General features: G+C 48.1%; 3 protein-coding genes across 9 annotated transcripts in view; all 3 read left to right on the top strand.

Annotated features, from left to right (window-relative positions):
• SSH1 (slingshot protein phosphatase 1) overlaps positions 1–12,971 on the top strand; it is a 57,526-nt gene extending 44,555 nt beyond the window's left edge. For all 7 annotated transcript variants that reach the window (XM_039235939.1, XM_039235859.1, XM_039235699.1 and 4 more), the window contains 5 exons: positions 2,189–2,235; positions 3,594–3,740; positions 5,198–5,398; positions 7,671–8,232; positions 11,148–12,971. In XM_039235939.1, coding sequence (XP_039091870.1) covers positions 2,189–2,235; positions 3,594–3,740; positions 5,198–5,398; positions 7,671–8,232; positions 11,148–12,401 — 2,211 coding nt within the window. In that variant the 3' untranslated portion in view covers positions 12,402–12,971. The remainder of the gene's footprint in view (positions 1–2,188; positions 2,236–3,593; positions 3,741–5,197; positions 5,399–7,670; positions 8,233–11,147) is intronic.
• Positions 12,972–44,299: 31,328 nt separating this feature from the next.
• CORO1C (coronin 1C) lies at positions 44,300–117,657 on the top strand. The gene is made up of 11 exons (XM_039243361.1): positions 44,300–44,402; positions 70,827–71,026; positions 90,463–90,585; positions 105,162–105,291; positions 108,054–108,235; positions 109,393–109,512; positions 111,025–111,129; positions 113,052–113,197; positions 115,087–115,144; positions 115,244–115,489; positions 116,684–117,657. Exons 2-11 carry the CDS (start codon positions 70,832–70,834, stop codon positions 116,801–116,803), a joined length of 1,425 nt encoding a protein of 474 aa, XP_039099292.1. The 5' UTR covers positions 44,300–44,402; positions 70,827–70,831; the 3' UTR covers positions 116,804–117,657.
• A 13,797-nt stretch (positions 117,658–131,454) lies between these two features.
• SELPLG (selectin P ligand) overlaps positions 131,455–142,219 on the top strand; it is a 12,176-nt gene continuing 1,411 nt past the window's right edge. Inside the window, exons 1-3 of the mRNA XM_039220650.1 lie at positions 131,455–131,629; positions 140,884–141,608; positions 141,669–142,219. The exon at positions 141,669–142,219 is cut by the window's right edge and continues 1,411 nt beyond it. Of these exons, the coding sequence (XP_039076581.1) occupies positions 140,889–141,608; positions 141,669–142,219 (1,271 nt within the window). The 5' untranslated portion in view covers positions 131,455–131,629; positions 140,884–140,888. The remainder of the gene's footprint in view (positions 131,630–140,883; positions 141,609–141,668) is intronic.

Below are 142,219 nucleotides of genomic sequence, written 5' to 3'. Positions count from 1 at the left end.
CCCGCTCCCAAGCCCGAGCAGCTGCGTGACCTGCACCGGGCCTCTTTGCCTTTCTCCTTCCTTCTGTACCATGTGGGATGGTTATGAGGATGAAGTAGGAGACGTTTTTAAAGCACCTAGTGCAGTTGCGTAGCCACTCACAAATGGCACCCATCGTTAGAGCAGGAATCACTTCCTGGGAAAGTGGAGGTAGCGCGTTTGCCGCCGAAGGCATGAAAGGTTGTGTTTTCTGCCCACAAGAAGTGCTCCGTAGTTCTCCACATGCATGTGTCGTGATACAGACTTGATATATTAAATATGCATATATGTAGCATATTCTTATATATCACGCCCTGCGTAGCTGTATTTTTAACGTGCATATTAAAACGTATGTGAGCATGTGGATTTGAAGCCTCTCTCTGGAAAGCTGTCGGCCAGTGCTGGGCTCTCCTCTTCTCCCTGGGAAGCTGGTGGTCTTCCCTGGTGGAAGACACTAGAAGGCGGGCTGTCCCTCCACTAGGTGGTGATCACAACAAGGGGATGCTCACACGTTGAGCAGAGCTCCCTTTATTTTCTCGGTGCGGTTTGGTGCTTTATGTCACTTTTTCCATGAGAGATATTAAAGGAATTTTTATATTTGAGCCTCTCCCTGCAGTGTGGAAATCCAGCTTGCACCCACACGATGCCAGCTTCGCTGGGCCCCTGCGTCCTTGGGGCCTGCCTTCCTGGGAAAAGAAGCTTCTAGGGAGACTTGGGGGGTGGGGGTGTTGCTCTTTTGACTCCATGTCGTTTGCATTTCCTAAGGGCCAAGTGATAGTTTTCTCTTTCGCTTTTCTTCCCCTTCTGTGTTCCTCATATGCTCAAGAAGTGGAAGGTTTCTTTTTTAGTGTGCTTTAAATCAAAACATGTCATGGGAGGTAAGGAAATAGGAGAAACTCTAAAGAAGAAAATAATAAGCGTTCCCAGTTTTACAAATCTGGATGTAGTCACTGTGAGTGTTCTGGTATATTTATTTCCCCATTTGTGTTTTGTTTTTTTTTTCTTTTTATGTCTATATAGCTTCTTAGAAAAGAGGAAAGGAAAGAATCATACTATTTATATAGTTTTGTATCCTGTTTTCTTGTTTTAAATTGTTTTCATTCTGTGGCATTTCCCTGTGTCACTGACCAGCCACCAAAAACTATGATTTTTAAGTGCTCCCTCATACAGATTCATCATCATTTATCTTGCTGATTTCTTGTCAGACCTCTGAGTTGTTTTCCATTGTTTGTCGTTATAAATAACCATCACTATCCTTGTATATAAATCTCTGTGCAAATTCTGGGTGTTTCCACAGGACAGCTTTTTGTATGAATGGAACTAATGGGTCAGAGGGTGGGATCTTAAAAATACTTCCCAGAAGGTGGACTGACTCCTGCTTTATTTTGTTATTTTTTAATATTTCTTCATTTTTGTTTTGTTTTTTTTTAAATGTTTTATTTATTTCTAGGAGAGAGAGAGAGAGACAGCGTGAGCAGGGGAGGGTCAGAGAGAGAGGGAGTCACAGACTGAAACAGGCTCCAGGCTCTGAGCTGGCAGTCAGCACAGAGCCCGACGCGGGGCTCGAACCCACGAACCGCGAGATCATGACCTAAGCGAAAGTCGGACGCTTAACCGACTAAGCCACCCAGGCGCCCCTATTTCTTCATTTTTGAAAGAGAGCATGAGCAGGGGAAGGGCAGAGAGAGAGGGAGACAGAGGATCTGAAGCTGGCTCTGCGTCGACAGCACAGAGCCCGACATGGTGCTGGAACTCACGAGCCGTGAGGGCATGATCTGAACTGAAGCTGGACGCTTAACCGACTGAGCCACGCAGGTGCCCCAGACAACCCCTGCTTTAAGTTCGCAGTGTGTGCAAGGGCCCTCTCCTGAGTGGGAGGTCGGAAGCCACTGCCTCCGGTGACAGGACCCTGCTGGCGTCCTAGGAAATGAAGTGGCAAGAGGGGTGCAGGTTTTGCAGAACTTGCTGTTCCCCGAAGGCCAGAGGGCATCACGCTCAGGCTGACGACGCTGTGACTGCCTCGGGAACCTGCTTCGATACCGGCCTCTTTTGGTTCTGTCCGTTGTCGAAGGCCAAGGGCCCGTCGGGGCTAGCCCGCACCGTGCATCCCATAAGCAGCTCTAAGGCTGACATGTGACACTCACGGGGGTTTGTGTGATCTGTCCCCCAGGGCTCTGAATGGAATGCATCCAATCTGGAGGAACTGCAGGGCTCAGGGTGAGTCTGCTCCCCTCGTCTCCCCTTGTCCTTCCAGGCAGCTTAGAAACCCTCAAGGTCGAGCCCTTAGAACTGCGGACACCCCACCTCCAGTCTCCAAGGCAGCCACCTGGCGGGGCCGGGCAGCTTTGCACAGCTAAACAGATGTGCTTCAAAATGCCACCTCCTGAATCATTCATGGGTTTTATGTTTTAACGGGGTTCCCTGTGATTGTGCGTGTTAGCAAGAGAAGTTCACAACCACACACCAGTGGCACAGGGCCCACTGCCCGGCATGGGTGCTGGTTGTCCTGGGGTGGCCCGTGCAGCTGCTCGGATCCCAGGGGCGCTCTTGGTTCTACAGAGGTTACACTCTGGGTTCTGGTGGGAATCCGTGTTGGCCAGAGGCATATACCTGCCTCAGCCTGAGAAATGTCCAGCAGTGGGAATAAAAAAAAAAAAAAAAAGTTTAAATCTAGATCTTCAAGAACAGATGTCTGGACATTTTCTTTTAAACAACACAGCCACAAAATCACCGTTCTGTGGGTCTGACATGATGGCATCCTTGAATCACTGCATTTAAAAACCAAGACTAAACAAATCTTAAAATACACCGTTAGAACTACTGGTTAAGATGTGTTTTTTCGACAAAAAAAAAAAAAATTCTTAAAATGTAGAGCAATACTCTTTCTGCCTTTTCATGCTGGGAATAAATAAATGACCTTTAAAGGTATTTTCTTACAGTGTTCCTGTGTATTCTCTTACAAAACTGATTTGAGGTATTTTCTAACTCCTGAAATTATTTTGTTCTTCCGGGAATAGAAGTATCACATTTAAAGAACTACAGAAGCTGCATTTGAGGACCTTCTCAACGATTTATTTGTTTCTAGTCTGCCTTGTTTCAAAAAAGATTTAAGGCAGTTTTTAGGTACATGAATAATGGATGGATATATTCTATTTTTTTTTTTTTAGCTATTTAAAAGTGGAGACTTTGTTTTTGTTAAGCCTCAATATATTCATAACAGTTACAAATCTTGAAACTTTAAGAGTGTTTGAAAATGTATTTAAGTAATATGTATGTTTGCTTGCCAGAATTTGTATTGCTTAGCAATGCTTTGAACTTTTTTTTCTGAGTTTTTATGAAGAAATCTATATTTTTAAAAATTTTAAATATAATACTTTGTCATCATATATAGGCATTTAGAAAACACACCAATGTGTGTTAATGACCGTTAAGGAAAAACAAAAGTCCCACCGTAAACGTATACCCTTTATGCGTGCATGTTTAATTTTTTCTTTGCTCAGTTTTCTGTTACCTTGTTCTTTGTAGTTCCTCGTTCTGATTCTCCAAATGTGTCCTTTACTTTTTTCTCATTACAGTGTTGACTACATCTTAAATGTCACTAGAGAAATAGATAACTTTTTTCCTGGCTTGTTTGCATATCATAACATCCGAGTCTACGACGAGGAAACAACCGACCTCCTTGCCCACTGGAATGAGGCGTACCATTTTATAAACAAAGCAAAGTAAGTGGGCGGGAGAAGCTGGGCTGAGTCTGGCAGACGCTGGGTGGGCAGCAATGAACAGCAATCCCAGACACAGCCGTCTCCTGGTTTGTGGAGCCTCTGAGGTCCGGCAGACCTCTGGTCGTAACCCACAGCACCCGTAGCGTCAAAGGGCACAGTCGCTGATCTCAAGGTGGGGGCCCTGACGAGCCTTCGTTTCCCCCATCCTCCACTGTGACGTTGGCCCCCACTTCTGCTGATGGCATCAGAAGTGGTATCAAAAAAGGGTCTGATACCGAGTGCACATTCTTGGGCACTCTGCCCTTGTGGAGTCGCTGAGCCAAAGGAGAGGGGAGGGTGGGACAAGTCGTACGTGGGCTTTGGGCACCTTCGGGGCCACATAGGCCCCGAGGTATGGCCCGCCTTGCACAGCTGTGTCAGTACAGTTTCCCTATTCATAGAAAGGGGCAGACCGTCAGAGGTCCCCGTTGCCCTGAGCCTGTCACGGGTGTCCGCTGTCTGTGGTCCTTCCCTTATTCTCCTACGGAACAACCCTGCCTCACCAAGGGAGAGAAAACCCTCCACGACGCTGTCGAGAGAAACCCCATCTTCTGCTTTGTGCCCCATCGGGGGCGAAGCTATGTAACATGTCCTTACCAAATCTCAGTTTGTTTGAATTCTTGGGGGGTAGATTTCAGACCAGCAGTGAAACAGAAAAGCAAGCAAAACAAAATGCATGACATACGGGGATGAATTTGAAGCCTGGGGTCTAGGAAACGAGCCTGAGCGGCCGGCTGCTTCCAGTGTAAACAGGCAGGCTGGTGGGTCTGCCCGCTGTGCAAACAAAGCTCTCCAGGCCCGCCCCGCCAGCCCCTTCCATTCTCAAGGAAGCCAGGTCCCGAGAAGCACCGTCTGTGGCTCTGCTGTATCTATGAAGTCAGGACCACCTCCCCGCAAGCCACCTGTGCACCTGTGTTCCTCCCCTCCTCTGAGTCCGGGGTGCTGCTGCCCTGGCGCCGGCTCCCCGACCTCTTGTCCAGTGCGTACCTTGCTGTCCCGAGGGCCTTGTAGTCTTTGGTTCGCTGACCCCATTTTCTGCAGTCACCCACTCCCTGGCTCCATCTGCTGTAGCAGCTGCGTGGCTTTTGCAGATGTCTCTTTGGCTGCCTCTCTGCTCCCTGCAGAAAAGCCTCTGGTCTCCTGGAGCATCCCGGAGCATCTCCTGGAGTGTCCCCGAAGGCGGCTTTGGGAGCTTTCCCTGCACAGCTTGGCAAGGCCAGGACAGAGTTCTTTTGAGTTCCCGTTGTGTGCTAATTGATTCTGCAGTGAAGCTATTTCCTTTAGAGGGCGTGTGGCCATCTGCTGCACAAATATCGGGGCAGAAAGGGGGTATGGGTGCGGAGATAACTTCAGGGCGTGCAGAACTCCCGAGAGAGGGAAATTGTTGAAGAGTCTGGACTGTCTCCCCGCCCGTGCAGGAGGAACCACTCCAAGTGCCTGGTACATTGCAAAATGGGCGTCAGTAGGTCCGCCTCCACGGTCATAGCCTATGCCATGAAGGAGTTCGGCTGGCCCCTGGAGAAAGCCTACAACTACGTGAAGCAGAAGCGCAGCATCACCCGCCCCAACGCCGGCTTTATGAGGCAGCTGTCTGAGTATGAAGGCATCTTGGACGCCAGGTGGGTGACCGCCTGCCCAGAAGGATCGGCGCCTCCCCTCCCCCCGGAGGTGGCCTCCGCGGCTATAGCCCTGCCTCTGGAGAGGGGAGGGAGGCCATCTGAGAAAAACAACCATTGTTTGGGGTTTGATTAGCGGTTTCCAGGAGGGATCCGTTTGATTTTGTTGGCATGCACAGAAAGCTGTTTTGCTGCCGGAGGGGCCGGTGCACAGCCTCTAACCCGGCTGTGATATCATGTGCAGTGCAGGCACGTGGCCGTCCCCGTTTCCTGAGTATCTGCTTCGTGCCTAGCCTGCGCTGGGCTGCGCCCCGTGGCGGTTCCAAGGGCCGCCGAGCAGACTGAGCCCCACCCCCCAGCACTGATGAGCCTGGTGCCCCGGGCGAGCTCGCCCGTGTCCCTGAGCCTCTGTGTCGTCTTCTGAGTGTGGAAATAACACCCCCCTGGTAGGGTTGTTGGGAGAGTGAGGAGAATAGCATACACGTGCACCTTCGCGGGTGCTTTGCCAGACCTGGCTCGTGGGAACCTCTTAAACCTCTAACCCCACCCAGAAAAGGTCCTCACAGTACAGGCTGTCCCACATGTTGGGGGGGTAGCGTGTCCCACAGCACGCAGCTGGCACGAAGCAGAGGGGAGGGAGCACCCCCAGGTCCGTGGGCTCCTGAGGCCCCTGCGTGGGGATGCCCCGTGGAGGCGGAGCCCTGCTGTACTTCAGGACTCCTTTCTGTTCCAGCGGGCGGTGCGGGGCCCCCCTCGGTTATTTCTGATGTATGCGGAGGCCACAAGCTGAGCCCATGGGCTTGGCCACGTGTGTGAAAGTAGGAGTGCTCCAGCAGGGTTGCCCCGGCAGGGTTGACAGGGTCTGAGAACTGCCTAGTCTCTGGAGTCCCTTTACTGTCAACCAAGGAGCAGCTGGACAGATCCCAGGGCAGGGCCCAGGGATGATGGGGAGGCACGGACAGAAGGGGAGGAGCCGGAGGAGGCGAGGGAGGGGGAGAGGTGGGTGGTCCTGCTCCCCTCTCTCTTGGCCCTTCAGTCACCGGCTGCCATCAGGTGTTTGCAGCCTCACCAGGGGTCTTCAGGCTGAGTTCACAGCCACAGGCACCGACCCTGACTTGCAGCCCCATCTGGGGGCCCCTCTCGGCCTTGCCTGGAATTCACACACAGAGCGGTCACAAATGGCCACAGTGCTCCCGTGCACTGCAGGAAGGCAGGGCCTACATCACGCTGTGCTTTTACTCTGCTTCTCTCACCGTAACCCGCACCACCACGTGCTGTTGGCATTGTGCCCTAAGGTTCGTGGAGGTGACTGACTTCCTTTATTTCACATCAAACCTTTATCTTCTCTCTTTTTTTTTCACCCTTACATTAAAAATGTGTTATAGCAGGGTCACCTGGGTGGTTCAGTCGGTTAAGCGTCCTACTCTTGATTTAGGCTCAGGTCATGATCTCCTGGGTCGTGAGCTCGAGCCCCGTGTCAGGCTCTGTGCTGACAGTGCAGAGCCTGCTTGGGATTTCTCTCACCCTCACTGTCTGCTGCTCCTCTGTGCTCACACATTCTCTCTCTCTCTCCAAATAAGCATTTTTAAAAAATGTGTTCTAACAATGCTACTACAGCTTTATAAGACCTATTTTTAAATGTTTCTTCTTGACAGAGAGAGCACACACATGCAAGTGGGGAAGGGGTAGAGAAACACGGGGACAGAGGATCGGACGCTGGCTCCACACTGTCAGCCAAGAGCCCTGTGCGGGGCTTGAACTCACAAACCATGAGATCATGACCTGAGCCAAAGTCGGACGCTTAACCCACTGAGCCACCCAGGCACCCCTGTGACCCGTAATCTTTCTGACCTAAATACATATTTCCAGTTTTCTCCGATGGGCCCAAGTGAAAGCGTATTCCGTGTTACATGATTGGGCCAGTGTGAGGCCTGTTTGCTATCTCCCAGCGGTATAGGAGGAGAGAATCCTGCTTGCCAACGGATGGAGAGACTTAGAGATGAACCAGGAAGTGGACTGGCTAAGGTCACAGAGTGAGACGAGACCCCCAAGACCGCGATGGCACTCAGGGTCCACCCTGCTTTTCCGTATCTGGCACACAGTCCTTGCATGACAAAGTCAGTTAAGGCTCCTGGCGTGAGCCCTGGCACTTGAGGGTCCTCGCGATACTGGTGTCAGCCCCAGGCTGTCCCTGGCCAGCCCACCCCCACCCCACCTCTGGGGACCCCGTGGGCACTGCCCCCCCTGACTTTCCTCTGCTCCTCTTCCCCTGCAGCAAACAGCGACACAACAAACTGTGGCGCCAGCAGGGCGATGCCTGCCTCCAGCTGCCCGTGGAGGACCCCACGGGGTCTGGGGACTTCCTGCCGGAGACTCTAGACAGCACCCCAGAAGCCCCGCTGCCCTGCCTAGAGGACGACGCCCGGCCTGGGCTCCCGGACAGCAGGGCCCTGGGAGGAGCTGCTCTCCCCTGCTGCTTCCGGCGCCTCCCAGACCCCCTCCTGCACCCCCCCAGTGACGAAACCGCCAGCATGGTTCGCCTGGACGACCTGGAGAGGGACGCCCTCTTGGAGGAAGCAGCCGAGGCCACCGAGGCGTGCGGGCCGGCCATACCCCCCCAGGAGGCTTCCAGGCCCTGTGAGAAGGAGGTGAAGAAGAAGCTGGAGTTCAGGAGCCCCAAGGCCTCCTCACCGCCGCAGGTGGAGGACATGGAAGGGGAGGAGGCCCCGGGAGCAGGGCGCTGGGGGCGGCCCCCCTCCCAGCCTGACAAAAGCCTGCTTAACCGGGAGAACCTGAACAACAACAACAGCAAGAGAAGCTGTCCCGAGGACTTTGAGGTAGGCAGCTCCGCAGCTCTCCCGGCCTGCCCCCTGCCCGCGGGTGCTGCTGCAGGGGGAGGGCGGGCGCACCGTGTCAGGGCTCTGCAGGGCAGCTCAGGCGGGCAGCACCTCTGGCTCAGTTTCCTTCCTTTCTTTTCTTTCTTTTTTAAAGTTTATTTTTATCAATTTTGAGAGAGAGAGAGTGCTGGCACGCACGTGCGAGAGCACATGGGGGAGGGGTAGAGACGGGGGAGAGTCAGCACAGAGCCTGACCCAGGGCTCCAGCTCACAAACTGAGATCATGACCTGAGCCGAGACCAAGAGTCAGACACTCAGCTGACCGAGCCTCCCAGGCGCCCCTCGATGTTTTTCTTCCATAGAATGGAAAACAGAATTTAGCACGCAGCGTCGCGTTTATCAACCCAAGACCATTCTTAGTTCTCACCCTCCCGCACTTTCCACCCTGAATCGTCTGGAAACAAATCCCACACTTGTCGCTGCGTTCACAAATGCTTCAGGGGCGACATGACCACAGTTTCACCTTTGAGCATTGGTGGGAATTGCTCCGTATCATCAAATGTCTGGTCTCAGACCCCTCTTCCAGCGCTGGGCTCCAGTAGTCCCTGTGGCACTCCTGGGTGCTGGGTCTGCAGCAGAGGCTTCGCAAGCCGGCGCTTGCTCCAAAAATCATGAATTCCACCAGGCTTTTCCCTCCTCCAAGCGGCCCAGGAGCAGAGGGTGGGCTCTGAGGGCTATGCCGGGCCGCCTGCTCTTGGCTTCCGCCCTCCTCCCACCTGCTCGCCACAGTCAGCGCCCAGGAGCTTCGCTTCCCCAGGCCTCACCACCTGCGGAAGGCTGGCAGGTGCCAGCATCCCCTGTACGGAGGGCTCACCTTGACCGCCTTATAATACGAATGAAACGGGAAGTTAGATGTACTGACGTCCCACCGGTAATCATTCCGGACCCAGTGTTAATTACTCAGGAGCGCCTCCCCACTCACGCTTCCCTCAGAGAGCAAATGCCCATAGCGAGAGGACGGGAAGCCTCCGTCGGTCTCACAGGACCTGGGGTGAAGCGTAGAATGGAGATGACGAGCTTAGCCTGGACAGGAAGGTGTGAGAAGGACACCGCCTGCCTTTCCTGGCCGGAATTTGATCAAGTGGGTGACACGATCGAGGGAATAGGACCAAGACACAAGCATTCGTTTGTTCATTCAACTCTTGTGAACTACGGTGCCAGGTTGGTGAGGGCTTCACCTGTAAGGTGACTGTGCCTTCGCTCAGCTTTCGGGTCCATTTTCTCTAGAAGACAGTAGACCCTCTGGGGGCGGGGACCGTGTCTGGTTTGCAGCCCCTGCCCCTGACACAGGTCATGATGTGGGACAGGCACCCCCTAAATACGCGTTGGACGAGTGAATTCTCTCCTGGCCTATTGCTCCTTGGGCTCCGAAAGGTGGTCTTAAATCTCCCACCACGGGACCATTTCACTGCATTTTAGAACGCTGGGTTCTGGAGATTTTAGAAGAAAACCTTGGTCAGAGTTCCAGGTGGAGAGTTCAGGCTGTATGTCGGGGGTGATTGGGTCTCACTGGCTGACCGGAAGCTGGCCCCTGAGTAGGACAGGGTTCTGCGGGAGACCAGGTTCCTCCCGTACTGTCCCACCCTGTGACTTCTTACCTTGGGGGGCCTACGTCTGTGACACAGGATGGGATTAATCCCTGACAGTCAGGGCCCGTGGCAGGACACAGGGAAACACCTGCACTATCAGCCCTTTGCCAAGAAGCCTTTGTTTTAGACCAGCTTGGGAATCTCACAGCTAAACCAGTGTCAGGGGCGGGGGGCGGCTCCCCCCCTCAGCCCATAGGAGCAGCCCTGTTGTCTGCCGATGCATGTGAGGGAGGTGAGCAGCTGCCCCGCCCATCGGAAGGGCACAGTGTGGGGGCGCAGGCACACTGACCTAGAGGCAGGTGGCTTTCTGCGGAAAACAATGCAAATGTCTTCCCCATTGGTATATAGAACCCACCTCAGGGACGCCTGGGTGCCTCAGTCCGTTAAGTGTCTGACCTTGACTCAGGTCCTTGATCTCGTGGTTGGTGAGTTCGAGCCCCTTTTCAGGTCCTCTGTCTCCCTCCTCGCTCTCTGCCACCACCCCCCCCCCCGTCAAAATAAACAAACAAAAAAAAAAAAAAAAAAAAAAAAACCCAGGGTGCCTGGGTGGCTTAGTCGGTTAAGCGTCCGACTTCGGCTCAGGTCATGATCTCATGGTTTGTGGGTTCGAGCCCCGTGTCGGGCTCTGTGCTGACAGCCAGCTCAGAGCCTGGAACCTGCTTCGGACTCCATGTCTCCCTCTCTCTCTGACCCTCCCCTGCTCACACTGTCTCTCTCTCTCAGAAATAAATAAAACATTAAAAGAAAAAAGTTTAAAAAAAACAAAAACAACAACCCACCTCAGCCTGGCGCTCTCATCCAAGACTCTGGGTACCCGTGTCTGGGCGAGCAGTAGAGTCTTTCCAAAGCCACTTTGCCCTCTGCCACCTCACTGTGACTTTCTTAGGAGCCGTGCTGTGCTCGTGCTAGCAGGGAGGAGCCCCGTTGTGAGGCCGCATACTCCCCAAGCACAGATCTGCTCTGAAGGGGAAAGGAAGGGGGAGGCACCGACATGAGTTGGCGGAGCTGAGGTTGGGCCGGCCTTGCTCCTGACCACCACGCTGGCTGTGTGGCGGGAGATGTGCCCAGGATTGTGGGCACGTGGCATCTGGAAAATTTGGTTCAGCATCCCTCACCACTCATGGCCCAGTGGGTTCTGCAAGGCCTCTGTTCCTGCACTGACTGAAGCGGGGGCGCTGCCTGCCCCAGCCCCACCCCTCAGCCCCCTCATGTCCTGCGTCCCCGGGCTCGTTGCCCTGTGCTCACCACCTTCTTGTCCCCTTTCAGCACGATGCTATATTCGGGATCCTTAACAAGGTGAAGCCTTCCTACAAATCCTGTGCCGACTGCATGTACCCTACCGCCAGCGGGGCTCCTGAGGCCTTCAGGGAGCGGGGCGAGAACCCCAGTGCACCCGCCATCTGTACCCAGCCCACCTTCCTGCCCCACCTCACGTCGTCCCCTGTGGCCTACGCGTCCAGCAGGGCCCGAGCTTTAGAGAGACTGGCCTCTGGCCCAAGTGAAAGTCCCCCGTTCCTACCACCAGCAGGCTCGAGGAGGTCAGACAGCGGTGGCTCTGGGGCTGAAGCTGCCCCAGAGCTACCGGCCAGCCTTTTGGAACCTTCCAGAGAAACCCAAAAAGTCCTGCCAAAGTCGCTCCTTTTGAAGAACTCTCACTGTGATAAGAACCCTCCAAGCATGGAAGTGGCGAAGGACGAATCACCACCCAAGAAAGATCTGAAGCCAGCCAAGGACCTGCGGCTTCTCTTCAGTAAAGAGGCTGAGAAACCCACCACCAACAGCTACTTGATGCAGCACCAGGAATCCATCATTCAGCTGCAGAAGGCGGGCTTGGTCCGGAAGCACACCAAAGAACTGGAGAGGCTAAAGGGCACGCCCACAGACCCGGCTTCTTCCTCCAGGGACAGCGCCGCCAGCAGGCTGGAGGCCAGCACCCCCGAGGAGAGCCCCACTCTGGCCCCCACCACTCCGCCGGCGCCCCTGCCTTCGCCTGGCCTTGCCGCCAGTGACGACAAGTCGGAGGCCGCCCCCCCTCCGTTTGAAGGAGGCCCCCTCAGGAGCCCCACCCCCTTCCTCTGCCGCCTGGATCACACCAGTCATTTCTCAAAAGACTTCCTGAAGACCATCTGCTACACCCCTACCTCCTCGTCCATGAGCTCCAACCTGACCCGGAGCTCCAGCAGCGACAGCATCCACAGCGTCCGGGGCAAGCCCGGGCTGGTGAAGCAGCGGACGCAGGAGATTGAGACACGGCTCCGGCTGGCGGGCCTCACCGTCTCGTCCCCGCTCAAACGCTCACACTCTCTGGCCAAGCTTGGAAGTCTCAACTTCTCGACGGAGGACCTGTCCAGTGAGGCAGACGCGTCCACCCTCACCGAGTCCCGGGACGCCAAGTCGAGTGAGACTTCCTTCTCATGTGAGCCGCAGGCAGCCCCGAGGAACCCAGCCGCAGCCTCTCCGCCGTCAGGGAAATGCACTTCAGAAGACTCGAGAAGCTCCTTGTGGATGAGCAGAAGCTGACCCGCCTCTTGCTGCCTTTGGATGGGTATTTTCACATGATCCCTCTGTTCGTTTCACTGGGGGCTTGGGGCAGCCCCTTGCATCTTGATTCCTCCCAGACAGCTGACACTCAGACTTTCCCACTCCTGCCGCAGAGAGGAGGGGAAGAGACCAAAATCACACAGCACAAGAAGAAGGGGGAGAAGCCAGTCGTGTGGCCTGGGAGAGCCAGAAGCCGTCGGCCAGTAGATACGAAACCCTGACCCCCAAGTCCTGGGTTTTCAGGAAGAGTCCTGTTTTACGAAGAGCATATACAGATGTGCACACACGTCATAAGTACTCCCCCCACACCGTGCGACATGATGGCGGTGGTGACGGCTCCGTCGCCATGGTGCCCATTCCTAGCTCGTTGAGGCCCTCGCGGGGAAACCCTCGGATGGCAATATATTAAGTCCTACCTCTGTTCTTGCTGTGCTTTTTATTTTTAAGATACAATAGTGACCCAAGGCTCGTTCCAGGGAGTGATGCTGTGTCAGAAAAGGTTTTTTCCAAAAGAGAATTTTTTTTGGTCCCCACCAAAAAAAAAAAAAACACCCCAAAAAGTGTTAAGACTTTTAAGTCGACCGCACCAAATACCCTGGGTAAAGTACGGCGAAGTTGCCCAGCGCTGTTGTTGAACCAGCCCTGTGGTGCGTGGAGTCACCCGTACGGTTGACCTCTTGGTCCTGGTGTGTCGCCACCGCCGAGTGATGCATGTCTGGCCGGGGTGAGGGGTGGGGGCGCAGAGTGTATGTGCCGTCCTCGTCACTGCTCGCAGCAGCATTTAAGCTGCCCCCAGTCTGGGGAGGAGGACCCACAACGCTCTGCGAGCCCCTCTGCTGCGGGACGCGGCGCGCTTGTGCTGAGGCTTTGGAAGGGCTTGAGCATCAGGTGGGGACGGCCGTCCTGAGACCCAGATCGATGGTCCTGCCAGGAGCCCCGCCCTCAGGTTCCTTAGGTCACAGGAGCGTGTTTGGGGAGGCCGAGGGGGTGTCCCTCCCCAGGGACGACTCCGCAGCAACTTCTCAGAGAAACGAGGTGGTTGAAAAGCTTCCCAGATGTTTACAGCTGCCCTTTCCCTTGGTGAGGACGCTGCTTCCTGTTTCTGTCCCGCTCTTCCTAGCGGTGAGGACAGCTTAGAGGAGGGGTCTGGAGTCCCGGCCCGGGCCCCAGGTAGCTCCTTTCAGAATCCAGTGAGCTGCGCACCTCACGCTGCCACAGGGCTTGGGGGAGGAGCTCTGCTGGTGTTCAGAGAGACAGAAAAAAGAGGCTCGGTAGGTAAGCAGAAAGGTTTCATCCCAGGAGGCAGCGAACTCTGGCATGTGGACCATGAGCTAAGAACATGTGTAAGAGGCTATAAGAAAAATAATAATATGCAACAGGGACCACGAAGCCAGCAAAGCCTAAGGTCCTCACTCTCGAGCCCTTTATAGAGAGAGAACATTTGCCCACCCTGGGTTTTGTTGGGGCTCCGAGACAAAACGGGCAAATCTGAGGGCCGTCCCTGCCTCTTGGATACCTCAGGCGAAACCCTTGCCTTCTCCCGACCCAGACCTTGCCAGCCCCCCTGCACTGCTCTCACGCAGGCCAGCCAAGCCCTGAAAGTGGGTGATGGAGTCGCTCTCTTACGTTGGTCAGACCTGGGCCCCCTAGAGCACCCCGGGAAGGATCTTCAGGAACAAGGGCATCCACGTTCTAGCTAGTGGGTAAAGTTTGTGCAAAAACGCTTTCCCCGGGAAGTTTTCCTCCCTGGCGTTTACTTATTTTTTTTTAACGTAACATTACTTTATAGGAATTTATTTTCCCACCCTTGTCCATTCAAATCACCTTAAGAGGGGATTATCTACTTCTTCCTGAAAACCCTTTTGGGTACACCCCTCCCCTACCGCCCTGGCCAAAAGAAACATATTCTCAGAAAACATACCAAGTTCCATATGTTTTGCCAAATTAAATTTCATGTGGCGGCTCAATTTCTGTGTCAAAATAATCCTTTGGATTTGATGCTGACAAGCTTAGGTTGCTCTTTTAACTGGGTCTGTGTGAGAACAGGATATTTTTAATTTGGAAAGTGTAGGAGGAGGATTAAGAACTCGAACCCCTGTTTGTCTTCAGAAGCATGGCTCGTCTGTCAGCATCTACACAGACCAGGGCCCAGGTCCCCATCATCAGAGCAGAAGGAAGCCCTCTGGATTTGAGGGTACCACTCTGGCCTGAAGGAAAGGCTCAAAGCCTTTCTCCCAGACCCAGATGAGCAAGGGCATCCCGCCGGGCTTGGGGACACCCTGGCAAAGACAGACTCCCACTGGCCCCCTTGGAAGAGAAAGTTTGTGCTGTACGACAGGCTGGGTCTTGACCAATGCCCTGTCCGTCATCTCTGCTGATGGCGAAAATCCTGAGCACAGGTGACACAAGTTAGAGGCAGGGGTTTTGCTGTGAAAGTCATTGGTTCTGGTGACCACCGTCTTGGGGGACCGCCCTTGCTGAAATAGAGAGCACGAGTTTTCTAGATCAGCTTGATAACCAACCTGAGTCTTGAACTGCTTTCCGCGCACCACCTCACTTTCTCTCTTCTGCTTTCATTCACGTGGCATGCCAGAAGTTAGACCAAGCTTCCCTAGATCTACATCTTGCATTGGCTCCGGGGTTGGGGTAGGGAGGAGTCTTCTTGTGAAGCTTTAAGTATTGGGGAAAACTGGTCTGGAGAGAGAAACCACAGTACCCTCTGATCGTGATCTGACAATGTTGATTTCAGTTTCTTGGCCATGTAGCTACTTCAAGGTCTTAGAGTGATGTCCATCACTGGGTGAACTTGAGAACAAAGTTCCTCGCTCGTGGCATGCCCTGCTTCTTTGATCTCACGTTGTGGGGACCCATGTGGAGTCTGGGCGCCCAACGGCACGCCCCTGGGTAGCAGCACCCTGTCCATTACGTGTGAAACCGCTCACCAGCTGCTCGCTGATGGCTATGCTGTGCATCCCCTTCTGTTCCACCCCATGCCTCTCGCCAGAAACCCTTCCAGCCCATTCTAGAGCCTTTTCCCTCCCGGGTAAGCCCAGAGGATGCCACCGAATTAACATCTTCAGGACAGACCTGGACTCAGGCCCCCCCGTCTCTCCACACTGGCCAGGTCCCAGAAGGTTCACAACTCCCCGTGCTCCCCTGGAGCCATTTCTCCCCAGTGAGAAGAAATGCTGTGTTTTCAAGGTCACACAAGTAACGTTGCCCAAAGTGTCTGAAGAAAGACGTGCTCTCTGTTGACAGGAGATGCCCAGTGCCAGAACATATTTCACCCAGCACTACTCTGGCTTGCCACCTAGCAGGGCCTCTCGCAGACGCAGCAAGGACAGAGAGCTCGGCAGGCAAAGGGATTTGGGACCCAGACAGCGCGGTGCTGGTTCACCCCTCTGCTCCCACCCTACAGGGTCTGCCAGTGCTGCATGCCAAACGAAGGTAGTTGATGGACCCCCACCCTCAGCTACTTGGTCTTCTTGCTGTGCGCTCTGTAACTGAATCCCTGTGTGTAGGAGTTCACGCTGCATATCTAGATCTATAACTTGAATCAGATCATCTTGTGGGCCACTTCGCTCCCACCCGCATCCATGCCGTGTCCCCCGAGCACGAGGCGGATCACTGTGACTGGTCTGGAGTGGGGCTGTGCAGCGCCCGCCCCCGCGGCAGACCTGGACGTGACCGCCTTTTGTCTGGCAGCCGGTGCCCTGGCCTCAGTCAGTCTCTTAAATAGGCGTCTTTATAACCAGCCCTCCAGCCCTCCGCTGTCCTTTGCGTTGGCCACGCCACACAAGAAGGTGGCCGCTTCCTCTCCCCTCTTCCGACACTGTAATTGTTGTTTTACAATTGAGTGCCTTAATAATAGTTTACAAATACTGTGTATTTATGGGAAACTGTTAAGCTCTCACCTGTGATTGGACCTTTGCCTTGTCGGTGGTGGTTGGCGTGAGGGCCGGCGCTTGCCCTGCCCCGCGCACTTGCTCATCTGCTGTGCGGTCGTACGTAGGGGGGGGGTGGGGGGCTGCAGGTGTCCAAGAGCATTGGGAGGGGGGGCTCCTGCAGGTGGGGCAGGTTCTGGCTCACACCGCACCCCACAGCTGCAAGGAAAGCACGGACTTCGGTTTGGTAGCCAGCTAGGGGTGGCACCCTGCCCCCCACCCATCACATAATCGTACTCTTGTTTCTTAGAGCTCTCTTACCACCGAGGCGACCCTTTCTCCCCCTCTGTCGATGTCCTGAGCTCTCTGCAGTGAAACGCGGGTACAGACACCACCCCCTGAAAAATCAGGAACTCTGCAAGATACAGTCTTTGGTTTTCAGAAGCTGCCAATGGGTTCCGGCGTGTTGCGTTACAGTATCAATTTTTTTTATTATATTGTTTTTCTTCTTGTTTATATATATATATATATATATATATATTTAAAGGCAGTATCTTTTGTACTGTGAATTTGCAGTAGAAGATGCATAATGCACTTTTTTTTTTTATTTCTGTTGGTGTGTACTGTAATAGTCTGTGTGCTTCTTGTGATGAAAATAAACTCGTTCTTTATACACGTTTGATGACCTGTGAACTTGCGCAAAAGGCAACTCCATCAGTCCTTGCCAAGACAGACATATCTGCATCGTGCCCACAGCCAGTCTTTACTGAGCACCTACTGTGTGCTAATCCCTGTACTAAAAACCCAGACACGTTAGACCGAAGAAAGAACCAAGGGAAGAAATGTTAGCTCCTCCAGGAGTTGTCTGTTTTCCCTCCTGGTTTTGTTAGTGAGGAAGAACAGGCCTGCTCGTGGGTGGTCACAGGCCTGGGCACTGGCTGGTGTCTCTTCGTGCACAAGCAGAAGGCAGCTAACTAGCATGTGCTCCGCAGAGCCGCACGTCACCAAAGAGGAGACCGTGAAGGCTAATTATTGCTCGTGGCCAAGGCAGGAATCCCAGGGGACTTCAGCTGCTGCACACAACAGAGGCTTACTTATCTCACGCCCAGGTCACAGTCCGCCGCAGGTCAGGACCTTTTGGTGGCTCTCCTCCCTTGGTGATTCATGACGCTGAGCTACTTGGCATTTTAAACCCTGTGCTATCCTGGCGTTCTTTACTTCTGGGTGTGCGGTCGGGGGAAAGTGCACAGGGACTTGCATTGATTCCTCACTGCCTTTGGACAGAGTACATCGCACGCCGGGACCACTGGGAGGTGTGAGGGGCACACTGGGAGGTGTGAGGGGCACACGTGCTTGGTGGGTGGGCAGTACTGTCTGCCACAGGACCTTGGCGTGACCACTAAATCCCAGTGCCTGGGGATCCAAGAAGGACTTTGTTGAGTTCACCGCGGCTTGCTGGGCCCATCACCTGGACTCCCAGGAGATGGATGGATAAACTGGCATGCAAGCTGATTATTTTAGAACAAGAATTATTAGCCGTCAAGCAGGTCAGATTCCTCTCCCTTGCCAATGAGCACACGGAGTCCTCTAGACAAATCTAATTTGAAGCCAAATTATGACCAGGAATTGCTTATTGAGTATGAAATCAAAGCAAAAGTCTTGGGGAGGTGGTTCTAATGGTTCACGCTAGCGAGCTGTGGGGCAGGCCTTTCTGTGAGATGTTTTTGCAATCAAACCACAGAGGGTCATGGTTCAAGACAGTCTTCGTTGGCAAGGCTAGAGACACCTCGTAAATTCTCTTCAGGCTCCAAATATGAATCAGAGCCTGGGGATCAGGCCCAGTGCTCTGTATGTTCCCAATGGGCTCCCTGGGAATTCTAAAGGCCAAGTTCAAACACCATCAGAATAAGAACGTGATGCTGTGGAGCAGGCTTCCACTTCGGCTGGTTCCAATCACATTCCATGCATGCTTTCTAGGAGACCACACCCCCAGGTCCCTAAAAGAACACGGGGGTGTTCCCGAAACTCATTAGATACTCATTTACCCAGGGCCCTCTCACAACATTCTGTAACTGGCAGATTTTACCCTGATTTCATCCTCAGAGTAACAATCCTGAGGTTGAGTGTGATCCCAGATCATGCCTCCAGCCCAGGGAGGGCCCTCCTGCCCCTTGTTTGTTTACGCCTCCTGGCCCCTCTTGGCAAGATGCTCGGAGGGGCCTCCAGAAGGCAGAGCTTGGAGAATGGCATTTCAGAAGCGAACAGGAGGGGAAACCCTTTTAAAGATGTTTGCTGACCAGAAAAGACCAGCCACGCATCCGGCACTCTAGCGCTAGGGAGCAGATTCCACTGGTCCGTCTGTGTACCCAGCACTTTGCAGAAGGAATCCCATTGGGTCCTTCAGACAGCCCTGTTGACGTTCCCGCGGTGCATACATGAAGAAACAGGCCTGCAGAGTGTGTGTGGTTTGCCCATGGTTACATTTGGAAAGCCGTGAAGCCAGCAAGGACTACTTCCCCACCGAAAACCTGGCACAGCCAAAAGGAAGCTGAAGCTGCATCTCCGTCTCCCTATAGGTATCAGCAAGGAAACACAGGAGTCCGAAACGAAGACTCCAGCCCCTGGGAAGTCTGACGTCCATCGTGCTCCAAAGCCTATTTGGACGACATGAGGTGTGTGCGTCTCGCCCAAATCGTATCCACCATGTTTTTGGCCTTTAAAGGGAAACTGATCGTGCGTCCTGAAGCATATCTGTAAAAGGTCCCATTTCAGCTTGAAAGTCCCTTTGTTGTAAACTGTTCCAGCAAATAAAATGTTGGTGTTGGCACAGACACCCTCCCAGCATAGGAGAGGAGGCAGGGGACCCTGGTGCTAGAAGACACGTTCTCCTGCAAGTGTTTTGTTGGAGATGGTGAGCTCCCTCTAGTTTTGAAATTGGATATCAAAATGGGTTAAGAACAGTGCTACCTACCTCATGGAGCCAATCATTTGAGAATTAGCCAGAAACATACGCGACCCCCTTTTGCCTGGCACACTATCCGTGCTGAATCGACGGTGGCCATTATTGTTGGTACTGGAGGGAGGGATAGAGGGGAGGGAGGCAGGAAGGAAGTAACGTACACTGAGCACCTACTACTGACAAGTGTTGGTCCACACAGCAGATATGAGCCTGTTTGTCAGAAGGGTTAGGGAGTATGAGTCGGAGCCACAGAGCCAGAAAGGGACAAAGGTCCAGGGTGTCTGGCTCCAAATTCATCTACTTTCTACCCCACCACCCTCTCCCCAAAGATAATAGCCCACAGTGTACTTAGTGCAATGCTTTGCAGAGTAGGCGCTCAATAAGTACTTGACAATTGTGAACAAATGAGCAAATGAATGAAATACGCCGTGACACCGAATCCTAGTCTCATTCACCAAAGCCTGGAAAGTTTGGGGACACCCGTGACTGCCTATACCAAGTCCCTGTGGGGCAAGGGCAGTGTCTGTCACCTCTTGGACCCCAGCAAGGGCTTGGCGCATTGGACCGAAACTCAGGTCAACATAGGGCATTAGCTATGACTCTAAGAATCCTGAGCTGTTCAGAGTCCCAAAGAATCGAAGCCACCCAAGCCAGGGCCCTTTATCACATCCATCCATTCTGGCCTTCTCCCCCCATTCGGGGCCCCCCTGCCATGTGCCAGGCCCTGCGGACAAAGAGGAGGCCATCTGTTTGGTCCCTGGGGGTCCTGACAGAAAACCCTCTTGCAAAAGACAAGAAGGAAATACACCACCTGCTAACAGAAATGGAGTTGGACAGGTAGGATTCAAGATTTATGGTTTTTTTCTCCTTTTACCTATGTTCCAACATCTGTGCGGCAAGCAGGGTTGTGTTACTTTTATTTAAAAAAGGAGGGGGGGGCGCCTGGGTGGTTCATTCAGTTAAGCGTCCGACTTTGGCTCAGGTCATGATCTCGCAGTTTGTGGGTTCGAGCCCTGTGTCGGGCTCTGTGCTGACAGCTCAGAGCCTGGAGCCTGCTTCAGATTCTATGTCTCCCACTCTCGCTGCCCCTCCCATGTTCATGCTGTCTCTCTGTCTCTCAATAGTAAATAAAAAGTTTAAAAAAAAAAAAAAAGGGAGGGGCACCTGGCTGGCTCAGTCAGAAAGCATGTGACTCTGAAGATCTCAAGGTTGTGAATTTGAGCCCCATGTGAGAATATAGAGATTATAAATACAAACTTTTACAAAAATCAATGAAATTTAAAGGGAAACATTAAAGAGCTAATGAAAGGATGCTTTTGTACTGAGCTACGATTCACAGGCAAACCCCCAGGCTCCTGGCTCCAGGGCTAGGCATTTTGTGCGGGAAGGTCTTTGCTCCCCTCTGATGAGCTAGCGCGGGCTGCTGGACCGGACAGAGCGCTCCCGGATGGCAGTGCCTCACTGCCTGCACTGTGAGCTTCTCCCGGCTGCCAGGCCCTCCCGCGGAGCATCTGGGGTGGCAGGGCAGCATTTAGGGCTGACCTCGTGGTCGGAGGCACAGGACTCTTGCACTTACAAGGGCATCGAGATGGGTCTAACTTTCTGCTGTCGCCCTTCTGAAATCCCTGATAATTCTCCCACAAAGGCCAGGCCTTTTCGTTTTCCGTTGGGCCCTGCGAATCCTGGCAGGTAGCACCTCTCCAATCAATGGCTTCGGAACAAGGCAGGCGGGGAGGCCCCAGTAGCAGCTCCCCAACTTACCTGTTCTGTGACCCGGAGCAAGTGACTTCACCTCCCTGGGACCCAGTTTCTTAAGATGAAGAACAAAAATAACCTCATAATGTGATAAAAGACGAGCACAGAGTGCGTACCCCCGTAGCGTACTGTTATTTGTCATATAAAGCACTTAGCACAGGCCCTGACAAAGTGATCCTTCAGTGGGGACGCTGCGGATGGACGGCTCCCCTCCCTCCCCACCCGGCTTCCAGGGCATCGCGCTGGAGGGCTGAGCGAAGGAAGCAAAGCCAAGCTCATCGGAGTTGGGGTGGGGGGGACTCAGCTGGGATGGGCACCCACATGCTCCCCCTCCCCCACCCTGACTCCTCGGAGGACGTTGGCTCTGCCTCTCTCTCTCCACATACAAACACCGTCCGCCCCTCCCCGCCCGCACGGTTCTTCGCAACAAGCCTTCGGGGAAGGGCGCGGCGTGGGCAGCCCGTGAGCGTGGGCTTGTCCCTGCCGTGATCCAGAGGTACATCCTGCTCTGGCGTTGCCATGGCACAGCCGAACATCTGCCACAACAAACGGCTGGCGGCTGGCGGCTGGCGGCGGGGCCGGGCACTGGGGGCTCGGGTGGAGAACGCGCGAGCCGGAGCAAGAAGCTGGACAGCAGCGATCCGGGAAACCTCCCCGGAACCGCCCCCGACACCCCGCGAGACGTGTACGCGCACGTGCGCACACACACGCGCACACTGCGTCTGGAAGGCTTCCGGGACTCGGCAGATAGATTTCCCATAGGGAGAGTTCGTGATTCCCGATTTTCTTCCTGGAGGTCCTGGGAGATCGCTGGCAGGCGCACAGCCCTCGCGGGGCTGACCCCCACCCCCCACCCCCCGCCCCGAATTCTCCTGGTCTAGCTCACAGCCAGGCTCCCAGATCTGCCCTAGGCCCCATCCTGCTCCCAAAATGGAATTTGCTTTCCCGGTTGTTATTGTTGTTTTTCCTGATTAGAAAGTAAAACACAGTCATTGTATCAAAATCACATGATGTCCGCAGTGACAATAGCTGCACTCGTGGTGTATGAGCCAGCCGCTGAGCCACATCCCTCTCATTAAAAATATGCATGCATAAAAGGCTTAAAAGGCACCAGGCCCATGGTACGTGCTAGACATGCATTTGTCAAACAAAAAAATCTGGTTCCATACATCAGCTGGGAATGCAGGCATTCACATATTTTCTAGCGAAGAAAACAGAGGCTCAGGTGGGTGACATCACCTGCCTAAGGTCATTAGTGAGTGTCTGATCTGGATTTGAATCCCAGCGATACCAACACTAGAGCTTTAAGCCCAGAATCTTCCGCCACCACCATCAACCCTCCAGCACCTCCTCAGGTCCTCTCCTCTCTTCAGGCCACACCCCCCCAGTGCTGACCTCACTCTTGCTGGAAGTCCCAGAGGTCCAGCTGAGGTCATGGTTCCGGCCCTAGATTCATGGAGGCCACACCCTGTCTGGGGCCTTTGGGCGCCCCTCCCCCATTTGCCTGTGTTCCTGCCCTCTGAGAGGTTTAGCACTCTCCCTGGGCGTGCCCAGGGCCCAGACCTCAGTGGGACCACACCTCTTCCCTCTGCCCACTTTCCCTGCCCTGCAGTGGAGGCTCGGTTGAGATCATAATGTTGGTTATGACAGGTGACAGCTCTTGAGCCATACGGGACAAGGTGCCTTTGTCATCACCATTGTTCAGAGGAAGAGACTCCGAAGTTGAATGACTGACCCAGGTAGCCCAGCCAGAAGGGAGACAGAATTCCAGAGCCACCTCTTCCAGGAAGCCATCCCTAACAGCAGCGTGCCCCCACCCCTGCCCAAATCTGGAAGAGGGAACTATTTAGTCAGAGTACCCCGCACGCATGTACAAGACTGCAAGCCCCTTAGGTTGGGGGCTGAGTCAGGTTTATTGTGGCTCACCCTAGGCCTGACCTAAGAGGCACTCAATAAATACTTGTTCAATGAATGGATAGATAGATAGAGAGATAGACAGATAAATGATGAGTGATGGAGCTGACCTCTTTTCCCCTTTTGGACCATCAGAGGTTTGGGGGAGTCAGGCAGATCTGGTTGAATCTATCCTCTGCCGCTCCCTGGCTGTGTGACGTTGGCCCAATGACCAAACCTCTCTGAGCCTCCATTTCCCTCTCTGTAAAATGGGGTTACAGTCTGTGGGGAGGGGTGAGGATGACCTACACTGACGGCACAGAGTAGGTATTTGGTAGACAGCCCTGCAGAGAGAGAACCCAGGCCCAAAGTCTGAGCTCCAACACCAACTAGCTGTGTGGCCTCGGATAAATCACTTTCCTTCTCTGGGCCTCATTTTCCAGGTCTGTCACTTGGGGATAATAAAAGCCCTGATCAGTTGGTGAGGCTGGGATTAAGTGAGAGTCCACATAGGAAGTCCCCCATAACCACGGGCTTCTGTGATTTGGGGTGAGATCTCCCACTTTTTCTACTCTGCCCCAGGGCCTTGCCCCATACCAGGCACATGGCGGGGGGGGGTGGTGTGTGTGTGCTCCGATTGCTGTAGGAACCACATCTCATTTCTGTGGCTGGTTGGCTGTGGGCCCAGAGAGCCGACTAGAACGTCCTCCCCACCCAGAGCCAGCTCTCAGGTGTTTTTCCACCCCACTTCCCGACTAAAGGGAGACAGAGTCAAGGCCTTTGTGCTGAGCCTGGTGCAGGTGGATGGCCGTGCTCCTCCAGGGTAGCCCCTCCCCGCAGAGGCTGGAAAGGAGGTGGGGAAGGCTGGAGTGGCAGTCGGAGCCCCTCCAGAGTCAGGCCTGTACCCCGAGAGGGCGAAGCCGGTCAGACAGGAGATCGGGGCTCACGCTGAGCACTACTCCTAGCTGTGTGCCTGTGGACATGCCAGCCCACCTCTCTGAGCCTTGCTTCCTAGACACTGGACTGTCGGTAACATTGGTGTCCGCAAAGGATTGTTGAGAAGCAGGTGAAGGGTATAGCATACAGTAAGCGCTCCATAAATGCACTAGGCACTGCTGTCTCCATTTTTACAGTATGGCTCCTGTCTTCCAAAGATGGGGAAACTGAGGCCCAGAGAGGGCCAGTGACTTGTCCAAGGTCACAGAGGGTGTATCTTGCTGGTTCCAGCTGTAGCCTTAGCCATTCTCCCTGCTCAGCCCCCAAACATCAGCAGGGCTGGGTTTCTGGGTAGACAAGGCAGGGGTCTCCCTAAGGCTGAGAGAGTGAGTGGGTGGGAGGGGTGGGAAGAGAGCGGTAGAAACAGCCCCTTTGCCGAGGTCCTTGTTTTCTCATTAAATCCTCAAAATTCGATGAAAGCAGTATTGTCATGCCCATTTTACAGATGAGGAAAGGGGACTCAGAGAGGGGACTCTCACCTGGCCAGTGGAGAAGGGAGGCTCTCGCCCCCAGCCCCAGACCTGTTTGTTAGACAAGGATGCAGTGGCCGGTCCAGGGACACACAGTGGTTTCTGTGGTGTCAGGAGTTCAGTCTGCCTCCCGGACCCAGGAAAGGGAAGTGAGGGGAAACACAAGGTCAGCAGCCCCTGGGCTTGGGGTGTTATTAGAAGCTCCCAGCGTGCAGGCAGGAAGGGCCCCTGTCACTCCGATCCCCACCCCTGTGGGTCCAGAAGCCTCCCAGGGGTGGCAACAGGGTGCCCGGATGGTTTCTGCAGCCCCGGGAGGCAGGGACGGGGTCACTCTGGGGCAGGTGGGCAGGTGGGGGACCAAGGGCAGCTCTGCCTTCGACAGCCCCGCCCACAGGATGCTCCCCGGCCGCCTGCCCGATCCCCTCCCAGCGGCCCCAGGGACCGCTCTTTTCCTTCTCCTACCTGGGCCATCACACACAGCCCGGAGGAGACCACGGGTGGCCCGCGCCTCTGGAGCCCTCCAGCCTCTAGTGTGAGCATCGCAGCTGCGGGCCCTGGGTGCCTGCCGGCCTCTGGGTGCACCCTCTCTAGTGGGGGCGAGGGGCGTGGCTGAAGGCCAAGGCAAAGAGCAGGTGCACTGAATAGGTCAGGTCCAATAGGCAGGGTTCTACACCAGACGCCCCAGCTCACCTCAGCATCCCCGCGGCCTGGCTACGTCTTGTTCATCCCACTCGAGGGAGGAGGAATTGAGATCTAGTGATTCAGCCTCTCCTAATCTCCCAAAGGCTCCATCTAGGCCAGCAGGGCCTGGTCTCGCCTCCAGGCATCCGGTTCCTCTTAGCTCTGACTCCAGGGCACGTTCTTCACACTTCTCCACCTTTGGGGATTAAAAACAAAAAATAAAAGAGACAAAAACACAAAAAACCAACCATGAAGTGATTTTTCAGGAAAGAAGAAGAAACCCCACAGTTCTCAGGTGGAAATAACTTAGGCAGAGAAAAGGAGCGAGGGATGCTGCTCCACATTAGCGCTGGTCTTTCCTAATTTCCAGCACAGACATCTTGCCATCATCCTGTCCACAAATACGGTATCTTGAGGATCTGAGACTGTGTGATCCGGCCACCATGTGCTGCGCTCTCATTGTGCGCCGTACACCTTGCTAAGAGCTTAAATGTGATCTTGTTAAACCTCGCGGCAACCATGAGAGGTAGGCCCCAGGGCGCTCTCCTTCCTGAGATGAGAAAATGGAGGCACAGAGAGGCAGAGGGACCTGCCCAAGGCCACACAGCATGCCTTCTGCAGAGATGGAAATCAGAACGGGATCTGCTTGTTGCCAAAGCCTCGTCTGCCAAACTGCTTCAACGGCGCTAAAATGATAGCAGGAAGTCTCGCTCTTTTCCTCTGTCACCTCTGGCTGGCGGGCTGAGGCGGAGGAAGGCTTAGCATCCAATTCTCTCACCCCATCAGCCTCTTCTCTTCTCCCTGAGGGATGTGACTATCCCAGGCCCTGGGAAAGGACTTGGGTTCAGCTGGGGGTGGGGGGGGGGGTGCAGGGAGCAGCAATCTGGCGAGAAGAAAACTATATTTGCATCCTTTAAAAGCTTTTTGAGTCCTGGGAGCCTCAGGGAAAGAGGGACAGATGGGGCCATAGATTTCTTCCAGAAATGGCCTCATTTTCTTTGCAATCCCTGGATGGCTAATGTGTTGAGGGTCAAAAAGGATGACTGGTCATTTCTCACTGAGCTGGTGGAGGGGAAGGGGGCAGGGGACAAATGTCTGTTTCTAAGTAACAGGAAACGGTAATAGCACCGTGACCCTTCCTTATCCTGGGTGCTCCGGAAGATTCTCAGTGGCCCAGTCGGGGTAGGTGGATGAGAACCTGTCCCTGACACCTGCCAGACCATCTATTCCCTGGAATCAAACCCTGTAGGGGCTCTAAACCTCCGGTTTGAGACCAGCCTGGTTAAAGGCATCTCTCAGCCATGCAGGCACCCAGGCACCAAAATGCTCAGCTTTAGTTTTCTGGGAGTGTCATGGAGAAAGCAGCCCCGCAGGCAGGATTTACACATGAAGAGCCAGCTTCCTCCCCTCATCGGTCACATATTTGGGCGCCCTGAGCCTCAATCTGCTCCCTGTACGCAATCCCCCGCCCACCCACAGAAATAACCAGGGCTCAAAGTCTGATGACCTCTTGACAATGTTGTCCCAGTTCTTTCTCTGGGCACATGCACACAGATCATCGCTATTCCATTGTGTGGCGTTTCATATAAAAGGCCGCCTAGGTTGTTTCCAATTTCTTACTATTGCAAACGTTGCTGTGAACATCTTTATGCCTAATGCATTTGTAGCCCCTGCTACCCTTTCTTAGACCTGATTCTCAGAAGTGGTAGCCCACCTCCGAGGGGGGCCCCGGCAATCCACGCTTGCTCATAGCCACGCCTTTAGGAAGCTGACTTCCATGTTGAATCAGGGCTGGCCTGTGTGGACAGCAGTGGCAGTCTGTGACTTTCAAAGCTCAGTCACAAACGGCATTGCAGCCTCTGCCACGGGCTCTTGACTCTCTCAGTCTGGGGAAGCCAGCTGCCACATCACGAGGACCCCCCAACAGCCAGGGAAGATGCCCACCTGATGAGGAACTCGCCTCCTGCCAACAGCCGCACCAGCTTGCTAGCCATGAGGGTGAACCAACTTGGAAGGGGGGTGGGGTCTCAATCAAGCCTTCCACGGACCGCACTCCCAGCTCGCCTCTGCCTGCAACCTTCTAAGGAGCCCTTACCCAGAGCCACACAGTTAGGCGGCTCCCAAACTCTCAGCCCACAAGAGGTGATAAATGATTTTGTCCTGTTGAGCCAATACATTTTGGGTGATTTGTGTTACAGCCCTAGATAACTCATAGACTGGGCCGAAGACCAGAGCACTTGGAAGACTCCTGATGGAGTCAGGAGCCATCCTTTCTCTCCTTTTCCTCCTGCCAAACTGTCAGCTCTTACTCTGACACGTAACCATCTGGTCTGATGATCTAAAGTGGCCTCCTGATAGGAGTTCCTATCAGCTCTGGGGATGCAGAGCTTTGGAAAGCCCCGTATGTGAGCAGCAGCCCTCTCTCCACGCTGTTCCCACGTGAAGGGAGCTTTTTGATTTGTCGCCATGTGCACTTCAGGGAGAGAAGTTCACAGCTGGTGTCTGTGCCCAGGTAAGCCGTCTAATAGCCCAAGCGGGGCAGCAGAGAAAGCCGGTCCTGATGTAAGTTAACTGCCCCCTTTCCTTCTCTGGATTCTCAAAAACTTTTTAAGGAGCGTAAGCAAAAACATCTGGCTCAGGGAAGACTATTTCATCAGAGGTCATGCAAACAGAATGAGGGGCACGGTGAGGAGGGCAGCTTCCATTTCCCTGGCTCACATGCTCTAAAGATCTCCCACTTGATGCACAAACCCAGAGAAGCTGCATGGGTACTCGGAGAAACCCTGAGTGTTCCATTCATTTAATCATTAATATGTTCGCTAAATATTTACTTAGCATTCCAGACACTGTTGAGAACATTCTAAGGAGTGTAAATCATGGTTTTTGTGCTTGAGGTCATTCAGAGAGACCGAAAATGGAGTAAAAAGGCCATAGGTGGTGTGGTTGATGTTAGGTTCAAGTCCCAGCTATTCCATTTACCTGTGTGACCCTGGACAGGTGTCTGTACCTCTCTGAGCCTCGGTTTCTCTTCTAAAAGGAAAAGATAACAACAGCATCTATTTGTAATGTTTTGAAGATGAAAGGAGATAACTAGCATGTGAAATGAAGAGTACCGGACCTAGGGCAAAGGGGATGTGTTTAACCACTGTGGAGTGTGTGATTGTTGGTACTGAGAGGTCCCACAGTGCTTTGGATAAGCCCACATCACAAATAAGACAGACCCATACTTGAATCCCAAGTGTGTGCCATGGATCACATGCCTTCCCCACTCTGAGCCTTGCTTTCTTTTTATTATTATTTTTTAACGTGTATTCACTTTTGAGAGATAGAGACAGAGGGAGAGCAGGGAAGGGTCAGAGAGAGAGGGAGACACAGGATCCGAAGCAGGCTCCAGGCTCTGAGCTGTCAGCACAGAGCCCGACGCGGGGCTCGAACCCACAAACCGTGAGATCATGACCTGAGCCCAAGTTAGACGCTTAACCAACTGAACCACCTGGGCGCCCTGTGAGCCTTGCTTTCTTGATCTGTAGGAAAGGTCTCATCAATGTCCCTTGTGGGTTGTCGTGCAGATTAAAGTCACCATGTGCATTTTGATGGTCAGCACACAGGAGACTCACAATATATGGTAGATATTTCTATCAGCAAAGAAGATGGTTGGAAAAACAAGCCGTTGCGGTGGCTCAGTCGGTTAAGCGTCCAGCTCTTGGGTCAGGAGTTTGAGCCTCGCACTGGGCTCTGTGCCGACAGGGCCGAGCCTGGTTGAGATTCTCTCTCTCCTTCTCTCTGTGCCCCTCCCCCGGACCCCTGCTGTGCTCACATTCTCTCAAAATAAAGAAATGAAGGTAAAACAAAACATTGCAATACAGTGTGATAAATACTGTAGCCAAGGTCTTTACATGGCTTTTGAGTCTCGGGTGTGGCTTTCTGAGGAACTAGCCTGCAATCCATTTGTGTAATAGGACTGAAAGCGCAAGTCCTCCCTCTTTGACTTTAGGGCAGAAACTGTGGCTGCAGAGGTGGGACTCTGTGTGGGGGGGGCGGGTGATCCCGGAAGTTCCAGGAGCTGTGATTGAGGCCTGTCAGACCTGAATCCAGACTCGGGCGCCGCTACTGACTTAGCCAAGTGAAATTAATCAATGCAGTCACCTCTCTCAGCTTCAGTGCCCTCACCTGTAAAATACTATTAATGAGGACACTGGTCTGCACTGCCTGCCAGCTACGTGTCAGACCCCGTTTTCAGTACTTTACCTTCATTAACTCGCCGAGTCTTCATATCAGCCCCACGAAGTAGGTGCTATTGTCATATCTCCATTTCACAGATGGGCAAGGTGTGGCACAGGGAAGTTAGGTCACTCGCTAGTCAGTGGCTGAGACAGGTTTTAATTTTTTTTTTTTAATGTTTATTTATTTTTGAGAGAGAGAGAGACAGAGCGTGAGCCGGGGAGAGGCAGAGAGAGGAGACAGAATCCGAAGACGGGCTCCAGGCTCCAAACTGTGGGCACAGAGCCGCACACAGGGCTCAAACCCACAAACCATGGGATCGTGAGCCGAGCTGAAGTCAGACGCATAACCGACTGAGCCACCAGGCGCCCTGAGACAGGTTTTTAACCCAAGCAGTCATGGTCCTTGGCCAGCCTGAACTTTTTAACTCTGCAGCTTTATATCCGCATGACAAGGTTTGGGGGAAGATAAAATCAGATGTAGAACTAAGGTCCACAATATATATGCGGTATGCTCTGTAAAGGAGGCTGCTGGTGTTTTTTGCTATTTTTTTGCAAGTCTGTCTTGTCCAAGGAAGGTGTTTTTTCACTCGTACATAGTTTAGAAGGGTCATCCACAAGAAGATGTGGTTTATCTATACCATGGAATACTACATGGCAATGAGAAACAATGAAATCTGGCCATGTGTAGCAACATGGATGGACCTTGAGGGTGTTATGCTGAGCGAAATAAGTCAGGCAGAGAAGGACAAATATCATATGTTTGCGCGTATAGGAGGATTAGGTGGAACTTGACGGAGGAACAAGGGGGAGAAGAAGGGCGGAAATGGTGGGGGAAAGGGAGAGAGGCAAACCATGAGAGACTCTTGAATGCTGACAAAAACTGATGGATGCGGGGGGGAGGGGGGGAGGGGCATGGAGGAGGACACTTGTGGGGATGAGCACTGAGTGTTATGTGGAAACTAATTTGACAATAAACTATTTGTAAAAAAAAAAAAAAAAAAAAAAGAAGGGTCATCCATACCCCCTCCTCTCACTGGCCATCAGATACTCAGAGCAGGACACAGAGGGGATGGGTGAACTTATGAGCGCCCCCCCAGTGAACACTGAGTTCTCCAAGAGCCTGCATCCTCTAATTCATTGTGTGGGTCTCTCTGCCATGCTCTGGGCTAGACGTATCTCCACAGAGATCATTGGCAGCCGATTATAGGTCCCCCAGGCTAATGAAGCCAAGTCCAGGGTCTCCCAGCAGGCCACTGAGCAGAGGCAGTGAATACAGCCTTCACCTCATCAGCTGTCTGATCAATAACTGGCCCTGCTTTAGGGACTGGAGATGGCAGAGGGGGGCCTCAGTGCATGGTGTAGGAGGAAGAGAGACTAAGCCTTGGCCCCATGGCCTTGGGCAAGCTTCTGTGAACTTCCACTTCCTTGTCTATAAAGTGGGAGGATAAGGGCTGTGTATCAGTTACCTACTGCTGTGTAACAAACTGCTCCAAAGTGTTAGTGGCTTAAAGCAACGTAGATTATTTAGCTCATGACGGGGGGGGGGGGGGGGGGGGGGGGGGGGGGGGGGGGGGGGGGGGGGGGGGGGGCGGGGGGGAGGGTGCTGACTTGGTTGTGGGTTTGCTCTTGGATCTGTGGTCAGCTAGAAGGTTGACCATGGCTGGATGGTCTAGGATGTCCTCACTCATATGTCTGGTGGTTGGTGGCTGCTGGCTGGGGTGACAGGACATGTTTGGGTCATGGGACCGTCATTGTCCAGCAGGCTAACTTCGTCTACCTGAGCTTTTCACACGGTGGCTAGATCCAAGTGCAGCAGGAGAGGGTAAGTTCCACACACACAGTCCACAGGTCTTTGCATGTGTCATGTTTGCTCATGTCTCATTGGCCAAAGCCAGTCCCGTGGTCAAGGTCTGAGTCAGAGGGGAGAGCCGCTCCACAGGGCATGGCTAGAGGAAGGAGAATAGTTTATAGCCATTTTTACAACCTTACCTCAGCATCCCTGGCAGGGAATGTTGGGAAGAACAAATGAAAAATGACATGGTCCTCAGTAGTAATGGAAATCATTTGTTGGCATCCAGCAGGGGCTCGAAACAAGTTGAATGAATAACCCTTACTTTCCAGGTGAGGGAACAGTTGTTCAGACACATTGATAACTTGTCTAGCATCACACAGCTGATTCTTGAAACAGCAGGACTCTGAACCCAGGGCTGTCTGATTCCCAAGCTCACGGTCATAGCCATTCCTCCTGCCGTTTTCCCAGCACACGTAATATTAATAGGGACTAATAGAAGCCCCTGTCTGGATTACAAACCTGGTTTCTCCCCTCCTGCTGTGACGGTCTGGCCTCATCTGAAAGAAGCCAGCTGACTATTGCTTATCATTTGTATCCAGGACAAGAGTGCAGTTGAGTCTGGTCCAAAGTGGAAACAGAGAGCATTTGCTGGAATAAAAGATATCGCCACCTCTTCCCACCATAAGTACTTGCGGATGCATGCAGACGCAGAGAGAGAGAGAGAGAGAGAGAGAGAGAGAGAGAGAGCGAGCGCCACTTTGGTTCCCACATTGCAAATAATGCCTTCCCGCTACTGACAATTTTGGTGGGCGGAGCATCTGTGTCTTAGAGGGCTGTTCTCCGATTGTAGCTCCCCCCTGGGAAAAGCCATTTGCTCACCTCTCGGAAAAGCAGGTGGCACTTCCTAGGGGAGAGAACAGATGATCTTATACCTCGCTCTTCTGGTGGGAAAGGCGACAGCTGATGGGGGCTACGATCCAAACCTGTAAAGGATAAAGGAAAAAGGGAACATATTCCAAGCCACTGGAGAGAGAAGCTCCCATGCCCCCCGAGAGTCCAAGCCTGGTGTGATTTATCCTGATGTGTGCAGGGATCTCTGACTTTCCAGGAGAGCCTCATGTCTTTGAGGTCCCAAGTGGAGCCCTGAAGCTGGAGAGAGGGAATACGTGGGCTCATTCAATTGCTTTCTCTGCTTTTGCTTATCTCTGAAAGTTTCCATCATTAAAAAAACAAAACAAAACAGCAATAACAGCGATTCGGAAAGAGAGGCTGGAGAGGGGAGAATGCAGACTCCAAAGTCAGAAACATGCAAGAGCTAGCCATATAATCTCAAGTTGCTTCCCCTCCTGAAGCCTCAGTTTCCTCTTCTGTAAAATAGGCATGGTAAGAGGCCCTTCCTCCTAGGATTGCTGTAAGGATTGAATGAGATCTTTCCCATGAAAACCCCAGCCCAGTAAGACTTCGTAATGCTCCAGATGTCTAAGTTGACATCTGGGACCTAATACTTCTTTTGTCGTGGGGTGAAATGGAAGTTTCCCTGTACAATGTTTTTAGCTCCCTCGGTGCCGGTAGCACTGTCCTAGTCATAACAACCAGAAACGTCTCCAGACATTGTCCAATGTACCCTTGGGGGCAGAGACAGGAAGTATGCTTGCCCTCAGTTGAGAAAACATTGGTCTAAGCCTTTTTCATTCTTATTAATGAACAAACGCACAATAAGCTCCTTTGCACGTGAGGCTGAGGCATCTGATTTGTGAGGGGGGCACAAGCCAAGTTAGACGTCGAAAGCTGTAGCTCACACGGCTGTAGACGGTACAGGCAATTGGAAAGCTTATGCTGTCAACCACGAGATTTGCTTACCTGGGTGAGCACGTGGGTTTTGTACCGAGATTCATATCTGTGCTTTGAAAATTCTTCACAGGTCCCTGGGGTCTTGAATTTATAGAATTCCTTGCATTTATAGAATCCCTTCACCCTCTTCAACCAGGGACCATTTTAAAATTTCCAACCATCGGATGCCCCTGGCAGAAAAGTGAGAAAACACAGAACAGGAAATGGGAAAAGGAAACTCACTCATAACTGAATCCTGTCACTCAGAGATCATTGCTATTACTGTGTGTGTTTGTGCTGATAGAAACGGGAGCTAACTGCTTTCTGCCTGCCTTTTTTACTGAACAGCACATCTGGAACACCTATACATATCATTAGGCAACCAGTCTTCTTCCACTAAATTCTCTTCTATTCCCTGCTTAAAAACTGTGGCTCCCAGTGGACTGAGAAGAGTCAGGCTTCACAAGGGGAAAAGGCTGAAGCCATATTCCGGAGTCCGTGGCAAACCAGCCCTTCGCAGGTGTTACTTGGGCATGTGGGGGCTGAGACCACAGATCTCGGGCAGGAGGACAGCAGAGGTTGGATTCTGGGAAGTCGTATTTGCCTCTGTGATGAGGTACAGACCCTTTGGCCGCTGTGCATTCTCGCCAGCGCCTGACCTCCGTCTGTCTTTCTGGCCATATCCCTCATCTATAGTGTTCCGTCCAGCTACTACGCTGCAATCTATTTACCCATCCGCTCTTCTGGTTTCCATCAAGTGTTGTTTCCATACCAAACAGTGACAAATGCCCTTACGCGCATACAGCTGATTCTCACTATTCCTGGGCTCCGTAGTTGCAAATTCCACTACTTGTTAAAATCTATTTACAGCCCGTGCTTTTGTAGTTATTTGTGGGCATGCGCACACAGAACAGAGAAACTGTTAGTCATCCAACGCACACAGTGCCAACTGAGATAGGAGGCAACGCTCTGCCTTCCTGTTTCAGCTCTCATCATGTTAAAAAGTGTTCTTTCACAGTATATTTAGTGTTTGAGTGCATTTTTAGCATCTGTGTACATTGGGGCCATGACTGGCTATTTAAAATGGCCCCCAACTGTATGCAGTGCTAATGTGTGGTCTGAGATTCCAAAGTGCAAGGAGGCTGTGATGTGCCTTAAGGAGAAAATGCCTGTGTTAGATAAGCTTTGTTCAGACCTGAGTTATAGTGCTGTTGGCTGTAAGTCAATGTTAAGGAATCAACTACATAAATATGCATCAATTAACAATGTATATATTAAATAAGATGCCTTATTGTATTTTATTATGTATGTATTTTTAATGTTTATTTATTATTTTTGAGAGAGAGACCGAGCACGAGCGGGGGAGGGGCAGTGAGAGGGAGAAGCAGGCTCCAGGCTCTGAGCTGTCAGCACAGAGCCCAAGGTGGGGCTCAAACTCACAGACCACAGGATCATCATGACCTGACCTGAAGTCAGATGCTTAACCAACTGGGCCACCAAATAAGCCCCATCTTGTTTTTTTGTTTTTTTGTTTTTTTAAGTCATCTTTGTGCCCAATGTGAGCTTGAACTTAACAACCCTGAGATCAAGAGTCACATGCTCTACCAATGGAGCCAGCCAGGTGTCCCTAAGAACAGTGTCCTTAAACAGAAACACACATAAAACAAAGTTACATAGTGACTGGTTGATGGAATTGTGACCAGAAGCCTGTTGGAACCGAACCCCGTATCTCCCCTAGGGGCAAGGATTTGGTACTCGGTGTATGTGATTTTATTATAGAATATAACAACAGTGAAAAGTGAGAATTAACTGTATCATTGCAGGTAACCATGCTATTGCCTCAGGATAAATGCTGAGAATGGAATTACTGAGCTCACATAGAATAGCCCTTCTGAGTCCTTTTGAGGTTGTATCAGTCAGCTCTTCTTATGTAACAAACCTCAGATTCTTCTGTAAAATGGAGATTTTTTTAAAAATCTTATTTTTCATCAGCTTAGAATGAAGATTCCTTGAGTTAGTACCTGGCAAGTTGATGACACTGGGCCTGGTGAGCAGTAAGTACTAGCTCCGTTATAGTATTTATTTGTATTAAGCATCTGTATCAGGTGCTCTTGCAAACATAATCTCACGTCAGCGTCATTCTTCCCCATTGAGGAGATGTGCAAGCTGAGGCGCTGAGAGGTAGTGTAATTCACCACCCCAAATCACAGCACCAGGACCAGAGGCAGGACCAGTCATTACATCAGGGCTTCTACCATCCGCTCCATCCATCGTGGCCATCGTGCATGGACTCAGCCCCCAGCATGAGTTGGGCCCTGAGCCAAGTGTGCGAACTGCCTTTTCTCATGGACATTCTCACATGGTGAGGTGGTGTCAGAGGAGGCTGTGTAGGGAGTGGAGTCGGGACTTTGATCCCCACTGGGTAGTCGTGAAGACTTCATAGTTTGGTGTCAGTGGAGACCACAGGAGAAGTCTAGATTTCCACCCCCACCTGAGGAAATGACGTGTTCATTTCTCTCTTCTAGGGTGGCATCAGAGGAGGCATAATAGAGGGTCAGGACTTTCACCACTGTCTGTTATAGTCCTGAATGTATGCAGAGGGAATCTTTAAGACAATCATATTACAAACAAAGGGGACATAAAGGGAAATAAGTTTGCCAGACTTTACTTGAACTGGTAAAATGAGACCAGTAGACTGTGAACATATCTACAGATATATAGATATTGATACATAGATATAGGCTTATCCTATCTATAATGTAATACTTAGAGCAACCACTAAAAAAGCTATACAAAGAGATACACTCAAAACACCAGAGATAATCAAAGTGAATTCTAAAAAATGTTCAAGGAACCAATAAGAAAGCAGGAAAAAGAAAACAGGACAAAGGAAAAGTAGAACAAGCATAAAGCACAAAACAAAATGTCAGATTAAGCTTTAACATATCAACAATGACCATAAATGTAAATTGTCTAAATACACTAATTAAAAGATAGAGATTGGGAGAGTGGATTAAAACTCACTTCAAACATGTCGTATAGAAAAAAAAAACATGTCATATAGGCAGATTGAAAGTAAAACGATGGGAAAAGAAGATATATTATGGAAACACTAATCAGAAGAATTTAAGAGTGGTCGTTAATATTAGATAAAGTATATTTCAGATCAAAGAAAACTACCAGGCAGAGAAGAACATTCTATGATGATAAAAGGGCAACCCACCAAGGAGACCTAATAATCCTAAATGTGTATCTACCAAACATCTGAGCTGTAGAACACGTGAAGCAAAAACAGATAGAACTGAAAGGAAAAATGGACAAATCCATTCTTATAGTTTAATATTTCAACACTCCTTTCTCGACAACTGAAAGAACAACTTGACAAGAAAAACAATCAGCAAGGACACTATTGACCAATAGGGATTGATCGGCATTTGTAGAACACTGTTGAATAACAGAATACACCTTCTTTTCAAGTACCCATTGAACATATACCAGGCTATATCCTGGGCCATAAAAAAAGAACTTCAACAAATTTAAAACAATTAAATAAATCATACAATGTGTTCTCTAACCATGATGAAATCATATTAGAAACGAATAACAGAAAGGTAACAGGATAATCTCCAAACACTTTGAACTAAACAACACACTCATAAATAATTCATGCGTCAAAGAGGAAGTCTCCAGGGAAATTTAAATATACATTGAACTGAATGAAAATGACAATGTAAATATCAAAATGTGTGGCACACAGCTAAAGCAGTACCGAGAAAGAATTATGTAGTATTAAATGCATATATTAGATAAAGTCGCACATCGGTAATCTAAGCTCCCACATCAAGAACCTAGAACAAGAAGAGCAAAATAAATCCAAGGCAAGGAGAAGGAAGGGAATAATAAATGAGCACAAATCAATGAAACTGAAAATAGAAGAACAATAGAGAAAAGCAATGAAACGAAGAGCAGTCCTTTGGAAGAATCAGTAAAAGTGACAAATCTCTAAGACTGACCAAGAAAACAAGAAAGAAAGAAGACACAACTAACCAATATCAGGGATGAAACAGGAACTGTCACTACAGACCCTGTGGATATCAAAAGATAAGGACATTCTACACACAGCTTTATACACATAAATTTGGCCACGTAAATGGAATGGGCCAATACATTAAAAAGCACAAACTATCATAAGCCACTCAATATGGAATAATTTGAAGAACAATATGACTATTCAGGAAGGCGAATTTGTAATTTACCAGCTCCCCCTCCAAAAAATCTCTAGATCCATATGGTTTCACTAGAAAAGCCTAGCAAACATTTAAAGAATTAACAACAATCCTCACACTTCCATAAAGTAGAAGAGAAGGAAACACATCCTACCTCATTTAATTAAGGCAGTTTATTCTGATATCCAAATCAGGCAAAGAGTACAAAAAAACAACAACAACCCAACTGTATACCAATATCCCTCATTAGTTTAGAAACAAACATACTTAAAAAGGCACTAGCAAATAGAATTCAGCAACACGTAAAAAGAATTATTCACCATGACCAAGTACAGTTTATTCCAGGTTTATAAGGCTGGCTCAACATTCAAAAATCAATCAGTGTAACTTCCCATATTAATAGGCTAAACCAAAAAGACACATATGATCATATCCTTTGATGTAGAAAAAGTATTTGACAATATTCAACAGCTATTCATGATTAAAACTCTTTTAAAAGTGAGAATAAAGGGGAAACCTTCACAATTTGATAAAGAGTATAGCTAACATCATAGTTAATGATGAAAGACTGAATGCTTCCCCCCTAAAGTCAAGAATAAGGCATAGATGTTTACTCTCACTATTTATTCAACACAGTACTGAAGGTTCTAGCCAGTGCAATAAGGTAAGAAAAGGGAATAAAAGGCATACAGATCAGAAAGGAAGAAATAAAACTATCCCTATATGTACATAACACGATGGTCTACATAAAAAAATCCTAAGAAATCTTAAAAATACCTCCTGGAACTAATCAGTGAGTTCAAGAAGTTTGCAGGAGGGGTTCCAGGGTGGTTCAGTTGGTTGTGCATCCAACTCTTGATCTCGGCTCAGGTCATGATCCCAGGGACATGGGAATGAGCCCTTCGTTGGGCTCTGCATGGAACCTGCTTAAGATTCTCTCTCTTTTTCCCTCTGCCCCTGTCCCCCACTCACTCTCTCTCTCTCTCTCTCACTCTCTTTCTCTCAAACATAAAAAATATAAATTTAAAATATTAAAAAAAAAGAAGGTTGCAGAATACAAGTTAAACGTACAAACAAATAAGTTGTGTTTCAGTATATTACCAAGGAACTCACAGACACTGAAATTTAAAAATACAATGCTATTTGTAATGGTAAAAAAAAATTCCTTCGGTGTAAATTTCACAGAACCCATACAGGACTTATATTCTGAACTAGAAAACACAATGAAAGAAATCAAGAGCTAAGAAGAAATTAAAAAAATAAGATCTAAGCAGACATATGATGTTATGGATTAGAAAACAGCATAATAAAGCTACTGTCACTTCTCCCCAAATTGATATACAGGTTTAACAAAATTCCTATAAAATCTCAGGAAGATGTTTTTGCAGATATAAACAAGATTATTCTAAAATGTATATGGGAAGGCAATGAAGTTAGAATAACTAAAACATTTCTTAAAAAGGGAATAAAGAGGGTAGAAAGAGTACACCCAATTTCATGATTTACTATGTAACTTCAGTAATCATGACTGTGTGTTAATGGCAGAAGATAGATAAATAGATCAGTGCAACAAATAGGGAACCCATAAATATACGGGTATTTGATATATGACAAAGGCGCAAAATTAAAATTCAGTGGAGGAAAGATAGCATTTCCAAAAATGATACTAGGGTGATTGTACAATTGCTTGCAAAACAAACAAACAAACAAACAAACAACAAAAAAGTTTAACCTTGGGGCCCTGTGTGGATCAGTTGGTTACTCTTGATTTTGGCTCAGGTCATGATCTCATGGTCGTGAGATGGGAGCTCCACATTGAGCTCCTATGCTGAGCAAGGAGCCTGCTAAAGAATCTCTCTCTCTCTCTCTCTCTCTCTCTCTCTCCCCCTGCCTCTTCCCCTGCTCACATTCTGTCTGTCTCTAAATAAATAAATATTTTTTTAGAAAAGGAAAATTGACAAATTGAATAAAATTAAACACTATCTCTTTGTGAAAGACTACATTAAGAGAATAAAACAACACTACATAAGGGGAGAAAATTTTGAAAACCACATATCTGACAGAGGACTAGTATGTAGAATATATAAAGAACTCTCAAACTCAACAATCAAAAAACACAAATGGTTCAGTAGAAAAAAATTGGCAAAAGACATGAAGAGATGGTAAATAAGCATAGGAAAAGATTTCAACATCATTAGCCATCAGAGAAATGCAAATTAAAACCACAATACAATATCACTATTTTCCTATTAGAATGGCTAAAAAATGATAATGACAACATCAAATGCTGATGAAGATGCAGAGAAACTGGACCACTTACGGATTGCTGGTTGATAGGGATGTAAAATGGTACAGTCACACTATTTGACAGTTTCTTAAAACACTAAACATACAATCACCATATGACCCAGCCTTGGTACTATGGGGAAATTACTTTTTCATAGAAAAATAAAAATTTATGTTCACACAAAAATCTGTACATGAATGTTTATAATGTTTATATAGCAGCTTTTTATTATTATTATTTTTTTTTAATAATAAGCCACTCCAGACTGGAAACAACCCTTCAAGGGCTGAATAGTTAAACTGTGGTCTAACCATACCATGGGATACCATTCAGCAATAATAAAGAACAAACTAGTCATACATGCAACAACCTGGGTACATCTCCAGAAATTTAAACTGAGTGAAAAAAGCCAATCCCACGGGGTGCCTGGGTGGCTCAGATCATGATCTCATGGTTCGTGAGATCGCAAAAATAAAAAATAAACATTAAAAAAAGCCAAACCCCAAAAGTTGCATAGTATATCATTTTCATTTGTCATTCTTGAAGTGACAGAATTCGAGAAATTGAGACCAGATGAGTGGTTGCCAGGAGTTAAGGAGGGGTGGGCAGGAGGGAAGTGGGTGTGGCTATGAGCAGGCAACTTGATATTGTGGTTTTGGAAATGTTCACATCTTGACTGTATCAATGTCATGTCTGGGCTGTTTTATTATGCTATCATTTTGCAAGATGTTACCACTGGGGGAAACAAGGTAAAGGGTTCATATATGATCTATCTCTTTGTATTGTTGCTTTCACCTGGGTGTGAATCTACAATTATCTCAAAATAAACAATTTAATTAAAGGGCACCTGGGTGGTTAAGCATCTGCTTCTTGGTTTTGGCTCAGGTCATGATCTCACGGTTCCTGAGATAGAGCCCTGCAGTGGGCTCTGTGCTGACAGTTGGGAGCCTGCTTGGGATTCTCTCTCTCCCTCTCCCACTCCCGCTCTTTCTCTCTTAAAATACATAAATAAGCATTTACAAATTTTTTAATGAACAAAAAAAAAGGCAATCCATCTGTAGCTGCTCAATCATTTCCAGCTCCTTGTTTGCAGAAAGAAGCAATCAAAGCAGTGAGAATCAAGATTTATCAACGTGGCGTGAATTTTAATACTCTCTGAGCTTTGTCCTCTTCCGTCACTCAATTAGGGGTCTTGCCTGCTGAGATTACTCTAGGGGTTTTCAGTCTCTCATTTATTTAATATTATTATTATTTGTTAATGCTTCCACCAGGCTAATTCACTCAGCCTCCAGGTTGCCCTGGCAACCCAAGACTAATGCCCCATTGGGTACAAAGAGAGACCAGAAAAATGATGTGCTGAGGCGTCTCCACATGTAGGTGTTGTGATCCTTTCTTCTTCACACAAGGAGCTCGCACCTGTGTCGTGTAGGGTTTGGAATCACTCTTACTTTTCCTGATCATTAAGTTCCCTGTTATCTAGCATGTGCCTTAGGTCACTTGAGAGGGAACCGGCTTTGAGAACTGCAACAGACTCTAAAATCCAGCATCTCGGGGCACCTGGGTGGCTCAGTCGGCTTAGCGAATGACTCTTGATTTTCGGCTCAGGTCACGATCTCACAGATGGTGGGACTGGGGCCCGTGTTGCACTCCGCGCTCACAGTTCAGAGCTTCCATGGGATTCTCTCTCTGCTTCTCTCTCTCTCTCTTTCTCTCTCTGCCCCTCCCCCACTCTCAAAACACATAAATAAGCAGTAAAAAATATATATATAATAAAAACCAGTCATCTCACTTGGATCCGGGTCCCTTCACGTAAGGGCCGGCTTGGGCAGAGACAAGATTTCCTTCAGGCTCACAAAGGGGGTCTGCTGCAGTTTCTAGAACAGGGACGGGGCAGTTTTCCCCCTGCAAAGGATTATGCAATTTTCCTGCTGTTTCTGGGAGTAGGAGCTCTGGCCTGACCACATTCAGGGCAGGTGTGGAGTGGGGTGGTGAGCCTTGCTTGTGGCCTTGCGTCTTGTGCAAGAATCACCTCTCCCAGCCCAGGGGTAAAACAAGGAACCAAAACAGGCACCCGGAAGGGGAAGGTCTGCAGATCCTTCTTTCTCATTGTATTCCATGGTTGTTCTATGGTGTTATCATCTGGGGGAATTTGGTGTCGTGAGAGATTTTACTTCTAGTTTCATCTTTTAAAGATCTGGGATAAGTGAATCAACAAGTTTTAAACAACTGCTGCATGATAAGCACTGTGCCAGACGTTTTGCCACGCCTTAGTTCGTTAAATCTAAACTCCTGAAATCTTCGAAACCCCTCCCTGAAGTAAGAGCGTCTGGATGAACTTCCCTGAATAGATAAAGAGAGTAAGACTCAGGGAAGGAAAATGACTTGCCCAAGGTCACACAACTGGTAAGTAGAGGAGTTTGAACAGAAGGCCAAGTCTGCCGGGATCCAAAGTCCCTGTTTTTCCTACCTTTCGTGCTGCTATATGGGGCAGCTGGGTGTAATGGCTAAAGGGCAAAGGGTGCACATTCTGCTTTTAAAGAGGGATGTGCGTTCTATCATCGACTCTGCCTGGCTCAACCTCTGCGGCTTTGCGCAATTAATTTAACTTTTTTTTAAAAGCTTAAAGCTTATTTATTTATGTTTGAGAGAGAGAGAGGCAGTGGAAGGGCAGTGAGAGAGGAAGGCAGAGAGAATCCCAAGCAGGCTCCACATTGTCAGCACAGAGCCCGATGCAGGGCTCGAACTCAGGAACCGTGAGATCATGACCTGAGCTGAAATCAAGAGTTGATCAATCAACCAACTGAGCCATCCAGGTGCCCCACTTCTTATTTTCTTCACCTCTATTGATGGGGATTAAGAATTGTTTTTTGTAGGGGCACCTGGGTGGCTCAGGCAGTTAAGCGTCTGACTTTGGCTCAGGTCATCATCTCGTGGTTTCTGGGTTCGAGCCCCGCATCGGGTTCTGTGCTGACAGCTCAGAGCCTGGAGCGTGTTTCAGATTCTGTATCTCCCTCTCTCTGCCCCTCCCCTGCTTGCACTCTGTCTCTCCCTGTCTCAAAAATAAATAAATATTTTTAAAAAAATTGTTTTTTGTAGCCATAGAATAGTTGGGATTTCAGGAGATTTTGTGTTCAAAGCACTCAGATAGTGCCTGGCATATAGAAGCAATGGAAAATGTTGGCAATATCTGTTCCCAAAGAGTAAGCCAGCTTGTTTCCGGTTCCTTCTCAAAGCACTGCATCAGCCTTCATTTTCCCCAAGCCACTCAAAACCCTGCTACTATCACTGCCCTTGCTTCATTAAAAATAGGGATCCTAATAATAGCCAAACGTTTTTGTGCATCACCAAATGCCTGGCATTGCACTAGGTGCTCCACTATCATCATCTCTCATTTAAATGAAGTCAGTGGCCGAGTCTTGCTGTGGAAGGGATGCTCAGTCCCTCCTGTTAGTGGCTGCTTGAAGGCAAAATGAAACTCACCCCTCCACTTGGTTGAAGCCCAGCGATAGCAGCAACAGGTACCATTAGTGAAGGGCTCAGCACAAGTTAGACACCCTACTTAGTGCATTACTAAACTCAAGGAATCCTTCCAGCGAATGGCTGCTACAGTCTATATTTTACTGCTAAAGAAACAGAGGCCTAGGGAGAATAAGTAAGCGGCTGTTTGAGCTCTTCCGGTTCAAAGTGGACCAAGATCTACATAACACACATGTCTGAGGCTAACGCTTACAATGAAAAATCCCTTCCTGTGAATTGCAAGGATGCCTTGCTTTGGGAAGTAACTACCCCTTGACAGGCCTGCTTTGTTAATTCAGTTCCTGGGGTCCAGCTTCCCTAAATCTTGGTATTTCAGAATGGGACTCTGGCTATGAACAGGACAGTTTCACGCTAAAGATCAGGAAATTCTGGCCTGAGGAGGTGAAGGGAACTGACCCAGGACACACAGTCTGAACAGCAGCCAAGCTGGGACTCGAATCCACTGCTCTTTGGCCTGAGCGGCTCAGTTATTAAGCAAACGGGTGAAGGGCTTTGGCCAGGAAAAAGGGAAGGACCTTGTATTTCTTATTTCCTCACCTGCAAAATAGGGTCAAGATGGGACCTCCTCCAGTAGGGGTGTGGCCCAGCCCAGGGACAGCCACCCTGTGCTAGGAATGCGACAACGGAAAGTGGCGGGCCTGAGCGCTGGCAGTCCCCAGAAGCGGAGGTGGGAGGGGGGCGATGGGAGCAGGAGCCGAACTTCGGAAGTCAGAGGCGGGAGTTCGCGAACTCGGGGCGGGCCTTAGAGGTTTACGGGTTTAGATAGCCAGTGGGCGGGGCCCGCGTGATGCTGAGACTAGGGTGGCTGGTCCGTGGGTGGGGCTTCTAGAAGCGGGGCGGAGTTTTGTGGCGCCGTTGGGCCAGTTCGGCAGCAATGGGAGAGTAGGCGGGCTTGGGGAGCCAGGAGGCCGGCTAAGGGTTTGGCTGGGGCAGTGGGCGGGGCTCAGAGGAGCTGATGTTCCGGTTTGGAGGGGCTTTGGGAATCTTTGAGGAGCTGGAAGATGTGGCCCCGCAGAGCCAAGCGGGTCAATGGGCGGGGCTCTAAGAATGCGGCTCCCGGTTCCGAGGAGCAGTGGGCGTGGCCCTCCGGCTAGTTGACTAGTGGGCGGTGGGTGTGCCTGGGCACCACCTTCCTCCGCAGCCCACCGGCATCCCTCGGCACGACCAGAGGGGGCGCTAAGGAGAGTGGGGCGTGGAACAAGGGGTGGGACGTGGGCTTCCCCTCCCGGAAGTGGGCGTGGCGCTCCGCAGCCTCAGGACCCTCTGGTTGGGCGCGGCGCGGCGCGGGGGCGTGGCCTGCGTGCGGCGGCGGTGGCGGCGGTGGCTGCCCGCGCCCCTCCCCCGCACGGCGCTCAGTGCCAGGCGGGAGGCGGCAGCGGTTGGAGGCTTCGCCGGGCTTTGCAGCGGGGACTTCGGCGGCGGCGGCGCCTCAGGCACCTCGGCCCTGGTGAGCAGCGCGCGCTCGGCGGGGCCACTCGCGGGCGAGCCGGCGGGCCGACCGGTCCTCTCAGCATGTGCCGGCGCCGGCTGACAGGAGCCGGCGGGGCGTGGAGCAGGGCCCGGTGGAGGGGAGTGGGCCGTGGTGGGCGCGCGGGGCGCCGATCCTTGGGCGGGGGCTCCCCCGGCCGGTGTGCAGCGTGTTGGAGCCCGAGCTGCTGGCCGAGGTTCGGGACCGAACGGCTTGGCCTGGGGAGAGTGAACCGTGGTCCCTTTGGGAGGAGGCTGCCCAGGGGAGGCTTTCAGGGCTCCAGAACCCCCGGAGGGCGAGGAGTCGCGGGTCGAGTGCGGACGGGGCTGCTGGAGGAAGGATTTGAGGGGCTAGGGACTCGCCTGGCTGGGTGGGGCCTGGGGTGGGGAGGGGCTGCTTGGGGCTAGGGCTCCCAGCCTGGGGGGGGGGCCGGGACTGGGGGCGGGGTTTGAGCCGCCCCGGGGAGCCAGTGTGGGGGGGCGTTGGCCGCGGCCGGGGCAAGCTGGGGCCCTGCGTGGGAGGGGCGAGGGCGGCGGTCTGGCCTGAGGACTGCTGGCTGTGGGTGCGAGGCCAGCTCAGGGCCCTGAAGATCTAGCTCGGGGCTCGGGAAGGGCGGGGCACCGCTGGAGCTGGAGTAACGTGGGGGGGGGGGGTCGGCTTGGGAAGCGGCTGAGCCGGGCGGTGGGAACAGCGGGCTGGGAGGGCCGGGACTGGCGGGGTGGGGTCCGGGGGGGGTTTGGGAGAGGAAGAACGGAGCTGGCACGCTGCTTGCAGGGTCGGGGGGGGGGGCAGGAGCGTCAGAGAGTGAGCCGGGTGATTCAGAGATGTGCTCCCCCAATAGCGGAGCAGCTGGCGAGGGACGCAGTCGAAAGGAGCGAGGTGCAGGTGGGGCTCCGCTGCGCCTAAATGACTGGGGATGAGGTCAGAAGTGGAGGGTGGAAATGCAGGAACCCAGCTCCCCGCCTGTCCACACAGGCGCGTACGCACCAGCTCTCCGTCTCTCCGATGATTTGAATGTGTTGGGGGAAGTGGCAGGCTGCGAGGGAGAGCCGAGAAGAAAGGGGCTTCCTCTTGGAGCGAGGCGCTGGCCCTGCCGTCCTTTTTTGGGAGCGTTCAAAGGGTGTTTTTTTTTTTTTTTTTGATCGCTGGAAAAGGAAACGTAGGCTTTACGGCATCATGGTTTAGAATCACATCCTATATTTGGCCTTAACGTAGGCTGCCCTTGTTTTGTGGTCCAGAGTACTCGCTCTACATGTTGCAAACGTGGGATTCCGTGTGCGAAGCAAATTGCAAGTTGTTCGTCTCCCCCAGGATAGAAGGATACAAAGGCCTTTCTTTCCTCTAAGGCATTTAAACAGAATGGAATATAGTGCAAGGTTTTAAACTGGTCCTGGGTGGTGACGGTCTTTTCTTGCGGTTACAGTTATCACAGAATATTAGGCCCTCTTACCGCAGCCTTCCTGCCTGGGATTACATTCTCAAACAGTCCTTGTAGGGCTCTTAGTCACTCTATATAATAATGCATTTCATTGTCCTTATCTGGCAGAACTCTCTCCTGACACCAGGGCCTGCTAGAATAGACAAAAACATGATTAAGTATAAGCAGTTGCTTTGTACCGTCTGCTCATTTGGGAGGCAAACAGATATCTGTTTATGGAACTTCACTTTCTGCATTCCCTGTAAAACTGAAGAAATGGGGAAAAATCCGTTTGGGATTTGATTCTGTGTATTTCAGAAAACTAACTTTAGGAAAGTAATTTTCTTTTTGGAGTGGAGGTACATTTCAGAGACACAGCGTTTGGGTGTGAAGTCTGCGAGTAACCCTCAGGTCCGAGAGGTTGCGCAAATAGGCGGAGGGAGGGAGGGAAATAAAACTGGGGATTGTGTTGTATGTTAGGCCTGACGTTCTGCGTTCTGTGGTAGGTGATAGCCTTGTGTACTGAGGATTGACCAAAGATTGGTATAAAGGTCGGCTACACACCTTTTTGACAAATCCAGAATGTGCCTTGTCCCTAGTTGTTTCTGATTATTTGTAGTAGGTACATTAAAACCTGATGAATTTTAATAGACACGTACCAGTGAGCTGTCACTGCACACAGTATTGGATTTTTCATGATCATTAGTTAGTTTGCAGATTGTGCCAGTCAACATTTATGTCTAATAATTTATATATAGTTTAGGATTAGGTTCAGGGTGACAATGAGTAGTTTTTAAACACTGTCTATTTTTTTGATTTTTTGATTCACATTGTACACTTAATGCAAATGCACCTGTCACTTTCGGGATCCACTCCAACCATAAGGAGGAGAGTCACCCCAATGCCTGTGAAATGGAATGTTCAAAGGGATAAATGACCAGCTCTCAGTTATGTGACTGGGACTGCAGAGATTCCGTTCTTTATAATGGCAAATTGTTTCTTAATGCTTTGATTTGTCACAAACTGGTACTTTAGAAACAGATACTGTTAACTGGGCTGTTTTACCTTTGACTTTTTCAGAGGTGGAACAGTAATAAATTTGGATGCCTCTTGCATATTCAGGGTACAAATACATGCTTGTTTTTCATTTGGTGACTTCCCTATGTATTCCTGTTTCTGAGTTATAAAAACTGTTTCCTGATACTTCTCCGACTTTTTCAACTTAAGATGCCTTTTCTGTATTAAAACATGGAAATCCTCATGAATATTTCAGTATGACCCAGTACCTAGAATCTTAAGTAATAGAATCTCTCTGGGTTTTCTTTGCCCTAGTTTGGATCCTTTAAAATGAGTGAACAAGATTCTATACTCCTTTTTGAGGGCTTGTTTGTATTTTAATAGTGCATAATGGAATCTTTTTTGTTTTATAACTGTTTTTTGAGATAGAATTCACATACCATACAATTCACCCGTCTAAAGCGTCCAATTCAGTGGTTTTTATTATATTCACCGCAATTTTAGAACATATGCATCAGTCCATAAAGAAACCCCAGACCTATTAGCGGTCCTCCAACCCCCCCATTCTCATCCCTCCCCTGCCCTAGGCAACCGCTAATCTACTTTCTGTCACTCTGGATTTGCCTATTTTGGACATTTCGTATAAATTTCATATAAATCATTCAGTATGTGGTCTTTTGTGTCTGTCTCTTAAATCATGATGTTCTCGATGCTTATTTATGTGGTAGCCTGTATCAGCACTTTATTCTTTTTTAATGGTCAAATAATATTCCACTATGGATATACAGTGTTTTGTTGATCCACTCATTGGTTGATGGACATTTGGGTGTTTCCCCTTTTGGTCATCATGAATACTGCTGCCGTATGAACATTCCTGTACCAGCTTCTACGTGGACATGTTTTCATTTCTTGGGAAAATAGCTGGGTCATACTGGTTACTCTGTGTTGAACTATTAGAGGAACTGCCAGATACCAGTTTCCAAAGCGGCTGCATCATTTTACAATTCCACCAGCAGTGTATAAAGGTTTCAGTTTCTCCACATCCTTGTCACACTAGCTATTCTTACTTTTTGACTCTAGCCGTCCTGGTGCATGTGAAGCAGTATCTCCCTTTGCTTTTGATTTGCAATTTCTGATGGCTAAGGCCGTCCAGCATCTCCTGAAGTAATTAGCAGACAATTATTGTATGTTTTCTTGAGAAAAATCTCTATTCAGATGCTTTTCTTATTTTTAAATTGGATTATGTTTTTATTATGAGTTATTTACATATTTTTTATTATAGAGTACCTTATTAGATGTATGATTTGCAAAATTTTTTCTTCAATTCTCTGAGTTGCCTTTTCACTTTCCTTGATGGTGTCCTTTGAAGCACAAACGTTTTTAATTTTGGTGACATCCAGTTTACACATTATTGAGTCAGAATTGATAATGGAGTTAAAAGTTATTTAGAACCTAGATCATCTTGTCATCAGTATTTCGGTTATAGAAGTTAAAAGCCAAATGTGAAGGGGTTCGGGAACAATTTAAATTAGTTCTGAATCAGAAAGGGTTCATCAGGAACATGTCCTTCCCCTGCAGGCTGAAATCCTCTGGTGGCTTCCTACCTCGTCGTCTGTGGTTAAAGGTCAGGCTTCTTCCTGTGGTTGTGGATCAAGGTGTCTCTGATTTCAGCCTGCCTCATCTCTCATTACTCTCCTACCTATGTTTTCATCTTCGCCGCCACTTCCCCAAACATCCCAACCTTCAGATCTTCTGGTGATGAGCTCATTCCTGTGCACCCCCATCCCTTCCATCTGCTGAATCCCCGTTGCCCTTTGGGGTCCTCCATGAAACCTTCCTCATCCCTGCAGGCAGACATTGTTCTTGTCTTCATGTATCGTACATCCATCACTACTGTCCGCTATAAGGAGCTGGACCTGAACGTGAGGTTACAGTCAGAGAAGCGCCTTCCATAGAAGGCAGGATGTGAGAGAGAAGTTCACATGCAAGGCAGACTGAGATTCCCTTGCTCACAGCTTGGGCTCGAGTGCCTGTTGGGTTGTTTGCTGAACGAAGGATTATTGAAGTTAATTGGAAAGATCTTGAGGTCAGTGCATTTCTCTGATGATTATTTACATCTTTGTTGCCTGGGCTGAAGTAGCATGGAGTGATTCCCCTCTGCCTTTCTGGCACCCGAGTCTGGCTCTTGCCGAAAAATCGCTCAGACATAAAACCAAGCTTTTGAAGCATTTTTCCAGGGGCAGAACATTCTCGTCCAGGTTCTCCCCACTTAATGAACAGTGATGACTGGTGCACAGCCTTCTCAGTAGGACAAGTGGCCAGAGAACCCTTTTAGTTTGGTAGGATTCCCACCCCAAATGCTGCAGCAGCCCTGCTGGTGGTGTCGGCCAGTTGGAACCACCTCTGTGTACACCTGATAATGGGTATAAACTGGGTTTTCAGAGCATATGCTTGCTTTCTTTTCATTCTTTTTATTTTTCCATTGTCTCTTCTCTCAGAGCATCTGACTCAAGTAGTAGTCTTTAGTTATATTTTGGGTTCTTATGTTCACTTCTGATGCTTTCATTGAAAATACTCCACTTTGCATCTTCCTAAGAATTAGGACAAACCAGTTGGCGTTTTGGGGAACGTTTCCTTTGTGTGTGTGTGTGTGTGTGTGTGTGTGTGTGTGTTCACTGAAGTGGTTGGATTATGATAAGGTAGTAAAGAAAAGAAAAATAAATTTCGGGTTTCTTTGTGTGATTAGGCTCAGTGCACCATCCCTCCCTTATAGAGTTTCTTGCTGCAAGAGAGTTTTACATGTAAAGAAACTGAGGAAATGAAAGGTGCAGGCCTTTAGAGCTGGACTGAGCTGGGTTCCACTCTTGGCTCCACTTCTTTGTAAAAAAAAATTTTTTTTTTAAATATTTATTAATTTTTGAGAGAGAGACAGAGAGAAGGAGACACAGAATCCGAGGCAGGCTCTAGGCTCTGAGCTGTCAGCACAGAGCCTAACGCAGGGCTCGAATTCATGAACTGCAAGATCATAACCTGAACCGAAGTCAGCTGAGTAACCGACTGAGCCATCCAGGTGCCCCTTGGCTCCACTTTTTAATAGCCGTGACTGACAATTGCCTCACCTCCCTGAGCCTGTTTGTGTAGTGTGGATGCTAGGGTGCCTTGCTGGGGTATCGAGTAGACAGTGAATAAATTTGTGTTCCCTCTGTCTTCACTCCTAATGTCTGTGAATGAATGGAACTGGGGAAAATCAATAAGAGTAAGTTTAATACATTTTATTTCTGATATTAAGCTATTAACGCATGAATTCCCACTCCCACCTCAGCATTTTAGACTTCAAATCAAAGTTGAATTAAAGAAGAGGGAAAAAAATGTGTAATTTTAGGGCAGGAAGGTAATATTAAAGATGAGGCAGGTGTTTTTTGTTTTTGCCTTCTGTCTGACTTGGAAATGCCTATTTAGACAAGCTTCTCTAATTCAGGCCTCCCTTGTATTCAGTCTCTATGTTGAGGAAAAAGGTTTAGTTCCTGGAAAAGACTGATCTTTTTAGGGTTTGGAAGGAGATTGTGCTGGGGTGCTTAAGATCGTCATCTGGTTATGATGTGAATGACAGCATTGTGATCAGCTGTAACATTCTGTGTGGGAAAAGAGCCTCCGTAGTTTCATGGGATGCTAAATTGGGCCTGTCATTTGAATCTCACATTAATAACACTCCTGTTTGCCGCAGTAAAGAGAAATTAGATTAGTGCAGAGGTCAGGGTGAGAGAAACTGAAATACAGATGGAGGTAGGAAGGCTTCTATCTCGTATGACTAAAGGCAATACTTTTGCAATATATGTCCTCCCCTTTTAGGGTCATGAAATTGTCTACATCTATTTTTTAAAAATTATGAAAATGGATCATACATAGACCAGTATCTTACCATCTTTTAAAAATTTTTTTGGGGAGACGCCTGGGTGGCTCAGTCAGTTAAGCCGCTGACTTTGGCGCAGGTCATGATCACGTGGTCCATGGGTTCGAGCCCTGCATCGGGCTCTGTGCTGACAGCTCAGCCTGGAGCCTGTTTCAGATTCTGTGTCTCCCTCTCTCTCTGCCCCTCCCCCACTCGTGCTCGCTCGCTCTCGCGCTCTCTCTCTCTCTCTGTCTCTTAGGGAGAGAGACAGCACGAGCGGGGGAGGGGCAGAGAAAGAGGGAGACACAGAATCTGAAACAGGCTCCAGGCTGAGCTGTCAGCACAGAGCCCGATGCAGGGCTCGAACCCATGAACTGTGAAATCATGATCTGAGCCAAAGTTGGACACTCAACTGACTGAGCCACCCAAGCGCCCCTCTTACCACATTTTAAGGAATATGTCATTTTGGGGCATTTGGGAGGTTATTTCTCAAGTCCAGAGGCCTTTATTCTGGCCCACCCATGAGACCTTTATAAACCCAGCTGTAGACCTTTATAAACCCAGCTGCCTGGGCTTGCCCTCCCTGGTGACTCTGAATCACAGCCAGAGTGGAAAGTACCTTACTGGTCTCTTCCACTTCTTACAGATGAGGGGACTGCAGTCAGGAGCACAAGAGACTTGCCCACAACCAGGACCTTAACTGTCCCTCCCCCCTCCCCAGCTTTCTCCCACCTCTTTCCATGTGTAGTGTGAATTCATTTTTAGAGTTGGTGGTGGTGATTTATAGTGTTGCGTGATTTTTTTTTTTTTTTTTTAAACAGTGCGAACCTGATGTGCTTTCTCTTTTTAGTCCTTGACCGAATGCACCAGTTCCCTCTTAACCTTCCACCACGGTCTCTTGACAGATCTACTCACAGAGTTTTTTACCTCTTCATTTTATTACCACAATCAGTGTTTGTACTAACATTTATGTGTATGTGTTTTCTCACATCTTTAGATTGCACATGTATTGTACACTATGAAGCTTGGTCCAGATTTTCAGGCTTTTTAAAGATGCATTTTGGGGAAACTTAAAAATACACGGAGTCTCTTGGATGAGCCTCTGTTAGATTTGTTTTTTTCCTAGTTTTAATGTAAAAGATCCCTTTTTATTTCTTCAGTCGTATAATCTAACCATTAGTAAGCAGTGAGTAAGTATATCAAAAGTTTCAAAGTCCAATTAATATTGCAGAGACACCTTTGCTCTGTGTCTTGCCAGAATAGTCAGCACAACGGGGCCACACGGATGTGAAGACACCGATTTTGACAGCAGCAGCACATACGGGTACTGGAGCTGCACAGATCATAACAGGCAGTGGGAAAACCCTTTGAGATTAGCAGTCGATCACAGCTTCACGATGCGGTCATTCTGTGTCCACAGAACCAAGACATTCTGGGAACCTGGGCACATGGCAGTTTGGTACTGGAGCCTTTTTTTGCCCCATTGTGGAATCAGATATGTGTCCCCATATTCTGACAACTGCTGAGGTCTTTATCCTGAGTGAACAAAGCTGTCATTTTTCAGTTTTGCGAAAGGCCATAAATACATGTGGAAAAGGAAGTGTAGGGAGAGTGAAGCCTGTGACAGGGTGTTTTCCACTCTGGATATTGTAGGGGTTCTTGAAAATAATTCCCCAGACCCCCTCCTTAGCACAAATGTTTAATCACTATTGTTTGCTTACTGCACATGAAAGATACTTAAATTCCTTTTCATAATGGTCAAGCATTCTTTTCTGGTTAAAGATTCTAATTCCTTCCATTCTTAGGAACTGAAATAATGGAGGCTGACTTATTAATTAATATAAAAACTTAAATGCTGCCTGAGTCGTGACCGAGACACACGTGAACTTGAGCTATCATCTCCCTGAAGCAAAAGGATTTATTGGGAGACTCTTCACTTTACAAGCTAGATGGTGAATTAATTTTGCGGTTAGTAGGCTCTTTAGCTTAACGTTGTCATCCTAGTTTTTTTTGGCAAGCCGGAGTGAGGCCTCAGCCAACAAGTGCTGGCCATAGCTCTTTGTGGTGGTATTTAATAAGATGCGTGTTGTCGGTTTTAGAAATGGGGTAACCTTAGGCTTTCTTACTTGAGCCATTGCTGCTTTACAGTGCTACTTAGGAAAGGATAAGTTGGATGTTTTGTTTTTTAATACCTTGAGACTTTCAGTTTGTTCTTATGCAGTGCAGAGGTATCTTGCATGCCCTGGGCTGAATTACATTGTCCAGTGGAACAAACAGTGCATATTACCTGCAGAGGGTAGTTGTGAACCAAGTGGTTTTCTACAACTGAATGGTTGAGAGCCCAGATGCAGTTTCTGTTTCGCAGGCGCTGTGTACATTCAGTCTTCAGCCCAGAACTGGGTTGGGTTCCAAAGTTGAACTCAGTTACTTGGAACTCAGATGGCATGGCATTTTTGGTATAGATTCAGTATTATAAGTTTCCAGCCTAGACTGAAGAAATCTGTTTAATTCATAGCACAGGGTTTTAAATTCTTTTTCTTTTCTTTTTTTAAGTTTGTTTATTAGAGAGAGAGAGAGAGAGAGAGGCAGAGGCAGAAAGAGAGGAAGAGAGTTTCCCAGGCAGGCTCCACACTGTCAGCGCGGAGCCCCATGTGGGGCTCAAACTCCTGAACCGTGAGATCATGACCTGAGCCAAAATCAAGAGTCGGGCGCTTTAACTGACTGAGCCATCCAGGCGCCTCAGGGTTTTAAAGTCTTAATGGTGATAGTGGAATCCTGGATCCTGGGAGCTGGGAGTCATGTGAAAAAGAGAGGAGGAGCCACGTTCTACCCCCACCAGCCTGTGGTGGCATCTAGTGGCCTCTTGCCCCAGAAGCCCTCTGCACCCTCAGCGTGCTCACCCTCCTTTCTTAATTTGAAACTTCTCCTCCCTTGGGTAAGCTGATCTCCTTTAAGTAGTAGTAGTAAAGCAAATGATTCACGTGCATTTTCCCTACTGTGTTCCTGGGCGGCCCTAGTTACTGCTAGACAACCACTGTAGATCAGCGCTAGGGTGACGACGGGCTTCAGTTATATTATTTTTCTCATATCCCTTAACCCTTTCCGAGGTACAATATCCATATTTTGAAAAAGGAGACTCCTTTTGATAAATCCTCTCTCTGAAATTTTGGCATTCAGTCAGCATGACAAGGTTTCGAGGGGAAAATTGAACCGAGGCGTGTGGAATCAGGCAGGGCCCATGTAGAGGCTGCCCTATGCCTGCAATCAGGAAGAAGCCTGCCCGCTTTTGAACTGTTAACTCTAAAACAGTTCATCTGGTAAGTTTTGTTTTTGTTTTTTTCCCCCCGAAATACCCATGATCCCTTTTTTCCCCCTCTTTCCATTTGGAAACCACTCTTGAAAGGGTCTTAGGTTTGAGCACTGACTTGGTTTCTTTGACCTTTGAAAAGTGGATCAGAGCAGGGTAATGGCTGTAAATTGGGTCGGCTTGTGCTGGCTAAAGCTAGGCACGGATCTCTCTCTATTTCCATTCCCTTGTAAACTTTTAAAACGTAATTTCTGTGCTTAATGTGGAGCTCGAACTCATGATCCCATGATCAAGAGTCACATGCTCTACTGACAGAGCCAGCCAGGCATCCCTCGAGTGTATCATTCTTGATACTGAATTCTCTGTGGGGACGGAGCCCCATGGGAGTTGAGAAGACAAGATATTGGAGAGTCAGTATCTATGGGACACGGAGTTGAGGCCCTGCCCGAGGGTGTGCAGAATGGCACGGGGCTGATTTGGAACAGGTGTAATAGAGGAGGGGTGTAAGGTGGATAGAGAAGAGGCGTGGATTGTGGGAAGTCATAATAGAGTATACAGTGCATTTAGGTGAAATGTAAATATAGTGTAGATGTGGGGTTACAAAGGTAGATGAAAGTATAATTTGTGGGTGTGACTAACATTAATGATTCCTGTGCTAATGTGAACTATATTTGGGATTAAATGGGTAGAAATTTAAAAATAAATATCTGTATGGAATTATTAGTTTTCAGTTTGTGAAAGTGAACAGTAATGCCACTATATTCCACATTCCTTGAAAGCAGAGAATGTCTTACTTTTCTGTGCCTCTATTTCCCAGCATGCTGCCTGGCACCCAGCAGATGCTCAATAATTATTGGTTGAATAATTGAATTTCAGTTTGATGTGATCTACTTGTGATAGAGATTGTTAGTCTTCCCATTTTATAGAAGATGAAAATAATGGAGACATTTTCTTTTTCTTTTTTTTTTTTAAATGTTTATTTATTCTTGAGAGAGAGAGCGAGCACAGTGGGGGAGGGACAGAGAGAGAGGGCGACAGAGGATCCAAAGTGGGCTCCGTGCTGACAGCAGCAAGCCTGACTTAGAGCCCCAACTCATGAACCGCAAGATCATGATTTGAGCCGAAGTCAGACATTCAACCAAGTAAGCCATCCAGGTGTCCCGAAGGGGATGTTTTCTATGTCATAGAGGATTGCTAATTGTAAACATTTGTTTATTAAATTATATTATAATCTAATCCTATAGTTTTTATTATAAATACTGTAAACAGTGCGTGGTATACATGTACACATTTATTTATTGAGCTGTGTTTTATTTGTAAAGCAAATTTTGGAGTTCTGGTTACTTAAAGCTTGAATTCTGATGAAAAAGAGAGTTGCATTATCTATTAGTATTCATTGCAAATTTACGTAAATTCTTGAATAAGCTCAAAGTATTGGCAGCATGGGGTTTTTAGATCTTTGGTTTGTAGTTTGGTTAGCAACTTTGACTTTAGAAACAATTGAACTAGCATCAGAGTGGAAACATGCTTTCATCTTGTGAGTTTTTGTTGAAATACATATGAGAAGAACCATTATTTGTATCGAGATGAAGATTGAAAGCTAAAAAAACTTGAAAAAACTGAGTTTCCCTTTCCTGTCGTTCTCTTCTCAAATTGCATAATCTTCAGTGCATTGCCTCACTGTTGAGTGCCCTCAGTGGCCCCTGAAGGGCCTCCAGGGCAGCTCCAGAGAAGTCACCTGACAGATCTAAGCTCATTTCAGTGGCTCCTGGAGCTGCTCCCAGGTTTTAATATGTTTGGATTCATTTGACTTGAGAAATTGACAAGAAATGGGTAAATTAAAATAGGACAAATTGTATACCATTCCAATTGTTGAATCATTGGGGGGCTCATTTGTGCAATATTAAAATTTGAAAAACTATAGTTTTCAGTTTATATCGTATTAGTGATGAGCGATCACACAAAAAAATTGTTTTGTAATTGTGATAAGAGATCATAAGAATTGTTCTGTAGAGACACCTGACTGGCTCAGTCAGTAGAGCCTGGATGGGACTCTTGTTCTTGTGGTCATGAGTTCAAGCCCCACATTGGGCATAGAGCCTTAAAAGAAAAAAAAAAAAAGAATTGTTTTGTAATTATAATTGTGTATGGTGTATGTGTGTGTTTCTGGCAATTTTTAGAACTTACCAAATTATAAATGTAGTTTTTTTGCTTGTCTGTTTGCTATAAATGTAGGCTTTTAAAAGAGTATTAGGCATGGGAAGCCCCCTGATCTTTCTGCTAGTTTTCTACTCACGGTGCTTTAAAGAGGATTCTTCCTACTTTCTTTTGAGGCACATAAAGTTTCTCTTTTAGTTACAGTCTAATTAATTTTACATCAAGAATTGACTATGCTTTTCTTTTCAGATCTTCATACAGTTTGGAAAGAAGATAGGTTTTGGGGGGGTTGTGTTAGTTTTATTAGCTAAGAGTACTAAAAGCTATGGAATATTCACTCCCAAAATACTTAGCCCAACTGTTTCCTCCCCCAAAGAGGGCTTTATTTGTCTGTCACACTTCCCTGGAGATTTTTTCATTTTGTTGGTGAAATGGGATGCATGATGTTTTTTTCCTGAAGAACTGAGACCTTCAGAAGGTATTGGGTGGTGGTAAAGTATTTATTTAGTAGTAACTACATTTTCCCCAGTGGAGTTGCATTCTTCAGTTTCTTGTATTCTGTTGTAGATACTGATATTCTATGGGTTTCTTTGTTCTCTGCTCCTTTTGAAGAGAGGTGTGCTGATAAGGAAGTAGTTTGTAATTTTTTCAAGTTTGTTTATTTATTTTGAGAGAGAGAGAGAGCAGGGGAGGAGCAGAGAGAGGAGACAGAGAATCCCAAGCAGGCTTCTCACTGTCAGCACGGAGCCTGATGCGGGGCTTGAACCCACAAACCATGAGATCATGACCCATGACCCCCAGTAGTTTGTATTTTTTACCAAAATGGATCAAACAAAATGTTTTGCCCTGAGGCACAGTAAGATTTTAAGAGGTATACTTTCCTATTTTTACAGGATGTCTGAAAATTCTGGATACATGGGATTTATATTTAAAGAGTGTTAAGGGGCACCTAGGTGGCTCAGTCAGGTTAAGCGTCTGACTTCGGCTCAGGTCATGATCTCATGGTTTGTGGGTTCGAGCCCCACACTGGGCTCTGTGCTGACAGCTCGGAGCCTGGAGCCTGCTTCGGATTCTGTGTCTCCCTTTCTCTCTGACCCTCCCCCATTCATGCTCTGTTTCACTGTTTCAAAAATAAATGAGCGTAAAAAAATTATATTTAAAGAATGTTAGTTTAATTTTGAAATTGCATGCTCAATATGTTTACCTTCAAGCTCTGGGCACATCTCTGGGCACAGTACCTTAATTAAAGCCATGAATCCAGTTATTAATCTGAAAAGGTACAATAAGAAATTTAAAGTTTTTCTCTAGCTTTTTTTTTCTCTTTACAAACACACTACTTGTAAAGAGAAGGCTCTTTGGAGCTACTCGTAAGAGGTGGTTCTTTGCCCTGGTTGTTGGCTCCTTCTCCTGTGTGCACGTCTGCATCCCAGCATTTGCCATAGTGGCACGTTAATGTCAGTGGCAATATTTGATTGTGACGTGTCCTCCAGCAGATTGTAAGCTTTGAGAACTAGGGCTAGGCCTCCTTGCTAACCATTGCGTCTGCTATGTCTGTCATGATGCCCAGCACCTGATCAAAGCTCAATAAATGTTTGTTGAATAAATGAATGATGAATGACTAGGATGAAAGACCTACTACTCAGCATTCACAATTGAGTGTATGTGTTGTATGTATATCCCTGTGAGTTCTAAAAACGAATTGAGTTCTCAGTGAATTATATGTCTTTTATTGGGGGCGTGTGGACTGGATCCCAGGGATGTGGACTGGATCCCAGGGAAAGAAGCATTTCGTATTGACTCGTTATGTAGGCTTCAGGTTAAAATAGGACCATAGAACAGGGGCGCCTGGGTGGCTCAGTCGGTTAAGCGTCTGACTTCAGCTCAGGTCATGATCTCACGGTTCGTGGGTTCGAGCCCCGCATCGGGCTCTGTGCTGACGGCTAGCTCAGAGCCTGGAGCCTGCTTCAGATCCTGTGTCTCCCTCTCTTTCTGACCCTCCCCTGCTCATGCTGTCTCTCTCTCTCTCTCTCAAAAATAAATAAAATATTTAAATAAAATAAAATAGGACCATAGAACAATAACTTGTTTTAGTTGTTCATTTTATAGATGAAGAAACCAGCAACTGTAGGACCAAAAATGAATTAGTGGTTAAGTGACTGTGTCAGGATAAACTTGTGTCTTGCCTCTGAGCCAGTTTTCCTACTCTGCCTCGCTGTTCCCTTGAAACATTGTCAGAAGTGTGTGTTTAGTCACAGCCCAGGGTATAGGGCATTCAAAAGGAAAGACTGAAATTCTTCAGTGCAAGGTGATTACTTTGTTTTTTGACATTGTTAGTTTCACCTGTGATGGCAGCCTTTAAAAAGATGCCTTTAAAAAAAAAAAAACCCCAAAAGATCTGGGAGTCCAGTATTTTCATTTCCCGGTACAAGTATATTGGCAAAGAATTATTAAAATTTTATTCCAAAAGTAGCTCCACCTGACTAAGTGGTGGAAACAGACTTAGCAACATACACAGTGTGCTTTTTAGCAGTTGTTGATAAGAGAAGTAGGTCATTGGTATAGAGAGGGTATTTTGAAACACATTCATCATTAAATTTTAAGTGAGATTGCCGGGTCAGTCAGGTCTGTAAAAGTTCTGTCGTTGATATGAGAACTCTTGGGATTAATTTGGCTCTTTGATGAGAAGAGGCAGAGTTCAGCTTCTAAGACTGGTCTCTTGTGGTGCCCTTGAGGGAGGCGGCGTAGCCTCCGAATCGGATCCACAGCGTTCTCTGGGCAGGTCGTGCCTGCCTCTCCCTGACTCTGTGATGGAGACTTCTTTCGCAGTTCTTCAAAGCTCTGGGGATGGGGAGAGGTGGTTGTGTTTATGAAGATGTTGGCGATAAGCAGCAAATTGGGAGAATATGAAGGATAGTAAACATGTCATCCTTGCATATTCTTAGGAAAAATCTCCTGTTATTCTGATAGTGCAATAAAAAAATACATTTCTATCATTGAAGAGCAAGAGAGGACCTCTAAAATCTTATAATCTCATGTTTTAGTAACTGTAAAATTTCTGTAACGTATGTCATTATTATTATATTTTAAGTGAGTTACATGCCCTATGACGGCATCTTTTAGTTGATAAACGGTCTCTTTAATACAAGTGTGAGAGAATTTGAAGATTTGTATTTTTTACATTTAGGATCTTTACCTGTTGCCATCTTGATGTTCATATGCCAATTTCATTTCTTTTTTTAAATTTTGGCTTTATGGAGGTATAGGTGACATAAAATCATAAGGTATTTGAAATGTCTGTTGTGATTTTGTTTCTGTTCTGTAGCTCATTTCTTGTCTGACTTCATTTTTAGCAGTCATTCTCCTAGCTGTGCGTTCGACTCCAAATCTTCAGGGAAGCGTTTGAGTCCCCGTCCCCTGTCCCCAGCTTTTCTCTGTAACAGGTTCCTAAAATGAGTACAAAATTGCAAAATGTAAAAGTAAGAGTTCTTTTCTTAGAAAGCTTTAAAAAATAAACACCGATTCATTGTTCCTCCCCTTTTGGAAATTGCCCCTGATGCACAGGTCTCTGCGTCTTCACGCAGGCCCTTCCGTGCTGTGTCTCGGACAGTCGAGCGCAGAGCCCTCTGGCATTAGGCCTCAGGGTCTTCAGTCAGAGGGTAAAGATTTGCTTCCTTAGGCATACTTCATGCTCTCTGTTGGTTTCTCTGTATTTGAATGTTTACAGCCAGTTTCTATATTTTATAAAATGTGAGCAAAATGCAATTCCATATTTAAAAATTGTGCAGACAGGCCTCGCGGAACCGTGAACGGCTGAGGCAGCACCCCACGGGAGAGCCCTGAGTGGCCTCACTGGCTGACGTGGGAAAGCCAAATTGTGTGTAGGATCAGGAGTTTATCATTGAAAAAGCATGAAAGTTCAGGGGGCGGACAGTTGAACTGCCCTGTACTTTGCGGTTCAGGGTCATTGTGTCTCTCCAGAAGTCTTTTATCTTTGGACAAGTCACATAATGTTTCCGCACCGAAAATGAAGGGCCTGAATTGATGGGCTTTGGAACCTTTTCCACTCCCGGCTTCTGTGAGGACTCAGCCTGGATGCTTCTTGGTGGATCTTACTTGTGGGTTTTGTTTTGTTGTTGTTGTTGCTGTTCCTGGAAACATTTAAAAGCTAAAATGATAATGGGTTATTGAATCAAAACAAGGTGCGTTTATAATTGATGCCTCGTTCTTGGCATTTTGCCCGTGACCTGGATGGATGATGACGATGGACTAGAACTACTTGGGAGGCTGTAATGAGGATGCATTTTCCTGCTTTGTTCTGACTGTTCTGCGTGTCACGATGGATTGAACCAACATCAGGCTGTTCCACACTTGCAGTCAGTTGTCATAGTGGTCAGCAGTTTTTCTAGGGAAAAAACCCATTCTTTTCCAGCACCTCAGTGTCATGAGTGGGGTCCAGATCTCTTTTAGCCATAGCTGCTGTGTGTGAGGTCTGTTGTGTATACTACTTTCTGTTGTGCTTTATAAGAGACGCTGCATGTGGTCTTATTTCTTCCTTGTTAAAACAGCCCTGTTAAAGTAGGTAAATTACGGGTATTTTTTTCTTGGAGTGTGTCACATATGAATCTGTTGGTTAAGGGACTGGATGCAATGAAAATAATTTGATGAATTCGAGTGTCACTGGTAGATTTTGTTTAAGAAAATTCAAAAGAGCTCAGCCATCTCCTATCCAGAATTGATGAATGTTGAATTTTTGTATTTAATCAGAGTACCTCCCATATTTGCGTGGGTGTCTGCTCTCTTTGAATGTGTATTCCATGTAGGCTTACATATTCCACTTCCAGCTTTCTTAAAAGCACTTTCAGTTGTTGGTATTGCCATTTAAATAGCTGGTTTTCAGACATTTGTTTCCTCATCCACTATCTTAGTTGGCATTTTCTATTAAATAATGCATCCGATTTCTCCCACATTAAAGAGTGCCTGACATAAAAGCAGCAGTTTAGAGGGAACGTGTTCTTTCCCTGTTGGGACATTCTGGAGTGTTCCTGTGGTTGCTGCTGGCTCGGGAACATTTTGTGAGCACTTGAGTAATGGATGCTCTGGAATAGTCTCCATAAATGTGCTGGGCAGGATTTTGCTACTAGTAGGGGTTTTCCTGTATGTGTTCCTAGCAGGATGTGTTTCCTTTCATATGAACCATAGAAATACATCTGCTGGAATCTTTAAACAGATAACTTCTCAATAAACAGGAAAATGTCAAAATTGTGGTCATTTTTTATGAGATTGATGGAAGTAGACAGAGAGAATAGAGAAAATGGAGTAACATTTACTCAGGTGTTTTGAGTGTATTTGATTTGGTACCATTACAGTATAAACACCCTGTCTTGTCTATATTGTTTCGTCCTAACATCCAACACATTTCTTGTACGGCCTATGAAATAAATTTTCTATGTAGCACTTGGCAGTACCATAAGACTTTACACTCTCCTCGAGGTTGGGGATTATCAACTGACTGTAAGATGGAAATTAGAGAGTGATTTTTAGCAAACTTTCCTCTGACTCTTATCTGGGGCGCCTGGCTGGCTCATTTGGTAGAGCATGCGACTCTTGATCTTGGAATTGTGAGTTCACGCCCCACGTTGGGTGTAGAGATTATGTAAAAATAAAATCTTAAAAAAAAAAGTCTTTAAGCCATGGAGATAGACCTTATTTTTAACAGCTTGTTCTTGGTTAAGATGACCACCTAACATGTGAAGAAAATTTTTAATTGTTTTTTTTTTGTTTGTTTCCTTAGATGAGCCTGTTAAATGAATGTCAGCAGTCAACTTTTAGATTTTTCTTTGAAGCAAAAACAAGAGTATATTATCTACTGCGTAGAAATCTTTGTGGAAATAGAAAGTTGTACAGGAAATTTCCATTTGGAAAGAAAATGGAATGTAAATTTGTGCAGCCACTATGGAGGCTCCTCAAAAAATTAAAAGTAGAATTCCTTTATGATCCAGCAATTCCTCTTCTGCGTGTTTATCCAAAGGAAATGAAATCACTATCTTGAAAAGGTATATATTGCACTCCCACGTTCATTGTAGCATTATTTATAATAGCCAAGATTTGGAAACAATCTTAAGTGTCTAGTCAACAGATGAAGAACTGATAAAGAAAATGTGGTACGTCTATATGTATTGCATATATATGTATGTATAGATATAAATGTATATGTGTGTAAATAGACTATGCATGGCAGAATGTTATTCAGCCATAAAAAAGAAGGAAATTCTGCCATTTGTGATAACGTGGATGGATCTTGAGGGCATTATGCTAAGTGAAATAAGTCAGACAAAGACAAGTACTATATGATATCACTTATGTTTTTAAAAAAACAAAACAGAACGCATAGAAACAGTGATTGCCAGAAGTGGAGGGAGTGAGGTGGGTGAAATGGGTAAAGGTGATCAGAAGGTACAGACTTTAAATTATAAGATACATAGGTCTTGGGGATGTAATGTACAGCATGGCAACCACAGAAAAGATAAAGAACTTTAAAAAAATAAATGTACTATGATAGTCACTGGACAGTCAAGACCTAACTCTTAATTCTCTTTTCTGGTGTTCAGTACTACCTGGGGGTTTGGGCAGGGGAGATGACTGCCCATGTTTCTAAAGTGGAGTTTCAGCTAAACCCTAGAGAGGGCATTTCATAGTTGAGCCTATGCTCTCAACCTGTTCTCACGTGATCTTTCAAGGACCTCAGTTTTTATTATAATGAAAGCCATTTTAGGATAGTCCCAGTCTTATTAGAAATACGGGTAGAATAACTTTCATATTATAAAGCCCTAGGTAAGGTTTATAGTTCTACACTTGATGGAAGTTAAAAAGCATGTTGCGTTTTCTCACATCTAAAGTCAACTTATTTTGAAATTTGTAAACAATTCTTAGATTTGCTTAATGAATGACTTATTACTACATCTTCACCACTGCTGTGATGATCCTTCAATTGCAAAGAAAGAGCCCTACGCATCTTTAAGAGTTTTAATGAGCAGGCAACGCCTCCAGGGTTCTACTCTGACAAGACATTTAAAATTCTACCTAGTATTTCTTTGGACTTTGTGTCTGTTGTGTTAGTTCAGGATTTTTTCATTCACACTTTTTTTTTTTTTTTTTTAACTACAATTGAGCATTAGATTTCTGTATAAAGTACCCTAGTATTGGGGACATTTTAGTTCTGTAATTTGGGACAAGATTATTTAATAAAAGAACTTCTAAGATTGGATGATACGACATTTTAATTTGGAAATTTATAGCTGAGCGTTTAAAAATAAGCCAGTGAAACACTAATGCCGTTTGATAATGCAAGCAGCTCTCTCGAGAGGAAAGGAGTTTCTGTTAGAGACAGATCTTATTTTTTCCTTTAAGGGGAACATTGAAGTGTAGTAAATACGATGCTGAGGTAGGAGAACGTAAATTTTGTGAAGGATCCTTGGTAACTGATGCTAGTTCTCTTATGTGAAAATTATACTCTTGGCCCATAATCAGTAGGGAATGGACTTGGATTTTTTCCCCTTCAGGTAGAGAAACCTACTAGGGAGTTCTTAAATAATAATTGCTGACATTTATTGGACAGCGCTCACTATGCTTCAGATTCTATGCTGGCGACTTTGCAGACATTTTAAAAAACTGCTTTGTTGAAATATACAGTAGACCCTTGAACAACATGAGGTTAGGGAAACTGACACCCTTTGCAGTCAAAAATCTGTGTATAACTTTTGGGTTGCTTGGGTGGCTCAGTCTGTTAAGCATCCGACTCTTGATTTCAGCTCAGGTAATGATCTGTTCATGAGATCAAGTCCCACAGCGGGCTCTGTGAGCCTGCTTGGGATTCTTTTTCTTTTTCTCCCTTTCCCTCTACCCCTCCCCCACTCATATTCTCTCTCTCTCTCTCTCTCTCTCTCTGTCTCCTCCCCCCCTTTACCTCTCTCAAAATAAACTTAAAAAAAAATGTGCACATAACTTTTGACTCCCCCAAAACTTTACTACGAACAGCCTACTGTTGACTGGAAGCCATACCGATAACATACACAGTGGATTAATACATATTTTGTATGTGTTGTATACTGTAATCTTATAATAGAATAAACTAGAAAAGAAAATGTTTTAAGAAAAATTTAAGGAAGAGAAAATACATTTACAGTCCTGTACTGTGTATACTGAAAAACATTTGCAAGTGGACCCGCGCAATTTGAACCCATATTGTTCAAGGGTCACCTGTAATGCACATACCATACAATTCACCCATTTAAAGCATCCAGCTCAATGGTTTTTAGTAAACATATTCACAAAGATGTGCAACTGTCACCATAGTCAATTTTAGAGCATTTTCACCACCTCAGAATGAAATCCTTGACTTGTTAGCTGTGACCTTTTATTCTCCTGTTGTCATTCAGTCCACCCTCCCCCCATTCCCCAGCAACCACTGGGTTTTTCCTATATCTGTAAACTTGCTTCTTCTGGACTTTGATATGAATGGAATCCTAATAGTAAGCTTCTATGATTGGCCTCTTTTACTCAGCATAATATTTTCTAGGTTCATCCAAGCTGTAGCATTTATTACTACTTCATTCCTTTTTATTGCCAAATAATACTTCATCGTATGAGTGTATCACATTTTGTTTTCCCACTCCTCTATTGGATGTCCAACCAATGGGTTGTTTCTACCCTTTGGCTGTTGTGAAATATGCCACTAAGAACATTCATGTACAAATATTTGTTTGAACACTTGTTTTTAATTCTTTGCCGTGTATTTCTAGGAGTGGGCTTCTGGGTCATATGGTTGCTATTGAATCATTTCAAGAACTGCCAGACTGCTTTCCAGAACAGCTGCGCCATCTCATATTCCTGCTAGCAGTGTATGAGTGTTCTGACTTCTCTGCAGCCTCACCAACACTTGCTATTCTCTGACTTTTTGATTCTAGCCATCCTAGTGGGTTTGAAGTGGTATTTCTTTGTGGGTTTGGTTTATGTTTCCCCAGTGACTATTGATGTCCAGCATCTTTTCATGTGCTTATTGGAGATTTGTGTACCTTCTTAGGAAAATATCGATTCAAGTTATTTGCCCCCTTTTTAATTGGATGATTTAAATTGGACTTATTGAATTGTAGGAATTCTTTTATGATTTCTAGGTACAGGTGCCTTATCAGATACAAGATTTGCAAAAAATCTCTCCCATTCTGATGGGTTGTCTCTTTATTTTCTTGATGGTATCTTTTGAAGCCAAAGGTTTTTAATTTTGATAAAATCCAGTTTATCTACTTTTTATTTTATTGCTTGTGCTTTTGGTGGTGTCCTGCCTAAGAATCCCTTGTCAGATCCAAGGTCATGAAGATTTACTTCTGTGTTTCCTTCTAAGAGTTTCATAGTTTTAATTCTCTTATGGTTATATCTTTGACCCATTTTGAGCTAATTATTTTCTACAGTGTGGGTTAGGGTCAGGCTTCTTTTGTATGTGGCTATCCAGTGGTCCCAGCAACTTTTGTTAAAAAGGCTGTTTTCCCCCCCAGTGAATGGTTTTGGGACTCTTGTTGAGAATCACTTGACCAAAAGTATATGAATTTATTTCTGGACTTTGAATTTTGTTCCACTGATCTAAAATTTTTTTATTATTATTTTTTATTTATTTCTAGGAGAGACAGAGAGACAGCGTGAGCAGGGGAGGGTCAGAGAGAGAGGGAGTAACAGACTCTGAAACAGGCTCCAGGCTCTGAGCTGGCAGTCAGCACAGAGCCCGACGCGGGGCTCGAACCCACAAACCGTGAGATCATGACCTGAGCGAAAGTCGGACGCTTAACCGACTAAGCCACCCAGACGCCCCTTGTTCCACTGATCTGTGTTCATCCTTGTTCTAGTACCTCTCTGTCCTGACTTTCATTGCTTTGGAGTAAGTTTTGCAATCAAGAAATGTGGATCTTCCTAATTTGTTCTTCTTTTTCAAGGTTGTTTTGTTTTGGGAGGGATTCCCTTGCAATTCCACATGAAGTTTAGAATCTGTTTACTAGTTTCTATGAAGTCAGCTAAGATTCTGAAAGGGATTGCTTTAAATCTGTAGATCAGTTTGGGGAGTATTGCTGGGTTTTTGTTTTGGTTTTTGTTTTCCCTTGTCCAATTGCCCTGGCTAGAACCTGTAGCACATTGCTGAGTAAAAATGGCAAGAGCAGACATCCTTTCTGGTTCTCGATCTTGGAGATCAAGAGAGAAAGCCCCTTTCATCATTGAATATTGCGTTAGCTGTGGGTTTCTGTTTTGTTTTAATCAGTTTGAGGAAGTTTCCTTGTATTCCTTGTTTGTTGAGTGTTTTTATCATGAAAGTGTTGGATTTTGCTAATGCTTTATTTGTGTGAGATGATTGTACAATTTTTGTTTATATTTGATTGATACATGTTACCCTGATTGATTTTCAGATGGTGACCCTACCTTGCATTCCTAGGACAAATCCCACTTGGTCATGGTGTATAATCCTTTTTATAGGTTGCTAGATTTGGTCTGCTGGTATTTTGGTGAGGATTTTTATGTCTGTATTCAGAAGACATATTGGTGTTGTTTTCTTGTGATGTCTTTGATTTGGGTATTAGAGTAATACTGGCTTCATAGACTTAGTTTGGAGGTGTTTCCTCCTCTTGTGTTATTTGGAAGAATTTGTGAAGAACTGGTGTTAGTTCTTTAGGTGTTTGAGAGGCTTTGGTGGTGAAACCATCTATCTGGACCTGGGTTTGTCAGATGTGGTTTTTAATTCTTGTAAGTATCAATTCCTTCGTTTTATAGAAGAGGAAACTGAAGCTCAGAAAAGTTAAGTAATTTACTAGTAAGTGGCAAAACTGGGATTTTAATCCAAATTACTTTGTTAAGTTCTAGGATGATAACAATAGCTAACATTTCTTGCGTAATTAGTTAGGTGTCTCTAACTATACAAAGTGCTTTAACATACTAATCTCCTGCTACAATCGCAATACCAAGTGCTCATTTAATAATAACTTCAGTTTCATGTGTATCATACCCATTTTCAGATAGAGAATCTGACACCTACAGAAATTCAGTGACTTGCCCTACTGAACCTTGGCCAGAACGTAAATGGTACAGCTGTGCTTCTCGCTCACAAGGCCGTCTGACTCTGGAGCCTGCCCTCGTAATTGCTTTTCTCTGCTGTGTGCAGCAAAAGCAGCTGTGCCACACGCGGACAGCTGAGCCCAGATCAGGTTCGACCTTGGATGTGGATGGGCTCACACTGCCCTTCCAGATCCATTGGAACATAGCTGGCGCCGTCAGCATGGTGCTGTGCAAGCGCTGTCTTTCCTCACTGCTCTGCTGCGCAGCCTGCACTGCTCCGTTCTGACTCCGTGTGGTCAGGATGAAAATAAGTTGTCACTACGTGTGATATAGAAATGACTTTTAAGGGTGTTTTAGTATGTCAGCCAGCCAGCAGATTTGCATAATTGTTTTCAGTGAGGACATCCAAAGCACTTTACCTGCTTATATAGTATTCATAGTATTGGTGAGATTAGATGGTATCCAGCCTATTAGAGTAAAGAGGAAAAATGGTCTCTATTTTTTAAGTTAAAGGCCTTGAGGAAGGCCTCAAATGTCCATTCACATTTCAAAGGAGGCACAAGAAGCTGTCCTGATGCCCTGTGTGGGTGGTGGGGCTGGTTGAGCAGTGGAACTCATGGAGGGAGGGTGGAGAGAGGGTGGTGTCTGGGCTTGGGAGCCCCCGGAACAAGGGCTGGAGGCTCCACTGTTCAGAACTAGGTGGTCAGTGGAACCTGCTCACACCTGTGCTCACACCTGTGCTGGGTGTTATCCCACCCAGGGCCTGCGGCCAGGCTTCTGCGGAGGCTGGTGTGGGGCAGTCCCCTGATAGGGCAGCGCTGGAGGACGGTCTCTAGCTGCTCTTAATTTTAGGCTTTCAGTTCATTTTTTCTGCAACCTTTATCTCACATCCCTATCTTTAGAGGCATACAACTTTTCTTCTGAGTGCTCTGGGCTTTCACAGTGGGCCTTGGCGGGCATCCTTTTGTGAGCTTGTCTTCCTGAGGCATTCAGCTGAGTCAGTTACACATGCATGACAACTCTCTGTCTTCCTAGAGTTCGTTGTCACTTTTTTTTTGAAGATTTTTTTTTTTAGGGGCTCTTGGGTGGCTCAGTTGGTTAAGTGTCTGTTGATTTCAGTTCAGGTCATGTTCTCACGGTTCATGGGAGTGAGCCCCCGGTCGGGCTCTGTGCTGACAGCACAGAGCCTGCTTGGGATGCTCCCTCCCTCCCTCCCTCCCTCCCTCCCTCTCTCTCTCTCTCTCTCTCTCTCTCTGCCCCCGCCCTCACATGCGCATGCTCGGTCTCCCAAAATACATAAATGAACTTTGTTTTTTTAAAGTAATCTCTACAGCCAAAATGGGGCTCTAATTTTCACAACCCTGAGATCAGGAGTCGCACGCCCACCCACTGAGCCAGCCAGGCGTCTCCACGTTTGCTCTTTTGTAGGCTTCTTTCCAGTGTCCTTTTTCTTGCTTTGGTGTTTATACCTACTTTTGTTCCTTTACAGCATTTTGTTAGGATTTTAGGAAGAAGTGGAGATAAATGCCATTTGTATTTCTTTTGTAAATTACCTCTTCCTGTCCTTTGTAAATTTTCTGTTGGGGTTTTTGTGTTTTGAATTTGTAAAACCTTATATATATATGAACGATAACTCTCTGACATATGGTGCAATCCCTTCTTTTCTGTTAACTTACTTTTGAAGCACTTGCTGGAAGATAGTGGTGACGATCCAGCTTTTGCAAACTTATACAGATGGTTGTTTAGGGAAATGGATCCTGACACCAGCTGGCTGTACACAGACTTTTGTATGGATGTGATTTTCTTTTGGTTTTCACCACCTCCTGGAAGCTGTCTTATCTATTCATGCTTGAGAAGTGCTTATACTGTTTCACAAATGACAGACTCTGGCCAAGTGGAAACGAATCATTTGCCATCGTCTCTACCAAATACTCTAAATATATGGTCCTGGTCGTCAGCTGGAAAGGTCTGGCAACAGCTGGGCTGAGGAACACGGGTGCTCAGCTGCCTGCCAAGCGTTTGTTGCCTCGGCCCAGCCACATGCCCCAGGCTTGGAAAGAGGCCACTTTTGCACATGCCTTGGAAGGGTAGGAGTCTCTGGCAAATAGAAATGGTCTCCCTCTGTGCTTAGCAGTGGGCTCAGAGCCATGGGGAAGGGAGTCAGAGAGGCGGAATTAGCAACAGCCCACCCCGTGTCCCATTTGGCGCGAGTGGACAGGTGTTAACCTTCCTCTGTGCACAGCGATCAGGAGTACTGTTTTCAGCTGACTTGTCCGGGTTGACCATGTTCCATTTCCTCTTCTGTTTTCTCCAGCCTCCTTCTATCCTAGCCAGTAGGAACAGAGTGTCTTGCATTAGCAAACAGGAAAAGGATATTGGGGACAGTCTAGGAGACCTCGATCAAGTGAGGCCTCGTGATCCCAAAGCATTCAGCCTTCAGTGCACATGTCTCTGGGACACCTGATGGAATTTGAAGTCCAAAGTGACCCATGAGGAAGCCCAGGAACACCAGCCCAATGTCACTTCCCTTTTCCCAGGTCCCCTGGTTACTTGGGAAATGGCTCTGGTGAATGACCAGCTCGGATGTGAAAACCCAACCTGGTTTCATTTCCCCTCCCTGAATTTTTCTTTTCCTCTGACTCCTGCTGCCATAATGTCCCAGATGTTTCTCAGGCTTGGTTTACTGCCACAGTTCAGCCAGCACCTTGCTTGTAGCTTCTTCCTGTCTGATATGTCCAATCTGCTACTACCATCTTAAATAGTGCTTTTATTACACTGATTTCTATTTAAATCTTTGCTGCTCTTTTCTAAGACCTGCCTTTTGACCCATCTGCTGCCCCGTCTGCTGCGTTAGTCAGAGTCTATCGGCACTTAACACCGGGAGTTCTGTTGTAAGTTGCCCTGATTAGTATTCCTATGTTGGGAGGCTCTTGAAGACCAGGATGGTTGCTTACGTCTCTTGAATTTGCTACCACACACAGTTGGTCTTGTGGAAACACTCATAAGCAGGCAGAGTTCTCGGCAGAGTGCTGATGTCTGGGGAAAATGCTTAAAATCTGAAAAATTACCTTGGCAGACTGAGGAAAAAGCCACAACATCATAACTTTTGGGGGGGTTTTCTTTAGCTTCAAATTCACTGCATAACTTCACTCTGGAGTTTCCTTTTCTATAAGTGGGGAGGGTTGGAGTGAGCTATCTTTCGATTCCCACCCAACCCTGAAAGGCTAATTTTCCTTCATTCTTTGCCTTGATCGTTCTCCTGAAATTAAAACTGATGAGCTGTCTCTGGATCTTGAATTAGGAATTTTTCATTTCTTTGTAGTTCTTTCCCTGACGCATTTTGCAGTTTTTTCTGAATATGTGCTACTGAAGGAAATTTGGATTTGCCATTTGGCTACTTTCTGGGAGAGCAGACAAAATGTATTATTCTGATTTCTTTTTTTTTCCTTCTATATGGGGTTTCTCATTTGTAAAAGTAGAGCTTTCAGGTAAGTGCATGATTTTAACATGATTTTTGCTCTTCTGCAGACACAATGAGGCGAGTGGTACGACAGAGCAAGTTTCGGCACGTATTTGGACAAGCGGTGAAAAATGACCAGTGTTACGATGACATCCGGGTTTCTCGAGTGACCTGGGATAGTTCCTTTTGCGCTGTCAATCCCCGATTTGTTGCCATAATCATAGAAGCGAGTGGGGGCGGGGCGTTCCTTGTGCTCCCTCTGCACAAGGTAAGTAACCGGACTCTCCATTCTCTTGGGCGCCCTCTGGTAATCTCAGTTTACGCCGTCCTAGACCGACTCTGGGGATTGATAGTTCACTAAGAACTGTGTGCTGGTGGAGACCATTAGACTCTGATGTGATTGACATTCAGCCGCATACACTTTACTTAACCACAGCAGTTTTTCTCTAACAGACAACCATTAAACAGAATGGTGAACTCTGTTCTGGGTGTGCCCGCCGTGGATAAGAGATTACAATGATGCTGTGAGCATGGGCAAGCACAGGCATCTTGTGATTTGGTTAATAATCCACTTCTCACGGAAGTTTTTCTAAAAAGTGCAGTTTTTAAAAAGAGCCAAAGTTCGTTAAGTTAATCTTCCTTCTCCTCCTCCTGTGTAGTGATGAGGATTGAGACTTTTGGGTGTTTTAAAAGAGAAATGGAATGAGACTTAGGAAAACGTCCCCAAACAATGCAGGCTTCAAGTCTGGACGAGACTGGGTTTCAGCATAGAATCGAAGCAGTGCAAATAAGTGGTAGGAATAAAGGGTCTTTACTGAAAGCTGTTAACGTGTGACCTGCACCCTCACCCTGCTTCCCGGTCTCCTGACTTTTTATCCTTCCAGAGAGCCCTCTCCGATATGGGGGAGAAAGATGGGAGATGGGGGAATTTCTGACTGTTCTTGAATGTGGTAGGTGAAACTCAGTACTACTTTAGCAGGAAATCCCAGCACTGCAGATATGGGGGAGGGGATGCTGAGAAGAGAGAGAGCTTGCAAAGTGTCATTTTCTAGTTGGCTTCTAGGAGGAGAATAAGCTTGGTGAGTCCTGAGCTCTAATGAGAAAGGTTCAGCGCCGGTGAGGATGCAGGCGCTGGGTCACGTTACGGCTGTTTCCACCTGCTGAGAACACTGGGAGTCCCTGAGTCTCAGCTGTGCGGGTTAGGGGCAGGCACATCTCATAACGGACTGTGTGATTCTGAAAGTGGTTACAGTACAGTGAGTTGCTGTCAGAGTATTATTTCCCGTTATATTTCGGTGTTTTTTTCATTGGGAAAACTTCCAGTTCTCCTGTACTTTACTTTCTCTCATGACTGACTTATTTTAACAGCTGATTCTTAGCTCAGTGGCCGGGTAGATGTGATATTACACAATGGGGCCATCTCACTACAGAAATAGGAGATGGATGCTTCTCGGGAACAAATTTGATAAGTGTTTTCCAAATGTACCTTCTTATTGGCAGAGTTGGTGATTATATTTTAAAGGAGAATCTTTTCATTAAGTTGAAATTTAATTTTCTACTTGAGGACTTTTATTTCTGTGGAGAAAATTGCTGTTTCGTGGCAAATAATACATTACGGTATTTCAACTGCTTACCCGATTCTAGAGTGGGTGTTTGAGCAGGTCAGTTGCATGTGGTGGGCTTTTCAGTGGCCAGCTGCGAGGACACCTCAGCTTGTTGGCCAGGATGCAGGACCGCACCACCGCCATCTGTGTGGGCGTTTGCGTTTTTATTGCCCTTTTTATAGACTGAAGGATACATTTAAGACTTTTTTTCGTCTTCGAAGAAATGGCACAAGCCAGTTAAGAAGCCCGAAATAACTTTTGAGTGGCCGATCTTCGAGTTGAGACCGTTCTCTTCAAGTCCTATGTCCACAGGAGGCTCTGTGAATCCTTTGCTTGTTCAAACCCTGGGAGACTTTGAGTTGCATTCCTCCCGTTCAAGGAAGACCTGCATGCGGTTCCTAGGCTGACTAGATCTTAGGATTTGGTTCTCACTTGCGTTGGCATTTTGTTCCTTTACCAGGAAACTTCCATGTTTGGAAGAAGGGTTAGTTTTTGGAGGAGCCTTAAGGGTCTTTTTCCCAGACAAGTATATGCTCTGGGTGGCTCTGTTCCTTAAACATTAATTAGTTTTGAAGGAAGGGACCGCCTAGCCCTTGGAAATAAGGTCCATACTTGGAGTTCCTGACCTTTGTAATCGATGGGTTCACATGTACCCTGTGGGATTTGTGTGTATAAAGGGTCTGTGGTCAGCCCTTAGAGCCATTGTGGCACGCAGGAAGAGCCCGGGCCTGGGAATCGGGAGCCAGTGGTTCAGTCCTGGCTCAACCGCAGACTTGTACTGGGACACGGATATGTCACTGTCCTTCCTGCAATTTCAGTGTCGTGACAGCTTTGAGATAGTTTTATATAGCTGCTTTTGTTTAAAGCAAAGAAAAACCAAATTCTCACATATAATATAAAATGATGCTGAAATCAGGTCACAGGCCACAAGCTCTGGGTGTGTCCTGGGCTCCAGTGCGTGCCTGCTGATAGCAGCCTGGACTTACTCAAAACGTGTGCTGCAGGAGATGGGCCTGGGTTTTCATAACTGTCCCAGAGACTTCTAGTAGTGTCCCCCCGCCCCCCTCTGTCTGGTTTTAGAAAGGCAGGTTGGTTTTGGTGATGCTTTGGGGCTCCCTGTATGTAGCAATATTGAATATGCATGTATTGCTCTTCAGATGTACTGTGGCTCTTGCAGAAAGGCTCCTATTTTAAAATACGGCCTTCCGTGAATTTCTCTTCAAAGCCAGTTAGTGTCAGCAGTAAATAGGGCTTATTATTGCTACCTCACGAGGCTTGTGGTTAGATTCTGGGAAAGCCATGATCTCTGTCTTCCGGGACTTAAAAAAATGGAAAGAGTAGCAGAGATAAATACATTAAAACACATGCGTAGCAAGAGGCGAGCTTAGGAATGAATGTATATTCATTTTAAGTGTATGGTTTCTGAGGTATGGTTTTAAGTGTATGGTTTTGTTACGAAGCTTGTACTGGGGAGAGTGGGATTTGTAGGGGTCACTGCTAGAGGACTACAGAAGGTGCTGGGCCCTGAGGTGGGGTGATTTAGATTAGCGCACACGGTTCAGGATCTCTTTCGTAATGTTGCTCTCAAGCTGTGGCATGCCGCGCGGTCGTGACTTGCAAGGTGTGGCTTAATACATTTTCTTATGATTTGGTCTTTCAGAGGATGAATAATAGCAGTCTTGCCGAACAGAAGTTGGCTTTGTGGTTTTGACTGTAGGGATTCCCCCCTCCCAGTTACACAAGCTGCCTTGTATCAAGATGCCTTGTATCAGGAGCATACAGGTTTCGGCTCCCCGTGCGCCATGGCACGTGGACACGAACGAGCCCCTCCTGTGTGGGGCAGCCACACTGGCAGTGTGGGATGCAGTGTTCCCATCCCTGTTGTGAACCTTAGAGCCTCAAGCACACTGGTGTTGGTGGGACGACACAAGGCGTGCGCACACGCACACCAAGACTGCTGCAGACCACAGTGACTCTGGAAGCCCTAACTTAGACCCGAATGCTCTTGACCTCTTAACGTTTACTTAGGTGGAGGGTGTACGTTGGAGGGCTCCTATCTCCCCTCGTTGCTTTCTCCCTTCTTCCTTGGACTCCCTGGGTTTTTGGGGCGGTGGCTAACTTCATCTCCCAGTAACTGCCTCTGAGGAAGTTCTGCTCTTCGTGGTGGGCTGGGTGTGGCCAGGCCTCTGTTGACCTTTTGGGTCACCATGTCGTCTCCTGGCTCCTCTGGAGTAGCTCTGTAGCACCTTCTTACACACAGTTACGTTTTTCTTCCATTTGTTTTAGGAACTGCGTGTGAGGCTGTTTGCGGCATTGCTTTATTTATGTCCAAGAGCTGTCTTCTCAACTCATTTTATAGTCTTTACCAACTAGGGTTGTGTGAAAGAACTCAGTCCCACAGAAAGAATTTCAGTAACTGTTTTCTTAGTTCTCACAAGGATGGGACATGCTCTGCCTTCTAGATGCACGTGCGAGAGATTCATTCATTGCGTGCATTTGCTGCCTTCGAGCATTAGGACTTAACTTTTCCATAGAACCTGGGTTGACCAGGGTTGCTTTAGAGTGTTTTTCTTTGCTATTGATGGAGGAAGAAATCTTGATTCATTTCAGTCACTATTCTGAGTACCTCTTCTTACGGTCCAGTATCCAACTTGAGTGTCCTGTCTGATTCACTGAGCCAGGGGAAGTCCTCCTTTGGGTTCCCTTAGCTGCTTGTCCGTGCACTAGTACCCCAGGCTGCGTCGTCACATTGTACTAGGATTATTTTCTCAGCCACCTCACGGTAAGGGGAGGATGGTCATAGCCTCTGGATCCCTTTGACAGTGACTTGGATGGAGGATGCAGACCGGATGGCAGTGTACACACACACTGTGTACAGTGTATACACATACACACTGTGTATCAGGTGGCCCCTGATAGACGTTCTCCAGAGTCTGGCCTTACTCCGTGGTGGCGGGCCTCCAAGATGCCCTCCGGTCCTTCTGCCCTCCTCGTGTGGGTGCTGTCATGTGGCTCCCTGCCCCCCGTCCCAACAGCGGTAACCGCTGGGACATGGTGGAACTGATGGTGTGCGACTTCTGAGACAAGGTCATGAAAGGGCTAGGACACTTAAGCAGTTCTCGGGAGAGGCCCTAGGACCGGCTGCCTGTAGCCCATACCAGCTGACCAGCCGTGTGAGCGGGCCGTCTTGGGAGAGGATCCTGCAGCCCCCGCTGACACACTGACTCGTGGGAACTCTGAACCAGAGCCACTCAAACCCTTAAACTATGAGCGGATAAATGTTCACTGTTTTAAATAGGTTTTAGGGTAACTGATTAAGAAGCATTGGTAACTGACACACGTATTCTTCGAATATAGCGGAGCGCCTGACTCAGAATGTTAGGTCACATGATGCGTGAATAAATGAGTTGCTTACAGTGACCTAAGAGGCCTGCTGGTAGTTTTAGGCACTCTTTCCACATATTTATATAGATACATACATGCATTCAGGTATATAACATTCTTAACTAAATCTTAAATGAGTAATTGAGGGACTGTGTAGAGTAACAGGAAATTGTATGACAGGATTGGTTTTCCTGTGTTCCATGATACATTCCTGTAACCTAAAAAAATGTGTTCTAAAGTCGCAGTCACTGTCCTATGTGGAATGGCAGATTATGTTATTGGTTTGGGGGAAGAGGTCAGGAATGTTAACATTGATGGTGGGACTGAAAGTGATTTTTATTTTCTACTTTATAATTACCTGTATTTTTCTCAAAATATTTTACAGTGAAGTTATTACACATAAAGGTTATTTCTTAAAAGTATTATCAGGTAATATTATTAGCATGTATAAAGGGCCAATTGTTCTTTAAGCTTTAGTGAAGTCTAAGACAGTATCTTAAAAAAATCATATTTCTTTGTTCATGTACTCATTCCTTAGACATTTGAGTACCTGCTCTGTGCCAGGACCTGTGTTGGGTTCTTGCTCTTAAAAACCTTTGGTAGCTATTGACCTTGATCTCTCCAGTGGGGAGCTGTGTGTGCACATACAGTTGTCTGACACAGTGATGAGAGGGGAGTTCCAAATGAGGCTCATAAGTTAAGGAAGACATCACAGAGAAGGTTCTGCAGGGATTCAGGTTTCTCCTGTGTATAGGAGCCAGGGATGAAACAGAAGAGGAGCCCAGCCAGTTCGCTAAACTGATGAGTTTGAAGAGGTGCTCTGTTCCCAGATGGACAGAGAATGAGGTGGGAGCCACATTCCCCTTCAGATTCCTGGATCTTGGGGTGTGGAGGTGGGTGTGGTGAAACTAGTGAAATGGGATGCTCTATCAGAGGGATTAAGAGGAGGTGACGGGTAGCTTTTTGGCAGAAAAGCCAATTGTTTCATTCTTTCTGTGTATCACTTCCAGTGTAAATAGTGCAAAATTGGTGTTTTCCCTAATCATTATATGGAGAAGAACCAGAAAATAAGCAGCACTGTTCTCCGTTTTAGGATTATCGCAACTGGATCAACATAGCATCGTTCCTGTTTCTCCTGCAGGAAAAAGCAGTGACTTCATGTCATATTCATAAAAATGAGACTCGGGTGTGACATTAGAATGTGCTTGGAGAGTGTCCCCTTCATACATGGTGCCTTAGTTTTTGTACCGGGGAGGGTGGCTGTCATCCCTGTGTTCTTTTTTTTTTTTTTTTAAATAGTTTTTATTTATTTTTGAGACAGAGAGAGACAGAGCATGTGTGGGGGAGGCACAGAGAGAGAGGGAGACACAGAATCTGAAGCAGGCTCCAGGCTCTGAGTTAGCTGTCAGCACAGAGCCTGACATCGGGGTTCGAACCCACAAACCGCGAGATCGTGACCTGAGCCGAAGTCGGACGCTTAACTGACTGAGCCACCCAGGTGCCCCCATCCCTGTGTTCTGCAGTTGCAGAAATCAGAACTCAGAATGAGTGATTGCCCAGAGCTATGGGGTCTTCCATGGATTAGAACCGAGGTTTCTGAGTCTTTATTTGATTGATACATGTATATCAAGTGTAGTTTTGATTAACATATTTCCCCCACTGAGTGTGAAAGATCTTGGTTTTGTTTTGGCATAGAAACTGTGGTCTCATTGATACTTCATCCTTTGCATTTTTTCTCTGGGATTAGAAGGCTTAACAAAAATGCTAGCTCTTTGGGACTTTGGTTCTGTCAGCTTGGAGAATTGTCTTAAGGTTTAGAAAGTACTGGGTCTGCACCATCCCTCGAGGACGCAGCCACAGCGATGAGATGGCGGCACTTCACGTCACTGAGGGTGTCCTTTAAGCGCCAAGCACTGTGCTGACAAGTGCCTTCTTTCATGGGCTTGAACTAGCAGGGATGGCAGTCTCCCGATGGTGCTTTTCTCCATGACCCCCAGTCACTGCCAGCACCTGCTGGATTTGCATTGGCTGTGTCTCCCCCTTACTGTATGTGGCTGACAGGCAATTTCCATTCCCACAAATAGCAGTGATCCATTTGGGACAAGAGTAGCGATGCCAGGAGCCCTTTGTACAGACGTGGACGTTTGGCACATGGTGGCCTTGGTGTCACAGTCAGGGAATTATTTTATTCAGTGCCAGTATCCTGATGTGTCACGGGATGCCCATTCACTGCCTCCTGAAATAGACGCTGTCTGATGCCCTGAGCACCTTGAACTGTCGATTGTATGGGCCGTGAAAGGCTGGGAGGCAGGGGTGGGGGGAGGAGGATGCAGGGGGAGGGCACCAGGTGCAGAACAATGACTTCCAAATTATGTCACGAGCCGCCAGCCACACGAGCACTGTACGGCCTCATTACCACATGAAGTGCCACAGAAAGGCCCTTTCATTTTTCCCCCAGTGACTGTTTTCCACAGTCTTGCTATAGGGGCTCGTGGGGGGGGTGGGGATACACTGCTCACCCCCAGTTAACAACGGAGCACAGAATCCTGGCAGAAGGAACCTCACAGTGTACCCCGGGGCTATTTTTGATGACAGTGAGTGGCTGTGACTCAGAGTGTGCCCCAGCAGATGACGGCTTCCACCCTCCCCTCCCTATCCTCCTCCCCTGGAGATGAGCAGGCAGCCCGTCCTTTGTATGTTTCCTTGGCCGGCTTCTCCCGATGCCGCTGCCACTCGCTGATGTGTCCGCAGCAGCCGGCCCGCTGGCCCGACAGGGCTCTGACAGTGGTTTTTACCATATATGGCCATCAGAGCTCTGGGGCTGTCAGCTGGCCAGGATAATTTCCTTCCTCTGCTTTGATTGGCTGCTTGGTGGCTCACAGAATGGTGGGATCTGGGAGTGTGTGGTGAAGGGAAGCCACTGAGTCAAGTGCAAAGCACGTTTAACTCTTTGCTGGTTTTCTGGAGCTTGGGTCTGGGCCGAGCACACAGGCAAGTGCTGCCAGCAGGAGCCCTCGCTGTCTGAACGTTAGAACCGAAGTCTGGGAACGCAGCAGAGAGGAGGTGTCCGAACTCCCATTACTCTGAAGTAGACCCAAGGCTTAATGGACAGATATCTGCAGTCCTGATTTGTCCAGACACCTCCTTATAACCATATGTAGCAAATTTGTCTGTGCTGGTTAGGGGTGGGACCTGAGTGGAGTCAGGGGAGGCTGAGCTGCGAGGGGCAGTGATGGAGCACGTGTCGGCCAGCTTAGAGGAGTGGTGACCTGGGGTTCTCTTCAGGCGGGGCTTTAAGTCAGGAGCAAACGATATGGTCCACGGAGTCTGGCCTGTCCTGCGTGTTTATAACTGCTGCACGGCGTGAGCCACGTCTGCCATAGAGCCCAAGGCATCTCCCTTGAAAAAAAAAAGTTACACTGTTTTTCTGGATTTCATCCCTACTCACTTCAGGGAGGGTGGATTTTTATTCTGAAGCTTGTGTGTAACCCCGTGCGGAGCTGGGATGGAAAGGGGTCGTAGCTCTGGAGCTTCTCAGCATTCACAGGGGGGCCTGGGGAGACACCTCCGGTGCCATGTGCTTCATGCAAGCGACTGATTACTCTTCTTTCTGATTTGATGCTGAATGGCTTATTTTCCCGGATTTGCACTTGTCAGTAGTCACTTTGCTTTTCAGCTTTTGCTTTCAAGCTGAATTTTATTTTGACTAGATTCCGCCTCATCTGGGGTTCCTAGTTGTTGTTTGTTCTCAGACCAGAAGCACTTGGAATTACTTGTCTATAGTGATGAGGTTTTTACTTTACAAATTTTTTGTTAAGAAATACAGGGTCTATTCCCTATTGCATATTTGGGCGCGGTTGAGTCAGGAAACATTCACTTCCACTGTTTTTGCTTTCTGATAATGAAATCCATAGTTTTACAGTAACTTCCCTGAGATTCTTTTAAAAAAAAATTTTTTTTAGTATTTATTTATTTTTGAGAGAGAGAGAGAAAGAGACCGAACATGAGTGGGGGAGGGACAGAGAGAGGAGACAGACTCTGAAGCAGGCTCCAGGCTCCGCGCTGTCAGCACAGAGCCTGACCGAGGGCTCCAACCCACAAACTGTGTGATCATGGCCTGAGCCGACCTCGTATGCTCAACCACTGGAGCCACCCAGGCACCCCACTCCCCTCCGATTCTTTTTTTTTTTTTTTAATTTATTTTTTAACATTTATTCATTTTTTTGAGAGACAGAGACAGAGCATGAGTGGGGGAGGGGCAGAGAGAGGGAGACACGGAATCTGAAACAGGCTCCAGGCTCTGAGCTGTCTGTCAGCACAGAGCCTGACGCGGGGCTCAAACCCACAACCATCAGATCTTGACCTGAGCTGAAGTCAGCCACTTAACTGACTGAGCCACCCAGGCGCCCCTCCCCTCCGATTCTTAATGAGGACTTTTAAAATGATCTATGCGGTATTAGACCCAGGTTTTAAAGAGGGCCCGTAACAACCAGAATAATCTGCTTGGCATTTTCTCTGATGCCCATGAAGACTGTGGTTTTTCGCTCACAGGCAGGTGAGGCCTCTGTGGCGCACACCCCCTCTCCCTGGCAGCTCGGGCGTCTAGCTTACTTTCCAGGACGGGGCAACCCGATCTGTGTGTGTTATTCCAGGGTACCCCCGCTTACCCTCAAGGTCAGTGTTTTTGGTTCCCTTAAAGTAACACCTCCTCAGAATGTACTAGCCTGGGTCAGGAGCTGTCCCTCTCGGTGACCAGCCTGTGCACGAGTCAGGTGTTGTGTGCCTAGGGCTTTCTAGTCAGCTGTGGGAGTCCCCGTCTCGGCACCCGGGCCTCTCCCCAGCTGTCCGTCCCCACAGCAGGGACACTGCAGCTTCGTCATGTGAGGCAGCAGGGCCTGGAGCCATCTCAGCAGAGCGTGTATCTGTGGCAGTAATACTGATATGAGAGAAAGGAAGTTGAAAAACCAGAAAGCCCACTTTAATACACATCCTTTTTGGACTCCACGCAGTATGCATGGAGCTGCTCTTCCCCAGGCAGCAAACTTTTCCTTCGCTTGGGAGCACATGTTTGACTCCCTTTCCTTCTTGCCGAGAGTTCTGGAGTTCTCAGCATGTCACTCTGAGGCCAGCAAAGAGTCGCTGTCAGGGCCTTACAGGAGGTCCTCTAATGTGTGGACGGGATGATAAAGTCACTGGCCTTGGGCACAATAAGTGATTTTAATCAGCGTTTTTTCCTAAAATAAAAGCATATATGAAGGTAAAGTAGGGATAGACGGTTTGGAAAATCTCAGTCTCTTGTTACGTGATTCAGGATAGGGGAGGGGTGGTGGTGTTAGGCCCTTCCATCCGAGGGTGGGGAAGCCAGTCTGGCTAATAAGCACAGATTATAATGACGAATCTGGAAGCGGCAGGGTCAGATGATTGCAGGTCAGAGGCTGGGAGGGCGCCGGGGAGCTGCCACACCGTCAGCGGTGTGGACTACCGTCTGAAGCAGCACCCTGCGACAGCCCAGGCCTCCGCGTGCCTGGCTGCCAGCGCCCGCTGGAAGGTTGGATGCGGAAGCCGCATCTCACAGGGGGGTACTTGATTTGACTGATAAAACTAACATGTCACTTTTTAGCACTGTGGGAGCTCATGGACTTTTAGGAAAGCTGTGTTCCTCTGAGAATGAGCCTGCTGGGCCAAGTGCTGCTGAGCTTTAACAAACGGAACATTCTGAAGGAGCCATTCGTTAGAGGTTCCCAGAGCACCAGGTTTTGGTAACATCTTCAGCCTAATATCGAGCAAGCTAATGTGTGGATCAAAAATGATTATCATGTGAGGGGTCGTTGTTCCATTAAGAAACAATCTCGTTCTGAATGATCTTTTATATAATGCATGGGTCATGTTGGCAGTGTCCTGATGCTGAATTTTGAGAGTTTGGAAGGGTGGAAATGTCTGCGGGTTCCTCTGAGGTATCCCAACAGCTCTTTTTTTTTTTTTTTTTAAATATTTATTTATTTTTGAACTAGAGAGAGTGCGAGTGGGGAAAGGACACAGAGAGAGACAGAAGATCCTAAGCCTCTGCACTGTCAGCACAGAGCCTGACGTGGGGCTCAAACTCATGAACTATGAGATCATGACCTGAGCCGAAATAGTTAGATTCTTCACTGACTGAGCCACCCAGGCGGAATCAGTATGGATTCCTCTTTGACTTGAGGAGGTGTGAGCGAGACAATGCACTGTTAGATGTAGGTGAGGCAGTTAGGGCTTCCCATTGAAACTGATGGGAAATGCCTTGAACACCTGGGAATATCCTCAGAGTTACACTGAGTTTTGTATACCTCAGGAGGAGTGCGTTTGCAGAGTTCCTTAAAATTACAAGCCTTCCTTCTTAGAGCAGTTAGAGAATGTATTTACCGGTGCTTGAATTTTGATTCCACTTTGCCCTCCCCAGACATGCCTGTTGGAGGAAAGTGTTGCCTAACTTTGGGTTTAGTTGAAGCATTAGTTTCCAGGAGCTTTTTGAGTTTTGTGGCTGCTTTGAAATTTTTGCGCACGTTCCCCAAACCCAGAGTAAATGACAGTGCTGGTGTCTAGGTGGTTTTCTGCCACCGTGAGGGGTGCTGGCTGGAACACGTCAAAGCCATCAGCCTCAGCTCGGGCCAGCCACATGGAAATTGTGCTGTCACACCTCTGCTTTGTGCCAGCTGTACATACACGGTGGAGGCTGATTTTCCCTGGGGCTCATGTTGCTGGGCCCCGGGCAGGCCAAAGGATCTTTTAGATCATGATAGAGCACAAGCCAGTGCCCTGACCACTATAGTCCACTAGCATCCCCAAGTGCAAGAACAAGGCTCGGGGCCAGAGCCTTTGGTAACCTCGGTCAGCTTGTGCCCCTTGAGTTACCTTGCTGGCAGTTCACACCACCTGGAGTTTGAGCTAGAGAGGTGTACATAAGAGCTCTCCCATGGCAAGTGGCTGGACTGGTAAGTAATCAATACGTTTTTACGCATTCTTTAAATCAGGGAGTGTAAAGAGTGACGCTATTCTCAGCTAACCTCTCAATTCCATGCTAGAAAACGGGTAATATTCTAGAGGATGGAGCAGAGGTGTGACGCATCCTTAATGAGACAGTGACCTGATTTGTTAGTAAATGAAATTACTCTCTGTGGAAGCCTTGGGAAATTGATAGGTGGTTCCTAAAATAAATCACCACTTAGTTAAAAAAGAAAAAAAGGACTGGCATTAAATTCTTGTAACTCTTCTTTCCAGCCTCAGCATTCATTTACATTTGCTGCTTAGAAGCTCAGGTGTGCCATGTGGCCAGCCTGACTTACAGCGGGCAGGTACCTCTTCTGAGCGACCCCTCACACGCCAGTGATTAGACACAGAGGCCTCTGTCTGTTGACCGGATGATGAATGAGGATGCACTGTGGGTAGGAATGAGAAACACGTCCTCATTAAATCCTAACGCAAAATGTTTCTCAGCATGGTGCGTCCACATCTTTACCATATAAGGCCACTATTATATGGTTTCTTTCCATTTCCTTGGACCCAAGCTCGCAGTGGTTCATAAGTGCCCAGCTCTGCCCTTCTAATAACATATATTCCTTGGGTAAAATATGTTGTGCTTTTCTCTCGATTGATTTTATTACGGGTAAGAAGACACTCAAAGCTATAAACCCTTGAAAGCAAGAGAGCTGACCCTTGATTGTGTGTGGTGAGCATCAGTACATAAAACAATCAGAACACCTTTTTTTTTTTTTTTTTTTTTTTTAAAGAAAGCGCAGGCTGGGGAGGGGCAGAGAGACAGAGAGAGACAGTCTCAAGCAGGCTCCATTGCTAGCAAGTAGTCAAGAGTGGGGCTCAATCTCAGAACCCTGAGATCATGACCTGAGCCGAAATCGAGAGTCGGACACTGTACCAACTGAGCCATCCAGGTGCCCCAAGTGCACCGGTAAAGTGCCAGTTCTTCTCACACTTTCTTCCTTTTTTTGGTTCTTTTCTCACTATCAGACATTTATTTAGTTGATGACCTTTTTGTTCGGCTGCAATATGATGCTACTTTCCCTGTTGTATTTGTTGTAAGGATTTGCGATGATGTTACAACCAGAGGAAACAGCTGTTGGCAGGATATCATTTTTAGTAGCTCTGCTTCTGATGACCAGCTGCCAGTAGTTTTAACATTACCGTTGTGCCTTTTTCACAACCCATGGCTGAGTGGGAGTTTTCTTTCCCTGTGGAAATCTAGTACAGACAGATCATCACTGATACTTTAGATTTCTGCTGCTTCACTCCATTTCTTTATTTAGAAAATGGGAACAGTAAAGATGCTATATCATAGCATTCTTAAAGGTGAGAATGAAGATACAAAGGTCTTCATACGGTCCGTAGCATGTAATATAAGCACTCTGAAAGTGTTTGCAATTTTATTCTTATTTGGCTTTGATAGGACGGAGGGCACTTGGTGGCAGTTGCCCTTTAAAATGGCATTCAAGTTCCTATGAAAACATTTGGCTCTTTAGTACTTCGATGCTCTGGACTTGTCCACACTGAGCCAAGAGTGGCTGAGAGGCTTATTTACGGCTATTCTCAAATGTCTGACTTGACCGAACAGTGTCTTTAAGACAGGATTGTGTAATCTTAACCTAAAAAAAAAAAAGTCCTTTAGTAAGCTGCTCAGTAGAATTAAGAAAAACTTGTATTAGAAAAAATTGTTTGGTGTCCTTGGAAGCTCAGAGTTTAGTAACTGTACTTTGCCATCAAAGATGCCAGACGTGGTTTGCTGGGCAGAGCATAAGAATGCAAGGTGAAACAGTTCAGATAAAAAACCTTTTTTCCTTGGGAGTAAACTTTCTTTTTAAATTGTTTTAAAAAACAGGAAACAAAAAACTAGAACACTCATGTACTCACCCACAAGATTAAACAGATGCTAATATTTTGCCATGTTTGTTTCGTACCTCCCTTTTTTATAAAAAAAAAAATAACAATAAGGCATAACAGATGTAACTAAGATACCATTCTTCTTTTCTCCTCTTCTTCACCAGAGGTAACCATTTCCTCAAAGCTGGTATGGATTATATTTTTGTATTTTAACTGCATGTGTTTCTGCGTACACAGAGACTAATATTCTGTGTGGGCTCCACTTTTATGTAAGTGATATTTATTTCCATACCAAGGACAGTTAAATTGTTTCTGCTGTTTTCACCATCCCAATGATGCTGCAGTTAATATCCTTTCTGTGCAAAATACGGGAACTTTCTGTCCCCCAAACCACTGCAAATGCTATTGCTCAGGGGTGGGTGTCGTCACCTCTACCTGTTTCCAGATTGCTCTCGAAAAGAATTGGAGCAACAGCCTTCTGTGAGCGGTTTTTTTGAGTTCCTCTTTCCTGACATCCTTGCCAGCGCTTCTAATTAGACTTCTAAATCGTTGCCAATTTTAATAGGTATAAAATGTTGCCTTGGCATTTTAATTTGTAGTTCCCTGATTACTAGTGAGGCCAGGTATCTTTTCGAACACCTATTTCCTTCCCTGTGTGTTCCGTGTTCGTATCGTTTGCTGTCATTCTGTTAGGTTGGTTGTTGACTTTGTGGGGCGAGGATGTTGGCATGTGTACTCTTCTCTGTCTGCAACTTGTCTTTCCAGTCTGCTTATGTTTGTTGTTGTGGTTCTTGAGGGGAGTTTGCAACAATGTTTGTGTCATACAGGCTGCAGTTTCTCCTCCTCCGGTCCTGTGTGTCTGGGTGGTACAGCCCTTCAGCAAGGAGTTCAGTGGGGGCTCCTTGTTTCCGTTCTCTGGGAAGTTTTGTCTGAGACCGTCTCTTCCTTGAGTGTTTGGTGAAGGTCTCCTGTAAAACCATGTGGGCCTAGTGGCTTTTGGTATTACATGATTTATGGGGAGGTGGGCAGTATGTGGACCTTTGTTACTGGTTCTTTTAGGGCTATGAGTCTATTCAGGTTTTTTATTTATTGAAAAATTTTTGATAAGGGTTTTTTTCCTAGAAGATTGCCTCTTTCATCTAGTGTTTTAAAATTTATTATCAGATGTTATTCCTAGTATTTTCATATTATGTAAATTTACACCATGCTTGTAACGTGACTTGTTAAATTCCTGGTATTTGTGCTTAATCTATCATATTGTGTTGATTTGGCTTATTATTTCTTTTCTTTCTTGTTAATTTCTTTTCACAATTTTACGTTCTTTGGGTGTATTCTGAGTAAAAATACGGGAACTTTTTTATGTGCTTATTATTAGCTCCTTAATTTTCAGACTTTCTGTATATATGTAATTAAAGCTAATTGATTTTCTGTTAAGATCTGTTTTAGCCCTCTCCCACAAGTTATGAAATGTCCTGTATTTATTGATCAATTTTAGCTTTTCTATTGACCATTATGATTTTCTATGTGAATTATTTAGTAAAGTAAAAAATTTTTCAGATGCCTTCAGGATTTTTGGTTTATATATTTTTCTATTAATTTTTTTATTGCATTGTACTCGGAACATGTGCTACGAGAGATTGATTCCTTGGTATTTTGTGAGATGCTTTGTGGTATCCTAATTGATCATTTAAAAAAGGTAATGTTTCTGTATCTCCCTTTCTCCCTGACCCTCCCCTGCTCATGCTGTGTCTCTCTCACTCCCTCAGAAATAAAAACATTAAAAATAATTTTAAAAAAAGAAAAAGAAAAAAAGGGAGCGCCTGGGTGGCTCAGTCGGTTAAGCGTCTGACTTCAGCTCAGGTCATGATCTCATGGTTAGTGGGTTCGAGCCCCACGTCGGGCTCTGTGCTGACAGCTCAGAGCCTGGAACCTGCTTCAGATTCTGTATCTCCCTCTCTCTCTGACCCTCCCCAGCTCGTGCTGTCTCTCTCTCTCTCTCTCTCAGAAATAAATAAAAACATTAAAAAATAATAAAAGTAAATAAAACATTAAAAAGGTAATGTTTAATGTGTGCTTGAAAAAACTGTTTATTTTTAAAATATTGGCTTAAAGGCTGGATGTATCCATTTGATAAAGCTTGTTACTTTTACTAAAGTCTTCTATATTCGTACTAATTTTTGTCTGTTTGCTTGAGAGTGAGTCTCTGTTAAAATCTCTTAAGATTATGGCTTTGTCATTTTCTCCTCAGCTCTGTCAGCTTTTGCTATAATTATTTTGAATCTGTGTAGTTAGAGGAGTTAAACTTCCTAGTGTCTTTAGCGTCCAGTGAGTTGTTTCAATGTTATATAGTGACATTAATCTTTAATAAGTCTGTGTGTCCTCGCTTAGCTATTTGGCATATCTTTTTATGACCTTCCCTTCCTTTAATTACCTTTTTTTTTTATTGTTTTTTTGTTTGTTTGTTTTAAAGAGCATGAGAGGGGGAGAGGGGCAGGCGTTGGGTAGGGGGAGAGAATCTCAAGCAGGCTCCATGCTCAGTGTGGAGCCTGACATAGGGGGCTCTATCCTACAGCCTTGGGAATCATGACCTGAACTGAAATCAAGAGTTGGACACGGACACTCTGAGCCACCCAAGCACCCCTACCTTTTTATTTTTTAACTTAGTTCCTTTTTAAATATGTCTTGTGGCTGATTATAATGGAATCTGAGACATGCTGTCTTTTGGCTGGTGGGTTTACAGTGTTGATATTATAATTACATATTACATGTATTACAGTATTATTGTAAAATGGACACCTGCAAGTCCACCACCACCTGCATGAGAAATTGAGTATTACGGTGGGGTGGGGTAGCTTCAGGGGTGGGTTACTCATGGTTTTTGTGGGGACACAGTAAGGAAGATTGGGAAAACCACCTGGCTGAAGTCCTTAGTAGCTGTTTCTTCTTTAAGGAAAGACATGATCAGGGATATGATAGAATGGATTCCAGCAGTTGTTGAATTTGGGGTAACATTTATTGAGCCTTTCATGTGCTAGGAAAGTACTTTACCTAGATTATCTTCAGTTAGTCTTCACACCAGCTTGTGTAGAAGGAATTCTAACATTCTCAGTTTACAGATGAGATGAGTTTGAGAGATGAAGTCATTTTGGCCTGGGTGTCAGAGCTGGCACCTGACAGAGCCATGACGCCTGCCCAGGCAGTCTGCTTCTCCACCATCTGTGCTTTGCTGCCTGTGAATGAATGACCCGTACGGGCCCCTCCTTATAGCACCCAGGTCCTAACGATACTGTGTTTGTTGGCACTTTCTTTTAGGGTTCCTTTCCAGAGGTTCAAGCTGGGTTTAATTCAGTTTACAGTGGGAAATGAGGATGTGAAAAAACCTAGGCTTTAGGTCTGTGGACAGGACCGTCTTCACACCTCAATTTAGAATTCTTCTTTCTTAGCAGAAAACCTTCCTAATGCACCTGGGTGGCTCAGTTGGTTAAGCATCCAGCTCTTGATCTTGGCTCAGGTCATCTCATGGTTCGTAAGATCGTGCTCTGCGTGGGGCTCTGCACTGACAGCGGTATAGACTGCTTGAGATTCTCTCTCTCTTCCTGTCTCTCCCTCTGCCCTTCTCCCACACACTCTTGGCACTGTCTCTGTCAAAATAAATACGTAAACTTGGAAAAAAAGAGGGAGAAGAAAGAAAACCTCCCCAAAGGACAGTGACCCCCACAGGCCTGGTTGGATCCCCTTCTTCTGTGTCCCTGCCACCTGTGCCTGTCCTGTGGGGCGTGCCTCATGCCGCACCGTGTTTGGTGGTTTAAATGGACGCCATGTTCAGCCAGGACAGGGCTGCCGTGTTTACTTCTGTATCTCCTGGGCCCCCATAAAAGTTCATAAAGGACACTGTTTGTTGTTCTTAATGATGGAGCAAATTATTAAACTAGAAGAGCTAGTAATAGAAGTAGTTTTTTTATTATTTACTATATTCCAGGCACCATACAGACTTACCTCACCTATTCTGCTTTGCAGATACTGTGTTTCTTCACAAACTGAAGGTTTGTGGCAATCCTGCATCGAGGAGGTCTGTCGATGCCATTTTCCCAACAGCATTTGCTCACTTTGCGTCTCTGTGTTACATTTTGGTAATTCTTGGGATATTTCAAACGTTTTCATTGCTATTACATTTGTTATGGTTTATATGTGATCAGTGATCATGACTCCGTGAAAGCTCACATGATGGCTGGCATCTTTAGCAATAAAGTGCTTTTCGGTTAAGGTTCAGACATTGTATTTTTTTGTCATGATGCTGTTGCACACGTAATAGACTACAATATGGTGTAAATACAACTTCTATATGCTCAGTAAAAAAAATTCATTTGACTCACTTTAATTGCAGTGATACGGACCAGAGCCTGCAATATCTCTGAGTATATCTGAAATTAAATTTTTCCATACTGCATACAGATAATTATAATACTAAGTTATGATTTACCTAAAAATTTTATTTCATTTAATCCTGCAGTAATCTTGGGAGATAAGTATTATTGTTACTCCTTTCACAGATGATGGGCTGAAGCTCAGATTGTCTGACTTGCCTAAGGTCGCCCACTGTTTAAGCAGGAGAGCCTGGATTTGAACCCATATCTGTCTGACTCTGGGTACTGCGGTCTTGGTGTTTAGCACAACTGCTTCTCTGGACATTTCCACAGTTGAGTCACAGTGGAGAAATCACAGAATTTCTTGATCTTGAAAAGCCTTGATCTGAGAAGCCTTGCCCCAGGGTCGTGCCAACTTATCTGGACAGGAGGATAACACGACAGCAATGATTCGGTTTGCTTGGTGCAGATTCCTTTCTGTGCGCCTGCTTTTAGAGCATATAGGGCCTCCGCGTGGACTGGCACTAACCTGTTTAGCTTTTGTATACCTGTTGTTACAATAGCATTTGTCTTGGTTAACACAAAACCGACTTGATAAGCCAAATTGATGTGTCCCGTGAGTATATTGTGATGGTTACTTATGACCAGCATTGAAAATTGTTTTCTTACTGTTTGTTTACATTGAGAAGGAGAGAGCACCCATGAGTGAGGAAGGGGCAGAGAGAGAATCCCAAGCCGACTCTGTGCTGTGCATAGAGCCTGACACAGGGCTCAGTCACACGAGCCATGAGATCGTGACCCGAGCTGAAATCAAGAGTTGGACACTTAACCAGCTGAGCCACCCAGGCGCCCCTGAATACTGGATTCTTAATGAGACATAGACTAGATAATGGGTGAGATCTAAGCTGGTGGTGATAAATTGGTCCTGCTGGCTCTGTGTTGACTGAAGACAGTGAAGAGACAGAGACTGTCTTAGACGGATTGAGCCCTAAGCAATAGCTAAAGCTTTTATTTTTACTACCCTAACTTTGTGTGCTTATGCTGCCATTCGTTTCCAGAACTGGCAATTTGTATATTTAAGGCTATCAGCTAATTATATTAAAAGTTATATTTAACATTTTGAATAATACCAAGTTTTTTTGTTATTTTTTTTAACAGTGAAAACACACCTATTATTTACAAATTGCATTTTGTTGAAAAGATTTAGGATTCTTGTTTGCTGTGTCTATAAATGCAGTTGATTAAATAAAGTCTTTGTGGTTCCAGAAATGTGGATCCTTATAATTTGGTGGCGTGTCCTTGGCATTAGCTGTTTCTAGACACAAAAGTTGACAGTTCTTACTAGTTGACATTGACCAACAAGAATGTCATCGTATACAGACACCTGAGAGTTCGGGGTGGAGGTAATATAAGAAAGATGGTTCTGAGAAAGCGCCCAAACTCCGTGGTGTTGGTGTCACATCACGTCTGTTTCTTTCTTCCTTCAGACTGGTCGAATTGACAAATCCTACCCTACAGTATGTGGCCACACAGGACCGGTGCTCGACATTGACTGGTGCCCGCACAATGACCAGGTCATCGCCAGTGGTTCAGAGGACTGCACAGTTATGGTAAGCTCCCAGGGGGTGGCGCACAGGCCAGCGGGACCTACCTCCTACTTTCAAAAAGCATGTGTGTGCAGAGGCTTGGAAAGCAGAAAGTCGTAGCAGTTTCGATTATCCGTTGGATTGCGCTGTGACGTAGCGACCTGAAAGGGTAACTACAGCTAAGTCCTTAATAAGCCCTTATGTCAAAGAGGTTGAACCGTATTGGTTTCCTTCTTTGGCATGAGCGTGCGTGTGTGTGTGCATGCCCATTGACTGTTGTCACTTCTGCTCCGTGTGAAGATTCTGAGGGAAGTAAAATGGCTTTCCGATAATTCTGTGGACTCCCTTGGACTCCCTCCCACAAAAGGAAAACAAAAACTGCCAGCGTGAATGATACCTTTATAGTGAAATAAGATGCCAAAGGTTACACGTATAAAATGGGACATAACGCATATATTGGGAAATAGTAAATAGTAAAGTTGAGCAATAAGTAAAGCGCTTATTTTCAAGCCAGCATTAGGTGTGTTCTGTCTAGTTCGGCCCTGGTTAAGAAATGCCTTCTTATGCAGGTAGACAAACCAGATGAGAGATTTTCAAAGTAAGTTCTTTACATTTCCTCATTTAGATTCCAGAAGTAGATTACGTGTGAAACCAGGCTCTGGGATACTTTTTAACGTAAAGCTTCTTGTTATTGATTACGTTCTTCTTAGCCTTGACATGTAATTGTCGGTTTGGATCAATTTTTAATCCTCGCCCCCAATGTGTCGAAAGGGGAGTGATGCGCCCGAGCTGCACTAGGGGGCAGCGGGGCCTGCGGCACTTACAGGCGCTCTTGCACGGCAGATGCATTGCCCTCTTCGTTTCTTGTGGCCCGAGCCAGACTTAGAAACAGTGCTTGGAAGCGTTTATTAACTAAAATTACTTGACATAAACACAAATTAATTCCTGAACTGTGTCATTTAAACATTTACTCATTTTTCGTCATGGACTTTTGGCTGAGGGTAGCTCCTCCTGTGATTTCATAATTTTGGCAGCCAAATCACATTAAGGAAATATGTTAAAAGGAATTGTTCTGCTGGGTGTGCGTTGCTAAATTGATCATTTTTGTGGCTGCAGACATATTTTACTAAGGGAAAGGAGCATTGTTTAGACCCCCGATGCCAAAATCTTAAACTGAGAGCCTTAACTTCTCTTGAAGAACAGGTTTGAGGGGCGCCTCGGTGGCTTAATCGGTTAAGCGTCTGACTTCAGCTGAGGTCATGATCTCACAGCTAGTGGGTTCGAGCCCCACGTCGGGCTCTGTGCTGACTGCCAGCTCAGAGCCTGGGGCCTGTTTCCAATTCTGTATCTCCCTCTCTCTCTGACCCTCCCCTGCTCATGCTGCACCTCTCTCTCTCTCTGTCTTTCTCTCAGAAATAAATAGAACATTAAAAAAGAAGAAGAAGAGGTTTGATTTATCTAAAAAAGAAAAAACAAAAACAAAACAGAAACCTTTTTATTATAAAACATGCTAAACAAACAGGTAAGGGAGTTCAGTTAAGTCAATCTCGTGTAACCAGCACCCAGGTCAGGAGACCGAACTCTGCCAGCCTTCTCAGGCTCTCCCCTGTGCCCCTTCCTGGTCAGAAACCCTCCCGCTCCCTCCCTCGCTCCCTCCCTCGGCAAGTATCCGCTACTCCCACTTGCCCTTCTCCATGGTTTTTAATCACCCACAAGTGCATTTCTAGACACTACCACTTAAAGTTTAAAAGTTCAAAGAACTCGATACTTCTTTTAAGTCTTTTGTAACCTCTCGATTCCTTTTCCTTCGTTTTCTTGTCCTTAACGTTGAATCTAATGAAGGAGTGTGACCTTTGACCTGCATCTTTCAACTATCTTAGTGTCTGCAGGTTGTACGTTCCTGATGCATTTCAACATGTTCCTCTATCCTCCAAATTCCCTATAAATTGGCAGCTGGATCCTGAAGTGTGAGCACTTTCAGGCTCCCTCTGGCAAGATAATAGCTAGTGTTTTGTTCTTCCATCAAGGGGCCCATGATACCAAGTTGTCTGGTCTTTGTTCTTTTTGATCTGTGCAGCTGTTGATGCTCAGCGCCCAGATCTAGCCGGTCCTTAGGGCTCACAAAATGGAGATAGTAAATTCTGTTATTTTGTTTTCAGGTTTCAGCTGGTAAAAATTGTAAGGGGGTGCCCCCTCTTCTCTACTGTTTGGCCAGTAGTACTGTTCATGTAGGAAAGTAGGATAAATGCTTGACTCTCTCCTTTTATTTACTCCGTTTTCAAGATTATGAATTGGTTCTCTCTTTCTCAGATGACCAGTTAGATTTTTTCCCCCTTTCATTTCATTTTGAATTCATGGATTGAAACATCTTTCATGGGTTTCGATTCATTACAATTCTTATCTCAAAGCCCAGCTCACTTTTTGTTAATGGGAACTTCTTCAAGCTTCCTGAGTCCTTTTGACACACCCTAGTTGTTTTTGATGGCTTCCCTGCTATTTGGTATGTTATGGTGTTCCGTGCTCTCTTGGACATTTCTTCACCCACACCTCATATCGCCACTTCTCTCAGAAGCTCTGGTTTCTTTTCATGAAAAATGGATAGATCACAGTCTGGGTGCTAGGAATGGTCATTGTTACCATGGTGATCATTTTTTTTAAAGACCTGGTGGTAAATGGGGCTAGAATATACATGTATATTTAAAGATAAAATACCATGTGACCTCACCTTAATATTCCCTGTTAAAACTCAGGACTATATGGTTTTAGCCTAACCTTGAATATTGCACCTTTATCTTTCTTCTTGCACACTGAGAATCTGGGGTCTGAATGGTTCAGTGTGAATTAGACTGCCCTGATCTGTCTCATGGGCTTCATTACTATTACATACAACAGGCAAAAATACTGTTATGACCACCATAAATCAGTTTGTGATTACTCAAAATAGTTTCCACAACTTTTTTTTTTAATGTTTCTTTATTTTGTATGAGAGAGTATCCTCTAAGTGAGAGAGAGGGAGAGAGAGAATCCCAAGCAGGAGCCCCAGGAAGGTACAACTTTTTAATCTACACTATCTCTGTTCTTTAAAAATGTTGTACTCTGAGGGCATCTGGGTGGCTTAGTCAGTTGAGCGTCCTTTGGCTCAGACCATGATCGCACAGTCATGGGACTGAGCCCCACTTCAGGCTCTGTGCTGAGCGTGGAGCCTGCTTAAGATATATTCTCTCTCGGATTAGGAGGAACTTAACTGAGGAACAAGGGGGAGAAGAAGGGGGGAAATGGTGGTGGAAAGGGAGAGAGGCAACCATGAGAGACTCTTGAATGCTGACAAAAACTGAGGACTGATGGATGTGGGGGGCAGGGGGGATGGGCATGGAGGAGGGCACTCATGGGGATGAGCACTGAGTGTTATGTGGAAACTAATTTGACAATAAGCTATTTGTAAAAAAAAAAAAAAAAAAATATTCTCTCTCTCTCTCTCCCTCCCTCCCCCTCTCCCCCTTTCCTCCCCCCCATCCCTGCCCCCTCCCTTCTTCTCTCTCTCCCCTTCTGCCCTTCTCCCCAACTTGCACGCACTCCACTCTCACTGTCTCTAAAATAAAAATAAATCAATAAAAATAAAATGAGGTGCTCAGTAATTCCAAGATCACATAGCCATTACATTTAACAACCTCTCCTGTCCTATTTCTCTAAGTAATTGTATTTGGTGCTCTCCATAGGTCCTTATGTCAGCCTCTTTCTAGTCATTTAGGTCATCTGAAGCTCCTTCCCTGGTAGATTCTAGACCCCAGTACACTAGAACTCAACCAGAGAGTGCTTGAGCCCCTCTGGGACAGGCCCTCCACACTGAGGAGAAATTCCAAAGAATGGAATCAAATAGAAAAGGCTCATGGGAACAGTATTTTCTAAGTTCTTGTACATAGATAATAGCTGGTCTGTGACCTTTACAAATTTGAAGGTGAGTTTTTCTGGATATAAAATCTTTGGTTCATAGCCTTTCCTCAAGTGTCTAAATATATTATTCCATTTTCTTTTGTCATAAAGTGTTGTTGTCAGAAGAAATGAGATAATCTAATTCTCTCTCCCTTATATACCATATATTCTTTGTGCCTAAATGTTCATAAGATTTTGTTTTTCTTAGAACATAGTAATCTTGGGGTGCCTGGGTGGCCCAGTCGGTTAAGTGTCCAACTTCAGCTCAGGTCATGATCTCACGGTTCATGGGTTTGAGTCCTCCATTGGACTCTGCTGACAGTTCAGAGCCTGGAGCCTGCTTCAGATTCTGTGCCTCCCTCCCTCTCTCTGCCCCTCCCCTGCTGATGCTGTCTCTGTCTCTCAAAAATAAACATTAAAAAAAAGTTTTTGAAGAATATAGTAATCTTGCTAGAATATCGTTGGTTATTCTCAGTTGGCATTCCAAGGTTTGTGGTTTATTTATTTTTTTTAATTTTTTAAAAATTTATTTCTGAGAGAGAGACCGCGTGAGCAGGGGAGGGTCAGAGAGAGAGAGGGAGATATAGAATCCGAAACAGGCTCCAGGCTCTGAGCTGGCAGTCAGCACAGAGCCCAACACAGGGCTCGAACCCATGGACCATGAGATCATGACCTGAGCCGAAGTTGGACGCTTAACCGACTGAGCCACCCAGGCACCCCTGGTTTTTGGGGTTTTTTTTTGAATGAGAGAGCAGGGGTGCAACCCACGAGCTGGGGGTGGGGGGAGTGCGGGAGGGGCAGAGAGAGAGAGAAGAAAATCCCAAGCAGGCTTCACACTCAGTGCAGAGCCTGACTCAAGCCCCAATCCCATGACCCTGGGATTATGACTTGACCCAAAATCAGGAGTTGGATGCTCAGCTGACTGTGAGCCACCCAGGTGCCCCCCAGACCCCATGATCTGTTCTTTCAGTATAAGGTTTCAGGGTTTTTCCCCCTCCCAGGAATGTTTTCTTCAATTATAGTCTTAGTATTTGTTCTGTTTTCCTCTTCAGTGACTCCTGTTATCCATATGCTTTTTCTTCTTTTCCTATCTTCAGTAATGGTTAGTTTCTCTCCCAACCTTTTTTCATGTTCATTTTTTTTTTAATTTAAAAAAAAATGTGTTTTCTTTTAATGTTTTATTTATTTCTGAGAGAGAGAGAGAGAGAAAGGTTGTGAGCAGGTGAAGGTCAGAGAGAGAGGGAGACACAGAATCTGAAACAGGCTCCAGACTCTGAGCTGGCAGTTAGCACAGAACCTGACGCGGGCTTGAACCCACGAACCGTGAGATCATGACCTGAGCCGAAGTCGGACGCTTAACCGATTGAGCCACCCAGGCGCCCCTAAAAAAATGTATTATTTAATTAAAGTCTAGTCAACACACAATGTTAAATTAGTTAGCTTCAGAACTTTAACCATTTTTTTTGTTTTTTACCTTTTATTTTTGGGAGGGCGTTGCTATGCTTTTGATACTGTGTTCTTTCTTGGTCAGTCTTCTTTTCTAAAGTGATTCTTATTTCTAATTTTGAAATTTTTGCTACCTTTTGAGCTTTTTAAGTTCTGATGTAGATGTACTGGATTTTATTGTTTTGAAATAGTATGTGATGATTTTTACCTCTTTTTGAGCACACCTTCTTAGCATTCTTATATTGTTTAGAGGAATGCTGTTCTATGCCTTATTGTATTCTCTTTGTTTCTTATGATAGCTTGACTTGTTTTCTTTTACTTTTTTCTCTTACTCTTTAATTTTTTTATGTTTATTTTTGAGAGAGAGAGAGAGAGACAAAACACAAGTGGGGGATGGGCAGAGAAAGAGGGAGACAGAATCTGAAGCAGGCTTCAGGCTCTGAGCTGTCAGCACAAAGTCTGACACGGGACTCGAACTCACAAACCTTGAGGTATGACATGAGCCAAAGTCAGATACTTAACCTACTGAGCCACCCAGGCGCCCCTTCTTATTTTTATGTGCGTTTAGAGTTGTTCGAAGGTGGCTCAGCTCACATAGCCAACCTAACTTCACAGAGCTCCCCTGTCCGTCCTTTTCAGGTGGCGTTTAGAAACATGCTGGCTTGCTTTCTGAGATTTCCTAGCCTGCCTTTATTTGGATTTTCTCATTCCTCTGCCCCTCTGACTTCTGTCCTTCTCAGCTTTGATTCCATTCCTTGGAATTTGTCTTTACTCTGGGTCAGAAAGGAGTCCTGTCTGGTTGGCCTGTAGAGTATGGGGTCTGGACTGAGTCTAGATTGTTCCAGCCCCTTCAGACCTTTGTATCCAGGTCCCTGTCCTCACCTGCTATTGGAGTGGCCAAAAGCCTTCCCAGTTTCCATTGCTGGTGTCCTTGTGGGTTGGTCTTAGGTCTGTGAGGCACCCCATCACTGACCAATGACTTTTCCACACCGAGACCGATAATATGCAGGTCATGTGGTTTTTGGTGGCTTCTTCCTCCCACTTGCATTTGGGGATTATCACCTAGTTCTGGGTTTTTGTTTTATCTACCTGCTCTGTGTTTTTCTGGGCAATTGGGGAAGGTCCCAAAACTGTGCTTGCCACTAACACCACCATCCTTCCAGAATTTTCTTTGTTCCCCTTTTCTTGGTATTGCCAGAGTAAACATTTTGTAAATTACGTAATGCTTGGACGTAAATCCTCCCCCTAGTTTATTTTTTTAAGCACTTAAGTATGATGCTGATATTTTAATCATTTAAGGTCCCCGAAATAATTTTTTTGGGATAATTACAAGAAGCTTTTATAACTTAGCAGTTGAAGTGAAATTTTGAAGAAACGATTGATTGTCTTCTACTCCACCTTCTTAATACCTTATTTTCCACTTTGCTCTCCTAAAGGTAAAAGAACACTGTATGATAGATCAGGCAGTTTCAAACAAAACCATCTTCAAATTTTATTTTTTCTTTATTATTATTTTAAGCAATCTCTACGCCCAACATGGGGCTCAAACTCAGCAACCCTGAGATCAAGAGTCGCATGCTCTACTGAAGGATGTAGCCAAGTGCTCCAACACATTTTTTGTCACATTTTTTGTTTTTAAACAGAAAAGCTTTCTTTAGTTTCCCAAACCTAGGCTGTTGGTAGGTTCTACCAATAGTAGATAGTGTAACAAGGCCTCATTAGAGTAGGGGAAGAATACTGAGAAAAGCTCAAGATGGAAAGTTCAGAGCATCTGTAGGCCACTTAAACGCCCTCAACATTACATGTGAAATAATAACAACAAGGAAGCTATGAATGCATAACAAGTTATTATTTTTGATAGTGTACCTATAGCAGTTCATAGCAATAAGAATATCTGCAGCAAATATTCAGTAAAAAAAAAAAAAAAGCAAACTATAGAACCACTTTGTCAAATGAACTATAAAAGAATTTATTTTTAAAACTGCTTTTTGGATTGGGGCACCTGGGTGGCTCAGTCTGTTAAAGCACCTGACTTCAGGTCAGCTCATTATCTCAGTTTGTGGGTTTGGGCCCTGCATTGGGCTCTGTGCTGACAGCTCAGAGCCTGGAGGAGCCTGCTTTGGATTCTGTGTCTCCCTCTCTCTCTGACCCTCCCCTGATCATGCTCTGTCTCTCCCTCCCTCCCTCCCTCCCTCTCTCTCTCTCTCTCTCAAAAAATAAATGTTAAAAAACATTTAGGGGAAAAAAAAACCTTTTTTTTCTATTAATAGTTTAATTCCATTAAGTCCTAAGCATGTAGGCACTGATGTGTTAATTTGGCAAGCATTGATTCAATCACAGTGCTGTCCCTTTGATCGCAGGTTTAGGAAAGGAATGCTAGGCTGATGGCACATTCCTTCATCTTTTACAGATGGCTTCTTTAAGCGGCCTAAAAGCAAATTATATTGGCATGGTTTACCTTTCATGTACTACTTTTCAAAGCCGTGTTTTATACCGGCAGAAAGCAATTTTATAAACCCTCCTCCTAGAAATTGGACTGTGCTCCTAAGTGTTCCAGACTTTTCTTACCATGAGTTCTTTTCTTCAACAATGTGTTCTCATAGAGAGTTTTAAAGATTGTGGCTACTAAGTATTTTACTTGGAAGGAGTTTAGCTCCAAGAAAATATTACTGCTTGAAATATTTTACGGAGAGCAGCCAAGTTAAGTTTAGTGAATGATCTCGATTCAATGCTATTGCCGATCTGCAGGGTAGTAATCAAACACAAATGCGAAGAATGGCTGATTCACACAGGGGGTTGCGTAATTGTTTCTTCCAGAGTCAGGGAGAGGGAACAGTCTTGCAGAGCATCTGTCTTATTAGTGTCTGACTAGATGTTCTGACCCATCCGAAATAAAGTTGAAATGGACACTTTTACCTTCTCCCACATCCATCTTACTCTTCGGTAGAAATCAACAAAAATGATCTCCTTATTTTACACGTTGTTGGTTCTGTTATAAATTTTCCTAACACAGCTTTTGCCTTGAAATAAAAATGGAAGCAACATTGTAGTTGGTGATGAGAGTGAATTCCCCAGGATTTCTGACCCCTCGGTCATTCGGCAGAACGCATCTGGGCCATTTGCTAGTGGGTATTATAACCTGGGCAGATCAGAGCCTAGCCCTTAGTTCTTGATTTCCCCAAAACTAATGTTGTTTTTAATGCCATGGCTCCCTCGGGCACGTCCTGACCCCTCTGTGCTGCCGTGTGGGCGTTGTAGAGGCGCCTCTGTGGGCTCTGCGGCTGCCGTGGACCCGGAGAGCTTCCCCCGTCCCGCCATCTCTTTTCTTCATTTTCCCTTTGCAGTCGGTGTCCTGGCATTTAAAAATACAGCCTTTTAGGGGAATAGCCCTTCTTATAGCCATAGCTCTAGTGCCTAGACCAGTAGCAAGTTCAGGGTGGGTGATTGAAACAGGGCAGAAGAGTCTGGAAACACTCGCATAATTTTTAAATTTTGCACTGTGTGTGAGATGTAACAGAACCATCAAACAAATTGCACTTTACAATTACTCCTTGAGAGAAACCCACATTTCTCAATTTTCATCACTTTTTCCTTTCCTTTTTTCTTTTTCTCTTTCTTTTCTTTTCTTTTTTTTTTTTTAAAGATTTTAAGTAATCTCTACACTCAGCGTGGGGCTCGAGCCCACAACCCTGAGATCAGGAGCCGTGCGCTCCACCAACTGAGCCAGCCAGGCGCCCCATTCATCACTTTTTTTCTTATTGGAACTGTTCTCTTGAGCTGTTCTTTTTCCGTTTTCAGAATTCCACATGTTGAAAAGGATTCCAATGATGCATTAGTTCCTGAACATGCGCTTAAAAGTTGTTGTTTTTTTTCCCAGAACCACAATGGGTTTTTACTGATTGATTCACTTTTTCATCTGGAAGCCCTTGGGACTGATTATGTTTTTTTGATCTCTTTTCTTTTTGTTCCCAAAACAAAACATTGCCATAGCAATGTCCAGTCCAAATAGAAAATTTCAGGAGTACACGGTATTATTTGAAAGAAAACAAAGCAAAAAGTCAAGTGGAGGAGAGAGTCAGCTTGTCCCTGCTGTGCTGAGATGCTCGGTGTGGGCACAGCGGAGGATGGGGAACTTCTGTTTGCCTCTCTACTCACCGATGGGTTTTTGAAAAAGCGGATTGGTTTTAGAGCACTAGTGTTACCCACGGAACAGAGAGATGCTAATAGACCGCATAGAGATCAGAGCTGTTCTCATTTGTGCTAATTGGCCTAGGAATGTATTAGAGCTTTCACACATAATACCTTGGATATAAATTAGGAAGTTGGGTACAGTGCTGAATTCATTTGAGGACTGAGGACAAGGCTCATGAAGGAAAGCCTGATGTTCATACCCTGAAGATATATGCAGGGTCATTGTAACAGCAAGAGGAATAACCAGGAACATACAGTAAGCATTTTTTTTGCCACACCCTGTTCTACCAGCCCTTATGTGCAATGATTGTATTTAATCGTTATAACAGCGAGTAAGGGAAGAGTATGTCCCATTTTAAAGCGTAGGAAACACCAGTTCAGGCAGTAACTGGTTTGTCGAAGGTCACCCTGTTTGCACTATTTCACATGAGGGGAGTGCTTTGGGGATGTAACATGTTCTAGCTTGTTTGATGCTTCAGTAACGCCTGCAACCAGATGCTGGCCCCATAGCAAACAAGGAAATTGAGGCTCCCAGAAGTGAAGCCCCTTCTTCATGCTAACAGGCCGTTAGGGCCCCAGCTCGGACGGGAGCCCACACCTTCGGACGTCCCAGCCGACGTCCACATTCCACACGAGGCGACCAAACGTGTATGCAGCGGGCCTTCTGCTCTGTCGTCCCCGCGCCACAGGCGACCAGACCCCTTCACGCCAAAGTGGGAGGCCACTGCCCAGAAGCTGCAGACAGCCCTCAAAAGGGCAGAGAGCCATGTCAGGACAGGCCCATAAGCGGGGCCCACTCTGTGTGCAAGGGCTCCCAGGCCGTCCGGCTCCTTGCCGCGGCCACGGTGCGCACCACCACCGCCTGCGCTGACCACCACAGCCTGGGGCCCCATCGCCTTCCCGTTTTAGTTTCCCAGACGTTTCCAGCCACTGTCTCCCCCCGCTGTAAACCCTCGTGCCTGTGTCACCCCTCCCTTCTTCCCTCACTAATGGTTCCCTCCTCGGAGGGCCTTCCTGCGTGTGCCAGGCCGGGACAGCAAGAAGGCAGCCTCACGACGCTTGTATTTTTGTTCGGCACTTGGCTTGCGCCGCGGGGTGCTGCTTCCGTACCCCGTGTGGTTTCCTGGCGCGGAACAGGCACTAATGGGGCTGACGCTTAGGAAGAGCCTGCCTCACGACAGGCATCGTTCTGAATCCTTCAGATTCATATCCCCGCATTGGGCCTCAGGACAGCCCTAAGGAAGGCGGATTCACTGTTATTCCCATTTTAGAGGCAAAAAGAGCTTAAGGCCCAGAAAGTTTAAGGGAAAGTCTCCAAGGTTACTACACAGGTGATACCGACAGAATCAGGAATTGAAGAATCTGTTCTGGTCCTGGGGCCCATGTTCTTAACCATTGCATCATTCTGTCTCTGCTTTGGGGGGGCACTGAAAGTATGCCCGACTCTGTTCCAGGGCATATTAACTCATTTTATCCCCACAGCAGCCCTAGAAGGTATATGTGCTCATGTTCCCTCTGGGCACGATCGCGTGGAGTTGTTTGCCCAGGACCCTCACTGTAAGTGGCCCAGGCAGGATTTGAACCCGGGTCTGTTTGGCTCTAGAGACCATGCTCCAAGCCTCCACATCACACCACTTGTGTTTGATTTTGGCCTCCCAGAAGTCTCTGCTTTCTGGTAGACTGTACACTCCTCAAGAGCAGGGCCCGTACGTGGTCACCCTTCTCCCCCCTTACTTGTCACAGGCCTGCCTTATAGTGGCTACTCAAGAGACCTGCCGTGTGAATGAGCAACCAAGGTGGTAAAGTGGGTTAGGAACCACTGAATCTTCCAAAGGTGAAATTTAAAAAGGAGCAGTTTTCTCATTTAAAAAAATTATATAATAAGTGTTTTGCCCCATTATTAACATTTCCTTGCAGTCCAAGGAAAACATGAATGAGGGAGCAGCTAGAGACAGGAAGAGGTAAGGTCCCCTTATGGGCTCCGCTTCCACCCTCGGGCTTAAGATTGGGAGTGCTGACTAGAAACGGCCTTCAATCATTCCACGCCTCATTCGGGATTGAGAGAACACACCATCTAATTGTGGTCAGAGAGGGGTACCGAGGTGGCGCAGTCCTTGCAGAGAACCCAGCAGCCCGGGGCTGTGGCGCCATCTGGAGACGGCAGATGGTAACGGCCGCTCTTTCCATTCCAAGCTCGGGCCAGGATTCATCGTGGAAAATGCATTTCCTGTTGAGTCCCTCAAGTTCCATTTCGTAACTGTTTCTCTGCGACTTCATGCCTTGATAAAATCAGTAGTTTTCTGTTTCTTCTGTTAAAAAAAAAAAAAAAGCAAAAACAAAGACCCGCTTTACATTCAGATGGCTAATTGGAGCTGTTTTGTTCATCTTAAACCCTTGCTCAAAGATACTGTGTATCAGGATGGAAGTAAACATGTAGTGCTGGGAGTGGGGTCAGCAGATACCCCCATTCCCAGGGGAGGGGGCAGGGCTCAAGTCTGGTGCCCAAGAGGCAAGGTAGGTTTTCCTTCTGCCGTCTGTGCTTGTGCACACCTGCACTGTTGGAAATTTGCTGAGCGGTGAGGGTGCAGGGGGAATTAAAGCAGGTTTATTTTGCCGTGAGTGGCGTAAGGGGTTGTAGTTAGCCTGGGCAGAATTCAGCCGCAAGAACGAACGATCACTTAATTCGTGACTCTTCCCCCATTCTTCAGGATGGCAAACTTTTTCTTCTAATTTTCTGCAGGACAACAGAACTGAGCTGAACCTTAGACACTCATCTAATCCAGATCTCTGCCTTCCACTAAGCAGTTGAAAACAGACATTGTCTGTCTCCTCCTTAAAAGTCCTCAACAAAGGAAAATTCTGTTTCTCACTTGTTCCACTGTTGACCATGATTTGTCACTGGCGAGTTCTAAATTTTTCATGAACTAGTTCCTTAAAATCTTTTCTGGTGGTTAGCATTTTATTTAATACATTTTAGTTTAATATATTTTAAATACACAAATTATTTAAAATATATTAACGTATTTAATGTGTTTTACTCTCCATATATAAGAAGATAATTACTTTAAACCTTAGCCTTTTCACAAACTTAAATATTACTCAGTGTCTGGTTTTCTACAGGATTCTTGCTGCTATTCAGCTTAGTTGTTACTCGGTTCTTCGTAGAAGGTGTCTTTTAACCTTTTAAAACTCAGGTCTTCATCTGTCATAGTCTCTTATCCCTTCCATCTGACGCTTCTCCCATCCCCATCCCCCTCTGCCACCCACCCAGGCACATCCCCATGTAAGATATGGGGACTGTTCCTGTGTGTCTTCGGCAGTGCAGGAGATTTTGTGGACCGCATCCTTGTGCTCTAGTTCACATACAGTTCACCCATCTAACCGTACAGTTCAGTGTCTTCATGTTTTCACAGACACGCACAGCCATCACCAGAGGCCGTTTTCGAACATTTTCATCAACCCAGAAGGAAACCCTGTGCCCGCTCACTGTCCCTGATCCGAAGTCCCCAGCACAGAGCAGCCGCTAATCTGCTTTCTGTCTCTGTGTATTCTTCTGTCCTGGGCATTTCGTAGCCACAGAGTCCCACAATATGTGGAACTTAACTTCTAATCGTACTTTCAAGCGTTAGCCGTGTTATAGCGTGACTCAGTACTTAATTCCTTTTTGTGGACAAGTAAGATTCCGTTGTATGGATACATCTCATTTTGTCCATCCCTTTGTCAGTTGCTGGACATTTCGGTTGTTTGCACAGTCTTTGGCCTTTATGAACAATGCTGCTGTGAACATTCACGTACAAGTTTTTGTGTAGACATATATTTTCATTTCTCTTGGGCTACCCGAGGAGTGATGTTGCTAAGCCACAGAAAGTCTATGTTGAATCACTTGAGAACTGTCAGACTCTTTTCCAAAGCGACTGCGCCATTTTGTACCCCCACCAGCAAGGAGTCTGATCGCCCCACAGCCTCATCAGCACTTGCTCTCTGCCTTTTGATTATGGCCTCCCAGTGGGCATGAGCTGATGTTTTACTGTGGTTAGATGTGCATTTCCCTAATGACTAATAATAGTGAGCATGTTCTCATGCGCCTTAAAACTAGTTGTATATCTTTCTTGAAGAAATGTCTATTTAGATTCCTTGCCTATTTTAAAAATTGGTTTGGGGCGCCCGGGTGGCTTAGTCAGTTAAGCGTCTCACTTCAGCTCAGGTCATGATCTCATGGTTCATGGGTTCAAGCCCCACGTCAGGCTCTGTGCTGACAGCTCAGAGCCTGGAGCCTGTTTTGGATTCTGTGTCTCCCTCTCTCTCTGACCCTCCCCCTGCTCACACACACTCTCTCTCTCTCTCAGAAGTAAATAAAAACATTAAAAAAAATTTTTTTCATAAATTGAGTTATTTTCCTTTTGTTGTTGATTTGTAAGAGTTCTTCATATATATTCTTTTCACTGTCTTGATCATGTCCTTTGAAACACAAAGCTTTTAATTTTGATGAGGCCCAATTTATCTTTTGTTTCTTTGTAAGATTTTTCTATAGTAGATATTATAGAACTATTAGGTGTATTTTTACTTTCCAAATGTAAAACTAGAGAAAAGACGGTGTTTTAAATGCGTCACCGTCTCCTGAGAGCTCTGGTGGGTGGAGGGTGCTCTCCCCTCAAAACCCCGGGGCTCCTCAAGGGCTCATCACCGCTGGGCTGCTTCTCCTGGGGGCCTGTTCTGCCTCTTTCTGTCAGGTGTTTTTGCATGCCTCTAATCGGAGAGGTTTGACTTTAACAGAGAATTTGGAGTAAGATCTCAGCTATTGTTAAATAGAAGTGGAGAGGCAGCATTCTGTAGGCCTGGTGGGTGTTCTGATCTTTAATACCATACTCTGTTTTTACAGTAGCTGCATAGAGTCGATGTGCAGTGCTCCGCCGTCACCCAGAGAGCAGCATGTGTGCTGGGTGTGCAGAGCGGGTCTGCTAACCAGAGCGTCCCAGGGCGGGTGGTGACCGAGGGCCTGCCTCATGTGGATGCTCTTGCTTCCTTCCCACCAGGTGTGGCAGATCCCAGAAAATGGACTCACCCTCTCCCTGACCGAGCCTGTGGTGATTTTAGAGGGCCACTCAAAGAGAGTTGGCATCGTGGCCTGGCACCCGACTGCCCGCAACGTCCTTCTTAGCGCAGGTAGGAGCTAAGCGCTGGGGGAGGGGGCAGTGACCTGTGCGTTTTGATGTGTGTTCTGCAGCGTTGAAGCAGCGCCCTAGGAATCCCTGCTGAGGGGCCCAGATGCAGCGGTTCCCTAGGCCAGGCGCGCGCGTGTGTGTGTAGGTGTGTGTGTGTAGGCCACGTTGGCAGTCTGACTCAAGACTTCTTGCCTTGAGAAATAAACAGACACATTTACCTTACTGTAAATCCAGCAGATCCGTGGCTCCTCCTGGGGCCCATCATGGACCAGAGTTTTAGTGACTCCTGACAGAGCAGGAGGTTCCCCGGCGGGACCCCTGGGTGCCGCCTCTGATGTCATTGCCAACTTTGGGGTGATCCTGAGCAAATATCCTATATCTCTAAAAAGATATTTTCATTGATTTCCTTATACAAGTAGTACACGTATGTTATAGAAAATATATAGAAAAAAGGGAGAAGATAAAAATCCGTTGTAATCCTGCCACCCACCCAGAGGGAGCATCATCGTTACCATTTCTGTGTTTCTTTCCTGAGGTACACTTTAAATGTTTATTTATTTTGAGAAAGAGCGAGTGTGAGCGGGGGAAGGGCGGAAAAGGGAGAGAGAGAGAATCCCTAGCAGGCACAGAGGCGGACGCGGGACTGGAACTCACGAACTGCGAGATCATGACCTGAGCCGAAACCAAGATTCTGACGCGCAACTGACTGAGCCACCCAGGCACCCAGTTTCCTATCATATTTTTAACAGCTCCAGGAATAGTCCGTTGTCTGCACACCTTCATTTATTTCATCAGTCCCCTGTTTCTGGACATCCAGGTTTTGTTTTGTGTTTTCATGCCGCTGGGCAGCACTTAAGAGTGAACCCTCGAACCAAGATCTGGTGCTCTCAGTTTGCCTCTTGAGTGGTTTCCATGTTTCACCCTACAGAGCTCTTTTCTTTTGTCTGCAGTTTGAGATTTTATCTTTCACAGAAGCCACACAGAGGTCACAAGGGAGCGTCACAGGGTGATGGAAAAGTTCTATATTTTGATTGTGATGGTGGCCGCATGAATATATACACTGGTCAAAATTTAGCCAATGTGTACTAAAAATGGGTGCATCAGACTGTGTGGAAATCGTACCTTCATAAAACTGGTTTATAAGAAAAGGAATATAATGTGAGTGGTAGAATGTTTAAAATCTTTCCCCTCACCAGTAAAAAGGAAGGGGGCAGTTGAGTTTTTGACTGGGAATAGAGGGTGTTTATAATACAGTAAGTTTAAAAACGTTAACACCAGGCACACCTATTGAAACCAAGGACTACTTTTCAAAACAGATGCTCCTTAGAATTCTCTTTTTTTTTTTTTAAATCACAAGTGACTGTACCTGGGAACCCTCCTCACGTTCACCTCAGTCCAATAGGGAGAGAAGACGGTTGTGAAGGTGGAAGACCATCGTGGAGAATTTCCTGCTGCCCTTCTCATCAAGGTCACACATAGGGCACCGTCAGCAGACGATCCCCATTCTGCCTCTTACAAGCAGGAGAGTGGTTTGCTGTGTTGTGCATATTTAAGACTCCACGTGGGGCGCCTGTGTGGCTCAGTCGGTTGGGCATCCGACTTCGGCTCAGGTCATGATCTTGCGGTTCGTGGGTTTGAGCCCCACATCGGGCTCTGTGCTGACAGCTCAGAGCCTGGAGCCTGCTTCAGATTCTGTGTCTCCTTCTCTCTCTGACCCTCCCCTGCTCACGCTGTCTCAGAAATAAATAAAACATTTAAAAAAAAAAAAAAAAAAAGACTCCACAATCCAGCCCTGGTGGTGAAGTTACCTGCTCGCCTGTGGGGGGCAAGGCAGATGAAGGGTCAAGTCTCGTCCTAGGGTTTAGCTCCAGCATTACTGCTGTACAGGTTTCTTTCCAATCTCCTATTTCTGGCCCTGAGGCAGCTTGGGTGCCTGGATATCAGTGGCTAATTTTTCTGAAGTGCTTGGGCTTGTTGGCAAGAATTTTGTTTCAGGATATCCATCCCTTATTTGCTTTGTCCTTGAACTAATGTCCTGGAAACCACAGATGGTGCCACTTTTTAAAGGGGCCTTGGGGCAGACTCATGAAGGAGGGTAGAACTGACGAGCGGCGGAGTGTGGCTGAGCCGGCATTGCATCCTCTCTGGGGATCAGCTTCCGAATGCACATGCCTTCTTGATTACAGTTGGGGCTTCTCAGATCAGCCCCGCCTTGACCTCTTTTTCTTCCCTTTGAAAGATAAAGATATACTCTGAGTACACGGTTAGGTCATCCTTTCACATGAAGCCACGTTTTACGGCATCATTGATGTGAATAACCTGCTGCCCCACATTTGTCTTGAGTGTTCTAAACAGTCATTGCAACTCTTTATTTTTAGTTCCTCCAGAAGGGAAATAAGCTGTATTCATTCTGATGTTGCTTTTATTAGAAAAGGAAACATAAAGTCACTCAGGGTCCACCAGCCCATTAGTTCTTAAAAAACACAGGATTCTATTTTCCTCCAGTTCTTTGTTGGGTTGTTGCTTTTGGTGCGTTTCCTGTGAACCCACACTCCGCAGACCGTATTTTTCCTCTAACACATTTCTTTTATACAAATGTCTTTTCTCTTGGTCACTTTGGCTTGTAACTCCTGGCCAGTAAGTAGGACCTCCCGCGACCGGCACCCCCTGTGCCTGTGTCTCCTCACCGGAGCCCGTTTCCACGAGCGCGCTGCCGTACGGGGGTTCCTTGTCCCTGAGGGCCGTGGTTTGATTTGCTTTCAGGCTGTGACAATGCCATCATCATCTGGAACGTGGGGACCGGGGAGGCCCTCATAAACCTGGACGATATGCACTCAGACATGATTTACAACGTGAGCTGGAACCGGAACGGCAGCCTCATCTGCACCGCTTCCAAAGACAAGAAAGTGAGAGTGATCGACCCCAGGAGACAGGAGATTGTCGCTGTGAGTGTGGGGGGCAGCCCTGCCGTGTTCATGGCCCTTCGGTGAGGGCGCACTTTGCCTGGGGAGGCAGGCAGCGGGGACCCCGCCCCAGCTGCGCGGGGCCTGAGCGTGCGGGCGCCAGACCGCGGGTCCGCACAGGCTCGTACGGGCTTCCCACTCCCAGTCACACTTCGGAGTTGTGCATCCCAGAATTTACACAAACCGTACCCCTCACTCGGTGACTGTTCTCCACAAAGAAAGTTTCTGTCGGTTCACTAGAACCCTTAAGAGTTTACAAGTCCAGATCAGCTGACCCAGACAGTTGCCTGCGTTGCTGGCTTAGTGCTGAGTGCTAATTGATCCCCGCCCCTACTGCAGCCACTGTCAGACCATCTTACAGAGATGCCGGCCGTGTCTTAGCACCTCGGTGTCTTAGTTTCTTCCACCCAGACTAGGCCTCAGTACGTCACCCATCGTGACAGAAGTTGGGCCTTTGGCACTTGAGCTGGGGTTAAACCTGTAGGTGCTGGATCCCAGAATGTCCTCCGTTTCCCCTTCTCTGGGATGTGCTGGTCCTTTGGCAGTATTACTTCTTCAGAGTTGGGGGGACAGTCACAGCTAGTACTTGTCAGGCGCTGGGGACTTGCCCGGCCATGTGCAAAGTGCCTTCTCCACTAGAACTTTCCAGGGCTCACTGCTAGTCCACTTTCAGTGAACAAATGAGATTAAGGAAGGGGTTAACTGAACTAGACTTCTCTCTGTCCTGCGAAGTTGGTGGAAACCGAAGGGTGTATCCAACTTTCAGGTTATCCCCTGGAGAAACAGACATCTGGTAGAGTCTTTTCATGTGTTTCATTTCTGCAGAGCGCGGACTTGGGTTGGCAGCAGGGCATGGTAGAAAGGAGGAGGCTTTTGAGTCAACTCCTGGCACCCGTGCCTGCTAACTAGCTGAGGGGCTCACTTTGGGAGGAGAGGGGTTAATTCTCTCTCTCTCTCTCTCTCTCTCTCTCTCTCTCTCTCACACACACACACACACACACACACACACAAACCCACCCACCCCCGGCAATCTGAATGTATGGCGTGGGGGACATGGGGTGGATTCGTGTATAAAAGCCCCCACTCCACCTTTCTCTCGCAGTTTGGATATAATGTGCCTCTTGCTCTTTGCCTCCCAGGAGAAGGAGAAAGCACACGAAGGAGCAAGACCCATGAGAGCCATCTTTCTGGCCGACGGGAACGTCTTCACCACTGGTTTCAGCCGCATGAGTGAGAGGCAGCTGGCTCTCTGGAACCCGGTATGCCCCTTCCCAGCCTTTCCTCTGGCTTACACTTGAACTTTCTCTCTTTTCTGAGCAGGTCTTTAGGTGGGTAAGTAGATTTTAAGGTTTTTAAGGTTTTTTTTAATGTTTTTTATTTATTTCTGAGAGAGAGAGAGAGTGAGTGAGCAGGGGAGGGCCAGAGAGAGAGGGAGACACAGAATCTGAAGCAGGCTCCAGGCTCTGAGCTGTCAGCACAGAGCCTGACGTGGGTCTCAAACCCACGAACTGCGAGATCATGATCTGAGCCGACGTTGGACGCTTAGCCCACTGAGCCACCCAGGCGCCCCGATTATAGGGTTCTTAGTGTAGTTTTCTCAACTCCTGTCTGTCCGAAATTGGATGTGACATTCTCATCCTCATTGGAGACTTCTTGCTAAACGTTTTACTAAAATGCATTCTTGACACTCCCAAGTAGTCTCTGTTGGCTGTATTTTTTTAAAAAGAATTCACAAAGAAACAAGTGTTTTAGACTTGGGAAACAAGTTCTGAACTTTATTTTATAAAGAATATGACCAAATGTTGAAATCAGAATAGTCATGCTTGGGAAAACATTAATAGCGTAAGAGAAAAATAAACTGTATATGTGGTGCAGTCTCAGTGTGGGGTGTGTGTGTGTGTGTGTGTGTGTGTGTGTGTGTGTGTGTGTGTGTGTAAGGAAGTAGACTAAAATGGCATTTGTTTCTGCCACTCACTGGAATGTGGGATTGTGGAATGATTGTTACAGCATTTCTGTAACTTTAAAGATTAGCATTTATTTTGTTAAGAAAAAAATGTTTAAAAAAATGTTTTAATGTTTATTTTTGAGAGAAAGAGACAGCGTGAGAGAGGGAGAGACAGAATCTGAAGCAGGCTCCAGGCTTGGAGCTGTCAGCACAGAGCCCAACACGGGAATTGAACCCACAGATTGTGAGATCATGACCTGAGCCAAAGTCAGACACTCACCCGCCTGAGCCACCCAGGCGCCCAGAAAAATTTCTTTTGAAACAGAAAATAGACAGGGTGCCTGGGTGGCTCAGTCGGTTAAGCACCCGACTTCAGCTCAGGTCATGATCTCACGGTTCGTGGGTTTGAGCCCCGTGTCAGGCTCTGTGCTGACAGCTCAGAGCCTGGAGCCTGCTTCAGGTTCTGTATCTCCCTCTCTCTCTGACCCTCCCCTCCTCACGCTGTGTCTCTCTCAGAAATAAAACATTAAAAAAAAGTTTAAACAGAAAATAGTCACAAAGGAGAGACGGTCTCATCTTTGTCATGGAATCGCACTGACGTGTGCATTGATTAGGTTGTCAGATGGACACGATTTTCAGTGGGTTGAATACCATTTGGCATCCCTGTGGTGTTTACACGTGTGAATATTATATGTGCATCATTCAGACTTGCATTATTCTAGGAAAGGACTCACTGAATTAATACAGGAATGATTCATCTTGTAAAAATACGTGTGTATGTACGAACATACAGCTATAGATACCGATACTTGTGTTTTTCTCCCAGAAAAATATGCAGGAACCAATCGCTCTCCATGAAATGGACACTAGCAATGGGGTGTTGCTGCCCTTCTACGACCCCGACACCAGTGTCATCTACTTGTGTGGAAAGGTGAGCGGTTATTTCAGTGTTTTATATTCAGTGCAGTCTTGTAAGAGGAAAAGTTTATCCTTCAGGGATTTAGTCGATGGGCCATGCATTGGGTCCCTTTAGTAGTTTAATTGATCCGATTTGTGTATGTGTCTTAAAACTAAAATAAGGACCAGAGCTTTGGGTGTGTTTTAGGTCTTGAGCCTAGACCGTTTGAACTTTGTCACTTGTGTGGTAACCGCACGCCACACTTAGGGCTCCTGACTATAGCAGGGGTGGGGCGGACACTGACAGGAATGTCTTCACCTGGGGACTTCACACCCCAGTGTCTTACCCCCGGTGCTCTGCGCTTGAGGATTTCAGATCCCTCTCTGGTGATATCAGGAACGAGTAGCCAATCTGCCACATCTACTACTGAAATCCACTGGGAAACCCCCAGAGTGGCAGTTAGGTGCTTACTACCCCGTGCCGGGGGCTTGTAAAGAGAAGAGTGCTTTGTGGACAGGAGCTTCCAAAGGCTTCAGCGACTCTCCTGGGGGTTCTTGTTCCTGGAGTTCGGCATTGGGGCCCCGGGCTTGGAAGTGTGAGGCCTGACTAAAGGGTCGGGAGGTGACAGCTGTTATAACTTCCTACACTAAAATCAAACCCTACGCTAAAATCATAACGTACCTCCTGCGTTATGACCTCCACCTAACTACAGTGCTGCTACCTTTATTATTATCATTGTTTATTTTTAGTGGGCAGTAGCCTTAATGTTCCTGAGTCTTTTGCAGATTCCATTTTTCCTAGAACTTTTGTAGTTGAAATAAATGAACTAATAAATTGGAAGCTGTTGATATCTTTCCCCCAAACCTGTCGAGGCCGCCCCTTGTAGGTCAAGTCAGACACGTTCACTTCTCATAGTTGACTGAACATGCTTTACATGGTCATACATTAGTTGCTTCGAAACCGGGACCTTGTCTGTTTCCTTGAAAGTCATTTTCAGATGTTCCCAGCCACCATAGGCTGCATCAAAACAAGTAACGGGAGCGATTACCCAGATGTTATCAGCACTAGGTGGAAAGTTATTTTGAGCACACAGGAAACAGTCTGCATTTAGCTTCTTTACCATCGCTTTAGATATTAACATCACTGAAGCGAGTGGAATCACGAGGACTGAGACACTTGTAAGGGCACAATCTCATACACACACACATTTCCCCTCCTGCAGGCGGCACTGCCTTCGCTGTTCAGGGTGGCGGCACTGTGGGACACTTAGCTCTGCTTAGAGAGCCTAGCACACGCTTCAGACCCCCAAATCCATCTGACCTTTCCAAGCAAAGTTTTCATAGAATTTGATACATTGCAACGAGATAGCACTATCTTCTGAAGTTAAGGAATACTCATGTTTTAGCGAGTTTCTTAATTATGAATGAAGAATTATTACGAGCTGTGAGTTAATTATAAATTAAGGTTGATTAAAAATTACTTATTCTTAATGTTTCTTTCTTCTACACATCTTACTTTGTATTATCGCCTGGCTGTCTGGTGTTGGTGCCCTCGGGTCTGCAAATGACACCATTCTGTGCCGATCCTTGCCCTCTCCGTGGTCCTCCTAGACTTTTGTTTTTTGAAGTCAAATTGCCATGCGGTTGCTGGGCCAGAGGTGTTAACAGTTTTGCCCTGACTCTGACTTGGCGTCTGGGTTCATCAGAGTCCAACTCAAGCCTTCAGTAGGAGGCAGAGGAGACCAGTAGGAGGCATGTAAAAGACATGCTATATTTGATAAGCGAGGGCTTTGCCAGGAAGGAAAACCATCAGATCCTCTTTCTCTGACGAGGAAACAAAGGTTGGCCAGTGAGGTGAAGTCCCAGTAACTGCTGGGTTTACAGGTGAGAGAGACATCGCCTCATCCAGGTGCTTCAGGTAACAGTCAGTGCACCATTGTCTCTGCTTTCTCGTAGGGGGACAGCAGTATCCGCTACTTTGAGATCACAGACGAATCCCCATATGTCCACTACCTCAACACCTTCAGCAGCAAGGAGCCTCAGAGAGGGATGGGCTACATGCCCAAGAGGGGACTTGACGTTAACAAATGTGAGATTGCCAGGTAAGGAGTCGGTATGGGTCACGTATGCACACTGTCCGTGCCCTGCATGGTACACGAGAGCTACACAACCACCAGTAACGGCCAGGGCCGCACTCCTGTCTGCCCTCTGCCAGGCAGAGTCGGTTTCTCATTTCCTGTCCCCGCTGAGGAGCACAGAGTTCAAGAGTGGGAAGGAACTTTCAAAATCATGTCCCAGAACTATGCTCCTCCCTGTTCTTCAGACCGTGTGACTGAAGCACCGGAGAAGGGGCTCAGCCACGGCGCATCGCACCTGACAGGGTCAGTCTCTTGTCTGCAGGCTGAGGCTGTGGCCAGGGGCCCCTGGGAGGCAGGTGGGGGCAAGCCTGCCCCTGAGATGGACAGAGTAGATGGTTTTCCTGCTCCATGTGGGGACAGACATGCTCCACACTGGATCATGGGCCTCATGGACCCTAAACTAGAGAAGCCAAAGACCAATAGCTGGGTGTTGGGTTAGCTTGACTTAGGAAATGCAGCTATGTTATAGAATTCCTGCCTCTCTATACTACTGGGGGCTTTTCCTTAAAAAATTTATTATTGCATAGTGCCAGTGGTCTTCCTAAAGGGTAGGCTTTTTCTCCTCCTCCTCAACAGGAGACTCACGAAGGACTGGCCACTAGGGATGGGAGGCAGGGAGCCTCAGCACTGGAGCAGGGGAGGGGCAGAGAGAGGGGGAGACAGAGAATCCCGAGCCGTCTCTGTGCCATTAGCACAGAACCTGACGTGGGGCTCGAACCCTCAAACCGTGCGATCATGACCTGAGCCAAAACCAAGAGTCGGGCGCTCGACCGACTGAGCCCCCAAACAATAGGCTGTTTTGAGCAACAGAATGACTAGCACCACGCTGTTGGGTCCGTGCCCATACTGCACCTTACACAACACATTTCTGTGGACATCTGACGACCTCTGCTGTTTAGGTCATGTGGTTAAATAATGAGCACGTCTTTAAAAAGAAAAAGAATTTTTTTATAAGCCCCTTTTTAGATTAATTGCTGTAAGTTTCATTTTAAAATATATTTAATTCTCTGTAGCTGGAGTAGTGAAGGAAAGAGAATTCAAAGTTATAGTTTAAACCAAACTCCTCAAAACGTGGTTCAAAATAGATTGACTCCAAACTTTTCACGCTTCTCACACTCGAGAACGCATTTATTTTACTGTCATCTAAAAGCTTAAAAGCCTGTAAGCATCGTCATTCAGGTTACCTCCTACTTCTGTGTTTATTGAGCGTTCCCCGAGCTGGACATCAAACCCAGGCCTGTTTGGGTTTTGTTTTTTACCACCCTGCCGACTGCAGAGTGCTTTATGTTCCTACTCTTTCCACATTTTGGATAATTTCAAATTTTTCTTGAGTGTTAAACATGATGTGGTTTGCTTGATTGCCAATATTGTAATCCTAGGATTATCTTTTTTTCCTTTTTAAAAATCCTATTTATGCCCACAAGTGTCCAGCCGCCTCTAGCTGGTAGAAGACCTGGCGTCCAAATCGTGGATGTTTATCTCGTATCAGGTCTTATTCGCTCCTGTCTGTCGACTTGGTCACTTTTCCAGAAGTGAGTCATTGCTGGGGGTGATGTTTCCCCGACGGCTGATCAGCCCCGAAGACTGGGGTTTGACTGTCCCAGCAGCAGAGTCCTCAACCCCTGACTCCTGTTTCTAGTCCACCATTTCCTGGTGGAGCTGCTCTTGGCTTCTATTTTCGCATCTGGAAAATGGGAACACAGATTGCACCCGCCGCCCAGGGTACATCGGTGGGGCGCTAGGCAGGGCAGGTCGTGTCCCAGACGGCGTCGTAGAAGAGGGGTTGCTACAAAGCCCAGTACTTGGCCTCCTATTTCACTTAATACAACTTTGCCTTTATTTCCTCCTTGAAGATTCTTCAAACTGCATGAGAGAAAGTGTGAGCCTATTATCATGACTGTTCCAAGGAAGGTAAGTGCCCAGTTTCTTAGGCAAATCCGTGTTTAAAAGATTTTTAAACGTCTGGTCTTTCTTCTTTAACTGAGGGCTTTCCCAAAACGTCTCTTGCAGTCGGACCTTTTCCAGGATGACCTGTACCCGGACACGGCAGGGCCCGAAGCGGCGCTGGAGGCAGAGGAGTGGTTCGAGGGGAAGAACGCAGATCCGGTTCTCATCTCCTTGAAGCACGGGTACATTCCTGGCAAAAACAGGGATCTCAAAGTGGTCAAGAAGAACATTCTGGATAGCAAGCCCAGTGCAAATAAGAAGTGTGACCTGATCAACGTCCCCAAGAAAACCCCGGACACGACCAGTGTGGTAAGGGCCGCCTGAGGTTGGGGGGTGTGCTCGGCTGGCTCGGGGCTCTCCGTGAATGATAACATGACTGTTTCTTTCTTTCTTTCTTTCTTTCTTTTTTTTTTTTTTTATAACATGACTGTTTCTAAAAACCTCCTTAGCCACATGGTATTTTTGAGTTTGTGGATACTTTTGGCTCCATTAGCTTTTTTTTTTTTTTTTTTAATGACCAGGATAGAAGTCAGGCTACAGCCATTTTTGAGAATACACAGGAGCCTCTGGGGTGTTTTCCTAACTGTGCCTCCCCAGACTGTTCACATCCGTCTTTGATTGGGGTGGAGACGAAGCAAGAGAGCGCGGGGCCACAGATGCCAGAGAAGGGGTCCCAGGAGGGGGAGAGAGCAGTGTGAGGGTCCACATGTTGCTGAGGGTCCCAGTGACACTGGCGTCTGGCGGCGAGTGCAACATAGCAAAGATGACCTTGGACCTGTTGGCAGGAACGGTCAGGGTGGAACGGTGGGAGCCGAAGCCTGACGTGGGGGCCCACGGGCCGCAGGCTCAGGCCGGGGAGCAGAGGAACTGGCGGGCGTGGAGCAGGATCCCAGGGGGCCACAGGGAGGGCGGCAAATTGTCACTGAGAAGGTAAGAAGAATGGAGAGGCTGAGTGCCTGGAGGAGCTGGCACTTTGGCTGTGACCAAGGAAGCCACGTGAGGTGCCGTGGACTGCAGGGTCTCCCCCGGAGTCCGTTCCACGTGGGAGAAGCTGAGACCTCTTTAGAGGAGGTGGCAAGCAGGGCAAGGGGGTTAGCTTCTAAGAAGGGCCCTCCCTGGGAGACAGCAGGAGCTCGGTAGCCTCTGGAAGGTCACCCCTGACCCGGGTCACGTAGACGTTGCACCCAGTGGTGTTTCCCAGGGTGGCCAGGCTATGACGCAGCCGTGAAGGGACTGGTCCCTTGCTGCAGTTTGTGTCCTGAGACTGAGTCTGGGTAAGTGCACAGGCTGGGGAGCAGCGCCGCAGGCCTCTGGCTCTGCTGGGGGCGCCAGCTGGGCTGACCAGCATCCCGGACTCTGCCAGGGCCCAGCCTGGTGGCGGCGCCGGGCCCCTCCCCGCGTGCAGAATGAGACTGTGTGCCTCAGAAATGCTCAACTGTGGTGAACCTCACGGACTGCGTTTTAATCAACCTCTTACCCTCTCCCCCTTTTTGGTTTTCTTAGCAAAATGAAGCCAAGTTGGATGAGATTTTAAAAGAGATCAAATCTATAAAAGACACAATCTGCAATCAAGATGAGCGCATTTCCAAGTTAGAACAGCAGATGGCGAAGATCGCCGCCTGAAGGTCCACCCCCCACCCCCAAAATGGGAGCAGGAACTCGGTGCGCGGTAGCTGGTTGTGGGCGTGGTCCCAGGGAGGGCGGAAGGGAGGCACTGCCTTGGGGACCTTCCGTGTCAGCTTGGTCGACCAGCGACGGGCTGCATTCCAGTCAGAACTCAATTCGTCTCCCAAATTTGCAGAAACAAAATGTGATTTAAAAGCTGAGCTTTTTATCAGAAAGCTTTTTTGATGTTTTAAGTGTTACGTGACTTGTCGAACTTTTAAAAGACAAAAGTGCTACTTTTAAAATCCCAGATATTCTGAATTTTAGAAATCCAACCAATTCTGATTCAGTGTCGTGCCCACGTACCTTTTTTTTTTTTTTTTTTTATAAACAGGGACCAATGCCACATTGCTTTTTATATTTCTTTTTTTTTAATGTTGCCAAAACCAAAAGTAGCTCCTCGCCCCCCGCCCTTGTATTTTGCTACTTTGCAGTATTTGTGTGTGGTTTTTTTTTTCTCCTTGATTTGAAAGGGACAGCACTGTGTATGTTTATAAACTAAATGAAGATATTATTTTGTATACACGTTCATCCGAGAACAATCAGCGCGGTAGCCACGTGGTGCTGGCTCGTTGGCGGCACAAACCCGGTCACTCTCACGACCGTATGGAAGGAGGACTTGAAAACTCACGTGGGGTCGCGTCCCCACCACCCCCCTCCTTTCACAGAGTCTTCTGATCAAAAAAAAAAAAAGCTCCTCTTGTATCGTCTCCTTTCTTTCCTTTCTCTTTCCTAGAAACTGGGTGGTTGTACCAGATGGAATTTCACTTCTCAGTTATCCTGTGCTTCAGATGATTATAATCTCACCTGAACTCGCGTGTGTTTCCGCAGTTTTGTTATCCAGTAGGATCTGTTGCATCGATCACTGTAAACATCAGGTTTCAGGCTTCGGTCCTCACTTGACTAGAGTGCCCAGGACAAGAGGCCCCGGGAGCCACTGTGGAGTGCTCCTTCTTGCCCGGCTCAGCAGCCTGCCCTGCTCTCGGGGGCGGGGGGGTGGGGGGGGATGACAGCAGGCTGAGGGCACCTGCGGAGGGGGGAGCATGGCCACCTGCTGCCCTCCCAGGGCCCCGGCCTCCCCTCCGTTCCATAGGCGCAGCCACCTCTCTCAGGGCTCCCCCAGACCGTCCTTCTGTCTTTCCTGCTGCTCAGCCCTCGCCACGGTCAGCTGAGATGAGGCCAGAGGGTGCTATTGACTGTTAGGCTAGAACAGTCCAGAATGAAGCGAGGCCAGGAGGGCGGGCCTCTGCCGTAGCTTTAATGTGTCCAGACTCATTCCTTCACACCCTCCACACAAACCAGTCTGCCCCCCGCCCACCCCAGCTCACGCAGAGGCTGGCTCAGAGCACAGAGGCCCCCCAGATTTGGCCGGCGACTGCACTCTGAGAGCCTGTTCCATTGCTGGGTCAGCTGGAACGGCTGCATCCCCATGTTCTCGCTTTGCTTGCCTGCGGAACAAGAGCTGAAGGATCTCGGGAGGACTGAGAGTCTGTGGTTGAGCAGGAAACGTGGAGTGCCGATGAGCCCCCGCGTCTGCAGCAGGGGACCAGGGGGGAGGCGGGACCTGGCGACCCTGGGCTGGAACGCGCAGTCGAGCCGGGGCTACTGTCCACGTAGGAAAGGTACCGTGTTTTTACCCAGAGTCGGGATGCTGTCTCCACAGTTTCAGGGCATCTGAATGTTTGGTGCATGCGTGCGTGCGTGTGTGTGTGTGTGTGTGTGTGTGTTATATCGGAGTGGATAATGAGATGTAAAGAAAACAATTACAGTGACTTATATTCAAACCTGTACATGTTTCTTTATCAACGTAACCTGCTGAGGACCTTCATTTTTAAAATTCAGAAATGTTTTAAGGTTCTGACAAATTAAGCAAACAAAATTGTTGATGGTGGTGGAACCTTAGGAAATGTGGTTCAAAGAGAAGACAGAGGGCAGGAAAAACTACTCTGATTTTAGTGGTTTTAGCTTATGACTTATTTAATGAACGGATGCCTGGCCAGGCTCAAAGTCGGCGCCTGAAGCGTTGTGGATTATTTTTCCTGTTTTTTTTTCTTTCTTTTTCTTTTTTTTTCTTCTTTTTAATGCCGTGCTATCCCAGAGGAGAACCAGTGAAATAAATACTCCTAGATCGGCTCTCATAGAGCGCCCATAGCATTCTGTCAAAACACTTGCTTCCATTTTCAAAGATAAAAAAATCATTGGTTACAAAATGGTGTCCGTGTTTATTTCACACCTTGAGCTGTCTTGGGGGCACTAGCCGGGCGACCATTTCCTCTCTGAGGGGGAGTACGGGGGAAGTGTGGGTGGGCCACCGGGCTCCGGCAAAGCGGGGAGATCAAGTGGGGGGGACGTGGGGCGCCTGCTTCGTGTCGGACCCCAACAGGCCTGCGTGTTTGAGTCCTGCCTCCCGCCTTTACCAGAGGGGGGATCTGGGGCAGACACCCTTTTCCTGCTGTGAAGGAGGGGGGCGCATTCCCTGTGGTTCGCAGGAGAGCTGCCTGCGCCCGGCCACACACACAGCCGTGGCCACCGTCGTTGCTCCGCTGAGCTGATTCCCTGACGGTGCTTTGGGAAGCGTTCTCTTCAGTGGCAGTTTAGCCCTCTCGCTTAGCTGGGATTTTTATTCCATCGGAAGGTTTTCAGGGTCATTCGAATCTCATGGCCTCTTTCAGCTTCCCTTTTTACACCAGGATCTTGTCTCATGACATTTCGGTGACTTTAGCAAAGAATTCCCCACCATTTGGTGTTTCTGAAGGTTTGTAAACAAGATGAATAATTGGCATGAAGATCCCACCCCACCCCACCCCACCCCATACATTCTCTTAAAGTTGCTGAGTCGCCGAGAGCAGCAGCCAGGTTCGTGGGCAGCTCGTGGGTGGCTGCAGGAAGTAGCGGGGGCAGATGCTGTCTGTGCCCCTTGGTGCCCACAGTCAGGGGGCAGCTGCGTGCTGCGAGGTGTTTACACCGGCTTTCTCCCACTTCGGCTGCCTTGCTGCTTTGCCAGAAGACCTGATGGTGACCATGTCCGCCCCAGACGGCCGGCCGGGCCCCATCGAGGGAGAACTTCTGTTTTTTTAAAGGCTACTTCCCTTGCTGTTCTTGGTGTTCTGTGTCCAGAAAAACTTTTTGTTGGCTCTTAAGAATCCGTTAACTCTAAGTGGCCCCTCTCTCCTGCTAGCATGTTAGAATGTCCCAACGCCATCCCCGGACTCAAGCGTGAGTCATGGCCAAGGACGCTCACATTTCCTGCGAGACTGAAGGGGGTGTTGGCACACTGGTGCAGCCTTTCCAGAGGGCAGTGTGACAGGGTCCACCGAAGTCTTAAATGTTCCTACCTTTCGGCCCAGGAAATTGTGCCCCAAGGAAACCAGTGGAAGATCTCTTCAGGAATTAGCGGAGGAAAAAGTGGTCTAGGACACATTGCTTTTCACAAGCCCTCTTGAGGCTTGTGCATATACAATGTATATTTACGTGTAGAATAAACACGAGATTTGTTGCTGTGTGGAGGTACCAGCGGTGGGTAATTTTTATTTAATTAGATTTTCCTGAATTTTCTATCTCACACAAATGTCTTTACTCCCAGAAAGAAGTTATTAAAACTAGGGGCGCCAGGATGGCTCAGTCAATTAAGTGTCCAACTTGGGCTCAGGCCATGATCTCTCCGAGAGTTCAAGCCCCACATCGGGTTCGCAGATTCTGTGTCTGTCTCTGTCTCTTTCTCTCTCTGCCCCTCCCCAACTCATGCTCTCTCTCTCCCTCTCAAAAATAAACATTTTTTTAAAAAGTTGTTAAGGGTTGCCTGGGAGGCTCAGGTGGTTAAGCATCTGGTTTCGGCTCAGGTCATGATCTCACGGTTCATGGGTTCAAGCCCCGCATCGGGCTCTGTGCTGACAGCTCAGAGCCTGGAACCAGTTTCGGATTCTGTGTCTCATTCTCTCCGCCCCTCCCTCGCTCGCACTCTGTCTCAAAAATAAACATTAAAAAATTTTTAAGTTACTAACATTAATGTATGGGCTGCCAGGGTGGCTCAGTTATTTAAGTGTCTGGCTCTTGGCTTTGGCTCAGGTCATGATCTCATGATTTGTGGGATCAGGCCCCCTGTGCTAACAGCACAGAGCTTACTTGGGATTCTCTCTCCCTCCCTCACTGCCCCTCCCCCACATGCTCTCTGTCTCTCTAAATAAATTAAAAAGCCAGTTCCAGGGGCAGAGACTCCTCAGAGCCCCACGACAATACCAGTGTATATTCCTAATAGAGTCAGTAGTTAAACGGAAGGAAACTTTTTATTTTCAAGTTTAGAAGAAAAAATAAGTCCTTTTCCACCCAGACTTCTGCCTGCGGAAAACGTTTTAAATCACAAAGGAAAAGATACATTGGCTCCATAAAAATGAAATTACATTTTTATTTAATGTAATTTATTTAATATGTCAAAAAAATGAAGGTCACGGAGGCTGGGAAATGTATTTTCATCCAATATGATATGAAGTGATATATTTGGATCTAATACACCTAATATATTTCGAGTAACGTGCTCGATCGCAGTCCCAGCTGCTTTCTCTGTTCGCGACGCGGGTGATCTGTGCTGATGTGCCCACAGCACCTTCCCGGCTCCTAGGAATGGAGCCCGGCAGCACGTGGCTTAGCACAACCAGAGGTGGGAGGTCAGTGCTAGGAGACACTGGGCATAGTGAGCTTTGTTCCCCAACTGCAAGTTTCTGGAAAAGGTGGAACAGAGAAGAAGGGAGAAACTGCTCCAGGTCCAAAGGTACCCAGGGGTAAGGTGGCACCAGGTTTGGTAGGTTGGCTCTAACGTGGAAAAAGTTGAGTTTAGAGAAGCCGCCATCCTCTTTGCAGCTCAGTGTATGGAAATGCAAGCAGGTCAGACAGCTGATTTTAAGAGCCAGGGTTAGTACGGGGCTGGGGGTGGCGAGGAGTATTGGGGTGAGAGGAACACAGCTCAGGTTGTGGTAGGGACCCCTCCCTAAGGAGAGAGAAAAAGAAGAGAGAAGACTTCAAGGTCACCTAGATATGCCCCTAGGTGCCTACATTCCCCATGACCTTGTAAACTGAGACAGCCTGATCAGACCAGGTGTTTAGGTGTGTTACCATATATGGGAGACAAAGAAATAGAAGATGCATAAAAACTATGTTGTGTGATGTGGGCTGCTCCGTTCTTTGGGTACGAACCCAACTGAGCAACACCGGCACGAATGAAGTTGCTTCCTGGAAGGAAACGCCTCGGTGTCACGACTTTCTGCGCGAGTCCTGCAACAAGGCGGCTGAAGGCATGTGTCTGCTGCAGTTTGCTCCATCCAGGAGCGTGGGAAGCAAGTAGATGTCTTCTGTTCCCCAAACCATGGGGCGCTTAGCTTTTTGTTTTTCAATGGAGAGGCTTCCTCACACTGGTCTCAAAGACTGAATATTTTTGGAAAGGATGACGAGGTGGGTCTGCAGCAGCCCCGGAGAGATGATTCAGACCAAAAGCTCAGCAGGCGGTTGCAGCTGTCGGGACGGGACAGCTTCGGGGTGAGAGACCAGCAGTCATCAGGGTTGCAAAGGGCAAGGGCAGGCTCGCCCGGTGCCAGGTGCCGCGTGTGCCAGGGCTCAGATAGACATAAAGTGCCATCACCGCCGGCCGGTTTAGACGACGTCAATGGGTTCCGGAGGAAGGGGTCTCACCCGCAGGGTGCCTGGGGGCCCTGAGGGGCTGCCGAAGCCAGGAGGGTGGGGCTCCAGACTTGCTGAGCCTTCCCTCCACGGGGTGCCTCTCTGGTCCCCAGCTGCAGGCCCCGCCTTCACCGCAGCCCTGCCGTCTTCTCATTACTCACTTCCAGACACCCCCTCCCCCAATGAGACATGGTTCTGTTTGTCTCGACCTTCACCAGGCAAATACTTATTTTTCCAATGAGGTGCAAAGGGCTCAGAGAAACCTGTAGTTGAGTAAATGACCAAGTGGCCCAGCTGTTCGGTGTTGGGACCGCAGCTCAGTGCCCTGAGGGTCAGGACCTCAACCATCAGTGAGTATCTCAGCAACGAAATTCAAGCTCCGTGCCTGTGCAGAGACGGGTCAGAGAACTGGGAAGTTGCCCATAAATAACAGGAAGCTGTTGCAGGTTCGTTTCCGTGCCAAGATGATACTCGGTTCTAGAAGATAGAAAAGGCACCTCACGGTTAACAAACTGCTGGGCTGCTTAGGGCCACACTGGACTACATGCTTCCCCCAAGACCGTAAAGTGAATTCCTCTCACCCTGGCCGCTCTCTACTCGGGGCCGTGAGTTAAAACGCCATAGGAAATGGCAAGGTAGAGAATCCCACGTAGGCATGTGGGCACCTGCGAGAAACTTCCCCTCGTACAGACACCAGATCGTTGTAGGAACAGCCTCGTAACTGGTTCCTCTAACACCACCCACCTGTTCCCGTTTTTGTGTCCAGAGTGATGTTTTCTAAAACAGAATCTGTCGAGATCTCGGAGGGGGACACAAGTGGTTCCCCTTGTCTCCAGGACTAAGGCCTGCTCTTCAGCCGCGTCTCTGAGAGCCCCCTTGACCAGCCCCCTGCCTCCCACCCTACCTGATCCCTGTCTCCTCTCTCATACCCCGCACGCGTTCCGTCAACTCATGTTGGCGGTAGCTTCAGGATACGTCCATATGCCAGCTGCTGCTCACACCGCCACTGTGAACCCACTAGTCCACGGCCCTGGCATCACTGATGTGGACTGAGCTTCTGTGTTAGGCTTCTCCACAGAGAACCCATAGGATGTGTACGTATATAGAAGAACAAGGTTTGTTATAAGGAAAAACCAGCTTGCGGGGTTTTGGGGGCTGACCGTTCCAAGGTCTCCTGTCGGCAAACTAGAGACCCAAAAGACCTGATGTTTCCGTTTGAGTCCAAAGGCAGCAAAAAACAAAAACAAAATAACACATTGCTCAAAGAGAGTCAGGCAAGGGGATCCCTCTTACTCCCCTTTTCTGGTCTATCCTGGCCTTCACCTGATTGGGTGATGCCCACCCACACTGTGGAGGGCAGTCTGCTTTCCTCAATCTGAAGAGTCAAATGTTAATATCTGGAAACACCCTTACAGACACACCCAGGATATTTGACTGAATAATCTAGGTACCCCCATGGCCCAGTACAGTTAACAACATCTGACAGCTTCCAAACCAAGCTTCCTGTTCCCTGCGTGAACGCTGTCCTCAACACAGTGCCCAGAATAACCTTTTAAGGCATTAGGCAAAACTGATGTGGGCAAACTAAGGCTCACAGGCCAGATCCAACCCTCTGAAAGTCTCTGTAATAGCCCACAAAGGAAGAATCGTTTTACATTTTTAAATGGTTGGGGAGGGGGGGAGACTTTAAAAAAAGAATAGTGCCAAGTAAAAAGCATGTGAAACTCAAGTTGCAGTGTCCATAAATAAAGTTCACGGGAACACAGCTGTGCCCATTCGTTAAAGCCGCATCTACAGCAGCTTCTGCCTTACACCCTCGGAGGTTAGCTGCAACCAGAGACGGCTATGGCCACAAACCCCAAAATGTTTACAATCTGGCCCATTAAGAAAAAGCTTGCTGACCCCATGTTTATAGAGTCAAAGCCCTCCCTGGGTTCTCCTCTCGGAATCAAAGCTGAGACCCCCACGTCTGGCTGGCCCCACCGCCTCCCCGACCTCCTCTGACAATGTCCCCTGGCTTTCGGGAGGCCCCCTGCCTTTGAGCTTTCCACACCCTGCTCTCTCCAGACCACCCCTCCTCCCCAACCCTAGTGTGTGCAAGGCTCACCACTGCTCTCCCTCCCCAGCCACCCCTCCGCTAACGGCTTATTTCCACCAGATCTAGCACCATCAGTGGAGACTCCGACCGTATCCCTCAAATCGAATGTAAACTCCACCAGGACAGGAACTCCTTTCATTCACTGTTATCCCTGGGATCTGGCAGATTGCATTTAAAAAATACTTGCTCAATAAATGAATGAAACGAGGGACATGACCTGGGGTGGGGGCATCTATTGGATTGTCTGCAAGGCAGTACCCTGTTTCCGGAATATGACCCTCCCCTGACCCCCCCTGACCCCTGATGCCTGGGGCTGGGCCAGTGCCCCCACCCCCTTCCTTTGGAGCCACGTCTGGCGGTGCCAAATCCAAGTTTGCCTTCACAGAGGCCTGGAGTTCGGGGATGCGAGGGACCAAGCAGGCAGAGCAGGTGGGCGGTGATGGAGAATGGACTCTGGGTGCCTTTAGTTCCCTAAATCCATGCATAAAACCCAGCTGTGTTTCTAACCTTAAGTGCCACGAGCTTTCCCAGGAATCCTATTGCCACGTAAGCCAGGTAGAGAGGAGCGAGGAGCGTGTGCCCAAGACGACTCCTTCCTCAGAGCCCCGTGAGGGCTGAGATCCGGAGTTCTCCATCACTGTACCGCCCAGCCCCACCCTGGGGTGGGTGCTGGAGGCAGTGATCCCTTCAGCGACTACTGTTGGAAAAAGTCCCTGAGTTTGGAGCACATTTCTAGATTTGATTACCCTCTGGCCTTCCAGGTCTGGGAACAGCCCCTGCGCTGACTACCCTCCGGCACCCAAAGCTGACCCTCGGAACCCTGGGGAAGCCCTGGTCTCCTTCATTCTGGAGGCTTTCATCCCAGAAGCTGCTCCAGAGTGACAGCCAGAATCCAGGGCTCCCCAAGGTTCTGCTGCTGTTTGATAAGGGGAATTGCAAGTGGCCATTTCCCTTCTAGATGGTTCAAACTGGCAAATCACAGCCTGGGAGCCCTCCCTTCAGTCAAAGAGGATGTGTGTGTTGGGGGAGGGCGGGCAGGCAGGCAGTTGTATATGACCCCTCCCCCCACCTCCCTCTCGTTAGAGCCGCTCTGTTCTCTCTGAGATCTTTGCTTTCGTTTGAACGAAGGATCCCATGGCCGGTAATTTCCCGGTAATTTCCAGGGGCTATACCACCAGCTGGATGCTTGCTCAGTTAAAAGTCACAGGCTTTGTGGTCTGGCGTGGCCCTGGGCTCAAATCCGCCCCGGGCCCTTCCCTGAGCCTCACCTTCCTAGGAGGCAAGTGGCCACTGGAGAAGGCAGGCATGATCCCAGGAGAGATGTGACCCCATCTTGCCCCGGTTTTCCCCATTTTCAGGGAAACGGGCATCTTTGCGGGAGGCCTCACGGTGAGTTCCCAGTAAATCCCACATGGATGTTCACATCTCAGCTCTACCTGGCCTGTCAGGTGCAGTCCGTGGCCGTCCAGGAAATCTCAGGATTCCACGAGTGTTTTTCTTTTCTTTCTCGTTTTCCTCATTAGCTGAACGTATGGTTGACCAGGTAACCTGGTAAATAACAGGTGGAAGCTAAGCTTTGCTGGCTTTGGTCATCTGACGCTCCCTCTGGGTCTTTGTAGCCATTGCAGTATCCTTGTCAACTGGTGTGAACGGTCCCCCGCTCCACTTCCTGCCCAGAACAAAAGAGGAGCAAAGTGCACCGGGACAGGCCCCGCCAAGCTGATGGGAGCATCGTCACGCGGCAGCTACACGCGTTTTCACGCATCGGCTGATGTAGCGGAATTGCACTTTGTGCATGGGCAGCCACTTCGGCGGGTCCAAGTAATCAGGAGGCTGTAAGGTGCTTGGGTATCAAATCTGTTGTTGTCCAAGTCAGGACCCAGTGAGCTTTAAGATGGTGCTGCGCCAGCAGAAATGGGGTAGTTAACCCCCTGGAGCACATTGTTTTTCCCCAAAGGCCCATAAATGGCCCTTGGTTCCCAGGCTAACCCCACCATGGGGTCCGTATCAAGGGGAACTTCACCCCCGCTGGCTTCGCTGACCTGCAGCTCCCTCTGCACACCCCAGCAGTTCACATCGTGTTGTTAAGTGGCGGGAGCATCGCATCTCCTCGGACCAATCACAACAGGCAGGATCCGCCAGGAGAGGCTGTGATAATTCCTGTGTTTATTCAACAAACGTCTACTGTGATTGGACGCAGGCTCAGTAATCCTGCTCTGAAACCCTGCCTTTCCCGCTTCCTAGCTGTTTGGCCTCAGGCAACTTATTTAACCTCTCTGGGCCTTGTTTTTTTTTTTTTTTTTTTTTTTTCCCATCCAAAAATGGGAACGCTAATAATACCTGCCTCGTGAGGCAATTGTGACCAATTAAATTATCAGTTTGGTTAATTGTGACAAAACTGTCAAGAGCCTAGGACAGTGCCTGGTATGAAGAAGCAGCTGATAAATGTTAGCTTATTAAATGATAAATAAGCGTAAAATGTTGTTACGCTTATATGCCAGGCACTGTGCTTGGCCCAGGAGATGCAACAGTGGGCAAAAGAGACAAGGGTTCCTTCCGGAGCTTCTAGGGAAAGAGCGATGTATCAAGCAACCATGTGTGCATTGGAGAGGGGCACAGTGTCCTGAGATGAAGGAGTGGGGCTGGTGGTGAGGAAAGGCGTTTTCTGAGGAGATGGCACATGAACTGGGTCTGAACTGTGAGTAGGGGTTACTCAGGCAATGAGCAGTAAGGAATGCTCCAGGCAAAAGGAACCGTACGTGCAAAGGTCCTGTATCGGGAAGAAATGTAAGAGGAGCTAAAAGAAGGTTCTAGAACAAGGTGGCATGTGGATGAGAAGAGCTGGAGAGGAAGAGGCGGCTCAAGGCATCGACTACCATGTCAGGGATTTGAATAGTCTAAAAGCAATGGGGAGCCATTGAATTCTGCACAGGGAGAGAGTTGATCTTGCACTTGGAGCAAGGATTATGCATTGGAGACTGGGGGCCCGAGACCTGTAGCTGCTCTTAAGTTTTAGGATGGAATGACTCAGGGAGTCAGAGGCGAGCGATTGGGCTCTGCCTACATCTGCAGCCCAGTACGCTCTGAGACTCATGGATTTCCTGCATTGTTTTACACTAAGTGTTCGTGCCTCCACTTTCCAGATGAGACGATTTCAGAGAGCTCAAGTGAATCCCCGAGAGCCACACAGCAAGCTTAAAGTAAGGCTCCCGTTCTCCTCACTCTCAGTCCTGTGCTGTCCTCCTGGCTACATTCAGTGGCCCTGGATGGTGGCTTTTGACCTGGCCACTAATCTGGAGCCCCCCCAGAGGGCAAGGACCGTGTGTCCTATGTGCGGCTCATTCCAATGCCTGGCACTTGTCAGGGCTCGATAAATGTGCCCCACTCTTGTGGGGACCCGTGTTTCATTCTGCCAGTTGCAGTTTGCTTCTCCCCACAGCCAGGGCCCTCCATCTTTCTAGGTCGGGGCCGGCCTGTGGGACAAGTCTGGCCCTCCGCCTGGTTTTGCAGGCGGTTTTCCTGGTGCCCAGCTGCACCGATTCGTTATGTACGCACTGTGGCTGTTTCCACGTGTACCACAACGGGGCTGAATCTTTGAGACAGAGCCACAGAGCTAAAAAGATTTAGTCTCTGGCCCTTTACAGAAAAAGCCCCTGCTGATATTCTAGGGAAAGGGGTTGCCCTTCCGGGGAGTTTAGTCCAATGTCTGAGGACGTTTCTAACCCCCCTCCAGAGAATCCTTCAGGGTCAGGCATTTGAAGAGCATTTGAGGAAGTGACGCGACCGGCCCATTGCTGCCTCCAAGGGCCCTTAGGAAACCACGACTGGAAGCCTCCAGAAACACAGGGCTGGGGCGTGGGAAGGGCCACTCCCTGAACACCCCAGAAGGGTGGAGATAGACCAGGCAGCCAACGTCTCGTCATCCTGAAATCTACGGTGTCCATAAAGTCCTCGCGCTGCTTAAAATCTCTGGTTCTGGATAATAAGGTCAACATATCAATTGTTATACATATTTTTTCTGGTTAAAAATATAGGGAAGGAAGCTGGGTGGGCAAGAGGAGAGCCACTCATCGCTGGGCCGCTCAGAGCGGAAGCCTGTACTCTTCCCGCGCCCGCCCTGAGCGCCCGCCTTCGGCTGCAGCTCTGCTCCTTTCGCATCTCTACGCCTGCTTTTCCACTTGCGGGGCCTGAGCGCTTCGGACATGTGACTGTAACACCCGCGTCACACGTCATCGGGGGCAGGTTTCTGGTAGGGTGGCACTCACACGCTTGTTCCCAGGGGTCCTCTCACGTTAAGCACCACGGCTCCCAGCCTGGAAGGCGTTTTTCAGGGCCCCGCTTGCCGGCGTGGAAACCCACTCGCTCTGAAGGCTTGGACCTCACAGGTGTTTGGTGCCAGGGGACGCGGCTTTGGGGTCTCCGCACGGACCATGTGAGCCGGATTGCTGGTAGCATTTGTCCCTCTACAAGGTCCATTCGGCTGTGACAGTCTTCCCTTGGAGGAGGTGACCTGTCCCTGCGATGTTCCCTTCCTTCACTCGGGCGCTTGCGGAGAGCACGCACCGCACACAGACACTCAGTGAGGACGATCACGGCCAGGGGCCGAGAGAGACATACACACAGAGAGAGAGAGAGAGAGAGAGAGAGCGCACAAGACAGCTGGGCATTCTTCTGGCTGCCAGACCTGGCCCTGCCACCGACTCTGTGACCTGGAGCAAAGCACAGACTCGCTTGGAGCCTCAGTTTCCCCATCTCCAAAGACTCACGTCACATGAGCTCATACTATGCACAGCGTCTGGCGTGTGGCAGAGGCCAAGCCAAGCAAGGCTCTAGAGAAGTGACTTGCCGCTTGCCCAAGGTCACACAGGCCATGAGAGGCCAGTTATTGCCACCCCCAACTCCCCCCCCGCCCCGCCGGCCCTGCGAGTTGTCCCCTGTAAGGACACTGCTCCCAGATGGTTTGCGAAGCTCACAGATGGCATAAAGGACCAGGGGTGGGGCCTGTGGTACAGTTTCCTTTTCCCCAGGCTGTGCCTGACCCTCCAGATAAACAGCTTGTGGCCGCATCTGGGACGGGGAGGAAGGGATGCATCTGGGGGATGTGGGGCTCTGAGTCCGTTGGCTCCAGACCCCGCCCCCACGGCCGCTCCTTCCCGCCCAGGGCCGCAGGTCGGGGGGAGCAGCCTCTGAGAGCCCACTCAGAATTTAGCAAAGGACCAGCTCTCCCGGCCTCTTGGCCTGGAAGGGGCCAGGTCCCGCTCTAGGGTGACCTGGTCATTTTGGTTTGCCAGCGACGTACCCAGTTTTAAGCCAGGGGGCACCTTCAGTGTCAGGCAGACCGGGGAGGGAGTTCACCCCCCCCTCGCCCTCTGCCTCTTCAGGACCTCACTGTCGGTTTTAGAACTGTGGACCTGGTAACGGACTCTGGTTCAGGATGAGCTGCTTTGAGGGGTGGGGACCCAAGGCGGTCCGCAGCGGACAGACTGTCCTGTCGCTGACACGCACGTGAACGCGGGCTGGAACACTAATCCGGAACGCCTACGACCCGACAGTGGCCCCCGGCCCAGCGTGGGTCTGTCTCGAGCTTCTCGGTCCCTGTTCCTGAGGGCTGGCTATTTCCAAAGTTGCTAGGGAAGGGTGGAAAGCTCTAACCCCCCTTTTGGGGCCTCAGTTTCCCCATCTCTGCAGACTGGGGGAGTTTTTGGTCCCTTCTAGGATGGAGGCTCTATCATGGTGAACACCCACTGGGTCTCCAGTTTTCATTTTTTTAAAGAATGTTTTAATGTTTGTTTCTTTTTGAGACTAAAGGGGAGAGAGAGAGAGAGGGAGGGAGAGAGAGAGAGAGCACGAGTGGGGGAGGGTCAGAGAGAGGGAGACACAGAATCTGAAACAGGCTCCAGGCTCTGAGCTGTCAGCACAGAGCCCAACACGGGGCCTGAACCCACAAACTGTGAGATCAAGACCTGAGCCAAAGTCAGACGCCCAACCGACTGAGCCACCGAGGCGCCCCAGTTTTCTTTTTATAATGTTTATTTCTGAGACACAGAGAGACAAATCATGAGCAGGGGAGGGGCAGAGAGAGAAACACAGAATCTGAAGCAGACTCCAGGCTCTGAGCTGTCAGCACAGAGCCCGACGCGGGGCTCAAACCCACGAACTGTGAGATCATGACCTGAGTGGAAGTTGCACACCCAACTAACTGAGCCACCCAGGCGCCCCCAGTCTACTTCTCCCCCCTCTACTACCCCTTGGAAGGCCGTCCTGACAGCCCCCACCCCTGCCCAGGGTGGTTTCGGGGCCCCTCCCTCCATCACCTCGCGGGGACATTACTGTGTGTACCGGTCTGTTCACTCGTTCCCCTGCCAGCCTTGCCCAGAGTCCGGACAGGGAAATAAGACCAGCACGTGTGGCCCTGCTGGAATTCGCGGTCGCTCCCCCTCGGAGAAGTCACTGATTGGAGCTGAAAGGACCCCGGGGCGCCTGAAGATGGCTCTGCAGAGAGTGACTGCATCGCGCTTGCAAACCAGGAAGTTGTGCGTTCGGCGGTTTCTGCCGCCCCAACTCCCTTCTCGGACTGGAGTCCAGGACCATCCTTATTTGCATCTGGTCCCTCCGTTCCCTCCAGGGCAGGGCCGCCTCAGCCCTGCCCTCCATCACCGCGGGGTCACGCTGGGGTCCTCCTTCACCAGCCCTCCCCGGAAAGCTCCCATGTGCTTCTGGGTGTTTTGGTGGCCACAGGACCCCGAGAGTGACACTGGGCTCGGCAGATCCCCGTCTCTCACTACCCACCCAGTCTCAACCAACGTTGTCACCAAAGCTGTCACAAACAAGGGGGTGTGGCCTGTCACGTGGCCCCGTCTGAGTAACCACATTCTCGCTTCCTTCTTTCACATAGGCCACTGAAGGTCGGCGGGGTCCGGGACCACGGCCCCGGGTGCCACAGCAGTGCCCCGTCACGAAGGTGGAGAAGCCGCTTCTCTGGGCTCACGCGGCATCTGTCCCATGGTCTGCTGAGCGCGGTAAGTGCCGGCTTGCAAAGCCACAGGGAGTGGCCCGGGGGCTGGGGGGCCAGCAGGCCTGGCCTGCCCGACAGCCGAGGGCAGTCCCGGGGCAGGACCTGAGCTCCGAACCAGAGCTCAGGGGGCTCAGGATGGAGGGTGCGGCCTTATTCTGTGGTCTCTTCCTGATCCGGATCCTGCTCCCTCAACTTGCATCCCGCCCTCCCTATCAGGTCTGCTGGCAGCTGCCGGCGTGGAGAGGGTGGGGTTTCTGAGTATGAAAAAAATCAGAAAAATCAGAAGCGTTCCCCTAAAAGTTGCACTACCCCCCCTTTCAATACAAGGCATGGGGAGGTGAAGGGGCCTGCTCAGAGCAGAGCTGGGGTTAGGGCCGGGCGATTCCAGAAAGGGGGTGCAGGTGCAAGGCTGTCCGGAAACCTCTGAGGCTGTGGGTCCATAAATATATGGTCTCCGAAGCTGTGTTCTTTTTTTGTTTTCCTCTCACTTTGTTTGTTTATTTATTTATTTATTTGAGAGAGCGCGCAATCAGGGGAGGGGCAGAGAGAGAGGGAGGGAGAGAGAATCCCAAGCCGGCTCCAAGCTGTCAGCGCGGCGCCCTGCACGCAGGGCTCAAACTCACGAACCGTGAGATCTTGACCTGAGCCAAGATCAAGAGCCAGGAGCTCCACTGGCTGAGCCCCCCGGGCGCCCCTCCAAAGCTGCCTTCTTCACACTTTCGCTTCTCATAAAGCTGAGATGATGACGCTGGTCCATACCGAATCATGAAAACATCAGAATTAGGACACTAACTAATATTGCTAGCGAAAGAGAAAAGCATCATCAGAATTAGAATACTTTTAGTAATTTGTATTTGGGGTGCTTTAGGGGCATAAAGGAGAATGGGGGAGGTAGTACCTAAAGCTATGGCCCCTGATGCGTGTGCACACGTGCATGCGCATGCACACATGCACACGCACACACACACCATAGACAATGATCTAGGTCTCCAGTGGCCTGGAGTTCTCTTCCTTCCCTCCTGGATCGTCTTGTTTTCCTCCTCTCCCATCTCTGACTTTGAGCCCCCCAAGACCAGGCCTCTCAGTGGGCAAGGTGCCCAGGAGGTGCCCCCAGCCCCAAACCCCTTGGTGGCTTCCTTTGGGGCTTGCCTGGCCACACCCAAAGTGGTAGCAGCCGTCCTCACCAGGCTAGGCCAGCAGCCAGGGGCTACTGAAACCGGATAGCAGAAGGGACCCGGCTGGTCAGGGAGCGTCTCCAGGGAAGGCCAAGCGGAAGCAGAGCCTTCAGAGGGGCCGGGAGTCATCCAGGAATGCTGTGCCACCTTTTGCAGATGGGAAAACCTCGGGCGGGCTGTGGGGGGTGAGGGACAAGCAGCTGCCCACGGTGGCCGGTCCCGGATACGCTGCGGCCCCATCTGGTGGCGGGACCCTCACGGAGCCCACGGCCACCCTGGCTCTGGCTTCTCAGTTCTCAGTCTCTGCGGGGTTTGAGCAAGGAGATAGATGGGGGAGGGGGGATGCACCTCAGGCTAGAAGGAGGTAGGATGGCCAGAGTGTGTCTGTGTGCCTGTCCAGCTGTCTGTCTCCACACTTGTTCAGACAGTCCTCACTTGTTAAACTAAAACCAGGGTAGTTCCCTTTGGATTCATGTGTGCAAAATAGCTGACCTCCTCCGGACCAGGCTAGCCAATTCGGGGTCCCAAAGGTGAAAGTTAGTTTTCTGGGGGGAGGGGTAGGTGGGCCAAACCCCCAAATCTTGGCCATCGTGGTGACTTGTGTTTCCACAAAGGCTATGGAACAGCAAACAGGTGTGTCTGCGGTATTCAAATACGGGGGGCCGAGGAGCGTGGCTCAGTGGGTTGAGCATCTGACTCTTGATCTCAGCTCAGGTCTTGATCTCAGGGTCGGGAGTTCAAACCCCCAGCCCTCCCCTGCCCGCCCCCCCCCCCGCCCCCTGCCCCGGGTTCTCATCTGCTGCTGCTGCTGCTGCTACATGCAGGGACCTACTTCAGAAAAAAAAAATTTAAGGGGAAAAAGGTCTGAAAGGGCTGCTCTCTGGGGGCAGGGAGATGCTGAGAAAAGGTGGGGAAGTGCAGGCACCGTGCGGGAAGCCCCAGGGCACATGTCCGGGCACTTGCTTGCTGGTGGCCTCTGCCCCATTCATGAGGCCGCATTTAATGAGCCCCCAGGAGGCCAGAGGAGATTGAAACCTGGATAGCGGAAGGGGGGACCCAGTGGATACTGCCCTGTACGAGCTTGTGGCCGCTAAGTGCCTGCCCCTGGGTGTGTGGTGTGAACAGCAAGGCCTCTCCTGTCCCGCTTGGAGCTTATGGGCCAATGGGAATAGATTTTTAGACAGTAAACATTTTATTTATTTTTTATTTTTTTATTTTTAACTTTAATGTTTATTTTTGAGAGAGAGACAGACAGAATGTGAGCAGGGGAGGGACACAGAGAGAGGGAGACACAGAATCTGAAGCAGGCTCCAGGCTCTGAGCTGTCAGCACAGAGCCTGACACAGGGCTTGAACTCAAGAACAGCAAGATCATGACTTGAGCCAAAATCAGAGACTTTAACCGACTGAGCCACCCAGGTGCCCTATTTATTTTTTTGAGAGAGAGAGAGCGAGCAAGAGAGAGAGCATGCATGATGAACAGGGGAGGGGCAGAGAGAGAGAGAGAGAGGGAGAGGGAGAGAGAGAGAGAGAGAGAGAGAGAGAGAGAGAATCTTAAGCAGGCTCCATGCCCAGTGTGGAGTCCGACATGGGGCTCGATCCCACAACCATGAGATCATGACCTGAGTAGAAATCAAGAGTCTGGGGCACCTGGGTGGCTCAGTCGGTTGAGCGTCTGACATCAGCTCAGGTCATGATCTCACAGTTCGTGGGTTTGAGCCCCAAGTCAGGCTCTGTGCTGACAGCTCAGAGCCTGGAGCCTCCTTTGGATTCTGTGTCTCCCTCTCCCTCTGACCCTCCTCTGCTCACGCTGTCTCTCTCTCTCTCTCTCTCTTTTTCTCAGAAATAAATAAAAAACATTAAAAATTTTTTTTAAAACAGAGTCAGATGCTTAACTGACTGAGCCACCCAGGCGCCCCAAGTAAACAAACATTTTAAACGGTTTGAACAATGGAAATGACTCTGCCTGAGCAATCCAGGGTGGCTTCTTGTAGAAGGTGCCGTTTGCTCGACTCTGGAGAATAGATGAGACGAGGCTGTGACTGTGAGGTGGATCTGGAGCAAGAGCAGCCAGGTTCAAGTTCCTGAGCCCTCTCTTCCTGGGTTTGTGACTCTAGGTGCCAAGTGGGCCTCAATTTCCCCATCTTTCACATGGAATTCACAGAGGAGGTTGTAGGGCCTGAATGAGCTAACAATTCATGTATAGCTCCCAGGTCAGTGCCTGGAACCTTGTCTGCACTGGACACGTGTGATTTGCAAACCAGGGATGGGCGAGGGCGTGCTGTAGACACAGTTGTCTCGGGCTCCCTGTCCCGGCCCTCCCCCACAAGATCAGAGGTTATGTCAGAACTATCCCTGGGTGGGGGGTGTTTCAGGGAGATGGCCCTAAATGCAGAATGACAAGGACAACAGCCGGCCATTATTGAGCACATAATGTGTGCTGAACACTCCGCCTGAGCCAGCTCACTTCAACCCACAACCGCCCCCCGAAGTGGTACCATTGTCCTTGTATTCCAGATGAGGAGCCTGTGGCTCAGACAGGTGAGTTCGGTCGCCCAAGGTCACACAGCGTGTAAGGGCCAGAGAGCTGGGACTGGATCTCGTTTGACTGGATCGGCTCGGATCTGATCCTGAGCTGGGCCAGGGCCTCTCCTGTTCACCAGCATCGAGAAATGCCCTTAGGTCCGAGTTAGAGGGCCCCTGGGCCTCGGTTTGACCTGCTTGCTAATCTGGAAGCTTCCCTTCTCTTGGCGGCTGTTTAACCCGCATCCTGAGCTGCTCAGTCTTTTAGAACCTCAGGTTCCAGACTCCGGAGTGCCGGGATCCCTGGGATCCGAGCTTCTGAATGCAAAGTCCGAAGCACCTTGCAGTGCCCCGGCCACGTCTCCCCAGAGCATTTCAGGGCGGCCATCTCTGGGGCAGGGCGTGGGCCCCCGCCAGTACAGCTTGGGTGGGGCTCGGCCAGAGCACCCTGGTTTTAGGGTGAAAGACAGGAAACGGGCCGTGTCTGACCCACTGTGTTAGGCAAGCAGGAAGACAGATAGGATGTGACAGCTCTCCGCCCCTCTCTCGGAGCCCCCCCCACCACGCCCCACACCCCCCGCCCTGTGGTAAGTGACCGTTTTCCTGCCTGGGGTGGGGGGGAGACAGGTGTAAACAGGGGTTCATCGGTCTGAAGAACTGACTTCACTCTTCTGAGCCTTGACGTCCTGATCTGTATAATGGGGATTGTAAAGGCCAGGGCCGGAGTGGAGGTGAGTAGGGCGGTAAGATGGTCCAGCCGGGGGAGAACGGTGTGCCGCTCTCATTCCGCTACCGCTTATCTTAGGTCAGGATTCTTAGGTTAGGAGGGAGGCCGCCGTGCCCGTACCTTCCCTGACTCGGAGATTTCTGTTTCCTCTGCTCCTCCGTCCGGCAGCCCCGAGAGGCTCTCCCAGTGAAACACTCCCTGCGGGAGGCAGTGTCAGGGACCTTCCCTGCGCCATGCCATTTGATTCTCAGAACCATTCTTTGAAGCAGTGTCGCCCATTTTACAGATTAGGACACTGAGGCTCCGAGAGGGTCCGCGAGGCTCAGGTGACACAGCCGCTGAGCTGAGCGGTCTCTTCTCCACCCCAAGTTGCCTCTGCAAGCAGGGGAGGTGGGGACCGGCACAGGGAGAGGGCAGGTGAGGGGGAGAGCTCCCTCCATACCCTCCTCCCCGCCTCCGGGCTGCAGCAAGTCAGGTCCAAGGCGCCTCTTCCGCCCTGGAACAGGCAGGTGGGGACTTTTGTTTTTGTTCCTATCCTCTCTGCTTCCAGGAAGTGGCCGAGGGCTCTGCCTTCCAGGAACCGAGAGCTGCCCGGGGGGAGGGGGGTGTGAAGGGTACAAGTCTTCATAATTTTGAAATAGTATCCAAACTGGCAGCTTCTTCCTAAAGATCCCCCCACCAGGAAAGCAGGGCCCAGGTTAGGCATGTACTCTACCCCCAGGCAGGAACCCCACCCATGTGCAAAGAAACTGCCTCCTGAAGAGGGAGGCAAAGAAGATGCACATGCATGGGCGGTGGGGGGGGGTGCATTTATTAAGCACCTACTTGGGGGGGCGTTGGAACGATGGGAGTTCGGAGCCCACGGCCAAAAAAGCTTTCTCGAAGACGTCTTTGGTGCAAAAAGGTGATTTTGTTGAAACAGGGACAGGGCCCGCGGGCAGGAAGGGCTGCACTGGGGTTGTGAAGAGGGTCTGGAGTTGGGGGAGGTAAGGACACAAGGGAGGCCTCCAAAAGGACTTTGAGGTGCTGGAGAGGCCTCCGAAGACACCCGAGGCCTCAGTGCTGTGCAGCCAAGGTTGTTTTCCCTCCAGGGAGGCGTGAGCTAGGACGGCAGGGGCTCCTGGAGGAACGTTCTCGTCTGCACTTGCCCGTGGGCTGCAGGTTCTAAGTACATGTAATCCTACCTGCGTGTCCCCACATTGCTGAGGAGCGAGGGTGAGCAGGGCTCCAGGAAACTGAGTCTATAGGTTCCTGGAGATGAGGCTGTTGATAAGATTGCCTTTTTTCTTGTAATTTACCAAGACATTTGTAGACGGGTGGGTCCTGTATGACTGTGAGCTCTATCAGCTAACCATTGGTTTTCTTTCCTTTGCTCCTAGGCAGCCGGGAGTGCCTGAGGAATGTCACAGGCATCCCACCTGGGGGGGGGCGGGGGGGGTTGCTAGCTCAGGCTTGGCCCTCAGCTCGCCTTATGGCCCCTCCTCATACTGGGACCCTGGAACTTTTGAATCCATTATCTTGTTGCATTCCCTTAACAGCTCAACGAGATAGATGTGCTTTGTTATCCCCATTTTACGGATGAGAAAACCGAGGCTCAGAAATTCAAGGCCTTACAGCTTGTATGGGACAGAACAGAGACCTGAACATCTTTTTGCCTGGCCCCATAGCCTGTTCTCTCAATGCTGTGCCCCACGTAGCCCTCAGGATATACGGGGCTGACCTTTCTGAGGGAGATGGCCTTCAAGGTCCTCCTTATTCTCAGTCTGCCTTCCTCTCAACTGGGTCCCAACCCCAGCCATAGATACAACAGGCTCAGGTCTCTTCCAAGCCTTTGATCCTTCTACCCCCTCAGCTAGGTCAGATTTCTCCACAACACCTTCCTGAATCTTCACTGGGTTCCAGTCTGATCTCTGCCAGCTGTGTGCCTTTGGGCAAGTTGCTTTACCTCTCTGAGCCTCATTTCTCCTCAGTAGAATGAAGATAATTGTGAGTGATGAGGTTTTGGAGTGATGGTGGGGTTCAGAGCTGACGGCCAAGAAAGAATTCTTGAAGACGTCTCTGGTGCAAAAAAGGTGATTTTATTAAAGCACGGGGCAGAGGCTGTGGGCAGAGGGAGCCGCGCTGGGGCTGGTTACTGGTCATATACTATGGAGTTGGGGGAGGTAAAGTCAAGATGAAGTTTCTCTCTTTTTTAAATTTATGGACTGTTTCTTTATTTTTGAAAGAGAGAGAGACAGACCATGAGCAAGAGAGGGGCAGAGAGAGAGGGAGACGCGGAATCCGAAGCAGGCTCCAGGCTCTGAGCTGTCAGCACAGAGCCCAACATGGGGCTCCAGCTCACGAACTGTGAGACCATGTCCTGAGCTGAAATCAAGAGTCAGATGCTTAACTGGCTGAGCCACCCAGGCACCCACAGACTGGCATTTTGGAAAGCAACATAATTCTAACTAACAAGTGGAGGAGGTCAGGTTGAGCCTGGGAGCTGAGGGGCCTATGAGTCAGTTACAGTCCCTCAAGGAATGATGAGCAGCTGGTCTCTGCTCTAAATGATGTGAAGTCCAAGGAGAAGTACTGGAAATGATCCAGGCTCTGCGCAGGCCCGGCGCCAGGGATTACCCACTGCTGAAGGTATTATATCCAAGGAAACCAGGAGCACCTGCATCCTGGCCCAGAACACAGCTCTCTCTAACCACGGGATTCTCAAGTGCATGATTCTGGATCCCATACACAACGAGCCAGCACCAGGGGAAGCGTAAGGGGAGAGAAAGCAATCAAGAAAGCATGGGTGGTCAGGGGCGCCTGGTGGGCTCAGTCAGTTGAGCGCCTGACTCTTGATTTCAGCTCAAGTCATGATCTCATGGTTCCTGAGATCGAGCCTTGTGTTAGGCTCTGTGCTGACAGGATGGAGCCTGCTTGGAATTCTCTCTCTCTCTCTGCCCCACCCCCACTCTTGTACATGTGTGTATGTGTGTGTGCGTGTGTGTGCATGCGCGCATGCACGCACATGCTCTCTCTCAAGAATAAATAAATTTAGGGGCGGCTGGGTGGCTTACTCGGTTGAGCGTCTGACTTTCGCTTAGGTCATGATCTCGCGGTTCGTGGGTTCAAGCCCCGCGTCGGGCTCGTGCTGACTGCCAGCTCAGAGCCTGGAGCCTGTTTCAGTCTGTGACTCCCTCTCTCTCTGACCCTCCCCTGCTCACGTTGTCTCTCTCTCTCTCCTAGAAATAAATAAAAAACATTAAAAAAAAGATTAAAAAAAAGAATAAATAAATTTAAAAACATATATATACGTATACACACACACACACATACACACACATATATATATAAAGAAAGTATGGGGGCGCCTGGGTGGCTCAGTCGTTAAGTATCTGACTTCAGTCAGGTCCTGATCTCGCGGTTCGTGGGTTCAAACCTTGCATCGGGTTCTGTGCTGGCAGCTCAGAGCCTGGAGCCTGTTTCAGATTCTGTGCCTCCCTCTCTCTCTGCCCCTTCCCCGCTCATGTTCTGTCTCTCTCTGTCTCAAAAATAAATAAACTATTAAAAAATTAAAAAAAAAAAAGAAAGTATGGATGTTCACAATGCCAGGAAGGAAGACCAATAAGATGGTCAAAAGGAGAAGCACTGCCCTTTTTGGCTACTGGTCAGGGAGCTGAAGGGTCACAGCAGAATGGACCCCCAGGCAAGTGAAATGACTATCTACTGCCTGAGGGCAGGACTGTTCCAAAACGATGTGTTTTCTCCTGGCCTCAGATAGTACAGCTAATGGCTCTGGGCCCTTGAGGACTTACAGGTTAGGCTTGCTGATGGAGGCAAAATAGCTACCTTTTTCTGGAGCTTGTGATGGGAACAAAGTGCTGAGGGCTGTGTAGGGCCTGTTGCATCCTCACTACAAGCCACAAGGTAGGTACTGTCATCCCAAATTGTGTAAGTGAGGACAGAAGGGAACCAGACAAAGCCGAGACAGTTAGAAAGGATGAGGAAACATAGAATCTGAAGAACAGGCTCGGGCTATGTAGGGTGGGAGCCAACACGAAGGAGAGTGGAATGGAGAGACATGGAGAGATGTATTAGGAACAGTCTCCTCCAATAAAAAGGTCTCAAAGGGCCAAACAAGCAGCTTTATCCTATACAGCCATGGTCTTGAAACTCTTCTGCTCACAGAGCCTGTCAGTGGACAATACATGTGCATTGATCTATCTATGAATTGTATACAGGTACTGCTGGACTCAACATACCATAAATGAGTACAAGAATAGAAATTACGAAGGGGATGACATAACCATATTACCGGAAGCTCTAATATTTCCTTTCTATACCCCGGTGGGCTGTCTTGCCTATAATTTTAAAGTTTTAATCAAAAAGGACACGGAGGCAAATAAAATTTCTATGCTCCATGTAAGGAGAAGTGCAGGGCTCTCTGGATACATCTTGTTAATGCTCAGGGGTGCTGGGGGCTGGCTCAATCGGTTAAGTGTTGGACTTTGGCTCATGGTTCACGAATTCCAGCCCCATGTTGGGCTCCGCGCTGACCATGAGAAGTCTGCCTGAGATTCTCGCTCCCTCCTCTCTCCCTGCCCCTCCCCTGCTCGCACTTCCTCTCTCACTCTCAGAATAAACAAACTTAAAAAAAGAAGTTAATGTTGATAAATAATAATGGCCTTTATTTGCTGGGGTGCGACTGAGTACCAGGTCGTGAGGATGCTGAAAGCTAGGTGCCTGCCCCGGGTCAGGCACACCCCCCGCTGAGGCTCTCCGGAGACACGCTGGGGGGTGCTCAGCAGGTCCAGGGGTGAGGCTGTCCTGATGTCCCTGTGTCCGTGTGTCCCTCCAGGTGCCATGCCTCTACGAGTCTTCCTGCTTCTGGTTTTGCTGGGCTCTGGCAGTGGCCTCCAGCTGTGGGAGATACGGGAGGATGGAAGCAAGGAGGCCCCAGACTCTCTGCTTGTGCGGGGCCGGAGAGAAGTAAGGGAGGACACGGAAGACGACATATATGACTACATGGGCACGGACCCCCCAGAAACGCTGTTTACAACCATCCCTGGACCTGTGGGCCTGACCTCCAAGCTTCTGGCTGAGATGGCCACACTGGGGCGGAAGGGTTCTGGAACTCCCACAGACACTCCGCAGGCAGCCACGGGGGCCTCCATCAGCCTGGACGCAAGAGGGATGGCTATGGGGAATCTGAGCATGGAACCCACACAGGGGGTTCCTGTCACACTGGACCCTCTGAGCAAAGAACAGGTCACTGCGTCACCTCCCATCACAGAGTTTCCATCCACAGAGGGGGCTCCGTTCACAGAACTGGCCACCATTGAGGTCCTATCCACGGGGCCACCAGACACAGAGGCAATGACCACGCAACCTCCAGCCACAGAGGTACTGGCCACACAACCTGAGGCCACAGAGGCCCTGTCCACGGGGCCAGCAGCCACAGAGGCACTGGCCACGGAACCTGCGGTCACAGAGGCACTGGCCACACAACCCAAGGCCACAGAGGCCCTGTCCAGTGAGCCACCAGACACAGAGGCACTGACCACGCAACCTGCAGCCACTGAGGCCCTGTCCACAGGGCCACCAGACACAGAGGCAATGACCACGCAACCTGCAGCCACAGAGGTACTGGCCACACAACCCGAGGCCACAGAGGCCCTGTCCACGGGGCCGGCAGCCACAGAGGCACTGACCACACAACCTGTGGCCACAGAGGCCCTGTCCACAGGACCAGAAGCCACAGATGCTCTGTCCACGGAGCACACTGCCACAGAGGCCCTGTCCACAGATCCTGCCACCATGAAGGTCCCATCCACAGGTCCTGTGACCACTTGGCGCCTAACCATGGCCCTGCTTGTGCCCTCTGATCCTCACAACAGCACCGCCATGGCAGTAGTCAATTCATCTGATGGCTTCATCAGACAATGGAAAGATCAGCAGGGTCTCTCCCCCAAGAGCCCTGTGGCCCCCACGGCCACGGAGGCCCTGGACCGCATCCCTGTGAAGCAATGCTTGCTGGCCATCCTCATCCTGGCCCTGGTGGCCACTGTCTTCCTTGTGTGCACGGTGGTGCTGGCTGTCCGCCTCTCTCGCAAGAATCACATGTACCCGGTGCGCAATTATTCCCCCACGGAGATGGTCTGCATCTCGTCCCTGCTGCCTGAGGGGGGCGAAGC

This window comes from Hyaena hyaena, unplaced genomic scaffold (genome assembly GCF_003009895.1).
Source record: "Hyaena hyaena isolate Hyena2069 unplaced genomic scaffold, ASM300989v1 scaffold_0, whole genome shotgun sequence".
Classification (NCBI taxonomy): Eukaryota; Metazoa; Chordata; class Mammalia; order Carnivora; family Hyaenidae; genus Hyaena; species Hyaena hyaena.
Note: the sequence above shows the minus strand (reverse complement) of the source record. Positions and strands in the feature narration are given on the sequence as shown.

Excerpts from the sequence above, each read along its gene's own strand:
- CORO1C (XM_039243361.1), top strand. The coding sequence starts at position 70,832 with ATGAGGCGAGTGGTACGACAGAGCAAGTTTCGGCACGTATTTGGACAA. Across the intron at positions 108,236-109,392 it reads GGAGACAGGAGATTGTCGCT|GAGAAGGAGAAAGCACACGA; the intron begins GTGAGTGTGGGG and ends TTTGCCTCCCAG. Across the intron at positions 115,490-116,683 it reads CCCCGGACACGACCAGTGTG|CAAAATGAAGCCAAGTTGGA; the intron begins GTAAGGGCCGCC and ends TGGTTTTCTTAG.